General features: G+C 39.2%; 5 protein-coding genes, 1 long non-coding RNA gene and 2 pseudogenes across 12 annotated transcripts; 2 read left to right on the plus strand and 6 right to left on the minus strand.

The window, feature by feature from the left end:
- Positions 1-14,357: 14,357 nt before the first annotated feature.
- On the minus strand, positions 14,358-59,546 carry LOC117305693 (kinesin-like protein KIF27). Of its 3 annotated transcripts, none has more exons than XM_033790559.1 (33): positions 59,366-59,546; positions 58,156-58,289; positions 57,435-57,572; positions 55,742-55,828; positions 54,073-54,180; positions 52,926-53,058; positions 51,152-51,298; positions 49,287-49,457; positions 47,760-47,983; positions 46,001-46,132; positions 44,313-44,362; positions 42,009-42,231; positions 41,612-41,698; positions 41,131-41,250; positions 39,708-39,884; positions 38,204-38,305; positions 35,465-35,601; positions 34,752-34,846; positions 31,579-31,762; positions 30,513-30,609; positions 28,800-28,967; positions 27,609-27,752; positions 26,886-26,975; positions 25,986-26,126; positions 23,701-23,805; positions 22,146-22,279; positions 20,573-20,653; positions 20,228-20,336; positions 19,689-19,826; positions 18,277-18,440; positions 16,336-16,466; positions 15,612-15,791; positions 14,358-15,053 (listed from the first exon to the last, which is right to left on the minus strand). In XM_033790559.1, exons 2-33 carry the CDS (start codon positions 58,186-58,188, stop codon positions 14,992-14,994), a joined length of 4,092 nt encoding a protein of 1,363 aa, XP_033646450.1. In that variant the 5' UTR covers positions 58,189-58,289; positions 59,366-59,546; the 3' UTR covers positions 14,358-14,991. The 3 variants fall into 3 exon arrangements, with proteins under 3 accessions (XP_033646450.1, XP_033646449.1, XP_033646451.1); XM_033790558.1 differs by having other exon boundaries at positions 44,313-44,365; XM_033790560.1 differs by lacking the exon at positions 38,204-38,305 and having other exon boundaries at positions 44,313-44,365.
- Positions 59,547-64,776: 5,230 nt separating this feature from the next.
- On the minus strand, positions 64,777-70,165 carry LOC117305701 (ornithine decarboxylase-like). The gene is made up of 11 exons (XM_033790573.1): positions 69,793-70,165; positions 69,435-69,531; positions 69,249-69,325; positions 68,641-68,813; positions 68,328-68,462; positions 67,353-67,518; positions 66,758-66,959; positions 66,532-66,632; positions 66,232-66,358; positions 65,612-65,699; positions 64,777-64,862 (listed from the first exon to the last, which is right to left on the minus strand). Exons 1-11 carry the CDS (start codon positions 69,901-69,903, stop codon positions 64,832-64,834), a joined length of 1,308 nt encoding a protein of 435 aa, XP_033646464.1. The 5' UTR covers positions 69,904-70,165; the 3' UTR covers positions 64,777-64,831.
- Positions 70,166-72,215: 2,050 nt separating this feature from the next.
- Positions 72,216-80,345, plus strand: LOC117305684 (annotated as a pseudogene).
- Positions 80,346-82,703: 2,358 nt separating this feature from the next.
- LOC117305685 (microfibril-associated glycoprotein 4-like) lies at positions 82,704-83,760 on the plus strand. The gene has a single exon (XM_033790546.1). The coding sequence runs from the start codon at positions 82,704-82,706 to the stop codon at positions 83,685-83,687; it is 984 nt and encodes a 327-aa protein (XP_033646437.1). The 3' UTR covers positions 83,688-83,760.
- A 3,911-nt stretch (positions 83,761-87,671) lies between these two features.
- On the minus strand, positions 87,672-98,209 carry LOC117305687 (SAP30-binding protein-like). 2 transcript variants are annotated; one of them, XM_033790548.1, is made up of 9 exons: positions 98,089-98,208; positions 96,357-96,514; positions 95,027-95,157; positions 94,607-94,753; positions 92,959-93,035; positions 90,507-90,619; positions 89,537-89,782; positions 88,340-88,564; positions 87,672-88,253 (listed from the first exon to the last, which is right to left on the minus strand). In XM_033790548.1, the coding sequence occupies exons 2-9, from the start codon at positions 96,469-96,471 to the stop codon at positions 88,222-88,224; spliced, it is 1,086 nt and encodes a 361-aa protein (XP_033646439.1). In that variant the 5' UTR covers positions 96,472-96,514; positions 98,089-98,208; the 3' UTR covers positions 87,672-88,221. The 2 variants fall into 2 exon arrangements, with proteins under 2 accessions (XP_033646439.1, XP_033646438.1); XM_033790547.1 differs by having other exon boundaries at positions 87,672-88,564; positions 98,089-98,209.
- Positions 98,210-104,450: 6,241 nt separating this feature from the next.
- On the minus strand, positions 104,451-121,003 carry LOC117305696 (rab11 family-interacting protein 2-like). Of its 3 annotated transcripts, none has more exons than XM_033790565.1 (10): positions 120,934-121,003; positions 119,264-119,399; positions 117,980-118,124; positions 116,452-116,580; positions 113,848-114,032; positions 112,511-112,635; positions 111,488-111,658; positions 110,663-111,029; positions 109,478-109,641; positions 104,451-104,660 (listed from the first exon to the last, which is right to left on the minus strand). In XM_033790565.1, exons 2-10 carry the CDS (start codon positions 119,301-119,303, stop codon positions 104,502-104,504), a joined length of 1,485 nt encoding a protein of 494 aa, XP_033646456.1. In that variant the 5' UTR covers positions 119,304-119,399; positions 120,934-121,003; the 3' UTR covers positions 104,451-104,501. The 3 variants fall into 3 exon arrangements, with proteins under 3 accessions (XP_033646456.1, XP_033646453.1, XP_033646455.1); XM_033790562.1 differs by having other exon boundaries at positions 112,511-112,638; XM_033790564.1 differs by having other exon boundaries at positions 112,511-112,638; positions 119,264-119,396; positions 120,934-120,990.
- A 6,441-nt stretch (positions 121,004-127,444) lies between these two features.
- Positions 127,445-132,041, minus strand: LOC117305690. 2 transcript variants are annotated; one of them, XR_004520709.1, is made up of 2 exons: positions 129,438-132,041; positions 127,445-129,029 (listed from the first exon to the last, which is right to left on the minus strand). It is a non-coding gene; the product is annotated as an uncharacterized LOC117305690 (long non-coding RNA). The 2 variants fall into 2 exon arrangements; XR_004520708.1 differs by having other exon boundaries at positions 129,410-132,041.
- A 1,871-nt stretch (positions 132,042-133,912) lies between these two features.
- LOC117305686 overlaps positions 133,913-144,179 on the minus strand; it is an 11,278-nt pseudogene continuing 1,011 nt past the window's right edge.

Raw genomic sequence — 144,179 nt, forward strand, 5'->3', positions numbered from 1 at the left:
AATAAGGAAAAGTGTCTGTTTGGTTTGACAAAGATTACGTTCATGGGTCATGTGTTATCCAAAAATGGAGTTGAGCCCACAGAGGGGAGAATCAAAGCCATGAAAGAGGCAAGACCCCCAACAATGCAGCCGAAATCAAGAGTTTTCTGGGACTTGTGAATTTCTCAGCACGATACATTCCAAATTTGGCCACTGTGGCTGAACCATTGCGTAGGCTGACTAGAAAAATATGAGAAGTTCACATGGGGCAAAGAACAACAAAACAGTTTTGATGTGTTGAAGGATTGCCTAACTAAGACTGAGACATTAGGGTATTACCGTCTTGATGCTACACGTACACAACTTGTTACGGATGCAAGTAATGTTGGTTTAGGGGCTGTGTTACTTCAAGAATATGAAGGGGAAACTAGAGTCATTAGTTATGCCAGTAGGACATTAAGTGATGTGGAGACAAGGTACTCTACTACTGAGAAAGAAGCACTTGCCGTTGTGTGGGCATGTGAGAAATTTCAGATATATCTGTATGGATTGAATTTCGAATTGATCACAGATCATAAACCACTAGAAGTGTTGTATGGGCCAAAGTCAAAACCAAATGCCAGAATTGAGAGATGGGTGTTAAGATTAATGCCATTCACATATACAATTCGATATGCACCTGGGCCACAAAACATTGCAGATGTGTTGTCAAGGTTGGTAAAAAGCAATGTAGCTGATAAACCAAACACACTAGCAAATAAAGCTGAGGAGTATGTTAAGTTTGTTGCAGAACAGGCAACACCCCAAGCTTTAACTACACGTGAAGTGGAAGAAGCATCAAAGGACGATGCAGAATTGATCAAAGTTAGAAAGTGTCTAGCGAAAGGTGATTTTGATAAATCCAGTGTTAATTATTTTCCAATCAGGAATGAGTTGAGTTCAATCGGTTACCTGGTGTTGAGAGGAACAAGATTAGTCACACCTAAGACGTTACGTACAAAATGTGTAGAATTAGCACATCGTGGTCATTTGGGCATAGTAGGCACAAAACAAAGGTTGAGAAGTAAAGTATGGTGGCCAAACATGGATAAAGATGTTTTGAGATTAGTTCGATCATGTCATGGATGTCAACTAGTAAGTGCGATGCCCAACCCAGAACCATTGCATCCAACGCAAATGCCTACGGGTCCTTGGCAGGACTTGGCCATTGACCTACTGGGACCTCTCCCATCAAAACACTATGTGTTTGTTGTGGTAGACTATTACAGTAGATTTTATGAAGTAGAAATTATGAAAGATACTACAACAGCTAAGATTGTGAATGCACTGGAGAATATGTTCTCTCGTTATGGGCTACCAATGTCAATTACCTCGGACAACGGCCCACAGTTCAGGTCAGAAGTGTTCAAGGAATACTTAAATGAAAATGGTATTAACCATAGATTAGTGACACCTCTGCACCCTGCAGCAAATGGTGAAGTTGAACGACAAAACAGATCGCTGATGAAGCGCATTAGAATAGCTCATGCTCAGTCACAGGACTGGAAAAAGGAAATCCGGTCATACATGTTTGCGTACAGAACAACTCCTCATAGCACTACAGGTGTGTCCCCAGCTGAGTTAATAGGGACTTTTCGTTTTCGACGACGGATGGTTCTGCGACGGTTGTTCACCTAAACGTTGTCGTTTTCAGCACAACGAAGAATCATCCAAAGTACTGTCGTAGAAATTGAGGGACGACCGTCCTCAAAGCCGACGCATGCGCAGATGACGCCAAATGTCATCTTACCCGTCGCAGAACCATCCGTCGTCGAAAACGAAAAGTCCCTAACAACTGTTTGGGCGAAAACTCAGAACAAAATTGCCACAAATAGAGGAGTTAGAGTACAGAAATGATGAGGAAGTTCAAGACAGAGATGCTCTGATGAAACACAAAAATAAGTTGTATGTAGATAACAAAAGAAGAGCAGAAGAAAGTGATCTGAAAAAGGGAGATGCTGTACTGGTGAAGCAAAGTCAACAAAACAAAATGAGTACACCATTTCATGCAGTGCCATACACATTAGTGGAGAAACAGGGTAACAGTTGCACTGTTGAATCTCCAGAGGGAGTGAAATACAAAAGAAATAGCACTCATGTAAAGAAATACCAGCAAACAGAGTCTGACACTAGTCAGGAGAGTATCGAAGATCCAATACAGAATGAGGATATTAGTGGAGACATTGTAGACCCACAAGTCTCCATCTCAAGTCCAATGCTAGGTTCACCAAGGGCAGTCCGTACAACGAGAAACTGTCTCCCTAAGCGTTTTGATATTTTTGTATTGGATGTTTAGATAAAACTTAAAGTATGTGTTATAAGCAGTAAGCACAGGATGTAAGGGTAAATATTGTTTACCAGAGGAGATACAAGATAATTAACAAATGTTTTCTGGGATAGTTTTAAATATCTCACCAACATAAAATTTGCAATAGCCCGGTCTAAGTCTAATATGATAAGTCATAGTATGGACTACTGTATTTTAAAAGAAACACAATTGTTTTGTTAAATGGTTAACATTGTTTAAACTTGATGATGTTGTTAAAAGTTAAAGTTTGATACTGTGCGTTTACTTTCCAGTTTAACTAAGGGTTTGTTATTTTAAAGAAAGGAGAGAATGTAGTGTTCACGTGATCACACTGTAATACATGTAATGTTATACATTTATGCAAATGAGTTGGCCTCGTGTAAGAGTACACGGAGGGAAGGTGGAAAACCGAGGAACAGAATAAAGACACATGTTGATGCACATAAGATTGAATTCGTCTATAGTATTGGTTTAATCCGTATGTCTAGTAAGACACTACAGGAGCCATTTCCCACGATGTTTTATACTATCAACAGCTCTCCAATGCTCGATACTAAGTCAGTTTTTAAGTTAATATTTGTTTTGCGTAATTACCAAACGTGTACCTTCCCCATCAGTGTCTTTTAGGGGTCGTGAGTCTGACCCATGTTTCTATATGTGCTGAGATCTCTATGGTAGCCACCATAGGGATCTCAGCGGTTACTTGCTATAGACCTTATGCATTGACGTCACCAGCAGCCATCTTAGTGGAAAAACGGTGACGAAACAATCGAACTGCACAGATTTGTACGCGCGGCGCACACCACTGGCCAATGAACAACCTCCTTTTGACCTCTAGGTGAGGGCGCCCTACTGAAATGACGTCATGTACATAAGGTCTATACTGTCTGTAATCTTTCCTATTCCTATTCCACAGCACAATGATATGCTCCGCTGAAGAAACATTCGGTAATCCATGGGCTTAGGCCATCGAAATCAAAATAAATGTTTAAGGTGCCCATTATATTTATTGTGTGCTTTTTGCTTGAATAATTATTGTATTCGTTATTATTTTGATTGGTTCGTTGCTTTTCGTTTAACTTTTGCTGTGCTTTTTGATATACTTTTATTTGTTGAGGTCAGATAAATAATAATAATACTCATAATAAAAATTGTATTTACACGTTGCTTCAGTAAGCAATTTTTGAAAGTAATGAATAGGCCTAATGTATACGCTACAAATGACGTGTTTTTTTTTCTGTGTGTTTTGATGATCTTCCCGTCAAGGGAACTCAGCAAACCCCAACAAGGGACATAAACGCCATGCTGGCAACGACACTCTTCTTCTCTAACAAACATTGGTTTACACCCCTCTTAGATATATGGAATAGTCTAATCTGGGATATCACGAACTTCGACTCCCGCAGGGGACTGTACTTTGGAGAAAACAGTGAACTCATTCAAAATGTGCCATGCCTTATAGCGTCACTAGCTCTCGCTTCATGTTTATTTAACTTCTTTTCTTTCTTTTTTATTACGGGGGAACTTTCGAAGAAAACGCGCGAGACTTTCGCGGTCTTTTGAACCATAACCCTTCGTCTGTATCGTCGCTTTTTGGAATTTCATGTGGACATATGAAACTGTCATACAATATAATAACACACGGACAGGTAACATCATCTTTCCTTTGATATGTATATCAATTTTTTTTAAAAGCGGCTATATATTTTTTTAATTACGTCTAGGCTTGGCTGACTATTCCGGGCGAATCTGTCGATTGAGGTATTGTATATCCTGACCTTTGACATCGCAGCAGCCGTATTTTATTACACAGCCGTTTTTACATCACACCTGCCGCAGCCCCTCTGTGACTCACGCCTGCGTTCTCTCTATGCTCTAGCCAGTACTTCATTATAGATGTCGGTTAAGCTCAAAAGGTGCGGGATACCTCGAGAAATTAGATACAGCACTGCTTATAGCTAGGCAAATAAACTACGCGTAAAGCGATGAAAGTGATTTAAGAAATATTTCCCGTGTGGAAATCTGTAATATTTTTGTTTAGGTAGGAGTTGTGGGGTACTCGGTTGTCAAATACTGTTCTCAGAATGTGTGTATTATTAAAGGGGTCCTGGGTGGATTTCACAAAGAGTTAAGGACTAGTCTTATCTCAAGTTAGGGTGAGTTCAGATCCTACATATATATATAGGCTATAGCATTAAAGGAACACGTTGCCTTGGACCGTTTGTTATAAAATGCATATGGTTAGAAAGATGTTTTAAAAGTAGAATACAACGATCCACACAAGTTTGCCCCAAAATTGCGTGGCTTACCTTTTATTTTGCGAACTAACACGGTCGGCCATTTATGGGAGTCAAATATTTGACTCCCATAAATGGCCGACCATGTTTGTCGATTAGGTAAATGGAAAACCGTGCAACTTCAAGGCATGTTTGTGTGGATCATTGTACTCTACTTTTACAACATCTTTCTAACCATATGCATTTTATAACAAACGCTTTTCAAAGACCAACTCGACCGATCCAAGGCAACGTGTTCCTTTAAGTTTGTAATAACCCCTAAAGAGTCTTAGGACGAGTCCTAAGTTAAGATTATTATTTTAAAGGCACTGGGCACGTCAAGGACCTGTGTTCGCACGGCTTATCCCAACAGATACACACAAACAACTCTGTGCAAATTTTGACTCAATTTGTCATTATGGTTGCAAGAGAATAATGAAAGAAAAAACATCCTTGTTGCACATCTTGTGTGTTTTCAGATGCCCCGTAGGTTTCATAGTGGTGTGTCTTATACGGTAGTTCTTGTGTATGTTTTATATTTTTGGTGTAATTTCTTTTTACTTGCCATCTTTTATTATTTTTACTGCAATGTTAGAGTGTTTTATGTATAGAATATTAATGTATACTTTTTATGAGCTAGGTCTTGGAGGGTACATCTTTTTTGATGACAGTTTTCTTTTTATTTTTGATTTTCCCTGGACGGCCTGTGCTTGTTTTATTTTTTGCTAGGAGAATTAAAAAAAAAAAATAAAAAAAATAAAAAAAAAAAAAATAAAAAAATAAAAAAATTCTTTTATAATTATTTGAGTGAGAAATTACCTCTTTCTCAAAAACTACGTTATTTCATTCAGAGGGAGCAGTTTCTGACAAAGTTGATATTACGTTTTCACATGAAGACAATAGCTTGGTAAATCTGGCTACAAAGAAAGGACCAGCAACGCATCTTTAATGGAATATTCTGCAACCCCCAGCCGAGTCAAGCTTCGTGTGATGACGGGGATGAACGGTGAATTGCTCGGGTATCCTACTGGAACTAATTCAGGGGTCGGGAGAACTTTACCCGACCCCGTTATGTCTTCGTATATAACAGGGGGGGAAGCATGTGACGGGATCGAGGTTGCCAGTTGAAATAGTCTGAATACTTGTTGTAGGTTCTAATGGACATGATTGAAAGGGAACTGAACATTGCGGAACTTACGGCGGCGGGTTAAAGACACTCTGGACACCTTTTTTGGAATAACGATCAAAGACCATTATTCTCATTTGGTGTATCCTAACATGCATGCAATAATAATAATAATTGTGGCTTCTTATAAACCGCACATGTCCGTCAGCCAGTGACGCTCCTGGCGCTGTAACGTGCAGCATTTCCTGCCAGATTGTGGGACTACGTTTGAATTATGAGACCTAATTCCGATAACATCATGTAATGCTTTACAAGATGCTGTGGCGCAATTTGCTGCCGATCGGACCAGGAACAACGGGGCGAACCCCTTCTCTTTTCGATAAGTGCACTGGGTTATTTTACATGCGTTACATAATACATGGGACCAACGGCTTAACGTCCCATCCGAAGGACGAAGCAATGGTTAATTGTCTTGCCTAAGGACACACGTGTCACGGCTGGGGATTCGAGCCCACACGCTGCTAATTGGAAAACACCAGAGTTTGAATTCGGTGCTCTTAACCGCTCGGCCACGACACTAACAAAACATAATGTGTGAAAATTTGGACTCAATTGACGTTGCACGAGAATAACGAAAAAAAATTTACCCTTGTTGCACTCTAATGTGCGCCTTCAGATGCTAGTAAAAGGCTTCGGGCCTGCGTTTTGTTTTATTGAGTGAGGAGTAAGCTCTTCCCTTAATTGACTTCAGAAGAAGACATTTCTCACAATAATATGTTATATAGGCCTTCTATCAATAGCTCTCCATTGCTCCTTACCAATTAGTAAATAGTTGTTAACAATTATTTTGAGTAAATAGTGTCCAGTGCCAGGGAGTCTGTATGGTTTGACTCCGATGAAAAATTAAGGGCACATAGGCCCTCGGCAGATTTGGGCAGCATCATGCATTTTTATAATGTTTTTCACTTAGTACTGCGGTTATGGAAACAATTAATTTGTATCCCTAAAATATATAAACTGAGAAGCGTACGTTTATCTTTTAGGGAGACCCTTTCCAATCCTATTTTTTCGTTTTCTTTTTCCCAGGGGGAAAGTTTGGCCCTTTTCGAAACCACGGCTTCGGCTTGGGATTATAGGCTTGAGGCTCCATTCTCTCGTCCGATCCGAAGCCCTGAGCGCGTTTACGCAAAGCACGCACATTTTCAAAACAACCGGCGGGGCCAAGCTATCCTGAACCGAATCCAAAGCCGAAAGCCGTCGTTTCGAAAAGGGCCTTAGTGTTGTACTAAATAAGGGTGTACAATTGGAGTATAGCCTGGGGTCAATTTCATAGAGCTGCTTAAGCAAAAAAGTTAAGCACGAAAATAGCTCGCTTATTTTACACAGTCATGTTACCGGCCAAAATGTCATGCCATATACAATGCTTGTGACTGGTGTTTAGCTGTTGTTTACTTAGCATAACAATTGAGTGGAGTCTTGGCCGGTAATCTGATTTATTTAGGGATTGTTTTGCTTAAGCAAAATTTTGTGCTTAAGCAGCTCTATGAAATTGGGCCCTGGTGCCTAGTGAGATGGTCTGGCTCTCCCCTTGCGTGCCCAGTAACTCGACCAGTCAATTTATTTGCAACAATGAGGTAATTATGCAAATCCAAATCTTCCGTCCTTGCAATCGTCTCTCTGAATTATTCAAACATAATCTCGCGAGATTAATTTACCCCGTGAATAAAATGCAAATCAATTTGCATTATAAAGATCTATTAATGTCCAATTTCGGAACAAGTCTTTTTCCACCACACGTTTATCCAATAAAACAATTTTTGTGGCATAACGACCAGTGCACGGTATCATAGAGCCGCTAGGCACACAAATTTGCTTAGCATGAAAGTTCTTCCTTGACAAAAACAGGATTACCAACAACATTTCCAATTTTTGTATATTGCTAGTTTCTGGTACTGCTCAGCTGTTGTTTGCAAATCCTGAAAATCACGTGAAAATTGCCAAGCTGTGCTTTCTGTACGATTTCCTCTTCATAGAGCTACTTAGCTGCTAAACGCAGAAACTTACCGCTTGGCAATTTTCTTTGCTTAGCAAATTAGTGGGGCACCAGTTGCACCAATATTAAATTTATGGAATTATAGACGGAAACCAATTTCTGCTTAAAGACATATTTGTCTGTGCTTAGCATGTTTGAGTGCTTCAGGCTTTGTGAAATTGGCCCAGTGGCACACGAAGGGGCGTGCCAACCTTCCGGTGCTTAATATGAAAATGAATGACGGAACAAACGTACATCCATGGTTAACGCGCAAGATGGCCGCCTAATTTCCTTGCTTACCTGTGAAATACGGTAATGCTTAAGCACACTTTTTTCCTACTACACTTAGCACGAAAATGTCCTTACCGCTTAGCAGCGCTATAAATTGGGACCAGTGCCTCACGGTCTTTTATCCGCAAGGGTAAAGACAGGGGACCAGTCTATCACACGAGTTACGGTGGGTGCGTTCGTTTAGCTTCCCTGGGTCTACCCCGCGGTGCTCACTCGGGTGAGCCCCTGACAAGAGCTAAACAAACGACCACTCACCGCTCTCGTAGTGATGTCGTTTACCTGGGGCCAGCCCCCAAGTGACCCACTCCACAAGCAGGGCACTAGGGGCTGACCTGCTGGGTGAGCCCCTAGAATGACGTCAAAAGCTATTAGAACGCACAGGGGCAGACCGGGGATAACCCAGGGTAGCTAAACGAACGCACCATGTGAGGCTCATAAAGCCTAGACAAATTTGAGAGAATCAACAATACTTCGGAGGTCCCTTTGTGGTCCCTTCATCACTCAATTAAGGTCAATCCGAATAAGCGGTAATCATTGTTGAGTCGCAAAGCTCTCATCCTTTACTACTAATATAATTTCCAACAGAGGGCGCTGTGCAGAATTCATAGTAAACACAAAAGAGTTCGCACTCGCCTCTTCCCGATCGTATCTTAAATCCTAATCTGATGCATCCTCTCCCTATAGACTGAAGGCATCACTCCTTCCTCCCCAGACTTATCTATTAGACCCATCTTCAATAGGAGTACCTCCCCTGTCTTATCACAAAGTCCCATCTTGAATAGGAGTACTTCCCCTGTGGTAGTAGGAGCAGAGATACGCTAGCGTGTAATAATCCCGCATCACTCCCGATCCTCCAGCAAGCAAAGCAAGAATTCATTACCAAGGAGGGGAAAGTGTGTCTTGCTCTCAACAACCAAGCGTCAGGTCTGTTTACTTAGGTCTCAGCCCGGTCTTCAGTCCCCCCTATCTAGAGGGAGCCTGTACCGTCCACTCGCTTATCTTTCCCCGTCATTAATTGCTGGCAGTCCCGCTGGCAGTGTTTTGGGGCCCGGGTGATAGGCATCCAAGAGTGGGCTAATACGCGCTTGAGTGGGTGGGAGACTCAGGAGAGAAAGTGAGCCGTTGGGTTATTCTTCTTTTCTTTTTTATCGTGAAAAATAAAAATCGAGGAAGAACTGTTTGGGAGTCTGGAATTGGATAAGATCAAGCGAAGGGTTTGTAGAGGTTTTAAAACACCAAGCTCTGTTGATTGAATCACTGAGTGTAGAACATGTTGGGAAGGCGCAGTAGTTTACTGCTAATAATTATGCATAACACCCCACCCCCTACACCCATTCAATTCAATTCAATTTCAATTCAATTCATTAAGGTTTATTAAAAAATCACAAAATACACGACAGAAGTTAAACAGACTTAAATTGGCGTGTTTACATTCATTATTATTAAAAATTGCAAAAGACATCAAACTCTGACTTAAACAAGGAGAAGAAACTGTAGGCATGAATGCACAAATTAAAAAAAATTTGATAAAATTTGATAAAAATTTGATAAAACTTAACCCAACTATTAGAGATACTTGTTGATGAAATCACCGATTATTATACAGTCTCACTAATGCTGGAACACTAGACATTTTATATCTCTGAGTTCTCATAGGGGCAAGTGAATGTTGTGTGAGTTGTGAAGACGTTGTCAATCATTAACAGTCAAAGATAAAATTGTATACATGTAATTGCGGTCCCATGTGTGTGTATCTATCTTGCTGGTAATTATGTTCTTTCGAAAACTTGTGTTGTTTTATTTCTGCTACCACGGAGTAGATGTTTTTTCTTCTCGCAATTCTTAAGACTTCTTAAAGACAGTGGACACTATTGGTAATAATACTCAAAATAATTATCAGCGTAAAACCTTAATTGGTAACGAGTAATTAATGGGGAGAGGTTGATAGTTTTAAACAGTGTGAGAAACGGCTCCCTCTGAAGTGATGTGGTTTTCGAGAAAGAAGTAATTTTCCAATAATTTGAGTTTGAGACCTCATTATTTAGGGGTCGATTTCACAAAGAGTTAGGACTCGTCTTATCTCGAGTTAGGACGAGTAACTCGTCTTAACTTAGGATTAATCTTAAGGTCTGCATGCTACAGTGCAGGGTTGGGACTCGTCCTATAAGTCCTAAGATTAGTCTTAAGTTAGGAAGAGTTTTGTGTGTACTGTTAGGACAAAAAACACAATGTCCACAGATTTACACTAAACTTACACAGTTTAAAGATAATGATAGCAGAAAGCTTCCATGAAAATAATAATTGCTGAGGTGCTGTAGTTTTTAAGTAATGAGTAATCATTTCGTCTCAGTGATCATGAGACGACAATTATTAGCACGAAAAACATATTTTCATGACATTGTTTTACTCATTTCTCAAAAACTACAGCATCTCAGCAACTAGTATTTTAAGGTACAGGTACGCTTTTTACAATCATTATCTTCAAACGGTATTAGTTGAATGTAAATCTGTGGACATTGTGTTTTGTGTTACAAAAAGTACCCAAATAAGCTGAATTTCGACAAGAACTGCACAATGTTAACGTAGTGTTTTTTTTGCATAAATGTCGAGTAGGTTGTGGGTATTTCTGACCAACCAATAAATACAAGAATTATGATCTGACAATGAAAAGTTTTATCACCAAAAATGCACTTCATGTGTTTTATTAATTTCAACCCTCAAAAGTGCACCATACGTGAACAAAGTTCATCACGCGTGCGCACTTAATAAAACTCCACCATAACTGCAATATATACAAAGTGTGTTATTATTAAATATGATTATTTACAAGTTCAAATCATTTTCAAAATTAAAAAAGTATTATTATTTAGAGATTTATTTTGTGGAGTAACTTTTCGGCTGCATGAATAATTTGTCCTTTTTTAACACCAAAATTAAAACTGTGGAAAATTGATAAGAAGCAGATAAAACAATGATAATTTACCATATTTCCTAAACATTGTTAAGCGCCAGGTCAAATACAGCATTCAAAGGGTAGTTTAAAGACACTGGACACCTTTGGTAAATGTCAAAGACCAGTCTTCTTACTTGGTGTACCTAAACATATGCATACAAAAAAAAAAAAAAAAAAAAAAAATGTGAACATTTGAACTTGGTTGTGAAAGTTGCGAGATAATAATGGAAGAGAAAACACCCTTGTCACACGAAGTTGTGTGCTTTCAGATGCTTACTTTTAAGACCTCAACATCAAAATCTGAGGTCCAGAAACCAAATTCAAATATTTTAGTGGACAAAACTTCCTGCTCAAAAACCGCGTCACTTCAGAGGGAGCTGTTTCTCACAATGTTTTATACTTTCAACACCTCTCCATTGCTTGTTGCCAAGTAAACTTTTATGCAGACAGTTATTTTGATTAATTACCAGAAGTGTACAGAGCCTTTGAAGGGAAGGTCGAAAAACCAGACTGAATAATGACATAATAACCCTTATTCGTTGTTCCTAATTAAGCACTTTTAGCACCTATAAGTTGCAAAACAAAGGGGGGGGGGTGTTCCCCCTCCCACAATTAGTGTCCCTCACCCTAGTTTTTGCCAGTCAGGGTTGTACCATGTGAAGCGTAAAATGCAAAGCAAAAAAACAGATTGTATCAATTTGACACAAAATATTCAAAAATTGTGGTTAATTTGTTGGTAACATCCTTAGAAGACTTGTGACGTGGGGACACTAATACTTTCAAAAAGTAAAATCATGTCTGACTTAAAGACAGTGGACCCTATTGGTAATTGTCAAAGACTAGCCTTCACAGTTGGTGTATCTCAACATATGCATAAAAACACGAACATGTGAAAATTTGAGCTCAATCGGTCATCGAAGTTGCGAGATAATAATGAAAGAAAAATAACCCTTGTCTCACACGAAGTTGTGTGCGTTTAGATGGTTGATTTAAGTTCTAAACTTGAGGTCTCGAAATCAAAATTCGTGGAAAATTACTCCTTTCTCCAAAACTAGGTCATTTAAGAGGGAGCTGTTTCTCACAATGTTTTATACCTTCATTCTCTCCCCATTACTCGTTACAAAGTAAGGTTTTATGTCAATAATTATTTTGAGTAATTACCAAGTGTCCACTGACTTAACACAGATCGTAACCACAACATTATTGTCTGTACTACCAACAACATATTAAATTACATTTGCATACACGTGGTACTATTTTATACAGTGCTGTGAAAATGTATACAAATTTTTCAAGAATACATACTTTAACACTTTACTATGTTCTGGAAAAGGAGTACAAAAAGAAGGCAATTTAAAGGACGGAATCAAACTTCCTTGAAAGTACAAAATTAATATCTAATTAGCAAGTTATAAAGTACAACAAAGCTTTCAATGAGCAACTTCGACTCAAAATTTTGGACGAAATTGTTTAAGTACAAGAATTGACTAGTTAAAACAGCTGCAGAACTGACTGAAAGAAGACTGAGGTTCTATTGTAGACAGAGGCTCCATCTGAATTGGCGGCCACAGCTATGGCTCATGTCACATGTCATAAAACAAGTCACATAAATAATTTTAGCTCAGTGAGACGTAAATTTATTTTAGCATGTAAAAACGTATTTCCATTTCATTGTTTTACTCATTTCTCAAAAACTACAGCAGCTCAGCAAGTAATATTTTACGGGGAGCTTTCTACTATCATTACCTTTAAAGGCAGTGGACACTATTGGTAATTGTCAAAGTTGGTGTATCTCAACATATTCATAAAATAACAAACCTGTGAAAATTTGAGCTCAATCGGTCGTCGAAGTTGCGAGATAATAATGAAAGAAAAAACACCCATGTCACACGAAGTTGTGTGCGTTTAGATGGTTGATTTCGAGACCTCAAGTTCTAAATCTGAGGTCTCGAAATCAAATTCGTGGAAAATTACTTCTTTCTCAAAAACTATGGCACTTCAGAGGGAGCCGTTTCTCACAATGTTTTATACCATCAACCTCTCCCCATTACTTGTCACCAAGAAAGGTTTTATGCTCAAAAATATTTTGAACAATTACCAATAGTGTCCACTGCCTTTAAACGGTGTACGTTTGATGAAAATCTGTGGACATTGTGTTTTGTGTTACAAAAACTACCCAAATCCTTGAATACCCTTAAGTACCCGTACAAACAACTGGTCTTGTAATTGTTTTGAACTTGTGGATTTTTCTTCCAAACTCGAGTCACTTGGCAGAGTGCTAGTATAACACTATCAGTGCCAACTCACACCCTATCTTAACACGGAACTATAAAAACAAAATCAAAATATATATATATATAGAATAAAGTCTCTTTGAGACACAGGTTAGAAAAATTAAAATTAAAATAGAAAACGAAAGTAATATTTCAGAATATTTCTTACAATAAATAAAAGTAATGGTTAAAGAATACAAACAGCATTGTGAATGTACACACAGCGCCAATCAACACATCTACTGTCTGACCATTCAATATCATCCACAGTGGTTTTGACCAGAAGATAACATTAGTCAGCCTTTCTTGTGGAACCATTCAGTCAACCCTCCTACTAACTGACCATTCATAAATACCCCGGACAGTTTCTCTACTCTTATTGGTGAAGCACGCGTCACTTGGGTGTGCATAAACCTTTTGTAAATGCACACTGGAGCTCTGTTCATGCACACTGAGCTGGCTTCCGCGTATAGGGCGCGCAAGATTATCACGCGGAACGCGCAAATCATAGCTATCAGCTACAATCACACGGCGGCCGACCCTGAAGAATTCGTCGCTACCCTTTTATTTCCTTATTAAATAACGTCCAATCTGTTATTGAATAATGCACTACATGTATTCAACCCAGCAATATGACACACTGTTGTGAATGAATCTACACAGTGCACAGTCAACCCTCCTACTATCTGGCCATTTAATTTCATCCAAAAAAATTTAAGAAGATATTGATTGATTTATACACCACTTAATTTATCTCTTTTATTTTAAGACACCTATTTTTTTTAGTAATTATTTATCTATTGGGCAGTCTCACTCAAGCATTTATTGTCCACGTCCCTTTTTTGGGGTACATGTTTGTATTTGTTTTTGTTTGTCTTTGTCTTTAAACAGCCAATAAAGGATGATCTCAAATATAAATATATTACAGTTTTCTAATAGCTGGGGTCCATAGGAAGCGTAACAAACATATAACGAGTCTCTTGCCTCTTGTTAACACATAGTAAAATTGTGTTTTTCTCCAGAACGCTCCAAGCCAAATTTTTGAAAAGCGCGGGGTCAAACAAACCCGCGCGACAAAGAAATCGTGACGCCAGTGGCGGCTATTTGATGTGGAAAATAGCGACCTCAGTTTGCCAAAGCTGGAGAACTGTGTTCAATTAGGGGGAAATCGTCACTGGCATCAAGGGGTCATTATAATAGATAAGCCACTTTTTACTCTCGGCTGAAAAAGCCGCCCGGCCGGGTGCATTTTTGACTCGAGGGAATTATTACTAAATGCAAATTTTGAGAGTAAAATGGTTATTAACCGGTATCTACATGCACACTGTCTAATTGACCATAAAAAGGCAATATTTGAAATACTGAGATCATCCTTTATTGGCTGTTTAAATACAAGATAAACTATGCCAACCTACAACTGTGACAGTCAACCCTCCTACTGTCTGACCAATTCTTTATCATCCACTCTGGTTTGGGATGATTGATGCTTGAATGCACCATACAAAACACATGGTCAACCCTCAAAGGAAAAAGTTAAATAAATTCCCAAATCAGAACAAATCCCGACAGTTCATAGGCACGTCAATCTAATCTGCTTAGCAGAGACACCTTACCAGTTGCATACAAATACACTGCTTATGGATGGTTACCAGTGAACACCTGCACTAGACATGCTAGACTAGCACATTTTGTAGGTTACCATCCTAGGGCATCATTAGTTCCATGGGTTATTCGCTGATGAAGAACCATTGCTTTTATGCTCTCGTTCTATAGAATCTGCAAAACAAAAAATAACACCAGTGGTTAAAGGCAGTGGACACTATTGGTAATTGTCAAAGACTAGCCTTCACAGTTGGTGTATCTCAACATATGCATAAAATAACAAACCTGTGAAAATTTGAGCTCAATCGGTCGTCGAAGTTGCGAGATCCTTTGAAAGCCTTTTTGGTTTTAGAATGTCTCATACTTTTGCAGCTCTATGGAATCTCTACTTGTCATGTATGTTTTTAGAATGATTATCATTTTTTTAAAAACAATTTATGAGATAATACTGCAATACAGCGCCTAAAAGCCGAAATGTATAGCTTACAAAAACGGTCATTACAAAAGTATATTTGGTTTGCGGTAACACCATGTGTGTATCTACTTGCCAGTCATAAATACACACATGGTGTTACCGCAAACCAAATATATATTGATACCTCACTATGCAATGCCTAAAATCATACATTACAAAATTGTTTAAAAGCATTAGCAGTATATTACAAATACACGCAGAAATGAAAAATATATTTATTTGTTTAGAAATACATAAAAACGCTCTTTTGACCTTACCTGCAACAAAAGAGGCCTGGCTGGCCCCGGACCGGCGAACAGACAACTCAGCCAAACTTAGTTCCCGGACTTCTTTCCTTGCTTTTCTTACAGGCGTGACACCACGTCTAGAATCCTGACTCCTTCTGTCATCCCCATCCTCTTTAGTCAGGTGATGACTGGTACCAGTCTCATCCTCACCTATTTAAAATAAAGTGAGACGCTGACTTCGTTATGAGGTACAATTTAACTAAATATTTATTATTGGTAAGTGCGAGTAGAACATTATGTAAAATCTCTAATAAAGATTTTCCAAGCTTTGAGTGTCTTGCTCAAGGACACAAATGAGGTCATGTTAGGCAGTCACGGCAGATTGGCTTAGTGGTATTTCAAAAAAACAGTTCAAATCGCACCGTGGAATGGGATTTATGTCCCTGCCTGACTGCTTGGGTTTTCCCTGGAGTATTATTTGGGATTCGTGATTAAATAACTAATGGTCAGGATTCATGTCAGCCACGCTTGACTCATTGAATATGACATCACGAGGCTCAAATGTCTGACCTACAAGATGACCTCTGTGCATGTGCGCGTGCATGTGCCGTAGAAATCAAACCTGGAATGTTGCGTGCTGCGTGCTTACGCATAATGTACGCGTTTGGACGCGCATACAGTTTGCCCTACAAGATGTCAACTTTTCCTAGCAAACAGGGGTTATTATATGGTCTATACAATGATGGCCCCATACCTTTCCCATCTTGGCCACCAGAGGGGGTACTTTCAGTTACGATCTGTCGTAACTTCCTCTTGAGCTCTCTGCTGATCTTCTTGTAGTAGTAAAGATCTTTCTCGAGGTCGGATATCTGCTTCTCATATGCTCTGATCAAATCATAGAGAAAAAATGTCAAATTAATTGAGGATAAACGTTATTTTTTAACGATATCAATATAAACCACAAGGGAAATTTTTTAACGATGTGAGACCAATAGTTAAAAATTTCTGTGGTTGTTTTAATCATTTGATAATAATAAACAATTTTTTTATTATTATAAATTAATAAATTAATTCTAGTTAAAGGTTAAAAACTTGAAAACTACAACAGTCCACAATCTTCAGTAAAATCAACATGAAGAACTATTAATTGCATGAAATCAAATCGGAACAAAATTGTCAAGTCAATTCAGGATAACTATAGTTCTGTTATGGTGTTAGAATTATACTTCAATACTTCTACTTTCAATAACCTATCTTACTATATATATACTCAGCGCCTTGAGTACCTTGGTGGTAGATACGTGTGCTAAAAAAGACTTTGATATAATTATTAATACTTCAAATTCCTGTGGCTGTTTTTAATCATTTGCTAATAGACCATTCTAGTTCTAATGCTAATTTCGAGATTCGAAAAGAAAAAACAACCTACACTATTCAGTAAAATCATAAAATCAATATGAATATTAATTTTGGTTTTTTACACTGATGTGTGTAACACTGTATACTCAGTACTTTCCAGTGTGTTACCAACTAGACTACCGAGGTTGCCCGGTAGCTAGAGGCAGTTCCAATCCCATGTTTTGGCAGCGGGTACCGCAACGATATAAGAGATGTTAAACTTGCATCGGGGATAAAGAATATTAATTTTGGTTGTTTACCCATACACCGATTATACAGCAACAGTATAGCAATATTTCACAATGATAAAAATACAAGAAAAGACAATTAGAACATCAAAAATATATTCAAAGTCACAGGAGGCTCGACAATCAGTAAAACCCACAAAGGTGGCAAAAAGATTGGCATATTGTGTCAAGAAATAAAAAGTCACAGAAACGTTGTAAAATACACTTAAGAACTTCGGCTTAAATTCCCATCCAAAGGACAAAGCACTTGCACGGTAAAGGATCTTGCTCAAGGGATACAAGTGTCACTCCAACTCACACATTGCCATGTTTGCTGGATTTAGAAACACCAGGGCCAGTGCACTTAACGAAAAGAGAAGGGGGTCTAGCTATTCAACTCAATTTCAATTAAATTCAATTAACCTTAAAGGATTTGGGTACCTTTTCAAAATGTCCATAGATTTACATTAAACTTACAGGGTTTGAAGATAATGATAGTGGAAAGCTTCCCTTCAAATATTACTGTCTGAGGTGCTGTAGTTTTTGAGAAATGAGTAAAACAATGTCATGAAAATACGTTTGTAAATGCTTAAAATAATTTTCGTCTCATGAGACGAAAATTATTTTCATGACATTGTTTTACTCATTTTTCAAAAACTACAACACCTCAGCACGTAATATTTTCAGGGAAGCTTTCTACCATCATTATCTTCAAACTGTGTAAGTTTAGTGTAAATCTGTGGACATTGTGTTTTTTTTTCCTACAAAAGTTACATACACCCTTTAATTCGATCCCAAAAAGGAAAATTCAAATGCTCGCATACAGTTCGCCCCGCGGTTCCTTAATTGGCAGCATATTGCGCCACTGATCAGCACCTTGTAAACCATTACATGGTGCTATGTAAAAAGGAGGTCTGATAAGTAAAGCGTAGTTACATACCTTGCAAGAAAATGCTGTATGTTAGAACGCATTGAGCGTTAAGATGCATTGAGCGTTAAAACGCATTGAGCGTCACCCAGTGACAGATATGCGCGCCATTATAAGAAGCCACTATTTTTTTATTGCTTACCTGCCAGCGTTGCCGTCACTATCCGTCTGTTGACGTAGCAACATCTGCACTCTCTGCTCGTGTTGTTTCTGTTGGCTCATCAGTTTGCGGTCAAGCTCCATTGCTGACCTCTGTAGGGCGCCCTCAAGCTCCCGCATTAAGCGTGACTGCTCGTCAACTTTCATCTGCGCATTGCACATAAAAAGATACACAGAAATGAACTTTTAAGTCCAAACTGCAAATTATGTGGAGAGCTTTGGACAACCTTGGACAGTAACCCTCACTCTAACAACACAAGTTGGTGGAATCTAGCGCTAGACCATTCAGACATATCGCTCCCGTTTGTTTCACCGGCGACAATTTGTCAGCTCACTTGTTGCTTTGCTAAAGGCATTGTACACTATTGGTACATGTAATAGGAGACTTTCCAACGCTAGGCGGCAGCAGACATACCGGGTAAATTTCCATAGACCTTTTCGCAAATACCGGGGCGCGCGCGTAACGCTTGGAATTAGGTGCATTGTGGTCTTGCTGGTATCCAAATTTGATCCATATCTATCCCACAATGCACCTCATTCAACAGTCTGCGCTTGCGCATTGGTATTTGCGATAAGGTCTATTGTTTACATAGCTGCCCTCTATCGTCCCAGAAAGTCTCCCATTGTCAAAGACCAGTCTGCCTACTTGGTGTATCTCAAAATATTACAAACCTGTGAAAATTTGAGCACAATTGGTTGTTGAAGTTGTTGAAGTTGCGAGATAATAGTGAAAGAAAAAAACATCCTTACGTGGAAAATTACTTCTTTCTCGAAAACTACATCACTTCAGAGAGAGCCGTTTCAACAATGTTCTACACTATCAACCTTTCCCATTACTTGTAATCAAGAAAGGTTTTATGCTAATAATTATTTTGAGTAATTACCAATAGTGTCCACTGCCTTTAAAACCATTATACACTTTCGGTAAACAGTATTGTCCAAGTCCCACACTTCGTGTATCACAACTTATATATAAAATAACAAACCTGTGAAAATTTAGGCTCAATCAGTCATCGGAAAAAAATAACGGGAAAACCCACTCTTGTTTCCGCACGTTTCCCCGTGTCATGACATGGGTTTAAAATAAATCCGTGAATCTCGCTATTGAGAACCGATATTGTTTTAATGTTTTCGCAAAAAGTAAAGCATTTCATGGAATAATATTTCAAGAGAAGTCTTTCACCATTACCTTCTGTAAACCCTGTAAATTATTTGTAAATCTGTGATTTTTTTTTTTTTTTCTGTACCGAAAGTGTATAATGGCTTTAATAAAACAGAATAAGCTGTTGCAATTTACTTCACCAACCGAAAGGACCTACGGTAAACATGTAAACAAATCATGAATGGCCTCACAATTCGACCCTAGCAGAGTCTTTTCCAAAATCTTGTCCTTACCTCCATCTCGGTGATGGTCAGATCTTTCTTCTTGTCCGTCTCTCTGAGGTCAACGACCTTCTCAAAGTACCTCATAAGGAGACTGCGGTTATCTGCAGCGGAGAGAGAGCAGAGCCGTCCAGCTAGAACCTCTTCACTCTGTTGAGAGATTGATAATCTAGTCATGTCATTTTTAATTTTGTTTGTATGCAAGTCGCCAGACACGCAAGGCCTGAAGGCCACTTCAAGGCGTGGGCTACAATTTATTTTTGCTAGAGGCTGTTGCCACCTACTCCTGGGGCTGAAACAGGGTTAGCCCCTTTTCAGTCCATATGGGTGTAGCCCCTTTACAGTCCATATGGGTGTAGGCTTGGGTATCATCCATCAAAAGCCTGGCTGGTAGAGCAGAAAGCACTACCTCCCTGACTTTTACAAAGCAGTGTCATGGCCAAGACTCAAACCCCACTCTGCTGAGCAGAAACAACAGAGCTTGAATACGGTGCTCTTAACCACTAGCCCATGACATGACACGCTACGTAGATACGGCAAAATCATCTTACCGTCGTGAGGTTTGTTATCTTGAGTTCCTGCTGCCGACTTGCGATGACCTCATTCTTGAAGTCAATAGCAGCGTCCAGTGCATCTACGCCTTCATCAAGCTCAATTAACCTGAATGTCAACAACAACAACAACAACAACAACAACAGTTTAATAGATGTAAAGTATGCAAAGGGGTAGAATATTAATGTTGGTTTTTCTTCCCATATGTTGAATACTCAGTTTTTCTACTCATTTCTCAAAAACTACAGCACCTCAGTAAGTGACATTTGAAGGGAAGCTTTCCACTATCAAAAAAACAGTGTTTTGGAAATCAATAAGAAAATGAGTGAGGAATCATATATTACCTTCTTTCTTCGGTGGGTGATAGTAAGGTCCCCTGGCCAAGTTTAGCATCGAGTATATTCCTCTGTTTCATCAACCGGTCCCTTTAAAAACACAATAACAACAACAAAACTGATAAAAAGGAAATTGAAAGAGCTAGCGTTCTATTTAAAGGAATAACAAGAGCGACTTTAAGACGTTGTTGTTAAAGACACTATTGGTAATTGTCAAGGGCCAGTCTTCTTACTTGGTGTGACTCGACATGTGCATAAAATAACAAACCTGTGATAATTTGAACTCAATCGGTCGTCGAAGTTGCGAGATAATAATGAAAGAAAAAACACCCTTTTCACAAGTTGTGTGCTTTCATATGCTTGATTTCGAGACCTCAAATTCTAAATCTGAGGTTTTGAAATCAAATTCTTGGAAAAATTACTTCTTTCTCAAAAACTACATTACTTCAGAGGGTTTCTCACAATGTTTTATACTATCAACAGCTCCCCATTACTCGTAATCAAGAAAGGATTTATGGTAATAACTATTTTGAGTATTTACCAAAAGTGTCCACTGCCTTTAAAGCCATTATACTCTTTCGAAACAGAACAAAAAAATAAAAGCTCACAGATTTACAAATAACTTACAGGGTTTACAGAAGGTAATGGTGAAAGACTTCTCTTGAAAATATTATTCCATGAAATGCTTTACTTTTGAGAAACATTAAAACAATTATCAATTCTCGATATCGAGAATTACGGATTCATTTTAAATACATGTCATGACACGGGTGGGTTTTCCCATTATTTTCTACCGACTCCGATGACCGATTGAGCCTAAATTTTCATAGGTTTGTTATTTTATATATAAGTTGTGTTACACGAAGTGTGTGCCTTTTGACAATACTGTTTACCGAAAGTGTCCAATGGCTTTTAGATGTTGAAGTACAAGTAAAACAAATAACAATAGCCTACAAGAAAATCTCTGCTATGGTAGGATCAGTAAGGCCGAGTAAAAAAAGAAACATGTTTAGTGTCCGGGTTTCTTAAAAAAAGGAAGGAGAAGGGGCTCTTTATTTTTTATTTCAAGATGGCCGCCATTCTTTTTAAAATGTCAAGTATCCATAGTCTTGTGCTACTGCTCAAACACACAATACATAAATGAAACATTTTGCAAAAGACATTCAGACAAGACATTCAGATTGTTTTAGCTGAGATCGTTTAAATTACCCTATAAAGGCGGCCTCTAAAAAGGAAGCGGGCGGGGACGCTAACATGTTTTTTTTTACTAGGCCTTAAAGTATGCTTTTCAAAATGTCTAGAGATTCTCTAGCATGGGGCCCTGGCACAAGACGGGCGTTTATCGTAAACTCCCCTTCTTGAGATGGCTGGATGCTCTCTTTTCTAGCTCCTTCAACCTCAGCTGAATGTCAGGCTTTCTTTGTGTAGCTCGAACATTTCCTAAAGTAAAGAGTTCCAGCGTTTGGGAGCAGGGTAATGAAAGTCAGAACAACTCACGTAACCAATGGGAAAATGAGAATGTTGATATTTTAGCAGTTGTTGCGAGTAGGGTGAAAAAGGTATTCTCTTAAGCCTATCCTACCTGTCATGTTTCAATGTCTTGATGTGACTTGTGATGTCATGGCTGAGCGCTTCTACGCTGACCCTGAGGGCGCTGTTCTTCTCTTCAAGCTGTTTCTCCACGCTCTGTATTTTGGAGGATAAACCACTCAGATCCTGCAAATGGAAAAAACAAAATCAAAGACATCTCTCAAAACAAACACATAAATAATCAAACACTAAGAAAATAAATATTTACTTTGAAAACAAAGTTTGTGCATACCTCGGTGAGACTTTACAGTACATCACTATTTTAGATTAAACACCTCTGGCTTGTTCAGTATTCTGGTTGGCTTAAACACGGTCACGTGGGATGAACTAATATAGTCTAGTGATGTGTGCAAGTGTTTTGCGGGAACTAGTTCCCGGGTGGGCACTAGTTTTGAAAATAGTGTCTGGTCACAGCGCCCTCTCTTGACTTACCATGAACAGCAACCACAAAACTTCCTTCCTTTTCCAGATTTGTGTTCTTATTTCACATTTAATACCGAGCTGTGCTATAAAACACATATTGACTGGCAATGAGGTAACTGGTGTCTACTATTCCCCCGAGGCACTTTGAGTAACCAGAAGAGGGACCTATTTCCCGAGGCCGAACTAGTGTGACTAAATTTGACTAGGTTGATGGATTTAGCGTTTTTGTGAAAATAACAGTTTTTCCCATTTTCTAGTAAATAATAAACACAAGAATACAAGACATTTATACAGGGCATAATGTAGAAGCCTCTATACACAATACATAACATAAAACAATGAAATGACCTTGGCATGAAATGAAATAAGCAATAGGTATTTAAATAACGGTTTCTACAAATGACTCCTCATGGCCTGTCTAACCATCCGCATTGACGTCATCCAGTCGCCATCTTGGAGGTAAAACGGAGACGAAACAATCGAGATGCAAAGATTTGTACGCATGGCGCACAGGATTGGCCAATGAACAGCCTCATTTTGACCTCTGGGTGAGGGCGCCCAACTAAAATGACGTAATTTGCATAAGGAGCAGACTTTGATCTAAATTCTACAGTCAAAGAGCTTTCTACTTCATTGCACCTTTTGTAGAGATCAACTTGCCATGCTGTCTCTCTTCAAATTTCACTTTTTTTTAAAGGAGCTTTGAAAGACAAAAGAAAACCAATCTACGACCCAATCCTAAAATAATAATAATAATAACAATGGTCCATCACGCAGCGACGCTCATGGTGTATCAGCATCATTACCCTGGTCACTGGGCCTTAAATCATTCCTTAAACCATCTCAGCTCCTTGGGGAGTATACAGCCTGTGCCGCCAAATATGCAACGCAATAAAAGCATATCAATCACAAGAATCATCTCTGCCCTCACAGGTACCCATTTACCCCTGGGTGGAGAGAAGCAATTATAGTTAAGTGTCTTGCTCAGGGACACAAGTGTCACGACCGGGATTCGAACCCACACCCTGCTGAACAGAAGCACCAGAGCTTGAATTCAGTGCTATTAACTGCTCGGCAACAAGTGGAAAAAAACAACTGTCTGATACATTATTAAGTGTTTGTACCTTATTGAGGGTCTGACTGGATCTCAACCGTCTCATTTCCAGCTCTCCTTTTTCTTTCAGTAGTCCTTCTTTCTTAGCAATGATGTCTTCCCTTGTTGTCAGCTCCTACAAGGCAAAATAATCTCCAACTATTTGATACTTGACAACTGGATTATTTTGTATAGTGCTTTGTCACACCTACAAGTAGGGATGTATCACAGCACTCATTTGTTTTTTTTCAATTATAATAATAATAATAATAATTTTGGGGGGCTAATCGTCCTTACTCGCAGCTAGAGCTGAATTGCGAAGGCTACAATGTGTTTGAGAAGCAAGGGCGCATTCAGCTGCCAGCCACATCAACCCATTATGACCACAGAGCACAGCCAAGATCGAAAGTGTTTGATTTTTCCCGAGGGAGGAAAACCGGATGTTCTGGGAAAAACCCTTGTGGCACAGCAGAGAACCACTGCACAACTCAACTCACATATGGCCCCAACCGAGAATCGGACCGGGGTCACCTTGGTGAGAGGCGAGGGCTTTACGAACAAGTCAACCGTCCCACCCAATTTTGAGACCGATTTATACAGCACCTTCTAGGGGTTTACAAGGTGTTGTGGTGCATTCAGCAGCCACTCCCAGAAACACCAGGCAAACCCCTTGTCTTGGCGACAAGTGTTTTCTTTCACTTGCATTACACATTCACAACAACACACAGGACCTACGGCTATATGTCTTGAGTGACGGATGTGGGTCACAAAACACTGACATCCACAGATTTACATTAAAGACAGTGGACACTATTGGTAATTGTCAAAGTCTAGCCAACACAGTTGTTGTATCTCAACATATGCATCAAATAACAAACCTGTGAAAATTTGAGCTTAATCGGTCATCGAACTTGCGAGATAATAATGAAAAAAAAAAAACACCCTTGTCACACGAAGTTGTGTGCGTTTAGATGGTTGATTTTGAGACCTCAAGTTCAGTAAATCTGAGGTCTCGAAATCAAATTCATGGAAAATTACTTCTTTCTTGAAAACTATGTCACTTCAGAGGGAGCCATTTCTCACAATGCTTTATACCATCAACTGCTACCCATTACTCGTCACCGAGAAAGGTTTTATGCTAATAATTATTTTGAGTAATTACCAATAGTGTCCACTGCCTTTAAACTTACACTGTTTAAAAATAATGATAACAAAAAGCTTCCCTTACAATATAACTTGCTCAGGTGCTGTAGTTTTTGAGAAGTGAGAAAAAAAAAGTTATGAAAATAATTTTTTTCTTAATTAGACAAACTTTATTCAGCAAGTGTACAACTGATTTTCTGCGCTTTGTGATTTTCAATTTTTTTCATAAAAAAACGTGACGACAAATGATGCTGAAACTTCTACAGGTAAATTGTATTAAATACATCTTCATTCACAGTGATTCATGTCATGGCCAAGTTGAGTCCAGTTGACAGTTGATGTTACAATCAAAAGAATTTCTGATTTGGTAAACGAGGAAACGAGGCAGACAAAGGAAGAGGTGGAAGTAAACGACATAATAATAATAATAATAATAACCTTACTTACATAGCGCTTTTTACAAAAGCGATACAAAGCGCTTACGAAATACAATAGCAACCAAATAAAAGATAAACGACATGCTTTACAGACAAAACAATGCAATTAACAATGATACAATCTAGAGTAACTTAGGATAGAGGTGGGTTTTTAATGGGATTTGAAGGAACTCAGGGAACTGGCTAAACGAACAGATTGAGGAAGACGATTCCAGCATTTTGGCCCAGTTGCAGCAAAAGCTTTAGATCCTTCATTGGAACGTGATCGTGGGGCATTCAATACAACAGCTGAAGTGGATCTTACATTATACAAAGACTGGCGGGTGTGGAGAATGTTGCCCAGATAAGTTGGAGCTTGGTTAGAGAGTGATTTATATGTGAGTACTGCGTTCTTATATTCAATCCGTTGCAAAAAACTGACATAACATCCTACCTCAGTACAACTTAAGGCAGAGGAAAATAAACAGCACAAGCAGAGATCTACATTCGACACTGGGTGACTAGGGTAAGGCAAGGCGACACTGGGTGACTAGGGTAAGGCAAGGCAAGGCAAGGCAAGGCATGGTAAGGCAAGATTGTCAAACACTTTATCAAAGTGCCTTAACACACTACAGACTTCAAGTCTCGAGCACAAACAAACTTCCAAGACCAAAACCTGAATTGCTGGAACATTTGGAGTGGATCAGTGGCTCAACTGTACTCAACTTTTTATATATATGTTAAATCGATCACCCACCTGTTCTAATTCTTTGACTTTGCGTTTGCGTTCCAGCACTTTATCCGCCTCACTGTCGAGCCATTTCTTCTGCTCTTCAAACTTGACTTGTTCATCATTGTGTGGGTTACCGTGGCGGAGTTTACGCTGTGCAACGACCACCTACAAATACAGTCAGGTAGACAATGGAGATTCAATGCGCCTTATTTTTGACCGCGCGAGGGCGCTATAAATAGTATTTTTATCACTTCCGGGGGTATACGCGATTCGCCCTGCACAAATCAATAGGCGTTCTGTCACTTTTGTTGCGCCGTAGTTTCAATTTGCTTTAGAGGTGGAATATAACGGCTCCTTCAAAAGTCTTATTGTCCGTGATGGATTAGATGTCTGTGGTGGTAATGTGTTCCAGTCTTTAATAACTGTTTTGGGTATGAATGAATATAACCCCGGAAGTGATTGAGAGCGCCCTCACGCGGTAAAAATATGGCCCATTCTATTCAATTTACTGATTCATTTTGTGAAAACATATGAAATGTGTTATAAATCCCATTAAACAGCATTCAAACAATTTCCATAAAAAAGTACGTCATAATGACAATTATTTCCACGAGAGTAAAAGAGAGTCATAAAAACAGGAAGAGTCAATACAGTAAAAATAGTTATTTGATAAAACTGCTGTTAAAACTGTGGATAGCCTTAGTAAAAATGTACAGGAGACCTGAAAAGTCAAATGACGTCTAGTTTATTTGTACAATAGCGTGAATGGAAGAGGCAATTTTCTACAATGTTAATTCATCTACTTCCTCTGTTATTTTGTCTCATAGTGTAAATAGAAGCTGCATGTTCAGACACACATGTAATCACCAACCTCCTCTGTTATTTGTCTACTGGGGCATGTTCAGACACATGTGTATCACTTACCTCCTCTGTTTTTCTCTTGAGGATTTTCTGCTGTTGTTCCATGCGGATCTCCAGCTCTCGAATCCTCTGCTGATCCTTCTGCCATTCTTTCTAAAAAGAAAGAAAAAAAAAAAAAAAAAAAAAAAATCAAAATTTTAGGAGATCAGAAAAGAATGTTGAAAGATTCTTCACTATCTTTAGAATTACAAATCAGCTTTTGTAAATCTCAACCAGTGACCCGTCATCCATGGACTCACTCCCATTTATTGGGGTAGTCGTGGCCGAGCGGATAAGAGCACCGAATTCAAGCTCTGGTGCCTCTGTTCAGCGGAGTTTGGGTTCCAATCCCGGTCGGGACACTTGTGTCCCTGAGCAAGGTACTTCACTATAATTGCTTCTCTCCACCAAGGGGTAAATGGGTACCTGTAAGGGAGTTGGTTCTTAAGATTGATTAGCCTTGATTGCGCTACATATTTGGCGCCACAGCCTGTATACTCCCCAGGGAGCTGAGATGGTTTAAGGAATTATTTAAGGACCAGTGACCAGGGGTCATAATGTTGAAGCGCCATGAGCGTCACTGCGTGAAGGACCTGAGCGCTATATATGAAGCCACTATTATTATTTCTTGTAAAAGACACTCTCAAATTGATACATGTATGAAACAGGCAGGCTGATTGAGAAAAAAGAAAAGAATAATGTGTTAAAAATCATTTTAATCAAATGGAGAATCTTAGATTGTCCTACCTCAAGCTTGAGTTTCCGATCTGCTTCATCTTTAAGACGTTGTTGAAGAAGTTCCTGATGTTGCTTCATTCGACCCACAGCAAGCTCCAAGTCACTGACTTTCTTGTTGCTCTGTCCTTGTACTTTTAGCACTTTCTCAGTTTCCTGAAAGTTAGTCAAGAAGCTTGTGTGAATTATTGGGTAGATACACTTCCTAACCAGTTAATGCTAGTAGAAGTGTATATTTAAAGGAACAGTACAGAATTCATAGGGAAAAAATCTGACATTTACATCAAACTTACACGGTCTTATGATGATGATAGTAGAAAACATCACTTAAAATATTTTCCTCTGAAATGTGTTATTTAATGAGAAATAAATTTAACTAATCTCCTTTTGAAGTTTATTACTCAATTAGCGTTTAATTAGTTTACGCTCACAAAATATACAAAATGTGTAACAGGTTTTTCACTATTCTCTCGCGACCCAGATGGCTGATCGATCTCAAACTTCTACAGGTTTGTCAGTTTATGTTTATGGTAGATTACATAAAGTAATTCCAGCGACTGTTTTGGTAGCAAAAACCATTTCTGTAATGTTGTTTTAAGTGTAAGCATATTTCACAGGTAAGATAGAAAAATTATGCGTACAGCTTTTGCATGTACTTGTGTGATAATGGTTAGCAGGACTATGAAATGGAAACTCGTACAATAAGCACTCAGCTGTTAAAGACAGTGGACACTATTGGTAATTGTCAGAGACTAGCCTTCACAGCTGGTGTATCTCAACATATGCATAAAATAACAAACCTGTGAAAATTTGAGCTAAATCGGTCATCGAACTTGTGAGATAATAATGAAAGAAAAAAACACCCTTATCACAAAGTTGTGTGCGTTTAGATGGTTGATTTCGAGACCTCAAGTTCTAAACCTGAGGTCTCAAAATCAAATTCGTGGAAAATTACTTCTTTCGAAAACTATGGCACTTCAGAGGGAGCCGTTTCTCACATTGTTTTATACCATCAACCTCTCCCATTACTCGTCACCAAGAAAGGTTTTATGCTAATAAATATTTTGAGTAATTACCAATAGTGTCCACTGCCTTCGGGCCATGGATACCAGTCACAGATTGTGCATGTGACACAGTATTTTTGGCTGGTAACTGAAATTTGGTAAGCATATTTTTATTTATGCTTAGCGAGTCTATATTTACCTTTTGTTTTTGTTGCAGTTCCTTCATTCTATTCTTAGCTTTGTCCATCTTGCGACGATACTCTTCCCCAAGTTTCTCCTTGTCATGGGTTTCCTGATGCTCCTTGGCTCCGAGGCGCTGTAATGCATCCTGGGCATCGTGAAGCTCCGTCTTAGCAGAGTGAGCTTCCTTTAAAAAAAAAAAAACACACAAATGGAAAGTGCATCCTTTTCAGTGGGTGGGTGTGTTTACATTGTTTGGGTCATTTAAAGGGTCTATGTAACTTTTGTAGAACAAAAAACACAATGTCCACAGATTTACACTAAACTTACACAGTTTGAAGATAATGATAGTAGAAAGCTTCCCTGAAAATATTACGTGCTGAGGTGCTGTAGTTTGTGGGAAATGAGTAAAACAATGTCATGAAAATAATTTTCGTCTCATGAGACAAACATATTTTCATGACATTTTTTACTCATTTCTCAAAATGAGTAAAACAATGTCATGAAAATAATTTTCGTCTCATGAGACAAACATTATTTTAATCATTTACAAACATATTTTCATGAATTTTTTACTCATTTCTCAAAAACTACAGCACCTCAGTAAGTACTATTTGAAGGGAAGCTTTCCACTATCTTTATCTTCAAACCCTGTAAGTTTAATGTAAATCTATGGACATTTTGAAAAAGTACCCAACTCCTTTTACTTGGATGAGCAGTCAGCAACACTAATGCTTTGTACATGATTCAATAAGTGCACTGGTTGGAAAGTAATTACATGGAGATAACAGGTGTGAGTTGCCAAAGGAAAAGGATGTCTTATTTTGGCTTCTTTCTTTAATGGAGCTTTCCTGTAATGGTGGGTTTCATTAACAAGTACACGTTGGTATCAACTTTGTGACTAGTCTCCTGACGATGACTACAGCAAGCTTTTTTCTATTCAGAAATGTCTGCTCTGCTGACCCTGACACTGTATTGTAGAGGGACTTGGACATTATATCTAACTGGGCCGACCAAAATTCCCTTCACCTTAAATCCAACTAAGTGCAGAGCAATTGGTTTTACTTGGAAACGGTGTCTCAAGCCTGCCTACCAACACTCCGGAACTTTGTTAGAGTGTGTGGACTCTATCAAACTGCTTGGAAGCAATTTTCAGAGCAACCTGTCCTGGGATCGGCAAGTTGAAGAAACTGTCAACAGATGTAGTCGTATGATTGGCCTAATTCGACTTGTAACTAGTGACTGCTCGCGAGATGTAGCGCTGTATTTATACAAAACTTTGGTAGTCCAACTACTGGATTACTGCTCCGCGGCCTGGTGGGTGTACCTCACCAAGCATGTCAATAAGCTCGAATCTGTCCAACGCAGGGCTACAAGGATGATTTTAAGACAAAGGTACCAGGAGCAACCCTATGAAGATCGCCTTCCATGTCATTCTTTTCTAAACTTCTTGTCAGCCCTAACATGTATTTTATGTCAAATGTACTTGATTTTCAGAACTGAGAAGTCTCCCGAACCTCCGATTATCTACTCCATAGAATAAAGCAAACAGTTCTGTAACAACAAACTCTACCTGGCAAGTAGAAACACACATGGTGTTTCCGCAAACCAAATATACAACATTATAACAGCAATGAAATTCCACATGAAAAACAACATAGGTGAAACAAAACTTCTGGCTGTTTGTTATTCAAATTATTACGCAAATTATTATGCAAATAACGGCACATACTGTTTCCAGTTGCTGGATCCTCTCAGAAAATTTCTTATTTGCAGTTTCTGCCTCTCGTCCAGTCTTGACCAACTCTCGGATGAGCTCCTCTTTCAACCTATACAAAGAAAAACCAATCAGTGAATTCTTACTCCACATTACACAGCTTATTGAAGGAACACGTTGCCTTGGATCCGGGCCGAGTTGGTCTTTGAAAAGCGTTTGCGACCGTTTGTTATACAATGCATATGGGTGGTAAGATGTCGTAAAAGTAGAATACAACTCGCACAGTAAGGGGAGAGGGGTTTTTCGCCAGCGGTAAGCAGGGCAATTAAATTAGCCCCAGCTTGAACGAAAATGACAACCGGTGATCTTTACTGAAACTCATTAAAGACACTGGACACTAATGGTACCAGTCTTCTCACTTGGGGTATCTCATTATATGCATAAAAAACAAACCTGTGAAAATTTAAGCTCAATTGGTCGTCGAAGTTGTGAGATAAAAATGAAAAAACACCCCTGTCACACGAAGTTGTGTGCTTTCATATGCTCGACTTCGAGACCTCAAAATGTAGTCTGAGATTTTGAAATCAAATTCGTGAAAAATTACTTCCTTTTCAAAAACTACGTAACTTCAGAGGAAGCTGTTTCTCACAATGTTTTAAACTATCAACAGCTCTCCATTGCTTGTAACCAAGTAGCTTTTGAAGCTAACAATTATTTTTAGTAATAACCAAAAAAGTCCACTGCCTTTAATAACCAAAGTAACTCAATGTAAATACGACCACTGAAAAAACACCCCTTTCAGAGTTTTTATGGCTTAATTCAGAAACTCCTGACTGAACCTTTCCAGTAATGATCCCAAACCAGTAAGTAATGACCCAAGTTTGTCACATAACGGGACTCAGGTTTTGGCCATAGAAGAGGGACACGCTAAAGGCCGGGTTATCATAAAAAACTGGGGATCATAAAAAACCACAGTATATATGCCTAATAGCGATGACTATGAACTGTGTATTTTAGGATCGCGCGTCAAGATTTCCATCGCGCGAAGAACGACTATAAACCGGCCTTAAGGTAAACTCACCTAATATTGAGCGCCAAGTCTCTCATCTTCTCCTGTGCTTCGTGGACTCTCAGTTTGGACTCTCGGACCTTCTGATGATAGTCCATTGTGCTCGCGCTCAGGTCAGTCATCTCAGCAGATCCAACGTGCGGAAGGTTCTTTACGTTGGTCACAGCGGTTTCTTTGGTCAAAGTCCCTCCGAAATCTATTTGAAAGAGTAACAAAAACAACAGCAACCAAACAGAGATTGAGCATGGGTGAGGCTGGATTATAGACCATGTTGTTTACAAAGAAGTGGCCAGGGCTAGAAACTAACAATGGACCACTGACCCGCGGCTATTACTTTTAGTAACATCATGACCAGAGAAGCCCAGTGTTTTTGTGTTTTTCAATAGACCGATCTATTAAGCTCCGCCCATTGTGTATTGACCAATCACAACGCAACGAAGGTCCGACACTAAGGTCCGACATGCGTGCGCGTATGCTTGGCGCGTGCAGCAGAGTTGTGCAGAAAGGCATTGGAGAGCCCCACGTGTTCTTGGTCACACATGCGTCGTGGGCAGAGCCTACTGGACCGGTCTAACAGTTGCATCTTTGTGAAAAATGTTGACAATGAATCTGATTTGTCTTTCAGTTCTTTGTATTATCGAAGTACAAGTAGCATGACAAATGAGACGGATCTTCTCCTAATGCTTATTTGACTTATTTTTAAAGGCAGTGGACACTATTAGTAATTACTCAAAATAATTATTAGCGTAAAACCTTATTTGGTAACAAGTAATTGGGAGAGGTTGATAGTATAAAACATTGTTAGAAACTGCTCCCTCTGAAGTGACGTAGTTTTCGAGAAAGAAGTAATTTTCCACAAATTTGATTTCGAGACCTCAAGTTTAGAATTTGAGGTCTCGAAATCAAGCATCTGAAAGCACACAACTTCGTGTTACAATGTTGTTTTTTTCTTTCATTATTATCTCGCAACTTCGATGACCAATTATGCTCAGATTTTCACAGGTTTGTTATTTTATGCATATGTTGAGATACATGTACACCAAGTGAGAAGAATGGTCTTTGACAATTGCCAATAGTGTCCAGGGGTGGATTTCACAAAGAGTTAGGACTAGTCTTATCTCGAGTTAGGACCAGTTACTCGTCCTAACTTAGGACTATCCATGCAATTTGTATATCTCCTAGGACTAGTCCTAAGTTAGGACTAGTCCTAACTCTTTGTGAAATCGACCCCGGGGGTGGATTTCACAAAGGTAGTCCTAACTTAGGACTAGTCCTAGGCAATGCTAAGAGATAGGACCAGTCCTAAGTTAGGATGAGTTACTGGTACTATCTTAGGACTGGTCCTATCTCTTAACATTGACTAGGACTAGTCCTAAATTAGGACTACCTTTGTGAAATCCACCCCAGTGTCTTTAATCTGGTCTTGTAAAACAAGTTATAGTCGTGTAAAAAAGTTCAACTTGTCACTCAAGTACAGCAGTCTTGTGGATTTAACCCACGAATTCGAGCCCTGAACCCAATTTGATAGCGCTGCTAAGCACACAAATTCGCTTAGTATGAAATTTCTCCCTTGATAGAAACAGGAACGCCAACCATATTTCCATGTGATTTTCAGGACAAGCAAACAACAGCTGATAACCAGTAAGAAAGCAACATGCGACAAATGGAAGTTTGGCTGGTAATCCTGTTTTGAATCAAGGAAGAAATTTCATGCTAAGCAAATTTTTGTGCTTAGCAGCGCTATGAAATTGGGCCCTGGTGACCTTAAACATTCCACGACCTTTCTGGCAGGCAAGATATACGACACTGGGCATTATGAATAGTTTTGCATTCTTTGTCATAATTTCACCATAAATTCAAGAGCTATAAAAGCAACAGCTTTAAAAAGGCTTGACATGTGCCCCCTTTCGTCCGATCAAAGTTGATAAACGTCAATAAGTGCAATCTCCAAAAAGCCTAGGTAAGTACAAACCATTGTGTGTTGTGTTAATGTCAATAGACTGATCCGACGCGCACCGGGCGCTATTGTTTAGAACCGAGCGCCATTGCTGGGGTGTACATGTGCCTAGTTTTATGCACAAAGACATGAGGAAATCATGTTCCGGTTCACTCTTTATGGAAGTCAAATGTTTTCCTCAACGAATTACACAACTTCGTTAATGGGACATCATGATCAGGCTGATGATATACCAATGTAGATCACTGACCACAAATATTTGCAATAAAATATAAACCGCATCATCTTGAAAAAGGTGCTTGTCTTAGGCGAGTTAGGGGTCAAAGACGCGGAAACTGCATAAAAGTCGCTAAAATGCATTACATCTGCAAGGTATTTTGTCAGAATTTCAGTATTTTACTTTCTGCTTAATTAAAAACAATTATCAAGAATGTAGTACATTGTACATTGTTATATCAAGCAGCCATATCAAGAAAATTTCATAGATTGTCGAGAAAGACATTCAATTCCCATAAAAAGTGAAAATGAAAACGATTTCTCGTGTATTTGTGCACAAAACTAGGCACAAAGACTACCCAGTAATGGCGCGCAGCGCATGGCGGCGCCCAGCAGTTGCACGCCTGGATCGATCTTCAGGCCAACGACTATTTTTTGCATTTATACAATACATTTTATTCTAACTCATCGTAAAAATGTAATGGGGGCACTCCTGTAATCGCCGCCATCACATGTTCTCTTGCAATTGCTGCTGTTCTCAGCTTTCCTATGCTTTTACCTCTCCACTTTTTGACATTGTCTATCCAATGCAGCTTAAGGCGACGTCTGCCTCGAATTGCACCTGTAGGCAGACCATCCGTCCAGACCTACCCATAAAATTGGGGAGGTAGTGCTTTCTGCTTTACCGGCTAGGCTTCGAATTGAAGATACCCAAGCCTACAAAAATGTACATTCGTATGGACTGTGAAAGGGGTAACCCTGTTTCAGCCCTAGGAGTAGGTGGCAATGGCCTCTGGAAAAAAAAGAAAATGTAGCCCACACCTTGAAGTGGCCTTCAGGCCTTGTGTGTCAGGCGACTTGCATGAAAAATAAAAAATAAAAGTCTGTAACTGCATCGGGTAGGCCTCCCTGTCTCATCACATGAGCGCACCACTTTGCCTCCCACTTTGTCTAACTGGTTGGTAAGCCAATTGGAACAATTCTATTTTCTTTAAAATTACACACAACTTACTCTTGTTACTGGAAGTCCGTTTGGTCTTGCCCTGTAGCTTGGAATCAGAGTTCCTTCTTGACTGGTTAGATCGACTCCATGTCTTTCCCAAAGCGCTGCAAGGAAAACAAAAACAGGTTAATACTCATACCTTGCAAGAAATACTGTACATGTACATGTATGTTTCATCGCGAAGAGCCCCAACGCTAAATATAAAGCCACTATTATTATTATTAGAAGTTTTGCAACAAAAAATCTTGGAACGGTTTTGAGAAGGTGCCTTCTAACAAACATTATCGATTTATCAATATATTGAAAAATTGATTATGTTTCGCTACACGTATATAACAGACCCTGACATATCGATACTATGTATTACATTTGTTGTACAACGCACCCTGACTGCATCATTTCATCATATTGATATATCGATTATTATATCAATACTATTATTGACATGTGTTATCGTACAACGTACCCTGACTGGTTGTCATCATTGCCATCATTGCTGCTATCACTCATCTCCCATTGCATCACTTCATCATATTGATATATCGATATACATGTTTCGATACTATTATTGACATGTGTTATCATACAACGTACCCTGACTGGTTGTCATCATTGCCATCATTGCTGCTATCACTCATCTCCCATTGCATCACTTCATCATATTGATATATCGATATACATGTTTCGATACTATTATTGACATGTGTTATCATACAACGTACCCTGACTGGTTGTCATCATTGCCATCATTGCTGCTATCACTCATCTCCCATTGCATTACCTCATCTTGTTCTTCAAGTCGCTTCAAGATGAGATGGCTGCGTGCTTTGAATCCCTGCACAATACGCTCCATTGAAAACTGCAACAAACAATTTACAACAGTTAATACACAATTTTGACGATGACCAGAGCAGGCTAGTCGTGTTCGAGAGAAGCAGGCATGCAAGGGTGCATTCAGCAGCCAGCCACATCAACCCATTATGACCACGGAGCACAGCCAAGATTGAAAGAGTTTGATTTTTCCCCCCGAGGGAGGAAAACCGGATAGTCTGGAAAACCCTTGTGGCACAGCAGAGAATCAACGCACAACTCAACTCCCATATAGCCCCGGCCGGGAATCGTACTGGAGTCACCTGTTGAGAGGCGAGCGCTTTACGCACAAGCCAACCATGCCAGAGTAAGGGTCAACGTTGAAATTCTTCAACTTATCAAATTATTATTAAAACTAATGTACTAATGGATCATGCTCTCATGCAGGGTATTGAATAAATACATATTTTGCATGAGGGTAAATGAACTATTACATTATTACCATCTGAATGGTATTTACATGCTTAAATGAACATAAAAGAAAAATTGATCAATCATGGACATGATGGAAGAATATGACGCATGTATGATGCAACGAGCTTATGTCAGACAAATCTAAAATTGCCACAAAACCACATGTCTTGTAGTTCAAATTATTACTGGGTCATAAGTAACCCTGCAAGCTTAATGGTCAAATAAACTGCAAGGTACATGTACATGTAGCTGTTGCGCAAAGCAAAAAGAGGGAAACACAGTTTGCACTTATAAAAAAACAGTCAACATTTAATTAAAGTTTTTGTCTCTTTTGAGAGTATGCAGATGTCGCTAGTTCATCTCGGGAGGCTGGCAGCAAACCCGACTACATAGATAAACTTGAGCAAAAGAGGCATAACGGTGAAGTATTCACACAGCTGAACAAGTTAAACACTATGCTATCACACAAGCGCGAGTGGAATACAGAAAAATATAGCGCTTCTGCTTCCAATATCCAACGAGGCTGTATCTTCCAGTCTCACTAAACAAGCTTAAAATTTCAGAACGTTATTTCACGACGAACAGTTTAGAATGTTATTTGTGCACTGTCCGAATATGGAGCGTGACGCATTGACATTCACAATATGCACTGTGTAATAAAAACAGAGGAAGTAGTATATAGGTTTTTATACCACCATCCAGTTCGAGCATCTGATTGGTGGATTAGCGCGTACTGGAAGATAAATGTTCTTGTTTGTTTGTGTTTGTGTGAGGAAAACATTTGATTTAATAACTTAGTCATCGACTAGTTGGAAAAAAGGGTTTAAAAGACATAACATTTTTTATTATTATTATTATTTTTTTTTCCAAGTACCACAACTTAAAAAGAAAAAGTGTTCCTGGCCATACAAAATTGTCCGCCATAATGTCCGCCATGAGTCTGTCTGTCTAAAAGTAAATTTGCATACAAAAAATGTCATCCAATGTGAAATGAAGTGGTTAATACAGGGTATTAGAGAGGTTTCTCAAGTCACCGGATACACAACGAGATACCGACACGTCGACACTTTGTGTGTTCACGTTGTGTGTTCACGTTGTGTGTTCACGTTGTGTGTTCACGTTGTGTGTTCACGTTGTGTGTTCACGTTGTGTGTTCACGTTGTGTGTTCACGTTGTGTGTTCACGTTGTGTGTTCACGTTGTGTGTTCACGTGACACATATCCACGACTATCGTACTTCGCTTACACATAAGCTAGGGATACGGAAGCTCATACGCGTCGTAGAAAAACGGATACTGTTTGCAGCCTTTTAGCTGTCATTTTTTGTCCCAGATCAAAAAAACTTTCCCACGGAATTGCTTTCACTAGTATCGAATTTGATATAGATAGAAATATGTCAGTCATCTGCAAGCAAAACAATGAGAAAATGCAGTGTTTAAAACACGGGGTCTCTATAGGTCATGCTTGTCGGGAAAAACATTCATGGTGAATGAGAGTGCCCTCAAGCATGTCAAGTGACACAAACCTATTGCGAAACAAAATCCAACACGTGGCTGACGTGAGCGGATACAGTTTATCCGTATCTGTATCTGTATCCGCACGCTTGCGAAACCTCTCTTATGCTAAGGGTTAAAGGAACACGTTGCCTTGGATCGGACGAGTTGGTCTATAAAAAGTGTGTGTAATCGTTTTTTATGAAATGCATAATGGTTAGAAAGATATTTTAAAAGTAGAATACAATCACCCACACAAGTATCACTCGAAATTGCGTGGTTTTCCTTTTACCTCGTCGACTAACATCTGGCGGCCATTTATGGGAGTCAAATTTTTGACTCCCACAAATGGCCGGCCGTGTTAGTTCGCGCAGTAAAAGGAAAACCACGCAATTTCGAGGCAAACTTGTGTGGATCATTGTATTCTACTTTTAAAACATCTTTCCAACCTTATGCATTTAAAAAAAAAAACAGTTACCAACACTTTTTATAGACCAACTCGTCCGATCCAAGTGGAGAATTCAAGCTCTGTCCCACTGTAGAACAATCTACCCAAGCATGCAGTAAGTTTTATGGAGTAGATTGAAATCCACATTTTCCCAGCCCTCGATGGATTTCATGCATTGATTGCAACACCCAGCAATGGCACATTCCAAACCCGGCATATTCCAAACCCGGCACATACCAAGGTGTTTAGGAACCGATCACAGGCCTGGACGGTGTACGTTGATACCTGATCGGAGAAAGACGCACTGGAAGAGAATAAGGAAGTCTGCACACTTCCAAACTGACAGAGAAATAGACGACCACATTTGAAAAAACAAAAATGGAAAGTTTAGACGAGTCAGTCAGATGAGACAAGGGACAAACACTTTGAGGGCAGACAATCTAACATTACCAGATGAAAATCCCAGACTGACTTGTAAATAATTTTTGGGCAAAGGCCCGGTCACGCAGGCCCCAATAACAAGAACGAAAATGAGAACGATAAAAATGCACGCCCCTCGATTGGTTCAGTGAGCGTGGGCGCATTCCGGGTGGAGCAATTCAACCAGTAGAACGTTTTCTCTTTGTGTCGTTATCATTTTCATTATCGCTGCAGTGTGACTTGGCCTCACATTGGATTTGAACCTTTGATCTCTGGGCCCAATTTCATAGAGCTGCTTAGTACAAAACTGTGCTTAGCATGATATTTTTTCAAATTTCTATTTGTTGCATATTGCTTGTTACTGGTATTCAGCTGTTGTTTGCTTATCCTGAAAATGACATGGAAATTTGGTTGGTAATCCTGTTTTTTATATCCAAGGAAGAAATTTCATGCTAAGGAAATTTTGGTGCTTAGCAGCTCTATGAAATTGGGCCCTGATCAGAGAAGAGAATAAGGAATTCTGCACACTTCAAAACTGACAGAGAAATAGACGACCACATTTGAAAAACAAAAATGGAAAGTTTAGACGAGTCAGTCAGATGAGGAAAGGGTCAAACATTAACAAATAAAAATCCTAGACTGACTTTTAATTTTGGGGGAATATCTTTGCTTAGCGGGAAATTTTTTTCTTGATAAAAAGTGATGTCAGAGGACAGACGACAGAAAACACAAATTCAGAATCAGGTGAAGAAAGGAGAAGAGTTTTGGGCATGTTAATCTTTGTTCCAAATCAGACTTCAGGAATTTCTTGGATCTGCTTACCACAGATTTCTGCGCTTACGATCACGATTCCCTGCTTACACGCAAGCACCGAATTTCTGTGCTAGCCTCGAAAGTATGCACGGGCAGAAGCCAAAATTCGCTGCTTACACATGAAAATACGCACATTATCCCTGCTTTCGTAAGTGTCGATTCCTTGCTTATGGTAAGCAAAGCCATGTAGAATGGGCCCTGATCAGGGCCCAATTTCATGGCTCTGCTTATTGCCGAATTCTGCGCTTACGATAGCGATTCCCCGCTTACATGCAAGCGCCGAATTTCTGCTCACCTGGTAAGCGTAGAATGCCTAGTAACAGGAAGTACGCACGCGCAGAAGCCCAAATTCGCCGCTAACCCGTGAAATACGCTTGCCGTAAGCACAGAATTCCCTGCTTCCGTAAGCGCCGATTCTGTGCTTACGGTATTAAAGCAGAGCCATGAAATTGGGCCCTGATCTACATAAATGGTCAAGATCAAACAATTTAGAAACATTTTGACCTACCAAGGGTGGACTGGTATGTAACTTTCTGGACTGTGGTCTTCCTCCAGGCTTGGCATCTACATCAGCAGCTGATTTAGCTCTAGTCAGACCAGATAGATGAGCAGGTACCGACATGGGTCTCTTAATACCTCTAGCTGAAGGCAGCTCAAGGCTGTGGGATTCTGAACGATAATCAACCTGAAATGAGTAGGATTTGAAACTGATTTAGGTCTAGTCAGACCAGATAGATGAGCAGGTACCGACATGGGTCTCTTAATACCTCTAGCTGAAGGTAGCTCAACGCTGTGTGATTCTGAACGATAATCAAACCTGAAATTAGATCAAACCTCTGATAAATTCAATTTCTGATGCTAAGTCACTGGAGTGGGGGTTCGAATCCTGGTCTTGAACCTTGTTTCCTTGAGCAAGATACTTATCTATGATTGCTTCTCTTCACCCAGGGGTATGAATGGGTACCTGTGAGGGTAGAGGTTGATGATGTGTTTGAAAAAGCCTTTGGAGTGCCTTGGCAGCTCGGGGCCGTCTACTCCCCAGGGAGCTGAGAAAGATCAGGGGGATGTTACTGGCCCAATGACCAGGGCACTAATGTAAAGGGCATTGATATGTTTATTGTGAAATGCGCTGTATAAGAATTTGTTATCATTATTATTATTAAATGTGAGTTGCTATTATGAGTTGAAACCTGTTACTTACTGAAAGGCTTATTTCCCACTAAATTCATCATTGCCACCCCTCCCCTAAATTCATAACATGCCAACAAGTAGCCCATATCACTTTTAAAGGCAGTGGACACTATTGGTAATTGACAAAGACCAGTCTTCTCACCTGGTGTATCTCATTGTGTGCATAAAATAACAAACCTGTGAAATGTTGAGCTCAATCGGTCATCGAAGTTGCGAGATAATAATGAAAGAAAAAACACACTTGTCACACGAAGTCGTGTGCATTTAGATGGTTGATTTCAAGACCTTAAATTCTAATCTAAACTTGAGGTCTCGAAATCAAATTCGTGGAAAATTACTTCATTCTCGAAAACTATGTCACTTCAGAGGGAGCCGTTTCTCACCATGTTTTGTACTATCAACCTCTCCCCATTACTGGTTAACAAGTGAAGTTTTGTGCTAATAATTATTTTGAGTAATTACCAATAGTGTGCACTGCCTTTAAGGTTCACTCCCATTTCTTGCAAAACATATCACACACATTCCTATGCAATGACTTCAAGGTTCTCCCATACACTGGTTGAGAGGTAAAGATCACCGGACTCTGGTGTTTCTGATCAGGAGAGTGTGGGTTCGAGTCCCAGTCGTGACACATGTGTCATCAGCAAGACACTTTACCATTATTGATTCGTCCTTCGGTTGGGACGTACACCCGATGGTCCGGTGCGTTGTGTAATGCACATAAAATAATGAACTTATACCTTATTTTGTTCTTGTAGTTCATGTATGAGAGTTTGCTGTTCTATCAGATCTTGTTCCTGTTGATGAAGACGTGACATGGCGTCTTCAAGTTCACTCACAGTCTCTTCGTGTTCTGCCTCCTGTTTAAAATAATAATAATAATAATAATAATAATAATAATAAGACTTGTAACATGTGTAATGCGCACATATCCACCCTTCTGGGTGTTCAAGGCGCAGTAAAAAAAATAATAAAATACACCAAAAAAAAAACACAAAGAAAAACAGACACAACAATATTAATCCTTGAAAACCTGTGACATAAGATAAGTTTTGAGAAGAGATTTGAATTTTGTGGTACAAAGACAAGAAAGATCTGTGGTTAAGTGGTAGAGAGTTCCAGATGCGTGGCGCAGCTGAAGAAAAAGACCTGTCTCCCCACTTTATGCCTTGTAACTGCACAGTCAGGGAGTGAGTTTTAAATTATAATTAGAAATCTCACCAGCTTTTTTATTCTGCCCAGTAGGTCGTTATTCTCCTTGTTTTTAGTGCTGAAGATTTCTTCATCGCTGGCAAGATCCGCAAGGGCCTGTCAGGAAAGAGAATCAAGCAAGTGTCAGAGAGAATTAAGTTTTGGTTATAATTTGAGTCCATCTACACAGTATAGACCGTAGTGAATAACCCCTTTTTGCTTTGAAAAGTCGCCATCTTGTAAGGCAAACCGTATGCACGTCCAAACGCGTACATCATCCAACCACGCAGCACGCAACATTCCCGGTTTGATTTCTATGGCACATGCACGCACACACACACGCACAGACGGCATCTTGTAGGTCAGATATTTGAGCCGCGTGACGTGTGAGTTGCTAGAGCAAAATGATGTTGTTGTCTTGACTAACCTTCTTCAACTGCTTCTCTAGCTGTGTGATCCTTGCTCTCTCATGACCTTTAGCGGTCTCGTCTGTTGTTGTACTAGCCCCCCGAGCTTCCTCAGCTAGATCCATCCAATCACGGATGGCCGTGAGTTCATCATCGCTGAGGTGATCGCTGTCTTGAAGGCTAGTCAGTAGCTTCATTGCTTCTTCTGTGCATGCTTGATAGTGGGCTGAGCTTGTCTTGTATCTAAAAAGGAAAGGAAATGATTTAGTTTTGATCCATCATTTAAAGGAACACGTTGCCTTGGATCGGTCGAGTTGGTCTTTGAAAAGCGTTTGAAACCGTTTGTTATGAAATGCATATGGTTAAATAGATACGTTGTAATGTAAAAGTAGAATTTAACGATCTACACAAACATGCCTCGAAATTGTGCAGTTTTCCTTTGAGAACAAACACGGTCGCCATTTTGTCAAAATTTTGACTTCATAAAACGGACGACCAATTTTGAGGGATGTTTGTGTGAATCATTATATTCTACTTTTACATTATCTATCTAACCATGCATTTGATAATAAACGATTTCAAACACTTTTCAACGACCAACTCGCCCGATCCAAGGCAATGTGCCACTAACAATGGGAGACTTTTAGACGGTTCTTTTTCACAACAGTGCGCGTGCTCAGCCCTACGTGCACAATTCTGAGCATGCCGGTGCACGCTCAGAGCCAGCTGCCGCCAGCGTCTCAAAAGTCTCATCGTACTTTGGTCATTCAACTTAATGGATGAGCAGTTAATCGGCATGGCAGAGATGCCAACATTGATTTTTAAAAAAGAGTAGCATCTCCCAAATGTTTAGGGCGAGCGCAGCTTGGGCTCCCTATACCGATCTTTCTATTACTCTCTACAATGCTAATTAGCTCATTTTCAGGCATTGTTGTGAAATAACAATTACCTGTATGCATCAACAGAACAGCTACAAATGTTTATAGTGGCCAGTGAAAAAAAAATTGAAAAAACCCTGATTTCCCTCATCTTCTGACTATGTTTCAAAAATAAATGTGTCATAAAAAAGGTGGCCTTACTTAAATGTAACATAAAAAAGGGTGGTCTTCCTTAAATGTTTTTGTTTTAATGATCAGAAACGCCACAACAAGCTATTGGGAGAGAGAGAAAAAAAAAATAAAAAATAAAAAAACGTGTCCGGATTTTGGGCAAAAAATACGTGTCCGTATTTTGGGCATTGTCTGGACATCGACGCTACAATTACTGGTAGGAAAACATGGAAACTGTCTAGCTTAGACCTCACAGGCCACTCAGTTGAAGGTATTTTTGTTCAGATGGTCTCCTTTTTTTGTCGCCATTATTTCGTCCTTTTTTTGCCAAGCTTCGATGAAGTACATGTACAGCCAGCGTGGGCACAATAATATTGGATACATAAGGAATGAGGTTACTGTGACACGTTAGCTCACACACAACCTCATTCCCCACGCACGTGTGCACTATTCCCCATCGTGTAATAGAGATCAATGGGTACGATCTTGCAGAAATGCACTAGCGTAAAAAATGCACACTCAGCCGGCCAGCCAGCGGGGGAGGGCACGCAACAATCATTATGTCGAGTACATTGTTCGAGTGAATTCGCCGCTATTATTCAACACTGCGTTCTAAAATTAAAAGTGTTTATTTCTTTTCTGTTACAATTGTTTTGATATTTTTCTTAATTTTTATTTCCACTTAATAGTTCATTAGTTGTTTGCATGTATTGTACGATGTAATAAAATTATATTGGGCGGCTTGTTTAGCGTGTTTTATTGAGTATTATCGTAGCGTCGTAGTCACGGCTCGAAATCGTATTTGCTACGCCCAAATCGTGTATGTTGGTATCTCTGGCATGGGGTGCGGTCAGCAGCAAAACCGGTTTGTGCATGATCCACATAAATGTTTCAAAAAGGAATTACAGAGAGATGCCAGAGGAAAAGGATTTTTTATTCGTTAGCTTTAATAAAGGGAATTGTGTGGTGAAGAGGTTTTCAACTAGTGGTTTAAACCCGCGCCGAGGCCTGGACTTGACAATTTTACAGAGACGAAGTCAAGGCCCTGCTTGTGGAACGAGTGCCCTGCTTGTGGAACGGGTCACTTGGGGCTGGCTTGAGGTGCATGACGTCACCATGAGGGGATGAGTGATCGTTCGATCAGCTCTTGTCAGGGGCTCACTCGAATGAGCACCGCGGGGTCGACACAGGGCAGCTAATCGAACACACCCATCACCAAGATTAAACATAATGGTAGGTGTGCATCAGTAAAAAATGTTTCAAATTTTTAAATACCTTATCATACTGCTTTCAAGGGCTTTCACTCGCTGGGAGTCTGCACCTCTCTGCTGGGAGAAAAAGAACAGTTCAGTATAAACATGAAAGATACAAGTAAGAAAACAAAGATAAATCTATATAATGTTACATTTTGGTCTTACTGTCTTAAAGGCAGTGGACACTATTGGTAATTTCTCAAAATAATTATTAGCATAAAACCTTTCTTGGTGAAGAGGTTGATAGTATAAAAAATTGTGAGAAACGGCTCCCTCTGAAGTGCCATAGTTTTCGAGAAAGAAGTAATTCATGAATTTGATTTTGAGACCTCAGATTTAGAACTTGAGGTCTCAAAATCAACCATCTTAAATGCACACAACTTTGTGTGACAGGGGTGTTTTTTTCTTTCATTATTATCTTGAAAGTTCAATAACCGCTTGAGCTCAAGTTTTCACAGGTTTGTTATTTTATGCATATGTTGACATACACCAAGTGAGAAGGCTAGTCTTTGACAATTACCAATAGTGTCCACTGCCTTTAATGATATGTAGTTTTTCTATTAGGAAAATCCTGTAAGGATCTTGTATATGTTTTTATGGACTGTTGTTTTTCCTCACTTTTTCCTGTTGTAAATTTTTAACATTTTTATAATAATTGTGTTATGCGCTTGTGTACGTGTTATGGAACGGGTGCAATATAAATGAAGTATTATTATTACTGAGGGTTCTGTTGTATTGGCCTTAAGGCCCCCTTTAAATGTTTCCCAAAGATTTCCAATGGATGTGCCCTTTGCAAAATAAAAATGGCCTCGCCCACTCAAAAGCCCTTGAATTGCTCCACCCAGAATACACCCACGCTCATTCAGCCAATCGAGGGCGTGCATTTTTAGCGCTCCCGTGTTCGTTCTTGTTATCGCGACCATGGAATAGACCCTTTTTCATGAAATATGTAAATTGCACATAGCGCGTGAGCACTAACGTTTTGGTTGGCAAAATGAGGGAACATCGCGCTGTTTTGTACATGGCTAATGGGTGCGTGATGCAGACGCGATTGCGCGTCTGCTTAGTGCACAACTCTATGGTGTTTGCCAACCAACAGGGTCTGTATGCATGTGATTAGCATATTTCATGGAAAGGGTCCATTGCCCCTTACTAGTAAAAAGAAATTGCTGGGCCCTCTAAGAGAGGCGATCAGCGCCTAAAAAGGTTCAAAATGGCACGGACATTTGCAAAATAAAACTGGCCTTGTCCTCTCACAGATTAAACTGCAGGCCTGGGCCCAATTTCAGGGCGCTGCTTACCGCCGAATTCTTCGCTTCGATCACGATTTCCCACTTTACATGCCAGCGCCAAATTTCTTCGCTAGCCTTGCAAACCTTGGAATGCCTAGTAACGTGGAGTACGCATGCGCACAAGCCAAATTTCTTCGCTAACCTGTGAAATACGCTTGCTGTAAGCACATAATTCCCTGCGTCAAGCGTCAATTCTGTACTTACGGTAAGCAAAAACATGAAATTGGCCCAGATCCTTGTCATTTGATTGGAGGATTGTTCATCTTGTGGTCGCAAATAAATGAACCAGTGCACGCTACGTCATTTACCGTGCATTTTTCATTCCATTCACCTGGCATTTTCCGTTCCATCCGATAATTTCATGCTAAGCAAATTTTTGTGCTTAGCAGCTTTAGGAAATAGGGCCCTGGTTACTTACATCTTGTTCATGAGTTGCTGACTGATGTCTCTGTAACTCCTCTCTAAGTTCTTGGATCTCAGTCTGCATAGCTGCAATACGACATGAGTTAACGTCACGATTGATGATGGGTTTATTGGTGATGTTACGCGCCTGAGGGGTGAGATAAGAACATTATTATTATTATTATTATTATTTTATTCGCCATAACAGTACAAAACAAAATACATTGACAACATTATACCCCAAGATGGGCAAGGGACAACAAAAGCAAATACATACTATGATCCGTAGATCTGTTGCCCCACATCTGGGGTACACAATAAAATTAATCTAGATTTAACATAATATAGTACACAAAGCAATAATAAAAGCAGAAAATTAAAAATCAATAGAAAATGCTAAATATATATTAAGAATAAAAAATAAATTAAATTAAAAATAAATAAATAAGTTAAAATAACAGATGGGGTAAGGATAAACAATAAAGGGAAATAAATGAATAAATAAAACCTAAACTTGTAGATAAATTAAAACGACTTAAAATATTGCACAAGTGATAGGGCTAAAGCTACTATTCAGTAGATTCATGAGGTTGACACACAGAAAATCTAAGTGATTTGAGAAAGCTGTGGAAGGGCAAGAGCAGTAGTGAATTACGAATGTTTTCTGGCAAACTAGACCAAAGTCTGGGAAAAAGATGAGGAGCAGATAAGTGCAGAGCATCGGTTCTAGCATACAGGTGTTTGAAGGTGAGAACATTAGGATATCTATGGTTGACAGAAATGATGTCTACCACATCGCAGTGAATAAGGTTAAACTTACACTTAATGATAAAATACAAAACAGAAAAATTACGACGAATTGACAGAGACGACCAGTTGAGGGACTTAAGTCTATCGGGGTAGGACATCTCACCCATCCTCTGCCCAAGAATAAACCGAGTAGCACGTTTTTGTACCCGTTCGAGGGCCTGAGTCTGGAGAGATGTATGAGGGAGCCAAGCTGGCATGCCATATTCTAAAATTGGGAGAACTAGGGATTTATAAAGACAGAACTTAGCTGAAACAGAAGAATTGAAAGCAATGGTCTTAATAAGGCCCAATGTTCTATTGGCACTTGAAACCACATTTTTTACATGGTTATTCCAAGAGAGCTGAGCATTCAGAGTGACTCCAAGGTATTTGACAGAGGATGTGGGTTGCACAGGAAAACCTGAAAGAGTGTAAACAGGGGGGTCGAGAGAGTGTTTACGGGAAATATGCATGATTTTGGACTTTGTAGGGTTGAACGTCATACCATTGGAAACACTCCAAGTGCTTAGCTCATCGAGGTGAGTTAACGTCACGGTTGACGATGGGCTTATTGGTGGTGTTCTGTGCCCGACAGGAAAACAACATTTCAGTATTTAGTGATGAGATAGCAATACGACATGAGTTAATGTCACGGTTGTTATTGGTGATGTTATGCGCCTGGTCGGAAAACAAGAACATTTCCTGCGGTAAGGGTGCTTGCTACATGTATGTGAACCACTGGGGTTTACCCCTACTCAGTCAAGTTAAATGTTTTTTTGGTTTTTTTTAAGAACATACATAAGCGCTTCTCCCCATTGAACCCAAGTGTCACACTATGAGCTAACCCTGTTGGCATTTTGGAGTGAATTCAACATATCATCGAGGTGCTCAAGTACATTTCTCAATGACCCATCTCCCTACTCCCTAAGCCTACAACAGTCAACCCTCAAATCCTACCCATTCGATATCAAACCCTGCGAGCTTACCCTGTTGGCATACTTGAGTGAATTTAACGTCTCATCAAAGCTGACGGCCGATGGACTGATGCAATTGATCATACATGTCTTGGCATTGCCTCCTAAGGAGTCCTTGAGGATGCGAGTGATCTTAGAGTCTCTGTATGGAATGTGAGATCCCCTTCTCTTCGGATCACTCAAGGCGCTAATGACGTTACCCAAGGAGAGCAGACCGCTGTTAATGTACACAGATTCTGTAACAGGAAGCAATCATTACTAAGTAAGCCTGGACGATATGCCGATAATATCGTTGTCCCCTTCTGAAGGGTACTTTCAATTTTAAAAAATCTTCACGATATATCTTTATATCAGCGATATTTACCCGACGATATATCGCCAGTAAAAATTTTCGATATTGTCCACGGTCATTACTAAGGGAATAAAAGGGTAGCAACGAGTTCTTAAACTGCCGTTCAAAACCGGCCGGGTCGTAGGCAGTTTAAGAAAGAATCACTACTATTTTATTCCCATTCATAAATGCCCTTTTTTGGTTAAAAGGCGTAATAAAGTAAGAAACTCTGTAAAACTTATCCGTTTTCCGCTGTTCTTGAGCTCTGTACTTGTGTTGTATTTTTATAAACATATCCGAAAAACAACCCGTTAAAATCAGCTCCAGAAATGAGTGAGGGAGGCCGTCTTTAACTAACCCCCATTTTCCACCGTAAACCGCCGGATCCCGGCTGCTTTTAACTCAGTGAACACTTACAAAAGGATTGCATAAATCATGAATATACCAGCGCCCAAGAGGTCAGGCTCTGGCCGAAGGGTTCATTAAAACCCCAGTCCCTTGCCAGGGGGATTAACATAATAATAAGCAATGCGACAACAAAAGAAGTTTGGGAGGTGTTGGGCTATTGTATACAGCTGATTAGGGCTTGTCCAGTGATGCCAGCAGACATAACAAAGCGGAGCAATCAAAGTGTTACATCTCAATTACTAAAGATCTCTGCAGAAAGGTGCCAGTAATTGGTCCCTTCGTTGAAGCCACTGCCCCAGCCTGTTTGAGTAGAGCTCATGCATATTCGTGTGACTTAGTTTAGCTTTGTGAATTGACCTGTGGTGAAAGAAAAACCGCCGGGATCCGGGGGGGTTTACGGCGGTAAATGGGGGTTTGTTAAAGACGGCCTCCCTAAAACAATGTCACACAAAAATATGTGTTTAAGTTTTTGCATTTATGTATGTTATAGTATAATACCATAACTGGGTAAGGGGTTTTTGCATACTAAAATAATTTTCTGTCTCACTGGGACATCAATTATTTTGTGACTAAGTTTTACTCATTTCTAAAACACTACAGCACCTCCGTAAGTAATATTTGAAGGGAAGCTTACTTATATCATTATCTTCAAACAGTGTAAGTTTAATGTAAATCTGTGGACATGTGAAAAAGTACCCGAATCCTTTAAGACTTGTCGGATAAAGGCAGGCAAACATTATAGATGGAATTCTTTTTAAGATTTTTTTTTTTTTGACGTTAATCATGAACTACTTCAGTACCTTTGAATCTCTCTCCAGCATTTCCAGTCTTATGAGCTCTTTCGGAGCCCGCTAAATCCACAAAGTGGAACTTGGCCGACATGGTGTGAACCCCAACGCCTGGTTGGTCAGCCTCTGTTAAATCAATTTTTTTCTCTGCTTCAATGTCTGGTGGATCTTCCCATTGTTGATCTGACAAGAAAATAATTGTTAGCATAAAAAATTACTTGTTAAAGACACTGGACACTTTCGGTACACAGTGTTGTCCAAGGCCCACACTTCGTGTATCACAACTTACATATAAAATAACAAGCCTGTGAAAATTTAGGCTCAATCGGTCATCAGAGTCGGGAGAAAATAACGGGAAAACCCACTCTTGTTTCCGCACGTTTCGCCGTGTCATGACATGTGTTTACAATAAATTCAAAAGCATCTGAAAGCACACAACTTCCTGTGATAAGGGTGTTTCTTTTTCTCTTAAAGTTATCTCGCAACTCTGACGACCAATCAACCTCAAATTTTCACAGGTTTGTTATTTCATGCATATGTTGGGATACACCAGGTGAGAAGACTGGTTTTTGACAATTACTGGGCATATTTGGTAATTGTCAAAGACCAGTCTTGTCACTACTGTGTATTTCAACATTCGCATAAAATAATAAATCTGTGAAAATTTGAACTCAATTGGTCGTTGAAGTTGCGAGATAATAATGGAAGACACCCTTGTCACACAAAGTTCAGGCTTTCAGATGCTTGATTTCGGGACCTCAAAATCTAATTCTGATGTCTCTAAATCAATTCATGGAAAATTACTTTTCTTTCTCAAAATTTCATGCTTTAAGCAAATGTGACCCGCTCTGTGAAAATGAGTCAGATGTAGGCAATTTCAGGAATTGAGTTGTATGCATTGCTGGAAAGAACACATCAGCAGCAGTAATTTGGTATGTGTCTAAGCTTTGGGGTGTATCGCGTTGCTGCATGAGTTACTCCAGTTTGAAATTAGCCATTACAGCATTTATTTTGTGAAAAACGAATTATAAGTAAACTACCATTGTGTGCAAAAGGATACAAATTAGACAAAAGTATGATCACAAAATTGTTGTTTTCATAGCTTTATTGCCTAAATGTAAGTGTTCTGAAGGTTAACCATGCAACTAAAGATCTAAAAAAGAAAAAAAAAAAATTTTTTTTTTTTACATTTTCCACATTAAAATGTCCATAACTTAATATTGCATTGGGCGACATGTGACTCATTTTCACAGAGTGGGTCACAAATTGTTGTGCTTATTAGCAGCTCTAGTGAAGCGTGGCCCTGGGCTTGAGTCCAGTGTTCTTATCCGCTCAGCCACGACATGCCACAGAGTAGAAGTTTGCAGCCCAACCATAGAGCTATATGAATTGACTAGAGTGCTAACATGCTCTGCGTTTTGAAGCCACCCTGAGCGCAGACATGTTTGATGTGTTGCGTGACTACAGAACAATTTTAATGGAGCGTGAGATCAGGCTTTCTGCTTGCTCTTATCCTTATACTGTGGCTGTGCCGAGATGTAGAAAAAAGAGCTACTCCAGTAACAAAAACCGCAACCTCGACTTATTAAAAAAAGTAGACACTCATTTTAAACATGGTGCACATGACGCTTGCAGTTTGTACGCTCATCAGCAGATTGTGCGTTCACATTTGCTGCATTTGTTTGGTACGATGACACATAGAAAAGAACAAATGCACTATTATGCAAATTGCTTTTGCATTGGTTTGTACATGATTATGGATGCGCCAACGTGGCTTCAAAACCCAAGTGCGTGTTTAACAGGGAGTTAGCGCTCTAGTCAATATATAAAGCTGTATGAGCCCAACCAGCCAAAACTGGCAGACTTGAATTACTTACGTAGTGCTATGGTGAAGATGGAATGGGAGCGACTTGAGACTTCGTTCATGTTAGTGGCACCGGTATGGCGATGTGTGGAGCCGATGGACAGACAGTTAAGCACATCGTCAAGGCTGTCGCAGGTAATCTCTGTAGCGCCAATCACAACTAGAGAAAAAGTTTAGACAATGAAAATAGGTTAAAGCCATTGGACACTTTCAGTAAACAGTAATGTCCAAAGGCCAACGCTTCGTGTATTACAACCTATATGTAAGGGTAACAAACCTGTGAAAATTTAGGCTCAAGCGGTCATCGGAGTCGGGAGAAAATAAAAGGAAAATCCACAATTGTTTTTGCACGTTTCGCCGTGTCATGACATGTGTTTAAAATTATTGCGTAACTCTCAATATCAAGAACTGATAATATTGTTTAATGTTTTAATGTTTTCTCAAAAAGTAAAGCACTTCATGGAATAATATTTCAAGAGAATTTTTTTCACCATTACCTTCTGTTAACCCTGTAAGTTATTTGCAAATCTGTGAACTTTTAAGTGTATAATGGCTTTAATATACCTCTATCACTGTGTGGCCATCTTGATGTCACTCCATTCCAACTCATTGTAACCAAACTGAGGCTGGACGAAATAATAGTCTGGTGCCATGTTTGCGCAACGAATGTTAGCATTCATTTCTGCTATTGGAAACAGGGAACACAACCAATATGGTGGCAGCGAGATAAAGGTTAAGGCCGTGTCCGAAACGACGACTTCAACTACAGCTACGTCTAGATCAGCGCGTCTACCAGTGTTGAAGAATAGGCAGACGCGCGCGATCTAGCCGTAGCTGTAGACGAAGTCGCCGTTTCGGACACGGCCTAATAAGGCATCCACAGAGAGGTTATTGTGAAAAGTAAATTTGAGAAAAATTCTTCAAAGTAGTCAGATGTTATTTCTAAAGTACTTTTACTACTTCTGGCTTGAAAGGCGAGGCATTTTCTTGGCTCGGAACAAGAAGGCATAATATAAGACCTAGAGAGACCTACATGTAGTCGGCTAATAGTAGAAAGGACTTATGTCTTAAAGACACTGGACACTATTGGTAATTGTCAAAGACTAGTCTTCTCACTTGGTGCATCCCAACATATGGATAAAACAATGAACCTGTGAAAATTTGAGCTCAATCGGTCGTCGAAGTTGCAAGATAATAATGAAAGAAAAAACACCCTTGTCACGAAGTTGTGTCCTTTCAGATGCTTGATTTCGAGACCTCAAATTCTAAATCTGAGGTCTTGAAATTAAATTCGTGGAAAATTACTTCTTTACCGAAAACTACGTCACTTTGGAGGTTTCTCACAATGTTTTATACTATCAACCTCTCCCCATTACTCGTAATCAAGAAAAGTTTTATGCTAATAAATATTTTGAGTACGTGTAATTACCAATAGTGTCCACTGCCTTTAAAAGTCCTTTCTGCTCTAAGCTGACTGGGTCTTTCTAGGCCAAATTGGTATGAACAACTTCCTTTAACGTTTAAAAAAATCACAATATGTTGCTTTTTTGCGAAATCAAGATACAAAGTTTTTGGACTGACGCGAGAATATTGTTGAAATTCTCTCTCTGCTCAACAATTGGAGCTTAGCCTCCTAAACAAGCAGTTTTCTTTAATCTGTGTAACGTGTTCATCCTCCCTGATTAGGCTCCTGAACAAGCGGTTTTCAGCCACCTGAATTTAGCCTCCTAAACAAGCCGTTTTCATCCTCCCTAATTTAGTCTCCTAACCAAGCCGTTTTCTCTTACCTGTGTTACCGTGTTCATCTTCCCTGATGTGCATCTCTTTGCTGTTAGTCTCCAAATCAAGCAGGTCCTTCAGTTCTTCTTTGTAGATCTCAATGTAGGATACATGAAGGTTGAAGTCTACATTGTGGTTCTCCTGTGTCAAAACATAATGAATTCTGAATTTTTAAAGACAGTGAACACTATTGGCAATTCGTAAAGACGGTCTTTAAGAAAGACCAGTCTTCTCACTTGGTGTATCTCAACATATGCGTAAAATAATAAACCTGTGAAAATTTGAGCTCGATTGGTGGTCACAGTTGCGAGATAACTATGAAAGAAAAAAACACCCTTGTCACACGAAGTTTAGTGCTTTTAGATGCTTCATTTTGAGACCTCAAATTCTAAACTAGAGGTCTCGAAATCAAATTCGTGGAAAATTACTTCTTCCTCGAAAACTATGTCACTTCAGAGGGAGCCGTTTCTCTCAATGTTTTATACCATCAACCTCTCCTCATTACTCGTTACCAAGTGAGGTTTTACGCTAATAATTATTTTGAGTAATTACCAATAGTGTCCACTGCCTTTAAAGGCACTGGACACTTTTGGTAATTACTCAAAAACACTGTTAGCAAAAAAACCTACTTAGTAATGGAGAGCTGTTGATAGTACATGTACACGTGTAAAACATTGTGAGAAACAGCTCCCTCTGACGTAACATAGTTTTTGAGAAAGAGGTAAGTTGTCACTCAATTAATTGAAGACTTCAGCTGAAGCCTTTTATCATAATTACAATTATAATAATAATAATTGCTTCTCTCCTACCAGGGGTAAAATCGGTACCTGTGAGGGCAGAGACGGTTTATGTGAATGATTAGTTGTGAACGCAGTATTAACTCATAGAACCAGCTGTATACTCCCCAGGGAGCTGAGATGATTTAAGGAATGATTTAAGGTCTAGCGACCAGGGGTTATTATTGGCAGCGCTTTGAGACGCCCTTCGGGCTCTGATAAAGCATTGTTATAATTATTATTATTATTATTTCATTTTATCACAGCATGCAAAAGAAAGATCTCATTATTATTATTATTATTATTATTATTATTATTATTATTATTATTATTATTATTATTATTTTTTTTTTTTTTTAAATTTTTATTACATACATACCTTGATGATATGAAACATGTGTTGAATAGCTCTTGGTATGATCCCATATTCATCCTCGGTCAGGTTGGTTGCATTGTGTCCACCCACAGTGTACGTCTTACCAGAACCCTGTAAAAACACACACAATTATACAGGTAATAATAATAATAATAAAACTACATCCTTATTTATCTTTCAGTACGCGCTAATTGGGGGATAAAAACATATATGCTACGACCTCTGTTTTATTTCCTACTTCCTCTGTTTTTTTTACACAGTGCGTATTGTAAAATGTCATTTTGTCACGCTCCGTATACGGACAGTGCAAAAATTAATAAACTGTGTGCGCGTGAAATAACGCTCTGAAACTTAAAATTTTGAGCGTTGCAAGTGAGACTGGAAGATAAATTCGTTATCACACGCGCGCTCGTTGGATATGGGACGCAGAAGCGCTATATTTTTTTGTATTCCACTCGTGCTTGTGTGATAACTTATAATAGCCCGTCTCGCCCCGTAAAGGGTGTATTGAAGCGCTCGGTCTTTCTTTCTGCAAGATATGTGGAGCTGCGTTTGGAAATATAATACATATACGTACCTTTTAAAGGCAGTGGACACTATTGGTAATTACTCAAAATAATTATCAGCATAAAACCTTTCTTGATTACGAGTAATGGGGAGAGGTTGATAGTATAAAACATTGTGAGAAACCTCCGAAGTGACGTAGGTTTCGGTAAAGAAGTTGTTTTCTACGAATTTGATTTCGAGACCTCAAGCTTAAAATTTGAGGTCTCGAAATCAAGCATCTGAAAGCACACAAGTTCACGTGAACAAGGGTGTTTTTTTCTTTCATTGTTATCCCGCAACTTCAATGACTGATTGAGCTAAAATTTTCACAGGTTTGTTATTTTATGCATGTTGAGATACACCGACTACAGTATGAAGACTAGCCTTTGACAATTACCAATAGTGTCCAGTGTCTTTAAAGCACCATGTTCATACACAGTGCATGGCGCAATATGCCGCGATCAATATAGGGAAACCGGGCGAACCCCTTCTCTTTACGATAAGTGCCCTGGGTCCTTTTTTTTGTGCGTTACACAACACACTGGACCAATGGCTTTAGACGAAGTATCAAGGTTAATGGTTAATTGTCTTGCTGTTAAGGACACATGTGTCACGATTGGGACTCAACCCCACACTCTACTGATTAGAAACTTGTCACTTGTGCAAGAAAGTATTGTGTCACGGCAGGATTTTATGGTCGTGTGGCATGTGTATGGCGATGATTATAGAAAAACAAATGGTATACTAAGGGTTAAATTTAAACATCTTTATAAATCACACCTCATCTTGGTTCTGCTCATAGAGTTATATAAAAGAACTAGAGGTCGCAATGGCCTATATACGCGCCCTGGCATGCGCGCAGGCGGCCATTTTCTAAGTTGAACAAACAGGCATTGCTTAGCGTGTGTTTGTGCGGCCATTTTGTAAGTTGACAAAAAAGCATCGCGTCAGTGTTCAATAAACACAAACTTCAACATGAACTTCATATTCAACGCGCGTACAGAACGGCGCGTGTGTCTCCTTACGGTCCGTCGCGTTTGTGCAAGAAGCATCACCAGTGCGCCCTCTAGTTCTTATCTGGTTCTGCTGAAAAAAATTTCAAAACCCATTCAAAATGTCAACTTACAGTCTGTCCATAGGCAAACACGGTAGCATTGTAGCCTTCGAAGAAACTGGTAACAAGTCCACTGACACATACTTTATATACCTCCTCCTGTGCGGGTACCAGGCGGAAAAAAACAAAAACAAAGCTTAAATAAGAGATGTTAAATTTTCATCGGGGATAAAGAATATTAGTTTTGATTTTTACCAATACACCGATGCGGTTTCGAGCGATTACGTGCAGGACCAGGTGTTAAAGGGTAATAACGAGTGCACTCGTTAAAACTTGTTCTCACTCGTTCTACTCGCATTTGTTTTTGGATACCTACCTTTAATCATAACTGTATACTTAGTACTTTCCCGAGTCCTGTGAAAAATATCACAGCCATGTTACTGGGGTGGGATTCGAACCCACGACCCTTGTAATTCTAGAACAGTTTGAAAACAAATCTGAGCAAACTATGTACACTATTTCTGTGGCGTCACTCTTTTGTTAAAAGTGTGGATTATTCTTAAGAATCAATGCTCAACATTAGATTCGTTGCGTATCAACCCTCAACTATTGATTCCTTACAAACTAAAGTGAGTCGTTATCTGGAAACACAGCTGGAAATTCTGTACCTTTTAATCTTTTTTGTGTAAACAGGATCACTATCTAGTTTCACAACTCACTTAAGTTAGACAAATACTTTACAACTTTTCGAAACATTGTATGTACTCAATAATGTCGCAAGCACTGTGACCAAACGTTGTTAAAAACTCATTCGCTTGAAAGTTATTTCAGACATGCATAGTAGACACCATGGAAACAGGTTACCTGGTCTTATGTGCTAAGCACCTTTTCCTAATTGTCCTCATTTTCTATACAGTAACCATCTGAAAGTTAGCATGACTTTTACTGTGCTTAACGTGAGCCGCACCAAAACAGGGAAATCGCACAAAAACTCAAAATTGATCAGCTTTATGCAATGAGCAAGGCCATTATAGAGCAATTCATACAATCTTTCTCACCTACATACCATGGGAGTATAGCCCCCGAGCTGCCGTGTTAGTCCAAATTTTACCAACCTATAATCAACACAGTATCAACCTGTTTAAAGACACAGGACACTATTGGTATGTCAAAGACATGTCTTCTCACTTGGTGTATCTCAACATAGGCCTACATGTATATATGCATAAAATAACAAACCTGTGAAAATTTGAGCTCAATTGTCATCGAAGTTGCGAGATAATAATGAAAGAAAAAACACCCTGGTCACACGAAGTTGCGTGCTTTCAGATGCTTGATTTCGAGACCTCAAATTCTAAATTGATTATGAGGTCTCCGATTATGAGGTCTCAAATTCTAAACTTAACGTCTCAAAATCAAATTTGTGGAAAATTACTTCTTTCTCGAAAACTACGTCACTACAGAGGGAAGCGTTTCTCACAGTTTTTCTATACTATCAACCTCTATGCATTACTCATTACAAAGTAAGGTTTTATGCTAATAATTATTTTTAGTAATTACCAAAAGTGTCCACTGCCTTTAAACCCCTGGTCATAGAGACGCATTTGCTCAAAGACACGTTTTTCATGACCAGGATTTGAACCCACATCGCGATGACATAAATACCAGAACTTGATCACGATGTGCTAGACTGCTTGGACATGTAATACTTTAAACTTGGTCCGAGATCTTTACAATCTGAAACTTCCTACATGTCTAGACCTACCTGGTTAATCTTGGACGGAAGAACATGGTCGAACGTGAAAGCGCGGTCCCTTCCCACAATGACTTGATTAGTGTTGGGGATAACACGAACACAGGATTCATGATGATGGAGTTTCTCCTGGGGCAGGAAGGGTCGCACCTAAGAGTCAAAATGACAACATCAATATTTATGGTAGCAGGGCTTGAAATTGGATACTAGTGGGTAACTTTTTCATTAGGTATGTAGTATGTTTGCTGGTAAATATGAAGTCGAGGTAAATTATCAAGAACCAGGCCTCGACGGGTTTAAACCACTACATGTAGTTGAAAACCGATTCAACACACTTTGATCCCCATTCATATACCTTTTCGGTCAAAAACATCATCCCTTTTTGGTCAAAAAGTAAAATAAATGCAAACATTATTTGTTAAATGATTTCTTTCAACACAACACCCCTCCAGCTTTGAAATGGTAGAGCCCTCCACTGTCTTATAAGAACAGGTGCAAGGTCACGTGTCACGCTCATGAATTAACACTTTTTACCGGTCATTAACAAAAGGTTTATGCACACCTACGTTACGCGCTCTGCACCAATAGGAGTAGAGTAAACTGTCTGGGGTATTTACATATGAATGCAAAATAATTCACATATAACATTTAACAATTTTAAACTAAGTGCAATTCTAGACGATACAATGATTTTTCGCATTGACATGACGATACAATCCCTAATCTTACTCACCCTAACAGCAACACGCACTGGGACCTCCTGCATTGCTGATCACCTTCAATTGGCTCTAAGAACTCGTGATGATGTTGTTAGCATGGTTTTCCTAGCAGTCTTTGACAAAAATGTGTGTAAATCACATGCTGAATCTGAAATGAAAAAATAAATAAATAAATTTCGAATTCTGTTATACGTAGAGTGCAAGTCTTTTGAGTGTGTCACCATGATTCACACCATGCACATGGTGTTTACCAGATGCATGCAGCCTGGAAAAAAAAGTGGATGACGTCATAATTCTGTGTGATAAATTACAACAACTTACAGAAGAACGACTGAACTTCAACTTAAAGAGACCCCACAGCAGTCCTGTCACCACTAGAAACCACAACCCACTCACCCTTTCAATCCCTTCCTCTAGAACCAACGCTTTTCGTAACTTCTGACACGATGTACTATTTATTTATCAAACTCAGAAAGGAAATTTCCTTCAACACTTTCAAGAACCAACTCAAGACCCACCTCTTCAAACAAGCTGCTTCTCCTTCTGTTTATTTTGTTTAATTAGTTCCTTCAGTTGTTAGCTTTGTTAGGGTTCCTGCGCCAGGAATGTCACCTGTGACAGACATGGCGCATGGCGTAATAAAGTTTCCTTTATTATTATTATTATGTATTTCATTTTTTGTGTACGAGTCGAGACCAGACTAACATGATGAGAAAAAGGCTGTGTCTGACACAACGACTTCGGCTAGTTGAGCTAAGTAACTCAAGCTAGATCGCGTGCGCCTGCCTATCAATCATTCTTTTCAAAACTTGTGCTATATTAATATTAATATTAAACTTACGTCCTCAGTTTGAAGATAATAATGATATTATTAGAAAGCTTCCCTTGAAAATTTACTTACCGAGGTGCTGTAGTTTTTGGGAAATGAGTAAAACAAATAATTGTTGTCTCCGTTAAGTTTAACCATGTAAAAACTTAACCAGTTATGGTTTTGGTAATATCATAACTGGTTAATAGGACTTTACATGCTAAAATAATTTTAATTTGTGACTTGTTTTACTCATTTCTCAAAAACTACACAACCGCAGTTAGATTTAATGAATGTAGGGACGCTTTCCACTATCATGCACTGTACGTTTAAATAATGTAAACAAATCTGTGGAAATTTTGAAAAGTACCCGAATCCAGATAGTTTCTTCAGAAACAGTGAGTTAGTTTTCCTACCTTCATTTCTCGATGGACGTGCCTACTTCACGTACTTCACACCCAGATTGACTTGGTAAACAGGTCAATACGGGATAATGCAATCATCAACAATTAATTATAGAGTTCGAATGGCGTTACTTTTGTTGTGTGATTGTCCAATTTCAAGAATTCACCCATAAACAAAAATTGGCCTGAAATTAAGGTATGGAACGAACAAACAGTTATTATTTTGTCAACGAGCGTCAACGTAAGTCGTTCAGTATTCTTCGCCTTAATGCCTAATAATATATATATTTTTTTTGTTTACCGTCAATGCACCATTAACGAATCTTTCTTTTCGAAAGGTAACGTCAAAACACCGTCAACACTTCCACAACATTTTTGTTAGTCGACAGAGCAGCATTGGCTAATGAGTTGTACGTCGAGTTCGCTTCCGTTCCCAACATAACACTTAAAATGTTATTTTACTTCATGACCACTAGCAATGACGGTCGTTGACGACCAACATAAATTGGACGCAGTCTAAAATTGATGTAGTTCAAAATACAGCGCTCTTCTATCTAGGTCATAGGTCATTGTCAATGGGAACAGATGCTAACCACTCTACGGCTGTTTCATGTTTGATTGATTGAAATCGGGAGATAAAACAGTGCAAGGAGGGAAGGGGGTAATTAAGCGGGTCACTGTGACCTTGTGAAGATTCTGTGACTCTATAAGTCTTGCGTGTTTGTTGATAAATCAGTGATAATTATTTCATTATGTAGGCCTATGACCAACCGAAGTTATATACCCTTTGATGTACCATGGCCTGGGCCCCATTTCATAGAGCTGCTAAGCACGAAAATTTGCTCAGCCTGAAATTTCTTCCTTGATAAAAACAGCCGGATTACCAACCAAATTCACATTTGTTGAGTATTGCTTGTTACTGGTATTCAGCTGAATTGTTTGCTCATCCCGAAAATCACGTGGAAATTTGGTCAGTAATCCTGTTGTTATCGAGGTAGAAATGCCATGCCGAGCAATTTGTTTGTGCTTAGCAGCTCTATGAAATTGGGCCCGTGGTGCAACCATCAACTCATTTTAGGGACTGGAATACATGGCTCCTCCGAACCACTTGTAGGGACCATTACGCCCTCAACGTACGGCAAGTAATTCAAACTCAAGGGTAGTTAGGGCATGCATCTGGACACTGGACACTGGACAAGCTATTTTCCCTTCAGTAAGAAGTACGCCCCGCCCCCTAAAGAGACAGGTGAGCAAAATAATGACAACGATATTGAAAACAAAAAAAGAATCGGACATTATTTCGTTCCCCGAAACAATTAATTATTATCTTACCTTTAAAATAGGCCTACGTTTTTGATAGCTCGAAATGTTCTGTTTTGGAAACATGCCTTCGAGGGAAAACAAATACTTATATTTAAGGGAACGAAATAATTTAAGTATGTTTTATTTCCTTTTCAATATTTGATTTACCTGTCCCTTTGGGGGATCCGTACCAAACGACCTCATGATACAGTGATCAACAACACATCAACATTTTTCTGTTTTAACTCAAACCAGCACCAAAGCAATAAAAATTTAAAAACGGAAGGAAACAAAGAAAAAAGAAAAACCTATAATAAAAACAAACTCCATTAAGTTTAACATGAAAAGTGTGAAAAGAACGATTTGAATACCAAGTGAATATGTCTCCTGAGCGTTTTATTCTCCGGTTCTCGACCATGCTGCTTATCCCATAATATGTCTCAGAACTTCTAGAGGTCAATCTAATTTGGATAGGTCTCATTTGCATAGCACAGTGGCGTAACATCAGGACACTACAAAAAGGATCAACTTAAACAACATAAAATAAATGTTAGCTTTGCTTTATAAATTTAATTTTCTACTTTAAATTAATTACCTTTAATTTTTCCTAATCTTACTGTATTTATTTAAATCGTAGATAATTAGTGAAGACAAGAGAACATCACTTTTTGAATGATTGCAATCTGTCACTCATCCATGGCAATTTTCAGACCGAGGGAAACCGACGGGAGACTTTTGGGACGCGGTGGCAGCAGACTTTACCAAGTAAAATCCATTGATCTCGGTAATGTGCGCATACTCAGAACTACGTAAACAATGGAAACTTACCTGGTAATCTGCTGCCACCTAGCGTTCCAAAGTCTCCCATTCTAACCCTTAAAAGCAGCCGCCGGACAAACATTATGCTGGACCCACTTGGTGCGATCGGAAGGCATATAATATTACGGGTAAATAACTGTGTTTGGGGTACAATTATGTTCTACTGCACAAATTAATAGATGTTCCCTGCAGCCGATTTCACGAAACGCTAGTGCATGTAGAGTTGTTATACCGCCCTCTATTGACTGTAGTTGTTAAGTGTATAAGTTGTAATCCAAGATGTCTGACCAATAATAACGTACCATGAATCAGTCTAATCTAACATGTCTAAGTGTCTCAGTGGATAAAGCCTAAACACCACAGCTGGGATTAATCCTATCTCGAGTCAGAACGAGTAACCTGTCCGATTTTAGGACGGGTTTGATGCACTCCTACGTCTATGGATACGGAACTTAACTTTTAAGAAGAGTTTGGTTAAATCGACGGCTGGACCCACCACATCAAATATTGAAGTATTCTGAAAACGTACGGTTAATCCGGCAAATTCAAAGATTTATGTTTGTGCACACGCTCAGAATTGTTGTGCACGCTACCCATGTATTACCAAGAAAATAAATTCCCAAAGAATCCGATTCCCGGCCCATTGATATTTTTAATGGGTGGGTTCCCATTATGATTCAATGTGATTCAATAGGGTTCTATTGGATCCCCTGTATCCAATAGGAGACTTTCCAACGCTAGGCGGCAGCAGACATACCGGGTAAATTCCCATTGTTTACGTAGTTCTGAACATGCGCATAATTCTGAGAACAATGGATTTACCCGGTAAGTCTGCTGCCCTCTATCGTCCCAGAAAGTCTCCCATTGGACCCCATTGAAACTATGTACCAAATTCCACACCAATCCCAATTAATCCCATTGAGTCCCAGTGATGTTTTGAATGAGATTCGATGGGATCAAGTTCTATGCTTCTCCTCATTGGTCATGACAGCGTCCACGGCAATAGGAGACTTTCCAACGCTAGGTGGCAGCAGACATACCGGGTAAATTTCCATTGTTTACGTAGTTCTGAACATGCGCATAATTCTGAGAACAATGGATTTACCCGGTAAATCTGCTGCCCTCTATCGTCCCAGAAAGTCTCCCATTTACACGACATCGATTTTTGTTTACACTTTCACCTTTAAAGGGTCGGTGTACGTTGGGCCGACATTTACTCAAATTATGGATTAATACAAGATTACTTGAAGACGTACAGCAGCTTCTGATAGTATACAGCATTCTGAGACAAATTTCACTTTGTAGTGGTTATGAAAAGAATTAATCAGTTATACACAAAAATCAATAAAATATGAGAAGCGTTTATTGTGTCAGAAACGCTTCTCAGATTGTGTATTTAAATTGCAGATTATTATTTCTGCGTGGACATAACTGTCACAGATATTCACCTTTTGAAATGAAAACTTAACGGGTTGTTTTATGGTATTATAACAAACAGTGGGTTCCAACTACCAAACGTATACAATCGCTTTAAATTCTCACTTCTTTCTTTAATGCACTGTGTTGGTGGGCAGCGGGTTAAAACCTAATCAATAATTTGTCTTCCCATTCTTTTTCAGATGATGTCGCCAATACCATCAGTGTTTTGCTGGAGTACATACCGGGTGTGGGATCGCTGTACAAAGCATCGCAAACCTTCATCAATTCCCTGGAGCAAGAAGGTCTAGGTCTGAACGTCATCAACGGTGACATCAAAGACTTTCTCTACTTTGACAACTTCGACCATCCAAGTGTGGTGACAGTCCACTCAGTATTTGAGAACCTTTCTATTGGCGCCTTCCGTAGCGTCATGAACTCACTTAGGAGACGGGGGAACGAGGAGATGGTCGAGGCAGCCGTGAAACGTCATCTTGCCGATGTCGACTTCAATAAGAAAGGCTTTCTTTTGGTTCACCATCTGCAGGCAAATGATCCATTCCATGAGCAATTCCTAAGCAATAGAGTCACCATTGCAAAGTATGCCCTCACCAATCAAGCAGTTTACCTCGGTCTTATCTCATACAATCATTACGTAGATAAGTCGGTAATTGCGTTCATCGTTCCACGTGGGTTTCAAGAGGGCGCCCCAGCAAAGATCACACATAAATTCGACGTACTTGCGGATGGTACACCAGACATTATTTCCAAGTCAATTGGGACCTTTGGGGAATGCGAAGTTGACGCTTCAGGGCCAGCTCATCTGACGATTGAAGTGTTAAGAAATGAGATTTACTAATGGTTTAAGGGTACAGTGTACATTGGGGACCTTGAAATATTGGATGAAGGAAAAGACGAGTACCGACTTATCAATGGTTACGTGGACTTGACTATGTTTTCCACAAATCCAAACTTGCCCCTTGGTTATATTACAAGGCTTGAGCTCCTGGTAGAACCACAGGAGTAAAAGGCAACTAATATAATCCACGTGGCCCTGACCCACTCCAGGGTCAGTTTGACCCAAAATGTGTCAACATGAACTCGGAACGGGTCAAATTGGTGCGGAATCTGAGTTTAAATCCCATTTTTAACCACTGACCAGAAATAAAATGAGGCCCCCACAAAAATCAGAGGGAATTTTTTGTTGACACAGCTTCTTGGTCAACCTGACCCCCGGAAATGGATTAATTGGTTTGTGGATAATATAGCCCGACTCGGAATCCGAATAAAAATCAATTTCTTAAAATTTTGAAGAAAAACAGCTTTGACGCTCAAGTTTTGTGCCTAGAGATGTTGAATTCGAGATCTCAGCTGAGGTCTCGAATTCAATTAAAATATTTAGTATGAAATTACTGCTTTATAAAGAAACTACGTTACTTCAGAGCGAGCCTAACTTTCTCACAATGTGTTATACTATCAACAGTTCTCCATTGATTGTTTCCAAGTAAGTTTTTATGCTAACTACTTTGAGTAATTACCAATAGTGTCCCTTGCCTTCAAAAGTATACTCTCATTATGTGCTTTATATTTTCCTTACAATATAATCTACTCTTGCATTAGACTTACTATAGAGACAGTATTGTAAAGAACGGTTGTTATATTCTAAGTGATATACAGAGCAAAAATAAAAGCATTACAATGAGATGGTGTTCTGACTGGAGTCATTTCAATGTGTCGAATACAGGGCGTCATGGCCGAGAAGTTTTGAGCATCAAATTCGAGTTCTTGTGACCGGGCGAGGGTTCGAATCCCGGTCACAACCCTTCACCTAGCACTGAGCGTCACTACGTGACGGATATGTGCGCTCATAATAAGCCACTATTATTATTACTAACGTTGAGAATTCTCATGTTCATCTTGTCATTGATGTTATGTCTATTATTACAATGGGAACGCTTCCTCCAGGACAGATCTACAGAATAAAAAAGATAAACAAAAGATATAACAACAAACAAACTCAACAAATCAAAATGGTTATCGAATTTCAGTTATTTAAAATCAATATGCATTATGATTAACTAGTAACAAGCAATATTTCTTAGAGGGGAAGTATTCATTAGTGGGAGCTTTAGCTATTTAGGGGTTACAAATATAGAATTCTTGATGTTACATGTACCAAGTATGTAAAGCTAAAATAACATTAAGTAGCAGTAAGCAGGATAAAAATAGGGTATGGGGTCGTTTTGATCAGCAGAAGTTTGTAAAACACAGCTAGACACAGAAACAAAACAACCAGACAGACATGCAGATAAAAGAGTAGACGAACATATGACATGACAACCACTCTAACACAAGATAGATCAGAGAAAATAAAACGAGTTCAAAATTAGCGACAAGATGGCAGAACAGAGGTCTCGAATTCAATTCAAATACTTCGTATGAAATTACTGCTTTCTAAAAACTACGTTATTTCAGAGGGAGTCTAATTTTCTCACAATGTGTCATACTATCAACAGATCTCCATTGATTGTTTCCAAGTAAGTTTTTATGCTAACTACTTTGAATAATTACCAATTATGCTCAAGCAGAAGCGATCCGATCGAGAAGTGTATGTGGTTAAATTACTTTAGGAGGGGAAGCTAAGACACATATTCGGAGACAGGACAACGTTTGAAAGTATTCGTTATTAATTGTTCTTGAGATTTGAGTTAAACAAACAACCTTGTTTCCTGGGGTGCGATGTAACACGTCTTGGGTGTGCAGAAACCGTTGAATGTGGTTGCACACGTGGTAGTGTAGCCTCCAGCATCTAAACGAAGAGACAGTATTAAAAGAGCTGCCAATGATATTGTTAAAGATACTGGACACTATTGGTAAATATCAAAGACTATAGTCTTCACAGTTGGTGTATCTCAATATATTATGCATAAAATAACAAACCTGTGAAAATTTGAGCTCAATCGGTCGTCGAAGTTGCAAGATGAAAGAAAAAACCACCCTTGTCGCACCATGGTCACACGAAGTTGTGTGCTTTCAGATGCTTGATTTCGAGACCTCAAATTCTAAATCTGAGGTCTCGAAATCAAATTCGTGGAAAATTACTTCTTTCTCGAAAACTACGTCACTTCCGAGGGAGCTGTTTCTCACAATGTTTTATACTATCAACCTCTCCCCATTACTCATAATCAAGAAAGGTTTAATGATAATAATTATTTTGAGTAATTACCAATAGTGTCCATTGCCTTTAAGTGGATTATACAAGCATGCAACTGGCAGATCACGAATCTGTAAATAAATTTATTAAACTAATATAACAATGTATGAAATAAAAAAGTGCTTACCGGAGATGATCAAGAACTCTTCTGCGTCCATGTCAGGCAACATACAGCGGGTGACTATGACGTCATCGCCATCACAAGTTGGGCCCCAAAGACAAGACAATTTGAGGTCAGCGTCCTTTCTTGAAGTCTTTAAAATGTGACAAAAATGGAACAATGGAGGATGATATTATGATATTGAGTACAAGGAATTCTAATTATCATTTTGTTTTTGAATAAAAATGAAAACAAAAAAAATCTGCAAATCAAGAACTCAATAATATACTTTTGTTTATAATTTGGTTTACTGAAATGTTGTTTTACCTTTAGCGGCTCCGGAAGGTCGAAGTAAGTTTGGTCCAGAAATGACATCAACAATGAATTGTAAATGCCAACATTCAGGTAGTACATCATAACTGGATATTCTGATAATAGAAATATTGAAATTAAAAACGGTATTGAGTCACTTGAAGGCATTGGACACGTTTGGTAATTCCAAAGACCAGTATTCTCACTAGTTGCATCCCAACATTTACACAAAATAACAAACCTTCAACATTTTTGACATCCCCTTCACCGTTTTGGACGACGTTTTGGACACCCTGAGGTCCTTTGTAGAAACGTTTGGCCATTATATTAGCCAGGAGCCATCCCGCTGATCGTGTGTAGAACGTGCCTGGCTCAGCGACGACTCGAACACCACGGCTTGGTGGGAAATGCTTTGCCAAAGACATCTTTATACTATCTGCAAACTAAATGGGGATCAAATTTATTTATGCATAACTATTTGTGTATACATAGCGGTTTCTCAACAGATAGCCAAATAAAGAAAACGCGGTTGTGCTTGTCCATTTACATTTTTGTTGGTCGTCTGTAATTTTCTTAGACATTCTTAATCTGTTTTTTTTAAGTTGTCCAGTTTTGTTCTTGCTTGCTTAAATTTGTATAAATGGTCTTTGGTCGTTTGTAATTTTCTTAAGCACTCATAATCTGTTATTCTTAAATTGTTCAGTACTTACTTTCTTAACTTGCTGAATATTTGTAACCCCTGTCAAGCGCCTCGGGATCCTTTTGGGTTAAGGGGTTTTATTATTATTGTATTTAGTGTTAAATGTATTGAAGAGCAAGTGAATGAAGTGCCTTACCTCCTCAAAGGGTGTCTTCGGGCGCAACCTTCCGGGGAACCCACCTCCAAGATCCAATAGATTCATGCTAAGACCCAGAGAACGTCCCAATTTAAATATTGGGCTCACATACTGTATTACTCCTTCAAAATCATCCTTGTCTTGAAGCTCAGATCCAATATAGAAACTATGAACAAGAGTAATAATGAGACAAGTGTCACTTACGCAAATAAAAACATCAAGATTTAATTCTCACAATACGAATAAACCCTTTCTGGTTTATGTTTATACAGCTCTGTGTTGCAAACACTCTATCGATAGTCCTTTGTTGGATTTCGCAAAGAGTTAAGACTTGAGACAGGACGAGTTTGACCTAACTAGGACCATAACTACTAGTCCTAACTTAGGACTTAACTTAGTTTTTGAATAGCTCCTACACTGCAAAAACTGGGGTGTTAAATTGATTCGTTTGGTATCTATATTATGTGACAACACCGACACGGTGTTAATTTCACCAACGATTTAGTAATGGGGATAAATAACACCATGTTGGTGTTGTCACATAATAGATACCAGGAAGAATCAATTTAACACTCCAGTTTTTGCAGTGTATTCAAAGAGTCCTAGGACGAGTCGTAGTTTCTTTGTGACGGAAAAAGAAAAACCTGGTGTGGATGTGTGCAAGTCCACAGAGTGTTTCGAGGTTCAGACCCACACTCCATACATAATAAACACTATACCCCACTCCACATAATAAACACTATACCCCACTCCACATAATAAACACTATACCCCACTCCACATAATAAACACTATACCCCACTCCACATAATAAACACTATACCCCACTCCACATAATAAACACTATACCCCACTCCACATAATAAACACTATACCCCACTCCACATAATAAACACTTTACCCCACTCCACATAATAAACAGTATCCCCTACTCCAAAGTGTCGACGTGCTTTTGACAAAAAGGGGAATTCTCACCTGACCCCAACGACATCCAACTCAAGTTTCTTAGCCAGTGTTAGAAGAGGGAGCACGTCTTCCTCATGGCAGCCAAACTTAACTCCAGTTACAAACATGGCCGTCTTGCTGTCGTATATTATCCGTAGAACAAGCCTGAACAAACAATGACATTTATAACATTGCTTAAAGGCACTGGACACAGTTGGTAGTTGTTAAAAACCAGCATTTTTACTCAGTATCCTAAAATTATGCACACAGTAACCAATCTGTGAAAATTTGGACTCAATTGGTCATCGAAGTTGCAAGATATATTCTCATGTTTGAAACTTACTCTGCACCCGGATATATCCGTTTGACCTTGTAAAGTTCCTCTTCCGTGTCAAAGATTATCTTCCGCACCCCTTTCTCCTGGACAAATCGAATATGCGAAGCTTGCTTGCAAGGATGAGCAAAAATGACATTTTCAGGACTTGCCCCAAGATCCAACACCATCTGAATCTCATTCTGCACCGGATTAAAATAAATCAAAGAATCTTCAATCCATGAAGTAGACTGGAAGAGACTTGAGGTCTCAAGCAAATACGCCCTAAAACAACAACACCACAACGCCTCAACAGAAAACAAACTATTGAAAATTGCAAGGGTTGTGGGTTCATATCCCACCCGAGTAATATTCCTGTGGTATTTTTTTCACAGGACATGGGAAAGTACTGAGTGTACAGTGCTAACACAGATCGGTGTATGGGTAAAAATCAAAGTTAATAAACAAACTAGTACAATAGATGTTAAATTTGCATCGGGGATAAAGAATATAAGTTTTGGTTTTTACCCATACACCGAAGTGTGTTAGCACTGTATACTAGTACAAAGCAACCCCCCCATAAAAAAAAAAAAAAAAAAAAAAAAAAAAAAAAAAAAAAAAAAAAACAAGCCGCTTACCTTACTAGCGCATTCAAAGCCTCTCCCAAGTGCTATCATCAGCTTCACGATCACTGGGTCTGGGTTGCTCTTAACAGCTGATGTGAAAGAATATACAAATATTGAAATATCATAACCTGAACTTATATATATTTATTTTTAACTAAATATTAATATTTTTAATTTCATGATAGCTGTACGTCTCACCATAGAATGTTTCCACAGATGGTAGTAAATCCCTCCATTGCCTGTCTTTAGCGATGACGTCGCCGATGTCGAATATAAAAAAAGGGTCATCCAAGTCCTAGCAAGCAAAATCAAGCATTTTGTTTACAAAACAACAATATTTATGTTTGGAGTTGTTTTTATTATGTGTTATTGTTTATGCTTGACTATCTTTCCGAAAGAGAATCAAATTTCGAAAAATGCATTTGTTAACGTATTTATTAAGTTATTTGTGTAATTACTCATAATCAACAGAGGTTAACCGTCATGCTGACAAAAAAAAAAACATGAAAATGAGAAAAGAAAAAGAAAAAAAATTGTCGGTCACCTAATTTCTCACCTCTCTTTCTGGGTCGGTTTGCACTTTGACTTTTTCAGCAGCAATTTCTCTGATTGTCGTCCCCTTATCGTAAAGGGAGACTTTAAGATTTTTTGCTTCGAACAGCTCCATGTCAAACCAGTCAGCCGCACTATAACAAAGAATGAAAAGCTCAGCCGGTAACCACCTTTTCACCACTATATGCACCTCATTCCATTATAAAGCGCGTATACAGCTTATTGTGTGTGGCATTTAATACTGACTGATGCTGATCTAGAGCTGAAACCAATGGCCTTGGTGAACACTGTACGACAACAGTTTGTTTCTTAGAATATATTTTTGTGTACATTGTGGTAGCATTGTCCAAGGCTCTGTACGCAACATGTTACGCAAGCACCGGCCCGCTCTGAATTAACGAGCTGCATGGATACTATGAATGATGCTGCACGGTTTTTAACAGTACTTGAAACCGTGGGGTCGAAGCTTGGCTTTTCGAGGTATCAACGAGGTTACAACGAGGTAGGAAGAGAGCCTTGTTCCCATTGATACCTCGAAAAACCAAGCTTCGACCCCACGGTATTAAGTACTGTTAAGTACCGTGCAGTATAGTATCTATGCAGTTCGTGAATTCAGAGCGGGCCGGTGTCAGATGCAACTGTGTGTCCGCCATGCAATACTGTCCGCTCCGGACTCCCCTGCATATGCAATCGTGTCCGGGGCTATGCAAAAACCGTCCGGCGGACATGTATATGTACATGTTATGTGCGCGCGTAAGCGAGCGTGCATACATTGAACCTGCGTATAATAAAGGCAGTATGAATATTCACGTATTAATGATTGCAGCGAACACCCAACGGCCGAACAATTCCCATGTCATTCATGACGTGCACTTAGCTTGTAAAACCAGACGAAGTGTTCCGTCGATCGACCAGGGGCGTTTAATTTACTGCAAGGACGGTTTTGCACGGGGCGGACACAATTGCATATGCAAATGTGTCCTGGCGGACACAATTGCATTGTGCAGCAGCGTCCGGCCGGACACGATTGCATAATGCAAAACCGACAGAGCTAAACGAACGACCCCACTCGCCCTCTCGTGGTGACGGCATGCACCTCAGGTCACCCGCAAGTGACCCACTCCACAAGCAGGAAACTGGGGGCTGACCTGGGTGAGCCCCTGGAATGACGTCAAGTTAATAGAACGTGGGTAGACCGGGGTCGACCCAGGAAAGCTAAACGAACGCACCCATAGATCTTTATACCTCCATGATCTACTAACTGACACAACAACAACTTTCTAAAATTACTTTTCCCTACATTAATATTGGTGACTCCGAAGTCACCGCTGTTGCAATAGCTCGCAATCTTGGTGTTATATTCGACTCGCTATATTCCATAACACTCAGTTCACATATTTCTAGTATTTCACGCTCCACAGTTCATATCCGTAATATAGGCAAAGTCAGGAAATATTTGACACAAAATACAACTGAGCAGATAGTCCACTCTGTTGTAGTTTCTAGACTGGATATGTGCAATTCACTTCTATATGGCCTTCCTTGTACTCAAATTGAACGTCTTCAACGTATTCAAAACTATGCTGCTCGTGTTATTACCTCAACTAAAAAGTCCTGCCATATAACGCCGATTTTAAAAGAATTACACTGGCTACCAGTAAGCAGTAGGATTAAGTATAAACTTTTGCTTTTCGTGTGTAAATCGCTCACCAGTAATGCCCCTGCATATATTGGTGATTTTCTCAGCTCATACAATCCTCCTCGAAAACTCCGGTCTTATAATTCTAGCCTCCTTATTGAGCCCATTTCCAAACATTCATGGGGAGACCGATCTTTTTCACATGCTGCCCCTCGTCTATGGAACAAACTGCCTGCACTAGTAAAATCATCCGTTTCTTTGACCCAATTTAAAAAACAACTGAAAACACATCTCTTCAAACAGGCATTTGATTCAATGGTTTAATTATTGTTATTTTTGTTTCCTTTTTATTAGGATGTTTTTTCTTAAATATTGCATTTGTATTATTGTATTCTATACCACATGTTCTAGAATTCTCTCAACTTAGGTTTACATTTTAATTTATGTTGTTGTTATTGTATATTAATTTATGCTATTGTTTGTATTTTAGCGCCATGAGCACTTCTGTGGATTTGTGCGCTTTATAAGTTTTCATTATTATTATTATCATTATTATTATTATTATTATTATTATTATTATTATTATTATTATTATTATTATTATTATTATTATTATTATTTTTATTATTATTATTATTATTATTATTATTATTATTATTATTATTATTATTATTATTATTATTATTATTATTATATGAGATGTTTGACATTCAACCAAAGGACCAGAGGGATCTGAGAAAGATCAAAAGTCCTGCGAGGAGTTTGTGGCGGGCTTTTTAGCTTTCCACATGAAGCTGGAGGGAAGTGAAGAAGTTGAAATCGAACGGGCCCACCACACTCCGGGAAACCATCAATCTCGCGCCGGGTCCGGTACTCAGACTCGCCCACGACTAATTCATTTCAAGCTCCTCAGGTATACGGACAGAAAATTCATTCTCAAAAACGCCGCCCGAACCTTGAAGAACAATCCCTACAAAGGAGCTAACATCTACATCACCGATGACGTCACCTCAAGGATCCGGGCAGGCAGAAAATGTCTCAGAGAGGATCATCTCCAATCCATTCGTAATGACTCAAGGGTACAGTTCGCCCACATCCCTATGTCCGTCCCGCAGTAATCTCCTACAAACTGAAAAGCGGTCCGTTCAAGACCTTTCGGCTTGGGGAAGCAACCCCCATCTCCTGGCTTGTTTTCTTCATAGTACAACCCACGTCAGCTGAGTAATTTTCTTCTGAGTGTTATCACAAGATTTCTTTAAATTTAATTGTATATTATTTTTCACAAATCAATCTTATTGGAATGTACTTGTGTTATTTTCTTGTAAATCAAGTAACCCCATGTTGCTTTATATTGTGGTGCCATTTTGTTCCCTTTGCATTCATCAGTCTGTACACAGTGCATCTTCTTATTCTTAGCTTGATACATGTAATCACCCCATTGTACTTAATCAGTCTGCTTGTCCGTCGTCACCAATTTGAATTCATTTCACACAATGAGTGCTAACGAAAGCGCAAGTAGTGACGACAGTAGCTCTGAGCCATTGAATGACACTACTCTTCGTTTCAATGATTGTGGTTTTAACCCGACAATTCTGAATTCAGCGGATCCTAGTCAGCTTTCATTTAACACCTGTTGTGCTCAATACCTGTCAGAAAGACAACTCAGAGATAAAACAAAGGAATTAGAAATTGACTCCTTTTCAATCTTCCACGCCAATATCAGAAGTGTAAACAAAAATTTTGAAGATCTCACTTTTACTCTAGATGAAATACAACATAAGTTCCACATTATCGGTCTTACTGAAACATGGCTCAAAAGCACCCCGCATTCTATGTTATCCATTCCTGGATATAAATGTGAGCACAAAAATAGACCTATGCAAAATGGCGGTGGTGTCATGTTATATGTAAAAGACTCATTGCAATACACCATTCGGCCCGACATTGTTAGTGCTTCAGGAAGTTTTGAATCCATTTTTTTAGAAATCGGTACAAATACAAAGAAAACTATCATCATAGGTTTAATTTACAGACCTCCCGGTCTTGCTGTTTCTAACTTTTCCGAAGAAATGGATGAAATTCTTAACAAACTAACGACTGAAAACAAAATCTGCTACATTTTAAGGGGATCTCAATATAAACTTACTTAAGAGTGATTCCCATAATCCAACTCGCGAGTTTTTGGATATCTTATATTCACACTCCTTTCGCCCCACTGTAGACAAACCAACAAGAATAACGTGCAATTCAGCTACTCTTATTGACAACATTTTCACCAACAGCGTAGACTCTCATCAGGCAGAAATTATTACTTCAGGTCTTAGTGATCATTTGCCAATTGTATTGTTCGGTCCCAGTTTTGTTAAAGTTAAAAACTCAAATATGTTTTATTGGAAACGGGATACCAGAGATCGAAATGTCTCCTTCATGAAACGTGAAATGGACACAATCCAATGGGATGAAATTGTTAATAAAACTGAAGATGTAAATGAATGTTACTCCCGGTTTGTTACAAAATTAAATGAAGTGTTTGATAGATATGTTCCATATAAACGATTCAAATGTAAGAAATCAGTGTGCAATCCCTGGATGACCAAGGGTCTGTTGAAATCAATCAGACGAAAACACAAGTTGTATAAATGCTATCTCCGAAACCCAAATGAATCTAACAAAAGAAAGTATGATAAATACAGAAACAAGTTAACAACTGTAATTAGAGAAGCGAAAAGGATTTATTTCACTGCTTCCTTTGATAAGGAAAAAGGTAATATTAAACAAACATGGACAATTATCAATAATGTCTTGAACAAAAGAATTAAAAAGCCGCCCGGTTCTGATTCATTCCTTGTCAATGGTACGACCGTAGACGACCCAAGACACATTGCTGAGCATTTTAACGATTTCTTTACTAATATTGGTCCTAACCTGGCATCAAAGATTCCAGATTCAAGACTAAACCCCACTGATTTTATCGAAGGTGATTATCCTAATTCTCTTTTTATTACCCCTATAACTAAAAGTGAACTTCTGAAGTGTATTGATGGTTTATCGTCTAACAAAAGTCCTGGCCATGATAAATTAGACAGCTATCTTATTAAAAAGACTGGCACCATTATTGCTGGGCCGTTGCTGAAAATTTTTAACCTATCGCTGGAGTCAGGAATTGTGCCACATGATTTTAAGAAGGCTAAGGTTATTCCTTTGTATAAAAATGGTGACCCTAAATTAATATGCAACTACCGCCCTATTTCTATATTACCATGTCTCTCCAAATTGCTTGAGCGCTTGGTTGCTAATCGTCTTAATACCTTTATAACTAAGTATAATATTCTGCATAACTCCCAGTATGGTTTCCGTGCTAACTTCTCAACCCAAACGTCACTTATAGACCTTGTTGACAAAATCAGTTCGTCTATTGATAAATGTAACCACACTATAGGATTGTTCTTGGACCTTTCAAAGGCATTCGACACTATTGATCATGTTATCTTACTTTCAAAGCTTGAGAGGTATGGAATTAGGGGAAAGGCCTTGGACCGGTTCAAAAGCTATCTCTCTGATAGGAAACAATTCGTTCATTGGAAAGATTATGACTCTACATCTAAAACTATTAAATGTGGCGTACCTCAAGGCTCAATTCTAGGTCCAATACTCTTTCTCTTATATATAGACGATATCTGTAATTCTTCGAAATTGTTTTCTTTAGTCATAGTAACTTAAAGGAGGCAGTTTCAGTAATGAACTCAGAACTGCATAAGGTTTCATTGTGGTTTAAATGTAACAAACTATCAATTAATGAAAAGAAAACTTGCTTTATGTTATTTTCAAATATATGTAAAGATGACAACATCAATATTTATATAAACAACTCTAAAATAAGCCAAGTTAATTCTTTTAGATTTCTAGGTGTTATAATTGACAGCAACCTTACATGGAAGTCTCACTGCCAAAAGATTCACACATCAGTTTCCCAAATTTTGGGTGTTCTACGTAAACTTAAACATATTCTGCCTAGAAATGTGCTTTTCTCTATTTATAATACGCTGGCATTGCCCCACTTTCAATACGGGATTCTAGCCTGGGGAAATACTCATGCTTCTTACCTGAACAAGCTATTAATCGTACAGAAGAAATCCTTGAGAGTTATAGCCAATTCTAGCTTTAGAGAGCACACTGCACCCCTTTTCAAGCAATTTAAAACACTCGATATTTTTAAACTGTATAAATTTTTTCACTAAAATAGTAAAAGACTTCTAGCTAGTAGTCTTTTATTCCTATATGGAAGCACACAAATTCGTCCAACAAGGGTAGTTTGTTTTTCATCATTTACTCGCAACTTCGATGACCAATTGAGCCCAAATTTTCACAGGCTTGTTATTTATGGTTATAATGGGACAAACCAAGAAAGAACACTGTTCTTTGACAATTACCAAACGTGTACCAATTCCCCTTTAAAACGGACTCTAAAAAAAGGGCTCATGCAGTATCACAGTTATTTACCAGTAAACTCAAGTTGAGTAGCGCCTAATGTAATGTATTATTTGTTGTAAATAATATTGATTGTGTGGTCGTCCCTTCTGAAAGTGAAGGCCAGACCATTGTGTGATGGCGTCACTGCCTAAGCTGGACTAATTTATCTCCAATAGAGCTGCCGGCAAACTCAAAGCCTTCAGAGTATTTTAGGAAGTCCCTTAAAGGCATTGGACACCATTGGTAGTTACTGAAAATAATTTTTAGCATGAAACCTTAACGAGTAATGGGGGAGAGGTTGATAGTATAAAAGATTGTGAGAAATGGCTCCCTCTCTGAACAAACGTAGTTTTTCGAGAAAGAAGTAATTTTCCACGAATCTGATTTCGGTATCTCAGAATTAGATTTTGAGGTCTCGAAATCAAGCATCTGAAAGCACACAAGTTCGTGTGACAAGGGTGTTTTTTCTTCCAGTATTATCTCGTAACTTCAACTACCAATTATTGAGCTTAAATTTTCAAAGGTTTGTTTAGACAACTGTGAGGACTGGTCTTTGACAATTTTACCAATAGTGTCCGGTGTCTTTAACAACAAAAACAAAACAAAGCATGTAAAGTATTTTAGGATATTGTTAATATTGATTGTGGGATCAACACGACCATTTTGTCCTTGGATGTCAGGCCATTATTGGCAATTACTCTGCCCTTAAGTATCGATTAAAACCTGCTTCCGTCGATGCTGGTTTCGTCTTAAAGGCATCGGACTTAATTTGGTAATCTTTCAAAGACCAATATTCTCACTTGTGGTTTTCCAACATAATGCATCAAATAAATAATCTTTACAAATGTTAGCTCAGTTGGTATCGAATTTGAATAAGATAATGAAAGAAAAAAAGACCATTGTTGCATTAATTTGTGTGCTTTAAGATGCATGATCTCCATAAACAGTCGCCATCCTACATATCTGACTTACTACAGCTGCAACCACAACACAGACAGCTTAGATCATTCACATCTTCCCATCAGTTTATTGTGCCCATCCAGAACCCATGCTGTGTCATTTGCAGATCGCTCACTCTCCTGTGAGAAAAATTTAAATAACACTTAAATTGTTGAAGTTATTTCCCATGCTGTGTCATTTGCAGATCGCTCACTCTCCTGTTTTGGACCAAAAGAATGGAACACTCTCCCTAAACCACACCAAGGATACTAACAAATTCACAATTGGTCCCAGGCGTATAACAATACTAATTGTGGCTTCTTATAATTATAGCGCACATGTCCGTCACTCAGTGACGACTTCTGGCGTTGTAACATACAGTATTTCCTGCCAGATTGTGGGACTACGTTTTGAATTATGAGACCTAATTCTGATAGCACCATGTAATGTTTTACAAGGTGCTGTGGCGCAATTTGCTGCTGATCGTTCTATTCCAAGGAATATTTTTGAGAAAAATTTAAATAACACTTAAATTGTTGTTATTTTCCTTATTGCGTTGGATAACAAATTTAAAATGCTAGATTTAACAAACAAAACGCTGGATCCAACACTGTCAAAGTGGTCACTCACCGAACACATGCAAGTTTTGGATTAAACTCTTTAGTTTTTAGAGTGTACGTGTTCAAAAGGAGATTATTTACTGAAATAATGAAGATGTGTTTGACAAACATATGAACAAAGCGGACGTCCACTTTCGGACTGAAAATTCAAAAGACTCTTGCTTTTATCTGGACAGGAAAAAAAGTACACGATTTGGTGTTAAAGAAAGGACTTGAAACTATTCTCATTTTAGTTAACCTTATTTTCTGAAATCAACTTAATGTATGTAAACCTTAGATGAGTGAATAAAACAAAAAACCTTTTTGTTTTGAATGACAATTAACTTTCAATTGGTACCTGTTAGTGTGGACCTTGTATAAAACATTGTTGTGCATGATAAGCAACATGTGCGTCTCTTAGGATACCCGAGCAACATAGGCAAAAAGGTGACATTAATGGGTGGAGCTTATTACTGCGTTCAAATTAGTTGCGACCAAAGACTTTGTTCACTTGATGTCGAAGAATAACTGTCAGTGTCAGCAACCGACAGCCAAGGGGGAAAGATAAACTCATAATTTTTATCTATGAAACGTTTTCTGAAAAACCATCAAAACAATCCACAATCATTTATCATGGAAATTATAACCACAATCTTGTTTCTGATTTTGATGGCACAAACCTGCCAGGGAAAACACCAACGGCTGGTCGAAACGTTCTACCTCAGTGAAAACCGAGCCTTACTGAATCATGTGTTTCAGTGGAAGACTGTGTCTTCCACTGTGATCTGTGGGGGAGACTGCTCTATGGATACACAGTGTGCGTCATTTAACTATCACACCATAGGAGGTATTTGTGTGCTGAATATTGCCAGCAGAGCTCACCGTCCTGGTGACTTGTTGCGATTCAAGGAAGCGCATACTACGATGACAACTTGGACACTTTGTCATTTTCACTACCCATCACTTTAAGCAGTAACGGCAGTTGTTTAGAGTTGTATCAAGCTGGTTACCGCAGCAATGGCATATACACCATCGTTCCTCCACGCCTGACTAATGTGTTACAGGTCGACTGTGATATGGAGACAGATGGAGGAGGCTGGATCGTGTTCCAAAGAAGACAAGATGGCTCAGTTGACTTTTATCGTAACTGGACTGATTACCAATCCGGTGTGGCGGTTTCAACTTTCCGCCGTGTTCAGTTTTCCGAATGACCAAATACGGTAACAATACGTCATGCGATGCCTGCGCGCAGCAAGCGAAAGTAGTCCATTTTTAGTGCCGTATTGAGTCATCCGTGTTACTCTCCGGTAGCTGTCATGGCGGCGTCCGCGAGTACAACGAGCGGCGAACGCGTGGATCGTATGAGAGAATTTGGTGTGAAGACCAAGCAAATTATCCTGTATTTATACCGAACGAGCGTCAGAGAATCAGAAGAATTTTTTATTATTCTGGTTTAGTTTATTAAATTTATTTATTACCGTTTTTTATTTTATTTTATTTGTTTAGTTATTTTTTTTATTTCACTGAACTACAGTACTTGACAGGGTACTCGCGGCGGTATTTTTGTCTGGCTACGTCACCCGGAAAACTGAACACGCCGGAAAGCTAAAACCGTTCGAACAACGTGTTGAAATGTCCGGCTACGTCACCCGGAAAACTGAACACGGCGGAAAACTGAAACCGCCACACCGGGTTTGGTGATCTAGAGAATGAGTTCTGGCTGGGGAATGATATCCTACGTGACCTTACTGGGTCAGGTCAATGGCAGCTCAGAGTAGATATGGAAGATTGGGAGTCCAGAACGAAATGGGCTTCTTATGGTGAGTTTGCTGTTACAGGTGACGAGTACACTCTCCAGGTTGGTTATTATGATGCCCAGAGTACAGCAGGTGATTCAATGTCAGGTCATAATGGCCGTCCATTCACAACGAAGGATCAGGACAATGATGCAAAGTCAACCAATTGTGCCAAGCTATATAAAGGTGGCTGGTGGTTCACTCTCTGCTTTCTGGCTCATCTGAATGGTAGCTGCAAATCCTATAGCCAATTGTGCCAAAGATCGTGAAGGGGCCTGGTGGTTCACTCTCTGCTTTCTGGCTCATCTGAATGGTAGATGCAAATCCTATAGCCAATTGTGCCGAGGTATATGAAGGTGCCTGGTGGTTCACTCTCTGCTTTCTGGCTCATCTGAATGGTAGATGCAAATCCTATAGCCAATTGTGCCGAGGTACAATGTATATGAAGGTGCCTGGTGGTTCACTCTCTGCTTTCTGGCTCATCTGAATGGTAGATGCAAATCCTATAGCCAATTGTGCCGAGGTATATGAAGGTGCCTGGTGGTTCACTCTCTGCTTTCTGGCTCATCTGAATGGTAGATGCAAATCCTATAGCCAATTGTGCCGAGGTATATGAAGGTGCCTGGTGGTTCACTCTCTGCTTTCTGGCTCATCTGAATGGTAAATACTACCAACAAGGCAATTGTTCCGAGGATCGTGAAGGTGCTTGTGGTGGTTCACTCTCTGCTTTCTGGCTCATCTGAACGGTAAATACTACCAACAAGGCAATTGTGCCGAGGATCGTGAAGGTGCCTGGTGGTTCACTCTCTGCTTTCTGGCTCATCTGAACGGTAAATACTACCAACAAGGCAATTGTGCCGAGGATCGTGAAGGTGCCTGGTGGTTCACTCTCTGCTTTCTGGCTCATCTGAATGGTAAATACTACCAACAAGGCAATTGTGCCGAGGATCGTGAAGGTGCCTGGTGGTTCACTCTCTGCTTTCTGGCTCATCTGAATGGTAAATACTACCAACAAGGAGAAGTGTCACGTGGACATGGAATACAATGGTACTGATGGAAAGGATATGAATACTCCCTGAAGAAATGCAGCATAAAAATAAGGCAAGTTGTGTAACTATCAACTCGTTCAACAGAGAAAGGGATAAGTGGAACGACTGGAGCTGGGACTATGAATAAAGTTATTACTCCCTCAAATAAAAAGGAAACAAAAGGGTTACGACGAGTTCTTTCACGGCCGTTAAAAACAGGCGGGGTCGTTGCCTTGTGATACCGCTCCAGCCGGAGGCGAGGGCCTTTACCACACGGCATCGACCCTGCTAAGATTTGAACGGCCGTTAAAAGAACGAGTCACTTATTATTTTATTTCCATTCATAAAAGCCTTTTGGGTTAAAAGGGGTAATTAAAGTAAGAAACTCTGCAAACTTATCCGTTTCCGACGTGCTTGAGCTCTGTATCTATGACGTCCATGTATTGCACTGCAAACGCCTAGTTTCCGGATCTGTTTTTGCGCGTTGTAGTCTTGGTGCAAGACGTATTCGTTTTCTTTTCACACACAGCGCGGCCAAATCACCGACAGCGCCCGCATCGCCCGTAAAAAGAAACGTCTTGCACTAAGACTAGCGCGTAGTATCTGAATTCAACCGGTTATAAACTGAGCTCCAGCTGGTCATTATCAACCGTTTAAACACCCCCACGTGCGCTCTCCACCACGAGAATAGCGAAACTGTCTGAGGTATTTATGAATGCAGCAAAAAAGTACGGCAATGGAACATGAATTGATTGACTCGTTGACTTGGAAAGGATTTTGTTGCTGCTGGAAAAAATGCTCCGACACTCTCCATAATTATGAGGTATCAACAGGGATCAACAGCACAATTATGGTAGGCTTTTTAAATCAAGTTAGCATTGTATCAATTGAAAAAAAAGGGGGAAGAAATCCAAAAATTAAAAACAAAAAAGCTTTCAACAAAAAAGTTTTGAAATCAAAAGGCAAAGTCCTTGAACAACAGATTGCTGACTACCTGTTAAGCCCGGTACGCCACACTGTAGTTGCATTTAAATATGAATAGTCATTGGCTGTAGCGTGTGAATGGTGGTACATGTACCAAGGACATTTTTTTTAGACTAAGAAATAAAAATATTTTGCCAACTTTTTTTAGGTGATATGAAGAAAATACGACAAATAAATAGTTCAGTCTTTTGACAACCAATGGGGGGGGGGGGGGGGGGGGGGGTCAAAGAGAAGTGACTATAGGTCATGCAGAGTAAGTTAACTACAAAAGAAAATGTAAGTCAGGATGGACTTCACTGTCAAGTTTTTGAATTGTATATATATAAATAAAGAAAAAAGAATTGCATCGGGGATAAAGCATATTTATTTTGTTTTTTTTATCCATAAGACACCGATGTGTGTTAGCACTGTTTCCTCAGTTTTTACCGGAGTTCTGTGAGTAATACATACCCGTGATTTGTTTTTACACATACCTCGTGTATAAGTACTGAGTATACAATGCTAATACACATCGGTGTAAATGGGTAAAAATCAAAATGAATATCTTATAAAGGGAATCAATGTGTGTTGAATTTTGTCAATATCATTATTTGATATCTGATATAAAAAGTCGCATCCCCTTAAGGTGATCCCCTGTCTGCCGCTTCGCAGGTTGTATCGTTACCCGGGTGTGATACCTGGCTACACGGCAGTTTGCGGTTTAATGGCTTCTGACAGGCACCCCCCCGAACAAAGATATTGACAAAATTGGGAGACCACCAACATAGGGATAGATAGCTCAGTTGGTAGAGCGCCGGCACGTTAAACCGGAGGTCGTTGGTTCAAATCCCGCTCTAGTCAATTTGTCTTTGTTCAATCCAAAAACTTTTTACTGGTGTTATATCATCCGTTATAACACCCCCACGTGATGCCCTCTCGACCAATCAGAATGGATAATCTGTCTTAGGTATTTATGAATGTAAGTTGATTGCATGGTTCATATGACCATCGCAACTTGAATGTCGGTCCATTATGGTGGTGAATACTCTGCCTAACTATGGGTAGGGAGTAAAAAACAAGAGACCTAATTATAGAACGCTTCTGTCAGTGTTTTCAAAGAGCAACTGTTTTATAATCACTCTCTCGAGAGAATCGTGTCAGTCGTTAGCGGGAACAGTACACACCAGCCAATCAAACCCACAACACACGACGCCAGGCGTTTGTTTCCAAGCTTTGTTGATTTTTCTCCCCCCCCCCCCCCCCCTCTCACTTTCTGTTATTGCTGTGGAAACGGTGACGTCAATGGGCAGAGCTTTTGCCTAAAAATTGTTTGCAGCCAAATATTTGGTTCATTTGATCCGTCGAATACTAGCTATCACTGTCAGGGCAATTTCCAACCGACAGTTAAGGAGGAACATTAACAAAACGTTTTTACTTTGCTACGTTTCTGAAAAGAAAAAAAAATTCCACAAACAATCACCATGGAAGTGATGATCATAATATTTGTTCTGATTTTGATGGTAAAGACCTGCCATAGTGTTAACCGACGGTTCATCGAAACGTTCTACCTGGCTGAAAACCGAGCCTTACTGAATCATGTGTTTCAGTGGAAGACGGTATCTTCACCCGTGATCTGTGGGCGAGACTGCTCTATGGATCCACAGTGTGCATCATTTAACTTTCAGACAAATCATGTTTGCCTGTTGAATAATGCTAGCAAAGCTCACAGCCTAAATGACTTTGTTGAGATTCAAGCGAGTGCCTACTATGATGACAACTTGGACACTTTGTCATTTTCACTATCCAGCACTACAAGTTACAGTAGTTGTCTGGAGTTGTATCAAGCTGGTTACCGCAGCAATGGCATATACACCATATACCCTTCAAGTCTGGCTGATGGGTTACAGGTCTACTGTGATATGGAGACAGATGGAGGAGGCTGGATTGTGTTCCAGAGGAGACAAGACGGACTAGTTGACTTTTACCGCACCTGGGCTGACTACCAATCTGGGTTTGGTGATCTGCAGAGTGAGTTCTGGTTGGGGAATGATATCCTGCGTGACCTTACTGGATCGGGTCAATGGCAACTCAGAGTAGATATGGAAAATTGGGAGTCCAACACAGCTTGGGCTTCTTATGGTGAGTTTGCTGTTACAGGTGACAAGTACACTCTCCATGTTGGCTCATATAATGCTCAGAGTACCGCGGGCGATTCACTGTCAGCTCATAATGGTTACTCATTCACAACAAAAGATCAGGATAATGATTTAGATGAGGATATAAATTGTGGTGCGAATGTTAAAGGTGCCTGGTGGTTTGGGGCTTGCTTTAAGGCCCACCTGAACGGTAAATACTATCCACAGCGAGATGTGCCAAACTCACTTGGAATACTATGGCCGGAGTGGACAGGATCATGGGAATACTCCCTGAAGAAATGCAGCATGAAAATACGGCAAGCTTTGTAACTCTTGACTCGTTGATCAGGGACAGGGTGTGTATAAACCTTTGTTTATGACCGGTAAAAAGTGTTAATTCATGGGCGTGACACGCGACCTGGCACCTGTTCTTATAAAAGACAGTTTCTTCATTCCTATTGGTCGAGAGCAACAGCTGAAAAAGTTGTGCCACATCACGCGATAAGAGCGACGCGCACAGCATTCCCTTATTAGGAGTTGTTTACCCGAGGTCGGCGGAGGGGGCTTTACCATTTCATAGCTGGAGGGGTGTTGTGTTGTGTTGAAAGAGATCATTTAACAATATTATAATTTTTTCATTTATTTTACTTTTTGACCAAAAAGTGATGATGTTTTTGACCGAAAGGTATTAATGAACGGGAATCAAAGTGTGGTGAATCGGTTTTTAACTAGGTTTAAACCCGCCGAGGCCTGGTTCTTGATAATTTACCTCCACTTCGTCTCGGTAAAATTATCAAGAACTAGGCCGGCTTCGTTGGGATTAACCCACTAGTTAAAAACCTCTGTACCACACATTGATTCCCTTAAGTACAACAAGTAATAATATATCAACTCAAACTCTTACAAAATGGAACATGAATTGATTGACTCAGTGATCTGGAATTTTTTTTTTACATTATAATTTTATATCAATTGAAGAGGAATCAAGGGCGCTACTCCCGTGGCGACCACCCGACGTGTGCATTACTTTAACCCGTTTTTTCTTCTTTCTATTATTTTGTTTAAAGAAATTGTGAATTGTATCGTTGATGCACACTAAAAGGCAAGTTTCATGTTTAGTTACATACAATTGAATTGAAAAAATAAAATCGAAAACAAGGCTAAAAACAAATTCTATAAATTCAACATGAAAAATATTTAAAAACTAGGCTTTAATGTCTTTGAAAAAAAATAATTATTTAACTTGTTGTTATAGTGTATACAAATAATTGTGTTAGATTATAACAGATGTTAAATTTGCATCGGGGATAAAGAACACTAATCATGGTCTCCACCCACACACCGATGTGCGCCAGCACTGCACACTCAGCAATTTCCCGAGTCCTGTGAAAAACCCGCTGCCAAAAACATAGGATTCGAACTGCCTCTAGCTGCCGGGCAACCTCGGTAGTCTAGTTGGTTAAGACACTGTTCTAGAATTGCAAGGGTCTTGGGTTCGAATCCCACCCGAGTAACATCGGTGTGTGGGTGTGGAGACCAAGATTAGTGTTTTAGATTAGGTGCAATACATGGCACATGAACGTTTTACAGTGATACTCAAATTACCTGTTTTCGTAAAGGCCGAGTTATAGTCGGTCGCGCGATGGTCGGGTGTCGGAAATCTGGACGCGCGATCATAAAAAGACACGGTTTTTAGGCCTCAGTCTTAGGATTGCGCGCAAGATTTCCGTCGCGCGACCATCGCGCGACCGACTATAAACCGGCCTTAAGACTTTTAATTTACATTTTTATTTTTTATTATTTTTTAACTATGCTTACTTTTGTGGAGTGTTGTCCAGTGTCTTTATTATGGATAAAAACAAAAAGTATTACAAATGTTCAACAGAGTGTTTCAGAAAAGACTTTTTGAAATTGCATTTTCTTTAATTGATTGTTTATGTGCACAAGAATATTTTAGTAGTATAAATACATGGCACGTGAATGGCTTACAATATATTAGTTATCTAAGTGATTTGTGTAGAACTTTTTGGAGAAAATGCATTTTAAAAACAACGGTTACAAACGCTTTTAATAGACCAACTCGTCCGACCCAAGGCAACGTGTTCCTTTAAGAAAAGACCTGTCAAATGAATAATTACCTTTTTAATAGCATCAAAAATATATTTGTTAATAACTATACGATCATTCACTCATCAAATTGCAGAACGACAAACTCAACAAACTCAAATTAATGGACAGGAAATCTCAACAACTTTGGATTAAGAAAATAAATTATCAGACATTTTCAACAGGGTAATTCAGACAAAACTTTTTAAGCGAAGTCTATATCTTATGTATTTAAATAATTATTCGGTTAGTGAATAAAACAAAAATCACTTCTTGATTGACAATTAGTTTTCACATTGAGTCGAGTGTGGACCTTGTTGTGAATGAACTGTTCGCACATTCAGATGCCGGTCACGCGCGGATCCAGGATTCTTTTAACCAGAGGGCAAAACCTTGTAGCCATAATATATTGTAGCAAATTCGTGGAAATTACTTCTTTCTCGAAAACTATGAGCCATTTCGTACAACGTTTTATACCATCAACCTCTCCCATTACTCGTCACCAAGAAAGGTTTTATGCTAATAATTATTTTGAGTAATTACCAATAGTGTCCACTGCTTTTAATCGCAAGGTTTCACTTTAGTCAAAACAATGCTAATCGTTGACGGACAACATTAATTCGACACAAAGTTCAAAATACAACGCTCTTTTGACTAGGTCAAAGGTCATTGGGAACCAATGCTTCCCAATCTACGGCTGTTCCATGTTTGATTTGTTGAAATTAAAGACACTGGACACTATTGGTAATTGTCAAAGACCAGTCTTCTCACTTGGTGTATCCATGGAGGAAGAAATTGTGATCCCAACATATGCATAAACAACAAACCTGTGAAAATTTGAGTTCAGTTGGTCGTCTTAGTTGCGAGATAACTATGAAAGAAAAAAAACCCACCCTTGTCACACGAAATTGTGTGCTTTCATTCATATGCTTCATTTCGAGACTTCAAATTCTAAATCTGAGGTCTTGAAATCAAAGTCATGGTAAATTCTTTCTCAAAAACTACTCTACTTCAGAGGGAGCCGTTCCTCACTATGTTTCATACTACCAACCTCTCCCCATTACCAGTTACTTTTTCAGCTATTGAAGCCCAACCCACCCGTAGAAGTAATGACAAGTTACTTATCTTCCAATAACGCAACTAAACAAACAGTGTATGTAGATATTATATTTACTGTTTATTTTTTACCACTACAATAAAAAGAAAAGAACACTATCCCTCCAAATTACTTGAAGTTATTTTTGAGAAAAAAATATTTAAAAACAGCGAACCTGCCAGCATGATTCAATTATTTGGCTCGCAATTTTGTTTTCCCGTCATACCACATGCTGGCCATAACAGACACGCATAAGGTATGGGTGATTTCCTGGATCCCCTCCACTGTTGACCCTGTGGCCAGCATGTGGTACGAACAAAAAATTGCGTCCTGCTCATAGACCTTCTTCACGATGTCACCATCTTGGTCATGTTCCCCGTTTCCATAACAGTAATGAATGCTAACACTCATTAACCAAACATGGCACCAGGCTATTATTTCATCAAGCCTCAGTTTGGTTACAATGAGTTGGAATGGAGTAAAAACAAGATGGCCACACCGTGATAAAGGTCTATAGCCTTATCAAAGGCTCTTAACACAACCACCACACTCAGAATTCACCAGGGCCCAATTTCATAGCGCTGCTTAGCGGCCGATTTTGTGCTTACTGTGCAATTTCTATTTCAAAGCGCTTCTAACCGTAAGCACACGAAAAAGGCAAGCTAACCTTCCGGTGCTTACCGCTCGAAAATAAATAACGTCACAATGTAAATCCACGGTATACACGCAATATGGCCGCCCATTTTTTCTGCTAACCTGTGAAATACACTAAGGGTATTAGCAAATTTTCTTCTACCGTAAACACGCAAATTTGCTTATCGTAAAGCAGCGCTATGAAATTGGGCTCAAGTAGTGTAGCATAAATTACGTATAACAACAAACTGCACAGTACTTCAGGCAGCACTTGATAAACAGTATACCTTGGGGTCAAAGCATAATTTCATGGCCCTGCTTACCGCCGAATTCTGCGCTTACGATCACGATTCCCCGCTTACGTGCAAGCGCCGAATTTCTTCGCTAGCCTTGTAAGCTTAGAATGCCTAGTAACGTGAAGTACGCACGCGCAGAAGCCCAAATTCGCCGCTAACCCGTGAAATACACTTGCCGTTAGCACAGAATTCTCTGCTTCCGTAAGCGCCGATTCTGTGCTTACGGTAAGCAGAGCCATGAAATTGGGCCCTGAAGCTTCAATGTGCAAGGTGGAAAAACCTTAAAAACAACACGTTTAGAACCCACACCTGGACAACTTGGCTGATAGAGCCCGAGTTCAGCGAGTCAGACTGCGCGTCCATTACATAAAAATGCTTTGAAAAGAACGTGATATAAAAGAAAACCCTGACATCAGGAAAAAGCAGACGACTCTTTAAAACGTTCAGTTTGTCATGAGCTAAGCACAGAAAAAATCCTGGTTAGAAAAAAAAACCAAGTCACCAGCCAACATTTCATCCAGTTTAAAATGTTACGACTGATGGCCGGCTTAATTTTTTTTGCTCAGCAATAAAAAATCTCCTCAGAAGTTTTTTAGGCTTGACATCATTTGTCCGTCTTGGGTTTCTTTAAGACACCCACTGATGGATCATTTGTCCGTCTTGGGTTTCTTTAAGACACCCACTGATGGATCATTTGTCCGTCTTGGGTTTCTTTAAGACACCCACTGATGGATCATTTGTCCGTCTTGGGTTTCTTTAAGACACCCACTGATGGATCATTTGTCCGTCTTGGGTTTCTTTAAGACACCCACAGATGGATCATTTGTCCGTCTTGGGTTTCTTTAAGACACCCACTGATGGAATGACGGTTGTCTTTATGCCGGAGGTCACGGGAGCGAAGACGGGCGGTACACCCACGGGGTTCGTTACTAAGGCGTTGACGAGGCTGACTTGGGGTCTCTGAATCATGGTTATTGGGAATGTTGGGATGGGTGTGGGCAGAGGGAGGAGGGGTCTTGATGTCACCTCGGAAGGGACCACACCCCACTTGGATTTCCTTTTTCTCTCGGGTTCATCTGCAAAGATGAGATCACCACCAAAAAAGTAGAAAAGGGATGGTACATTAATTACATCGCAAAACCCACTACCAGTAGTAAAACTGATAGCTCAGCTAGTTCTCAAAGAACAAAACTTCGCAACGACACCTCAAAAAATCCAAATAAAATCACCTTAAAAGCAGTGGACACTATTGGTAATTACTCACAGTAATTGTTAGCATAAAACCTTACTTGGTAACAAGTAATGGGTAGAGATTGATAATTAAAAAACATTGTGTGAAACGGCTCCCTCTGAAGTGAAGTAGTTTTCGAGACGGAAGTAATTTTCATCGAATTTGATTTCGAGACCTCAGATTTAGAATTTGAGGTCTCGAAATCAAGCATCCGAAAGCACAAAACTTTGTGTGACAAGGGTGTTTTTTTTCTTTCATTGTTTTCTCGCAACTTCGATGACCGATTGAGCTCGAATATTCACAGGTTTGTTATTTTATGCATATGTTAAGATACATGTACACCAAGTGAGAAGACTAGTCTTTGACAATTACCAATAGTGTCCACTGCCTTTAATCACTAGCTAGAGTGTTTGGAAGGGTATCCTCATGTCCAATACCTTAATACAAATATTTCAAGTGAGAACAAAACCCAAATCACTAAGTTATCACACAAGCGCGAGTGGAATACGGAAAAATATAGCACTTCTGCGCTATATTTTCCGTATTTCCACGAACGCGCGTGTGATAACGTATTTATCTTCAAGCAAACTTGGGGCATGACCACAGACAGTGCAAAAAATACATTCTACACTTTGCGTGTTGACATACATGAAACTGGAAGATAAATATGTTATAACGCGCGTTCGTGGAATACGGAAAAATATAGCGCGTCTGCGTCGCATATCCAAATATATCCATATAGGCCAAAACGCCGAAGCACTATACTTTTCCATATTCCACTCGCTCTTTTGTGATAACATGTTTAGGGAGTATTTACCTGTTGAGGTAGCTGACAGTGAGTGACTGGTCGTGATTGAGAGCAATGGTTGAACAGCAGACATTGTAGGAAGAGTAACCATTACTGAGGATGATGTGGTTGTACCCGTCACACCAATAGTTGGGATGATCGTTGCTACTGGCCCTCCAATGGGCGTCTTCCTCGCCATACCCATCTTAAACTCAACTTTGGTTCGTTCTTTCTTTTCCTTTTCTCGTCTTGCCATGTCCTCTTTTTGCGCCTTAGCTGAAAAGGAGATTTGTTTATTAAGGGTAAACGCCATGAACAAGTATTGTCATTATTAAAATACATCACACAGAGTAAAGTAACAAGCGTGTTTTTTCTTTCATTATTCTCTTGAAAATTTGACGACAAATTGAGCCCAAAATTTAAAGCATAGAGTACTTTGTGAGATGGCCGAATAAATAATAATAATAATACAAATAATATTAATACATCCCGTGAAAGTACTGGTCTTTATGGTCTTTACTGGTTATACGTCTCTGGACATTTTCAAAACTCTGCTAAAAACCCACTTTTTCAAAATTTCTTATGAGTGACTTTCTGTCTGTTTTTAACCATTTATTTTTGCCAACACGTTTATGTAATTCAACATGTTCTTTTTCAACGTACCCTTATTTCTTTCCAAGCTTCGTAATTTGTATTTTTGTTTTGTTACTCTCTTTGCTTGTTTTATGCGCCTCGGAATAAGTTTAGTCTTAGATAGATGGCGATTTATAAGTTTGAATTATTATTATTATTATTATTATTATTATTATTATTACGGTCACAGTTTGTACCTTTAAAGGCAGTGGACACTATTGGGTATTGCTTGAAATAATTGTTAGCGTAAAACCTTACTTGGTAACGAGTAATGGGGAGCTGTTGATAATATAAAACATCCCTCTGAGGTTACGTATTTTTCAAGAAAGAAGTTATTTTCCACAAACAGTTGGGATTGTGGACTTACCGAGTGCCTCATAGTAGGAGTTCTCATCCCATCCATGGGAATCATAGACGTCACTCGGATAGTTGCTCCCAAGCTCATCTATCCGTAGGTAGGAGATGAGTTTGTCGTAAATGCTAAAACAACAAATCAGCAAAAATAAAAAGAGTTTTTTTATGAGGGGCTCTAAGGTTGAATTCATTCAGATTGACGCCCTGTTACCCTGTTACATCTCGCACCAAACGTCTCAGCAGATACTTGTTTTGTGTCTACAATCTGCACTATTGTGTTGTGTTTTTGTTTTTGTTTTGTTTTTGGTTTTACTGCGCCTTGAACACCCAGCAGGGTGGATATGTGCGCATTACAAGTCTTATTATTATTATTATTATTGTACAATAAAGCCATGGGACATTTCAGTACACAGTATTGTCAAAAGGCCCACACTTTGTCTATCACAACATATATATATATAAAATAACAAACCTGTGAAAATTTAGGCTCAAACGGTCATCGGAGTCAAGAGAAAATAACGGAAAAACCCACCCTTGTTTCCGCACGTTTCGCCAGTCATGACATGTGTTTACTATAAATCCGTAATTCTCGACAACAAGAAATGATAATTGTTTTAACGTTTTCTCGAAAAGTAAAGCATTTCATGGAATAATATTCAAGAGAAGTCTTTCACCACTACCTACTGTAAACCCTGTAAGTTATTTGTAGATCTGTGAACTTTTTCTTTTTTTTCTGAACCGAAAGGGTCCAATGGCTTTAAAGACACTGTCCACAAATGGTAATTGTCAAAGACTACTGTCCACAAATGGTCATTGTCAAAGACTACCGGTAGTCTTCACAGTTGGTGTATCTCAACATATGCATAAAATAACAAACCTGTGAAAATTTGAGCTAAATAGGTTGTCGAAGTTGCGAAATATTAATGAAAGAAAACACATCCTTCGCACCATTGTCACATGAAGTTATGCGCTTCCAGCAAAAGCTTGACTTCGCGACCTCAAATTCTAAATCTGAGGTCTCGTGGAAAATTACTCCTTTCTCGAAAACTATGTCACTTTAGAGGGAGCTGTTTCTCACAATGTTTTATACTATCAACCTCTCCCCATTACTCGTAATTAAGAAAGGTTTTATGGTAATGATTATTTTGAGTAACTACCAATGGTGTCCACTGCCTTTAAAACAAGATACAAGTTTTGAAAATTTTGTCAATATTTTTATTTGTCTGTTTATTGTTAACTAATTTTAAGCGTTTTTGTCTGTACTGTTTGAATCATGGCCAGTTTTAATTTCCCCAGTGTGGGATAATAAAGTTCTTATCTTATCTTATCTTATGAGAGATCGCATAACATCACAAGGCCCTGGACGGCGTAATCTATGGTGCGGGCTCGGCGAACTGATTTGGGCCATCGACCCAAATCATCTGCCACCAGGGGCTCGTTGCCACATACTCCTTGGGCTGAAACAGGGTTACCCCAACCTCGCTACCATAGGCAGCGCGCCGTATCACCCGATAGCTCTGCGTACTCTCTTACCCCTGGGAGGGAAACTCCGATCTGTGTTTTTGATTGGCTATCATATACGCGCAAAATTTGAAATGCTGTGCATCTCCAAAAAGATCTATACACCGAACCGCGTGCGTATAAAGATGTCTTATTCACTTTAATAATCACGCAACGCTGAACGCCAAGGCAAGTTTATGACTTTTATTTCACACAGCGCATCAAGCGTATGCGCGACTAATGCCCAACACAGAACGGATCAACCACAAGACTAATTGTAATATCCCTTATATTTGGATATTTTGGAGTTACACTTCCAGGGGTTATGATCGAGTAATGCATGCTGGGAAAAAAAGGCGCGACGAGATCGTTCACCCTTGGGAACGAGGTTGAGGGTTACCCCTTCACAATCCATACAGATGAAGGCATGGGTATTATTTACTAGGAGCCTGGCTGGGAGAGCAGGATGCACTACATGTAACTTCCCAAAAGTTTACAAAGCAATTATTGTTAAGTGCCTTGCTCAAGGGCACAGATGTCATGACTGGGATTTGAACCCACAATCTGCTGCTGACAACATCATAAAGCTGCTTACAAACAAAAAGTAGCAAAGAACAACATAATCATGCTTACCAGCCAAACTACCCTGTCACATGTTCAATTTGCAAATGGTACCCAGCTAACTTCTACTTAGCAGAAAATTGTTCAGCAATTTTTTCTGGTTAAGCAGCTCCATGAAATCGGCCCCAGAGCTTGGGTCCAGTGGGATACAACATTTTGAAATGACACTAAAACACAACCCCCAGACATAAAGATAATACAGCCTAGCCTTTAAGGCCCGGTCCCACTGCAGCAATAACGAGAACGATAACGATAACAACGCAAAGTGAACGCATTCCATTGGTTGAATGGGCGTGTGCGTATTCTGCGTGGAGCAATTCATCCAAAAGAACGCGGGCCTTTACCTTGGATTTCTGAAGTCCTTTCTGGTCTGGACCTGGTTCAGATTGAACCCTTTCTTGTAGTAACTGCTAATCTTGTCCTGATAATAGAATAAATCCATGACTTTTAAAGGCAGTGGACACTATTGGTAATTACTCAAAATAAAACCTTTCGTGAAGAGAAATGGGGAGAGGTTGATGGTGTAAAACATTGTGAGAAACGGCTCCCTCTGAATTGCCATAGTTTTCGAGAAAGAACTAATTTGACACGAATTTGATTTTGAGACCTCAGATTTAGAACTTGAGGTCTCGAAATCAACCATCTAAACGCATACAACTTTGTGTGAAAAGGGTTATTTTTCTTTCATTGTTATCTCGCAACTTTGATGACCGATTGAGCTCAAATTTTCACAGGTTTGTTATTTTATGCATATGTTGAAATACACCAACTGTGAAGGCTAGTCTTTGACAATTACCAATAGTGTCCACTGCCTTTAAGTATATGCCAACAAATTTTGAAGAAACAAATCTTGATTTTAAAAACAGAAATCTGTAATGCAAAAATGTTGTATCTTAGCAGATTCTGAGCTTTGGTTAATCTATCTTAAAGACAATGGACACTAATGGTTATTGTCAAAGACCAGTTTTCTCAATTGCTGTATCTCAAAATATGCACACTTAACAAACCTATGAAAATTTGAACTCAACCGGTCATCGAAGTTGCAAGATAATAATGAAAGAAAAAAAACCCTTGTCACACGAAGTTGTGTGCTTTCAGAAGCTTGATTTCAAGACCTCAAGTTCTAAATCTGAGGTCTCAAAATCAAATTCGTGGAAAATTACTTGTTCTACATTTATATGCACACTACGCGCTAGTCTTGGTGCAAGATGTTTCTTGTTTATGGGCAATGCGGGCGCTGTTGGCAAGTTGGCCGCGCTGTATGTCAAAGAAAAAACGAGAACTGCTTGCACCAAGACTAACTACACGCACAATGCATATCCGAAAACTGTCTCAGTAAAAAAAAAAGGCAACACACGTACAGAGCTCAAGATCGTCGGAAAACAGATAAGTTTTTCAAAGTTTCTTACTTTATTACGACCTTTAACCAAAACAGCATTCATGAATGGGAATAAAAGAGTAGTGAGTTGTTCATAAACTGCCGTTTAAAACCTTGCAGGGCATCAATCACACTGCAACGACCCTACCAGTTTTAAACAGTCGTTCAGAACTCTTCACTACCCTTTTTATTCCCTTATTAAAGGAACACGTTGCCTTGGATCGGTCGAGTTGGTCTTTGAAAAGCGTTTGTAAACGTTTTTTTTTTTAAATGCATATGGGTAGAAAGATGTTGTAAAAGTAGAAAACAATGATCCACACAAACATGCCTCGAAATTGCACGGTTTTCCTTTTACCTCGGTGACTAACACGGTCGGCCATTTATGGGAGTCAAATTTTTGACTCCCAGAAATAGCCGACCATGTTAGTTCGCACAGTAAAAGGAAAACCACGCAATTTCGAGGCAAACTTGTGTGGATCATTGTATTCTACTTTTAAAACATCTTTCCAACCATATGCATTTTATAAAAAACGGTTACAAACGCTTTTTATAGACCAACTCGTCCGATCCAAGGCAACGTGTTCCTTTAATAATACCCCAGGTGGATTGCTTACCTGTAGATGTTTAGAGCATCTTCCTGATGGCTCTGGGGGTAATCTTACATCTCCTTCATCCGTACTGCAAGACCGTCTGATGCTCTCCGATAATGCTACCGCCGACTCGGAGTTAACAGACGCCATGAATATGGAATCATCTGCAACCTACATGTATTGAAACAATATGAAACATGAAACAGCAGTAGCCTCATTTGGCTGACTCAGAGTTAACAGACGCCATGAATATGGAATTATCAGCAACCTATTGAAACAATATGAAACATGAAACAGCTGTAGCCTCGTTTGGCTGACTCAGAGTTAACAGACGCCATGAATATGAAATCATCGGCAACCCATTGAAACAATATGAAACATTTGGCCAAGCACTGGTGTTTAAAGGGACAAAAAAGCGCCATCCGGAAATATGAATAAACCTACCTTGGCCAGCCCCTTAATCTGTGGCATTTCATCATCACTGATTATATCAATGTCTTGTATCTCGCCTCCCTCACCAGCCTCTGCTGCTACTTTCTGTAGTCCGCCTTCATCAGTGCCATAGGACACCAGACCTTTCAAAACAAAAACAAAGTAATTAGTGTGTTAGCTCAACTTGGCCAACAAATCCTTTCAAGGGAAGGTATAGGGACACGTTGCCTTGGATCAGGCAAGTTGGAAAGCGTTTGAAACCATTAAATGTAGAATATACATGAAATTATCCACACAACCGTGCTCAGTTTTTCCTTTTACTTTGCGAACCCACACGTTCGGCTGTTTTGTGGAGTCAAAATTGGACTCCTTAAAATGGTGATGCCGTATTAGTTCACAACATCACACAAAGACGTTTCACATGCTAAAATAATGTTCGTCTCCTGAGACGCAAATTATTTTCGTAAATCTGTGGACATTGTGTTTTGTGTCCTGCAAAAAAGTACCCAGACTCTTTAAGGCAAACTCTGAAGTGTTATGCATGAAAGGGTTTTACCTTACACCAGTGCTGTAGCCACGGTGGGCGGTGCTGGGCGGGCCTGCCAAGGACTCACAATTTTTAGCCCAGCACTCTGAGAAAAATACATTATGCCGCCCAGCACAGATTTCCAAACTATTGCATGCATTGATCTGAGACACAGCTAATGATAAGATCAAATGTCACAGAGAAAGAACACAGTCAAAAGGTCATTCTACTTAATGTATGGCTCCCCCCCCCCCCCCATGACATTAAAACAGTATGGAAACCATGCGCCACTTCAGCAATAAGGGTCACATGATTAATGATGAAAATTTTTGCTAGTCCACTTGCCCTTGGTGGACTTAAAGGCAGTGGACACTATTGGTAATTACTCAAAATAATTTTTAGCATAAAACCTTTCTTGGTGACGAGTAATGGGGAGAGGTTGATGGTATAAAACATTGTGAGAAACGGCTCCCTCTGAAGTGCCATAGTTTTTGACAAAGAAGTCATTTTCCACGAATTTGATTTTGAGACCTCAGATTTAGAACTTGAGGTCTCGAAATCAACCATCTAAACGCATACAACTGACAACTTTGTGTGACAAGGGTGTTTTTTTCTTTCATTATTATCTCGCAACTTCGATGACCGATTGAGCTCAAATTTTCACAGGTTTGTTATTTTATGCACATGTTGAGATACACCAAGTGAGAAGACTGGTCTTTGACAATTACCAATAGTGTCCACCGTCTTTAAAAAATAAACTCATTTATTGTCCACCACTAACAGTGGTCTAGGTACAACCCTGCCTAATACACTTACCTTGTTCTTTCATATCTTTGTTGGTTTCCTCTTCTGAGTCTGCATCAGAGTCCTCTCCACCGTAGTCCACCAGGGATGCAATGCCAGCCATTGTATCAATCTTAACTTGACTCATTCATACACTTCAATAACTGCGGCCCTGGAAATCTGCAATGTAACTGGACAAAGGTAGAGAAATCTTAGTTTTCTTGTCATTATTGTCCGACAGGCGTACGACGCTCATTAGAGTGCATTGTTTTGAGTAAGAAGTCCACTTAAAGCCATTGGACACTTTCGGTAAACAATATTGTCCAAGGCTCACACTTAGTGTACCACAACTTAAATATAAAATAACAAACCTGTGAAAATTTAGGCTCAATCGGTCATTGGAGTCTGGAGAAAATAACGGGAAAACCCACCCTTGTTTCCCCACGTTTCGCCGTGTCATGACAAGTGTTTCAAATAAATCCGTAATTCTCGCTATCGAGAATTGATATTGTTTTAATGTTTACTCAAAAAGTAAGTGTCATGGAATAATATTTCAAGATACATGTAAGTCTTTCACCATTACCTTCTGTAAACCCTTTAAATTATTTGTAAACCTGTGATTTTTGTTTGTTTTCTGTACCGAAAGTGTATAATAGCTTTAAAGGATCTATGTACTTTTTGTAGGACAAACAACACAATGTCCACAGAATTACACTAAACTTACACAGTTTGAAGATAATGATAGTAGAAAGCGAACCCTCAAAATATTACTTGCTGAGGTGCTGTAGTTTTTGAGAAATGAGCTAAACAATGTCATGAAAATAATTTTTGTCTCAGTGATCATTAGACGAAACTTATTTTTGCATGTAAAAACGTATTTTCATGACATTGTTTTACTCATTTCTCAAAAATCAAAGCACCTCAGAAGGTACATCTTCAAACGGTGTACTGTACATGTAAGTTTGATGTAAATCTGTGGACATTGACATTGTCACAATTGTGTTTTGTGTTAAAAAAAAGTACCCAAATCCTTTAACAGTTTGCTATATCGTCACTGACGACGACGTGGGGTAGGTGTACACAGGTCGCCACTACTGTAGTGGCGACAGTGATGAGACCGATGTTAAAAGCGGAGCCATTTATTTACAGCTCAACTGAAGGTGGGCTAGGGCTAGAGTAGGATAACTTTCCGTATGGCGCCACCACCTTTTCACTCATTTTTACAAAAAGGGATATCTCATTTGAGGTAAATTGGATACTATATTATTTCATATCGAATGAAAAAGTGGTGGCGCCATACGGAAACTTTTCCCTAGAGTAGAGCGTGGGATGATTGTTGTTTTTCTGGATGAATTTTAATCTAATTAAATGGGAGTAGTGCCAATGTTTGTAATTGGTTGTCTCGAGGGTTATATATCTGATTATCTCAACTATAAACTAGAGCTATAAACTACACGAGGATTTATTGTTTATTATAAAAGGGAAAAAAAATCGAATTTCACAAAATTCATTACTGGTCTGATTCCCTTATCTTGACAACGTACTGAGTCACGGAGAGCAACGCTGGATTGGAACCAGACTAAACTAACCATGCCAAACATTATCAACAAATCGACAGAGTAAAACAAAAATTCTTACTTGATGAGCTACAGATTTCCAACAACTGTATAATTATAGCTGAGTGAAACTACACACTTAAAGTATGTTTAACAGAATTGATAATATTTATACATCACAAATTACTAAACTACAACACTAAATTTACCTGATTCAGCCGAGACAGGAGTGCAGTTTCTTTCACGAAATCGTCTGGATGACGAGGATCGAATTTGAGGCTGTTTCCGAAATTGCGGCTACGATTGATAACGGAACGTCCGTCACTCAACGCATGTGACGTCAAATCTGTGCAGCAGCTAGTAGGCCATAGTTGTAGCCGCCAATTTGTATCAAAAGTATTGCGTTGTACTATTGTGAAAGATCGCACACGTTCGTCTTTGGCCGTCATTTGTTTGTAGTGAAAAAAAGGAAAACCAAAACCCAAAGGAGGAGGTCAGCTGAGAATAGGAGGAAGTCTCACATGCATGATAAAATGGGAGCGAGATTGGCTGCTATTGCTTGCCAAGAATTAATCCTCTATCACCCAACTTCAAACACACACAAACAAACAAGAAACAAACAAACAGACAGAAAAACAACCCAAAGAGACCATGACGTGTCAGTGTGACAGGTCGAACCTGTATGGTTTTGTTTTCACCGTTAAATTGTTTAATTCCCTCTATTCCCTGTGATTTTAATATGTATAAGTAACTATTAGTTCTCCTTTGGCGGGACAGACACTTACACTTAAGGTTTGATGGGATTTTTAATATTGTAGGCTTATGCCTTTTAACACCCCATATCCATTTTCATTCAGGTATTTGTCAAAGCTGTTTTTGAACCGATTGGTTGTCTTGGCGTTGACCACTTTGGCTGGGAGTCTGTTCCACTCCAGTTATCTACCACTCGTTGGGTGAAGAAGTGTTTTCTGAGATTGAGCCCTTTGTTTAGCCTTTTTTTGAAGAGCTTCATGTCATGGCCTCTTCTGGTTTGTGAGAGTGTGAATAGACTGTTGGCATCTACATCCACTAGCCGCCCTGTAAGAATCTTGCAAAGGTTTCTATGAGGTCCCCTCGCACTCTTCTTACTTCCAGGGGAAAGAGGTCAAGTTCCCTTGGTCTTTCCTCGTATGTCTTCTCTCTCAGACTCGGTACTAGCTTGGTGGTATCCCAATACTTCTGTTTGTGCACTGGCCTGGTCGGGTGACCAGTCTTTTGTTGTTGTCTTTTTCTTCCACTCTGTGCTTTTTAACATGTGTTCTGCGCCTTTGATTATTTTGTATGTAAGGGGCGCAATATAAATTTTAAATATTATTATTATAATGATTAAATATGACACAATAATTTTCACAAACTCAATGCACACCATACATGTAAAAAGTTAACACAAGAAATTTGTATTATTGCACATGCACCAGCATATGAGTCTGGGTTAAACAAAGGTGGTTAAATATCATAATAACAATAATAAGAATAATAATAATAATAATAATAATAATAATAATAATAATAATGATAATGATAATGATAATGATAATGATAATGATAACGATAACGATAACGATAACGATAACGATAACGATAACGATAACGATAACGATAACGATAACGATAACGATAACGATAACGATAACGATAACGATAACGATAACGATAACGATAACGATAATGATAATAATAAGTTGATAAAATATACAGAGAGGTTATAGTTGAGCACAGAAAGGTTATAGTAGCATTGACACGTAAACAAAATATATGGGCAGTTAAACTAAAGCTAGTCAAAATACCTTTTGTGGATGGTTTATGAATTTTGATTGCCCAACTTCAAGGAGCTAGCTTAGCACAATTAAAATAGCTTAGCACAAAACATGTTTTGCTTACCGATAGAGAATCCCGATAAAAAATGCACATCATGTGTGCTACTCGTGACTGGCTTCCTGCTTTTATTTTCTTGGCAGTTATTTGTTAAGCAACATTCAATATTAAATAATAACTAGTGGTTTAATCCCAACAAGGGCCTGGTTCTTGGTAATTACTAAGGGAATCAATGTGTGGTGAAGAGGTTTTCAACTAGTGGTTTAATCCCAACAAGGGCCTGGTTCTTGGTAATTACTAAGGGAATCAATGTGTGGTGAAGAGGTTTTCAACTAGTGGTTTAATCCCAACGAGGGCCTGGTTCTTGGTAATTACTAAGGGAATCAATGTGTGGTGAAGAGGTTTTCAACTAGTGGTTTAATCCCAACGAGGGCCTGGTTCTTGATCATAACTAAGGGAATCAATGTGTGGTGAAGAGGTTTTCAACTAGTGGTTTAATCCCAACGAGGGCCTGGTTCTTGGTAATTACTAAGGGAATCAATGTGTGGTGAAGAGGTTTTCAACTAGTGGTTTAATCCCAACAAGGGCCTGGTTCTTGGTAATTACTAAGGGAATCAATGTGTGGTGAAGAGGTTTTCAACTAGTGGTTTAATCCCAACGAGGGCCTGGTTCTTGGTAATTACTAAGGGAATCAATGTGTGGTGAAGAGGTTTTCAACTAGTGGTTTAATCCCAACAAGGGCCTGGTTCTTGGTAATTACTAAGGGAATCAATGTGTGGTGAAGAGGTTTTCAACTAGTGGTTTAATCCCAACAAGGGCCTGGTTCTTGATAATTTTACCGAGACAAAGTCAAGGTAAATTATCAAGAACCAGGCCTTGCCGGGTTTAAACCACTAGTTGAAAACCGATTCAACACACTTTGATTCCCATTCATAAATACCTTTTAGGTCAAAACATCAATACTTTTAGGTCAAAAAGTAAAATAAATGCAAAAGTTATAATTGTGTAAAGATTTCTCTTTACACAACACCCCTCCAGCTACGTGTATGAAATGGTAACACCCTCCGCCGCCCTCGAGTAAACAACTACTTATAAGGGAATGCTGTGCGCATTTGAATTCTTCGGCACAAGCACGCAACTGCTATCATGTAGGAAGATTATTTGAACAGTGACGTCTTATTAAATAGTCTATAGTGGGAATATATCACTTCCGCCATTTTGGGAGTCAACTCCATTATGTACATTTTGCTATCGAAAATGGCAGCCAGGATAGCCGCATGAAAATGCATGAAAAACTGATGGCAGCCAGGATAGCCGCATAAAAATGCATGAAAAACTGCGATTAGTACTTACTGTTATTTAATTTTAGTGATGCAAAAAAAAAAAAAAAAAAATCAATCAAACAAGCAATAATAATTTGGTGGAGATTTGAAATATTATTGCCTGACCACTTTACGGTATAATGACTGGAATATTTCCTTGAATGATCGTTATTGGTATGATATTTCATTCTGAGTTACAAACTTTCAACTATCATTTTGACACGGACCAATGCTGCACATGACTTTCAAATGTATAAGTGCGAAAGAAACTTCCACTGATTTGCTCTGGGCTCAATTTCACTAAGCACCAACAATCCAACATTGACCTTAAAGGTACTGCCGTCGATTTCACCAAACTCTTCCTAACTTAAGACTAATCTTAGGACTTAGGATGAGTCCCAACCCTGCACTGTAGCATGCAGACCTTAAGATTAATCCTAAGTTAGGACGAGTTACTCGTCCAAACTCGAGATAAGAAGAGTCCACACTCTTTGCGAAACCGACCCCTGCCGTCGATTTCACCAAACTCTTCCTAACTTAGGATTAATCTTAGGACTTAGGACGGGTTCAGTTCTGTATCCAAATATGTAGGACGCATTGAACCCATCCTAAGTTAGGACGGGTTGCTCGTCCTAACTCGAGTTAGGATTAATCCTAGCGTTTCGTGAAACCGGCCGCCTGGACACTTATTGGTAATTACTCAAAATAATTGTGAAAACTTAAAAACTTACTTGGTAACAAGCAATAGAGAGCTGTTGATAATATAAAACATTATGAGAAACAGCCCCCTCCGATGTAATGTAGTTTTTGAGAGAGAGAGAGGTAATTTAACTCTCAAATATTAAAAGACTTCAGGCATGAAGCCTTTTATAAGGCAAAAGAAAGCACACAAATTTGTGCAACAGGCGTGTTTTTCTTTCATTAATCTTGTGCAACATCGAATTCCAACCGAGTGAAAATTTTCACAGATTTGTTAAATTATGCATCTGCTGGGTAAACCAATTGAGAACACTGGTCTTCGAAAAAGGTGTCCAGTGTCTTTTAGACTCCATTTTGTAAGCATAAACAGAAAAATAAAGCACCAACAGTAAGTTTATTTTATAAATGTACATACATCTGTCGAGGTACACTGGTAAATAATATTCAAAACACATTTATAATAGAGCTCATATAAATAACAAACATGCAGCAGTAATGCACCTTCTTCCATTGATGGTACGTTTTTAACTATGGATGCGTTCGATAAGCTTCCCTTGGTCGACCCCCGCAGTGCTCACTCGGGTGAGCCCCTGACAAGAGCTAATCGAACAATTACTCGCCCTCTCGTAGTGACGTCATGCACCTGGGGCCAGCCCCAAGTGACCCACTTCACAAGCAGGGCACTTGGGGCTGACCCGAGTGAGCCCCTGGAATGACGTTAAAGCTATTGAAAAGTACCGGGGGCAGACCAAGGTCGACCCAGGGAAGCTAGTTGAACGAACCCTATAATTTGCTTACAAAGCTAAGGGGCCATTCAGTTTGTCAATATTTTTAAAAATACTATAGATTTTGTTTTCTTCAAAACTGCGGGTGGGTTGGTCAAAAGAAAGTACCGATTAAAAAATTCTTTTTCAAAACAAAATTCTTGTTCACAACAGTCAAGTACATGAAGGACAAAATAAATAAATGTAAAAAAAAAAAAAAATAGCCAAGACAAAAACTTTTAGAAAGAAAATCTTTATTACCCGGAAAAAGCCATTGAAAACCACTGATGTTGGAAACCTTTAATGTCTAAAATATCTGGCCATTTTGAGGTCTACTTTGTTTATCAGTGTGTACACTGTAAGAGCCATCAAAGATATTATTTTTGAGTTGTTTGGGTCAAAACTTTTTTTTTTTTATGTTTTTTTATTAAACTTGACTGTTGCGAATGACCCCCATAGCTATTCTTTTCCTTGAATAAAAGCAAATAATGCTTTCCTTCTCTCACAAGATAAAAATGAGAATACATTTGGATTAATCAATTACAAATAATGAATACATCAATAACTTCAGCTCTTTGTGTATCCTAAACTTCCCTGGACACAAAATGGAATGGAAAAAAAAAGTAGTGTCCATTTCATTCGAATGGGCAGGAATAACAATAACGTACTTCATACTTCCTGCAAATGTGAATGCAATATGAACGTTGATATCAGAAATTCACAACAAATAATTCGCAGCAGTTGACTTGGGCTCAACTCTCTAGCGAATATTGCAGTGGAAACAGAGTTGTGACGTCAAATTCACATTAAAATTGCACCAAATTTCCTTTTGCAGAAAGTATGAACCGGGCTTTTGTCTGTTAGATTAAAGGTAGTGGTAGCACTGAGTCATTCTTTGAAAGATGGTTTCCTTCTCGATGAATATAACATTCCATCTACTCATGAACATATTCACACCTTTGCCATTGCACTCATAAAACCCTCATATATAAAGGGAATCAATCAGTGTGTGGTGAAGAGTTTTTCAACTAGTGCTTTAAACCAGCCGATGCCTCTGTAAAAATATCAAGAACCAGGCCTTGGTGGGTTTCAACCACTAGTTGAAAACCGATTCAACACACTTTGATTACCATTCATAAATACCTTTTCGGTAAAAAAACATAAACACTTTTTTATCAAACAGTAAAATAAATGCAAAAATTTTAACTGTTCAATGATTTCTTTCAAGACACCATCCATGAAATGGTAAGGCCTTCGGGTAAACAACTCCTTATAACATGTATAAGGAGATTGATGTGCGCGTCGTGCGTATCGCATGACGTGGCACAACTGTTGCAGCCGTTGCTCTCCACCAATAGGAATAAGGAAACTGTCTTATAAGCAGAGGTGCAAGCTCGCGTGTCACGCCCATGTTTCAACACTTTTTACTGGCGTTATATCATCCGTTCAAACACCCACACATGATGCCCTCTCGACCTGTCAGAATGGACAAACTGTCGTAGGTATTTATGAATATTCATTAATTATTGTCATACTTGTCATGATCAGGAGACAGTGTGATTGTGAGTTACAAAGAATAACCTACCCTGTCCTTAAAGGAACACGTTGCCTTGGATCCGTCGAGTTGAAAAGTGTTTATAACCGTTTGTAATGAAGTGCATATGGTTCAGAAAGTTGTTTTAAAAGTAGAATACAATGAACCACACACATTTGCCTCGAAATTGCGTAGTTTTCCTTTTACTTTGCGAACTACATGTAACACGGTCAACCATTTATGGGAGTCAAGTAAAAAATTTGACTCCCATAAATTGCCGACCGTGTTTGTAGGCGAGGTAAATGGAAAACCACGAAATTGTAAGTGATACTTGTGTGGATCATTATATTCTACTTTTAAAATATCTTACTAATCATATGCATTTCATAACAAACGGTTACAAACGCTTTTCAAAGACCAACTCGACCAATCCAAGACACTGTGTTCCTTTAAGACTTTTTAATCGGGTGAAAGTCCCTCTCCAACAGCCTGGGGCTCTCTAGTATGACTTTAAGTAGAAGATTGTCCGTGTAGTCTTCAAGCTCTCGGACGTATCTTTGCCGATCTCGTAGAAGTTGCTCTTTAAGTAGGAGCCGCCGAATGAGAGCCTGAAATATTAAGAGATGATGATGTTTATTTGCTTTCTTTTGTACATACTGTTGGCCTTTAGTTGTACATTCTTGCTAAAGATGAAGTATGTAACTAATGGCCCCAATGGCAGTCTAAAAGATTACTACACAGGCAGTCTGTATTACTACTGCCCTAGCCCAAATAGGTACTAGTCTATGTTACTACTGACCTAGCCCAATAAGGTACCAGTCAATATTACTACTGCCCTAGCCCAAAGATGTACTAGTCTACATGTACTACTGCCTTAGCCCCAAAAGGTACTACTGTATATTAATACTGCCATAGCCAAGGGGCACTAGTCTACAAGTATATTACTACTGCCCTAGCCCAAAGATGTACTAGTCTACATGTACTACTGCCCTAGCCCAAAAAGGTACTAGTATACACATTTTGACTTGCAACGAGGTAACTAGTACAGTCTATTCCCACGAGGGACTTTGAGTGACCAGAAGAACGACCTATTTCCCGAGGCCGAGGGAAATAGGCCCCTCTTCTGGTCACTCACAGGCCTGCGGGGGAATAGACTGTACTATTTACCAATTATGCCAGTCAATATATGTTTTATAACACAGCTCGGTCTTAAATGTCAAATAAGAACAGAAATCTGGAAAAGAGCACCAGACTATCTCAATGAACTTGTTTCACAATACATTCCTCAATGCAGCCTGAGATTTTTTTAATTTTTTTTTTTTTATGCAAGTCGCCAGACACACAAGGCCCGAAGGCCACTTCAAGGTGTTGGCTACAATTATTTTTGTCCAGAGGCCATTGCCACCTACTCCTAGGGCTGAAACAGCATTACCCCTTTTACAGTCCGTACGGATGTACATGTGTAGGCTTGGGTATCATCAGTCCGAAGCCTGGCCGGTAGAGCAGAAAGCACTACCTCCCCAATTTTATGTAGCAAGTATCACGACCGGAATTCGAACCCACACTCTGCTGATCAAACAGCAGCGCTTGAATCCGGTGCTCTTAACCGCTCGGCCACGAGATCATCAAACAAGTGTCTTCTTGTGACACCGAGGACACACACCTCTTATGGTAATAGGGCTTTTCCATATGCAGCACCAACCCTCTGGAGTACTCGACCAATAGGCATTCACAGAGCTTCAATCTGTGCCTTTTTGTAACAAGTTGATACACAATTTGAAACCATTCAAGTGAATGGTATTGAATGGTATGATAGCTAGCTGTGCACACAGTTGGTTCCCCAAATGGTTTTGAATGGTGGTGCAGCTGGTACAGAATCCTATGGGGATTGTTTTAAGTGGTGCATCAAGGATCCCACTTTGTCATGACTGAGTGATATCAGGCAGTGTGGGGGTGACCAATCTGTCCTTGGCTACGAGGTTTACCATACACTGTGTCACAGGCATGTGAGTAACTATCCATGAAAAAAAGAGGAAAAGAGAAAACTGGACAAGATAAAAAGAGGAAAAGATACTATTCCTATACTTTTGTACACAGAAAGCGAAGAAAAAAAGAGGAAAGTCAAAAAAAAAAAAAAGAAAAGGAAATCAGCTGAAAAGAGGAAGTCTCACATGCCTGGTTAGACAGCTTGCTGACCATCTGAAACCATTCGGCTACGGTAATGCACACACGTACAGTGCATGCACAGCTCAAAATCATCTAGATGGTTTTGAGTGGTCGTACAGCTTATCAGCAACCCTGCTCAAATGCTACTGCCATGTGTGTACAAAAACGATGGGGTTGTAAACGTTAGTGAATTTTGAATGGTTTTGGATGGTGTATCAGTAAGAGGATTAGACACATTTAAAGCCATTATACACTTTCGGTACAGAAAAAAAAGAAAAAAGTTCACTGATTGACAAATAATTTACAGGGTTTACAGAAGGTAATGGTGAAAGATTTCTCTTGAAATGTTATTCCATGAAATGCCTTACTTTTTTAGAAAACATTAAAACAATATCAATTCTCGATAGCGAGAATTACGGATTTATTTTAAACACATGTCATGACACGGCGAAACATGCGGACACAAGAGTGGGTTTTCCCGTTATTTTCTTCCGACTCCGATGACCGATTGAGCCTAAATTTTCACAGGTTTGTTATTTTATATGTAAGTTGTGATACACGAAGTGTGGGACTTGGACAATACTGTTTACCGAAAGTGTATAATGGCTTTAAGTTACAACTGAAGAACTATTTGTTTCCTATGTAAGTCACGTTAATTAGGCACTTTTTAGATCCTTTTCTTTGCACAAAATTTTCTGTTTCGGTTTCTTTTTTTTCTCCAGTGCCTCATAATAGTTTTACTAGATAGATGGCGCTATGTACATGTAAATGCTTAGTATTATTGTATATTTGGTTTGCAGTAATGGGTAACACCATGTGTGTATCTACTTGCCAGGTAGAGCTTGTTCTTAGAGAACTGTCTTGCTTTATATTTGGTTTGCGGTAACACCATGTGTGTATCTACTTGCCAGGTAGAGCTTGTTCTTAGAGAACTGTCTTGCTCTATTCTACTGCCCTAACATAGGATGAGAACTGCCTTTAGCTACCGGGAAACCTTGGTAGTCTAGTTGGTAAGACACTGCTCTAGAATTGCAAGAGTCGTGGGTTCAAATCCCACCCGAGTAACATGTCTGTGATATTATTTTCACAGGACTAGGGAAAGTACTGAGCATACAGTGCTAACAGTAACACATCGGTTTATGGGTACAGGACTAGGGAAAGTACTGAGTATACAGTGCTAACAGTAACACATCGGTTTATGGGTACAGGACTAGGGAAAGTACTGAGCATACAGTGCTAACAGTAACACATCGGTTTATGGGTACAGGACTAGGGAAAGTACTGAGCATACAGTGCTAACAGTAACACATCGGTTTATGGGTACAGGACTAGGGAAAGTACTGAGCATACAGTGCTAACAGTAACACATCGGTTTATGGGTACAGGACTAGGGAAAGTACTGAGCATACAGTGCTAACAGTAACACATCGGTTTATGGGTACAGGACTAGGGAAAGTACTGAGCATACAGTGCTAACAGTAACACATCGGTTTATGGGTACAGGACTAGGGAAAGTACTGAGCATACAGTGCTAACAGTAACACATCGGTTTATGGGTACAGGACTCGGGAAAGTACTGAGCATACAGTGCTAACAGTAACACATCGGTTTATGGGTACAGGACTAGGGAAAGTACTGAGCATACAGTGCTAACAGTAACACATCGGTTTATGGGTACAGGACTAGGGAAAGTACTGAGCATACAGTGCTAACAGTAACACATCGGTTTATGGGTACAGGACTAGGGAAAGTACTGAGCATACAGTGCTAACAGTAACACATCGGTTTATGGGTACAGGACTAGGGAAAGTACTGAGTATACAGTGCTAACAGTAACACATCGGTTTATGGGTACAGGACTAGGGAAAGTACTGAGCATACAGTGCTAACAGTAACACATCGGTTTATGGGTACAGGACTAGGGAAAGTACTGAGCATACAGTGCTAACAGTAACACATCGGTTTATGGGTACAGGACTAGGGAAAGTACTGAGCATACAGTGCTAACAGTAACACATCGGTTTATGGGTACAGGACTAGGGAAAGTACTGAGCATACAGTGCTAACAGTAACACATCGGTTTATGGGTACAGGACTAGGGAAAGTACTGAGCATACAGTGCTAACAGTAACACATCGGTTTATGGGTACAGGACTAGGGAAAGTACTGAGCATACAGTGCTAACAGTAACACATCGGTTTATGGGTACAGGACTAGGGAAAGTACTGAGCATACAGTGCTAACAGTAACACATCGGTTTATGGGTACAGGACTCGGGAAAGTACTGAGCATACAGTGCTAACAGTAACACATCGGTTTATGGGTACAGGACTAGGGAAAGTACTGAGTATACAGTGCTAACAGTAACACATCGGTTTATGGGTACAGGACTAGGGAAAGTACTGAGCATACAGTGCTAACAGTAACACATCGGTTTATGGGTACAGGACTAGGGAAAGTACTGAGCATACAGTGCTAACAGTAACACATCGGTTTATGGGTACAGGACTAGGGAAAGTACTGAGCATACAGTGCTAACAGTAACACATCGGTTTATGGGTACAGGACTAGGGAAAGTACTGAGCATACAGTGCTAACAGTAACACATCGGTTTATGGGTACAGGACTAGGGAAAGTACTGAGCATACAGTGCTAACAGTAACACATCGGTTTATGGGTACAGGACTAGGGAAAGTACTGAGCATACAGTGCTAACAGTAACACATCGGTTTATGGGTACAGGACTAGGGAAAGTACTGAGCATACAGTGCTAACAGTAACACATCGGTTTAAGTAAAAACCTATATCATTATTAGGCCACATACACATTTTTTTTTTGATCGTCCTTTTTATTTTGCGCATGGCAGAGGGAGGAAGGTTTTTTTTTTACTTTGAAGTGTTGTTGACATGCCAAAATATGAAATCAAGAACAACGAAATCATCACAATCACTATAAAACAGAGGGTTTGTGTGTTTTTGATGTTTTCAATAGTTTTGTCAAACAAATTTAACTCCTAAATGACATTTTCTGTAAACAACTAAGCACAGTGTAGCTCAAGTAAATATTTGAAGAATTGTTCTTGCTTTGCCAACATGGATAAAAACCTGAACTTTAAAACTCTTTCAAACCTGTACATTTGAAAAGGTTGTTTTTCCATGATTAAAAAAAAAAAAAAAAAAAAAAAAAAAAAAAAATGGGGTAGGGGGGTTTTGAATCAATTTTTCTTTTTTTATGTGGCCTTATTGTTATTATTATTACCTCTTTTGTCATGTTCATATACTGAGATGGTAACGGCTTCTGCTGTTCACCTGCGTCCTCTCTTGTTCCGTAGCCGCCCACAGCAGAGGGGTCAAAGGTTACGCAGACATTGCTTTTACGAAGTGAGGGTAGACCACTTCTGAACGAGTGTCGCATTTTTATATCTGAAAACAAAAAATGTAAGAAATCAGCCATTTTAATTTTGGTTTTTAACCCAAGCATTCTGGAAAGTACTGAGTATACAGTGCTAACACACATCGGTGTATGGGTAAAAACTAAAATTAATAAGTCAACCATTTGCGAGTTAGATTTGAATAATGTCTGGTACAATGACTTGCTTTAGTCACAATGTACTGCCCTTACACTTGAATTACTCAGACTATAGAGACAGTTGCTACTGTATCTGAAATGGTTCAGGGCAAGCTTCTGTATAGCAACCTCCAGATGAGCAACTGTCTTGTTAGTCTGAAGAATTCAAATTTAAGCAGTGACTTGTGATAAAGCACATCATCGACCAGACAATGGGTGCGTTCGTTTAGCTCCCCTGGGTCTACCCCGGTGTGTGGCGTTTTTTTTTTCCAGGACGAGCGTGGGTAACTATCTGCACACGTTTGTCTTGGAAAAAAAACCTCCACACACCGGGGTCGACCCAGGGAAGCTAAACGAACGCACCCGATATTAAAACCTAACACGCAAATGGCTTATTCAAAACTTCACTTGAAAATGGTCCACATACATGTACATGTACATGTAACAGAAAAGCTACATCAAAAAAGAGGCTAAAGTAAAACATCATTTTCGTCAGGCAACTCACACCTGTTATCTCCATGTAATTCCTTTTCCAAATGTTGGGCTTGAATGGATCATGCATAATCATACTTCAATGTAAACACACCCACTCAGTGAAAGGATGTATACTTTCAGAGTTTTTGTGGCCAAAACATAGAAAAAGAACACAGAGACAAACTGTGTGTGCTTTCAGATACTTGATTTTGGAACCTCAAAATCTAATTCCGAGGTCTCGAAATACAATTCGTGGAAAACTACATTACTTCAGAGGGAGCAGTTCCTCACAATGTTTTGTACTTCCAACAGCTCTCCATTGCTCAATACCAAGTAAGTTTTTATGCTAACAGTTATACCAAAAGTGTCCATTGCCTTTAAGGATTAAATTAAATAGATAACCTTCCGTCGAGGATTGCCCTGAATCTGCCCCTTGCTGACTGCCCCCTCCACCATGATGCCCCGCCCTCTGTGGGTCCGTCTGTGAGAACATGACTTGCAGGGGTATGTGATCCTCCGAAATGGACCTCAATGGGTAAGAAAGAGGGCGTGGCTCTCTTGCCACGGGCGTGGCATGTAGGTCTGAAGTAGACGCAATGCGGTTCCGCCGTGGCACGTCTTGGGGTAGTTGCGGCGGGGGGCGTGAGGGTTCATCACAAGGCGAACGTTGGGCTGATGGGTCGGTACAGGGTAGTTGCTGCTGAGGGTCTTCTGTAGGCAGACTTGAAGCACTGCTGTACGGACTGTCTGATGTGTCTTTGTGTGGAGTCTGTATAAATTAAACAGGAAATCGATAACAGTTTTGGAGGCTAATCTACTGTATACACTTTGTAGTCACCAGAACAAGTCACATCACTCTTGCTGATAGAGCCTTCTCGGCATAGACTATATTGAATATGACGTCACCATTCACATATCTGACCTACAAGATGGCGCCTGTGCACGTGTGCGTGCGTGCATGTGGCGTAGAAATCAAACTGGGAATGTTGTGTGCTGCGTGTTTCGATGATGTACGCGTTTGCCCTACAAGATGACGACTTTTCATAGCAAAAAGGGGTTATTCAATACGGTTTATACATATGGACCCAAAATGGACCCAAAATATGCTCGACGTAAGCGCAGAGTAACTTTTCAAAAGCGATAGCTTCTGAATGCGGCACCTCATTCCTTGCCTATCACGCGCAAACCGAGTACTTGAGATAAAGGTCTAGGGAACAAAACTCTTACCTTTTCTCGCTTCAAAGAACCGAATGCATTCTTCATCTTTTTCCTCAATCCTTTCTTTCGGCTCTTCCCCGTACTCTCGATGGATTCTTCGGAACCAAAGTTCTCTGAAGCGTTAAAGGAGGCCGTTCTCCTGACAGAGGTAGGGCTGTCCGACGTGAAGGAGTCTGATGCCTGCAAACACAGAACGCTGAATTTGATGTTTTGAGCATAGAGTTAAAGGATTTGGGTACTTTTTGTGACACAAACACAATGTCCACCGGTTTACATGAAACTTACACCGTTTGAAGATAATGATAGTTCAAAGCGTTCCTCATAAGACAACTTGACGAGGTGCTGTAGTTTTTGAGAATCGCGTAAAACAATTAGAAGAAAATACGTTTTTATAGGCAAAAAATAATTTTCGTCTCATGATCACAAAGACGAAAATTATGTTCATTACATCAGTTTTATTTCTCAACAACTACAGCACCTCAGCAAATAATATTTTCAGGGAAGCTTTCTACTATCAATTTCTTCAAACTGTGTGAGTTTAATGTAAATCTGTGGACATTGTGCTTTTTGTCCTACAAAAAGTATATAGACCCTTTAAATATAAGAACTAGAGGGCGCAATGATGATGCTGCGTGCACAAACGCAACGGGACCGCAATGAGAAACTCACGCCATTTCGTAACAACGTTGTACGCGCGTTGAATACAAAGTACCAGTTGGTGTGTGTTTTATGTTACCTTTAAGTGATGCTATTATGTCCACTTACAAATTGGCTACACACCGAGCCACGTATCTAGGCCAGTGGACCCTCTAGTTCTTATGTGAAACTTTATGGTTTTGAAATTGAGACTCAGCTGCAGTGTAAATTTCAATTCAACTATTTTAGTGAGAAATTACCCCTTTGTCAAAAACGTTGTGATGGTTGTCAAAAACAACATGCAATAGTAATGATATTTGGCATCACGTGAAGGACAATCCTCCAATCAAATGGCAAGGACCTGTTTGGGTAATCTATGATAATTGATACCGTTACCTTCCCACTGTCGTTGGAGATGGACTTCACTCTCTCCGGTACCATAAAGTCTGACGGTGGACCTCCGTCTCGGTGGGGTGCAATGTAGTTTTTAATGCGAGACATCGTCAATTTACTTCTCATACCTCCTGAGTGGCAAACAAAAATTTCTCCTTAAGGCCATTGGACACTTTCGGTAAACAGTATTGTTCAAGGCCCACACATCGTGTATCACAACTTCTATATAAAATGACAAACCTGTGAAAATTTAGGCTCAATCGGTCATCGGAGTCGGGAAAAAATAACGGGAAAACCCACCCTTGTTTTCGCACTTTTCGCCGTGTTATGACATGTGTTAACAATAAATCGGTAATTCTCGCTATAGAGAATTGATATTGTTTAATGTTTTCTCAAAAAGTAAAGCATTTCATGGAATAATATTTCAAGCGAAGTCTTTCACCATTACCTTCTGTAAACCCTGTAAGTTATTTGTAAATCTGTAAAAAAAAAAAAAAAATCTGTTCCGCAAGTGTCCAATGGCTTTAAAGGAAAGGTATAGTTTGGTAATTACTCAAAACAAATATTGTCATAAAAACTTACTTGGTAACGAGTAATGGAGAGATGTTGATAGTACAAAATATTATGAGAAACGGCTCCTTCTGAAGTGGCGTAGATTTTTTAAAAAGAGGTAATTTCTCACTAAAAATTTTAGTGAGAAATTAAAAGACTTCTAGCCAGAAGTCTTTTATTTCAATCTGAAAACACACACATTCGTTCAACAAGGGTGTTTTTTGTTTCATCATTTTCTCGCAACTTTGATGAATAATTGAGCCAAAATTTTCACAGGCTTGTTATTTTAAGCTTATGTCGGGATACACCAAGTGAGAGACTGGTCTTCGACAATTACCAATAGTGTCCAGTGCCTTTCACCAAAATCTCTTTTAATCACCCATTTCACTCTCATCAGCTAATATCATTAAAGGCACTGGACACCTTTGATAATTGTCAAAGACCAATCTTCTCACTCAACATGCACAAAATAACGAACCTGTGAAAATTTAAATTGAATTGGTCTTCGAAGTTGCGAGATGAAAGAAAAAAACACCCTTGTCACCCGAAGTTGTGTACTTTCAGATGCTTGATTTTGAGACCTCAAAATCTAATTCTGAGGTCTTGAAATCAAATTCATGGAAAATTTCTTCTTTCTCGAAAACTATGTAGCTTTAGAGAGAGCCGTTTCTCACAATGTTTTAAACTACGACGACTCTGCCAGTTCCAAACAGCCGTTTAAGAACTCGTCACCATTCATTTATTCACTTTTTAAAAACTAAAACAAAAGCCATAGTACATGCAATTACCTGGTGACATGACAGGCAATGTTGATGACCTCTTGGCCCTGACTGAATGACCTATGACCTCCGACACATCATCCAAACAAAGATATTCCAAGTTATTATCGAGCACTTCAACTGAGACATCTATCTCGCCGCGATCTTTGACATCTTTCTTTGTTTTGTTTGGCCGGTGCTGCAGTTTGTACCACCTTGAGAGAAAACAAGAGACTTTAGCCAAAGGGTCTACATGTATGTACTTTTCTTTAACACAAAACACAATGTCCACAGATTTACATTAAAGGCAGTGGACACTATTGATTATTACTCAAAATAATTATTAGCACAAAACCTTACTTGGTGATGAGTAAATGGGGAGAGGTTGATAGTATAAAACGTTGTGAGAAACGGCTCCCTATGAAGTGACATAGTTTTCGAGAAAGAAGTAATTTTCCACGAATTTGATTTCGAGACCTAAAGTTTAGAATTTGAGGTCTTGAAATCAAGCATCTGAAAGCACATAACTTTGTGTGACAAGGGTGTTTTTTCTTTCATTCATATCTTGCAACTTCGACGACCGATTGAGCTCAAATGTTCACAGGTTTGTTATTTTATGCATATGTTTAGATACACCAAGTGAGAAGACTGGTCTTTGACAATTTCCAATAGTGTCCACTGTCTTTAAACTTACACAGTTTGAAGATAATGATAGTAGAAAGCTTCCCATAAATTATTCCTTACTGAGGTGCTGTAGTTTTTTATAAAATGAGAAAATGTCTCTTTGTCTCAGTTTTAGCATGTAAAATCGTATTATGATATTTTATGTATTATGATATGTTATGTTTATAATATCAAAACTGGTTAATACGTTTTAACATGCTAAAATAATTTTCCTCTCACTGAGACAACAATTATTTTGTTTTACTCATTTCTCAAAAACTACAGCACCTCAGTAAGTAATATTTAAAGGGAAGCTTTCTATCATTATCTTCAAACCTTGTAAGTTAAATGTAATTCTGTGGACATTTTGAATAAGTAATTAATTTAGTCATAATGTAAAAGAAACATGAAGGCTTGAAGATTGATATAGAGTGATTGCTTAATGTCACTGGACACTACAGTGTATTTGTAATCACTGTAAGCAGACGAAATTACTTGTTAAAGCCATTGGACACTTTCAGAACAGAAAAAAAAAAAAAAAGTTCACAGATTTACAAATAACTTACAGGATTTACAGAAGGTATGGTGAAAGACTTCTCTTGAAATATTATTCCATGAAATGCTTTACTTTTTGAGAAAACATTAAAACAATAACGATTCTCGATATCGAGAATTACGGATTTATTTTAAACACATGTCATGACACGGCGAAATGGCGGAAACAAGGGTGGGTTTTCCATTTTTTTCTCCCGACTCCAATGGCCAATTGAGCCTAAATTTTCACAGGTTTGTTATTTTATATATAAGTTCGGAAACACGAAGTGTGGGCCTTGGACAATACTGTTTACCGATCAATGAAGAGCTGTTGATACGTAGTATACAACATTGTGAGAAACAGCTTCCTCTGAAGTAATGTAGTTTTAGAGAAAGAAGTAATTTTTCACTAAAATATTTGAATTTGATTTTGAGACCTCAGAATTTGATTTTTATGTCACGAAATCAAGCATCTGAAAGCACTCAACTTTGTGTGACAAGGGTGTTTTTCCTCCATTGATACCTCGCAACTTCAGACAATTTGAGTTCAAAATTTTTACAGGTTTTTTATTTTGTGTAATGTTGAGACACACCAAGTGAGAAGACTGGGCTTTGACAATTACTAACGGTGTCCAGTGCCTTAAAATGGCCTCAACATGGTTGAATTATTTCACGAATACATCACTGGAATTCTTCACTTACATGTACAGAAACAGGGTTAGGGTTACGGACGAGTTATAGTCAGTTGCGCGATGGTCCCGATGGAAATCTTGACACGCGATCATAAAAACACACAGTTTATAGGCCCTCAGCGATTTCCATCGCGCGACCATCACGGGCCTGACTGGCTTCATACATGGTAAACCAGACATAAACATCAATAATTAATATGTGGGTGCGTTCGTTTAGCTGGGTCTAGCCCGCGGTGCTCACTCGGGTGAGCCCCTGACAAGAACTAAACAAGCGATCACTCAGCGCTCTCGTAGTGACATCATGCACCTGAGGCCAGCCCCCAAGTGACCCGCTCCACAAACAGTGGCCTGGGGGCTGACCCGGGTGAGCCCCTTGAATGACGTCAAAGCTATTCAAACACACCAGGGGCAGTCCAGGGTCAACCAAGGGAAGCTAAACGAACGCACCCTGTGTGCAATCATACAAGTACACAAGGTTTCATATGTGTATATGTACATGTACATTATGGTTAACGACATGCATATTTTGCCCCTCTCCATGATGGGAATAGTCGTGTTTAAACTTTCATAGGCCCTTTTTGAATTCTCGTCTTCGCCTTTGGATTCGGCTTCAGACTCAGTTCTCTCGTCTGAACCCCTCAGCACATACGCAAACCAAGCGCAATTGTCAAGACAACCGCGGGGCCAAGCTAGCCTGAGCCGAATCAAAAGCCGAGGCCAGGGTTTCGTAAAGGCCCATACTTACTTCCTACTGATGGATTGCTTTCCCTGCTCACTCATTGGATGAATTGTTACCATGCCGAGGAAATCGTCCAATAGCTTTCCTCGATGACAAACCAAGAGCTCCACGCTTGGGTTTCCTTTTGTAATATTACTGCCAAAAAAAGAAAATGTAGGAAAAAAAAACATACTGAATAAGTTTGTACAAAGGCAGTGGACACTACTGGTAATAACTCGAAATAATTATTGGCATAAAACCTTATGGGGAGAAGTTGATGGTATAAAACATTGTGTGAAGTGCCATAGTTATAGAGAAAGACGTAATTTTCCACAAATTTGATTTCGAGACCTCATACACTGTATTTAGAAATTGAGGTCTCGAAATCAACCATCTAAACGCACACAACTTCGTGTGACAAGGGTGTTTTTTTCTTTCATTATTATCTTGGAAGTTCGATGACTAATTGAGCTCAAATTTTCACAAGTTTGTTATTTTATGCTTGTGTTGTATGTTGAGATACACCAACTGTGAAGGCTAGTCTTTGACAATTACCAATAGTGTCCACTGCCTTTAAGAAGGTTATTTTATGCATATGTTGAGATACACTAACTGTGAAGGCTAGTCTTTGACAATTACCAATAGTGTCCACTGCCTTTAAGAAGGTTATTTTATGCATATGTTGAGATACACCAACTGTGAAGGCTAGTCTTTGACAATTACCAATAGTGTCCACTGCCTTTAACATGTTTAAAGGAACATTATTGAATTGGTTTTTGCTAACAAAACATTTGCTTGCAGTGTAAGCACTTTATGTAATCCATTGTATATATAAACTGAAAAACCTGTAGAAATTTGATATCGATCGGCCATCTGGGTCACGAGAGAATAGTGAAGAACTGATTACAAATTTTGCATTGCATCAATGCCAAAATAAAAACGAATAAAAAGCTCCATGAGCGATAAACTCCAAACGCGAAGTTAGATTATTTATTTCTCTTCAAATATGACATTTCAGACAGAAATATTTCAAGGGATGTTTTCAACTACATGTATCATCATCAGTAGACCGTATAAGTTCATATCTGTGATCTTCACGATTTTTGTTTCTTACCAATTCGGTAATGTTCCTTTAATATTAATATCAATAATAATTGTGAGAGCTTTACATCTTGCTTTTTCACAGAGCTTGCACAACATGGCAACTGGGGGCGCTTTCCTGCATAAGGATTAGTCTTGGCCCAAGATGTCAATGATTGGTACTGTTATTAATTATCTTCTAAATCACAATATTCTTCATTCCAAACCAACCGCGCACACGCTCGCGCTTAGTAATTTGCTCGCGCTTTGCAGTTGGTTTAGGGTGGATCACTACATTATCAAAACAAAATTGTTTTTGTAAATTAAATTTTATTAACAAACCATAAGAAATATGTAGCTTAGCCCAGACTTAACACTACCATGTGCCGTTTATAAATTTTTGATGTATATTTAATGAGTTGACGGCACGAAAATGAGTTGACGGCAAGTAGTAGGACCGCTATAAAGCTCTTACAATTCACAATCTTCATTCCATTTTGGGTTTGGAGACTTGTCAGCGACCGATGTGATGAACCGCTCTCTGCCGCTAGTCATCTTTACGAAGGGGCTGCTGCACGAACCATCTGCACCTTTGTCCCTGAGTCGTCTTGCCTGGTGGACTAATAAATAATATTTGGCCGTTATTAAAGGATTGGTAAGATTTGAAACTTTGCATGGTGAAAATACGATATGGAAAGTTTTTTTTATTTTATTTTTTTATGCAAGTAGCCAGACACACAAGGCCTGAAGACCACTTGTGTGGGCTACAATTATTTTTGTCCAGAGGCCTATGCCACCTAGTACTCCTAGGGCTGAAACAGGGTTACCCGTTTTACAGACGATACGGATGTAGGCTTGGGTATCATCAGTCCGAAGCCTGGCCGGTAGAGCAGAAAGCGCTACCTTCCCAATTTTATGTAGCAAGTGTCATGACCGGGACTCGAACCCACACTCCGCTGATCAAACACCAGAGCTTGAATCCAGTGCTCTTAACCGCTCGGCCATGACACGCCACAAATCAAAACGCCGAGTTGATACTGATCAAAACGTTGAGTTGAAACCAACGGTTCTTTTCAGAACCACCCCAACTCATTAGAGATAGTGTAGTCATTACATGGTGTTACCGCAAACCTTTCTATACTTAAGGATTGGGGTAGTTTTTGTAACACAAAACACAATGTCCAAAGATTAACATTAAAGACCATGAAGACAATGGACAGTGGACACTATTGGTAATTGTCAAAGACTAGCCTTCACAGTTAGTGTATCTAAACATGATGCATATAATAACAAACCTGTGAAAATTTGAGCTCAATCGTTCGTTGAAGTTGCGAGATAACAATGAAAGAAAAAACACCCTTGTCACACGAAGTTGTGTGCTTTCAGATGCTTGATTTCAGAACCTTAAATTCTAAATCTGAGGTCTCAAAATCAAATTACCTCTTTCTCGAAAACTATGTTACTTCAGAGGGAGCCAATTCTCACCAAGTTTTATACTATCAATCTCTCCCCATTACTTGTTACCAAAAGGTTTTATGCTGATAACTATTTTGAGCAATTACCAATAGTGTCCACTGCCTTTAAACTTACATCGTTTGAAGATAATGATAGTAGAAACTGAACCTTACAAAATTAGTTGCTGAGGTGGTAAAGTTTATAAGAAATGAGTAAAACAATGTCATGACAATTTTACAGTACATTTCCAAATTAAGAAGTGGCGGTCAGATTCAGCAAGTTTTGTTCCTGTTTGGTTACTTACCAACAAGGCGACAAATTTGTTCCCTTTCCTCTGACGACATAATTGAAGACAAGGTGAAACATGCAGCAGTGAATTAAGTTTTGAAAACAGTCTTCGTCGTCAAATACTCATGTGAGTGTTGGGGGCATCCATTCTGCTGGAAAGAAACAAAAAAGTTCTAATTTGCTTTTTAAGAACACAAGTAACAAGTAGTACTGCATTAAAATGTAGTGGACACTATTGGTCAAAATAATTATTAGCATAAAAATATACTTGGTTACGAGGAATGGGGAGCTATTGATAGTATACAAATATTGACTGCTTCGAGTGCTACGATTAAAACTGATCCCCGGAGCGTTCTATTTTCCTAAAGACAACAAGGCGGATATTTCCATTCGTTACTAAACTCGGGGTAAAAAAACACTCAATTTACAATTAAAAATAATTTTTTTTTAGAAGTTTTTAAGTGATTTAGGTGCATATGACTCTTGTGCATTTTAAAGACAGCGGACACTTGGTAATTGTCAAAACCAGTCTTCTCACCTGGTGTATCTCAACATATGCATAAAATAACAAACCTGTGAAAAATTTCAGCTCAATTGGTCGTCAAAGTTGCGAGATAATAATGAAAGAAAAAATAACCTTGTCACACGAAGTTGTGTGCTTTCAGATGGTTGATTTCGAGACCTCATCTAATTTTGAGGTTTCGAAATCAAATTCGTGGAAAATTACTTCTTTCTCGAAAACTACGTTACTTCAGAGGGAGCCATTTCTCACAGTGTTTTATACTATCAACCTCTCCCCATTACTTGTTATCAAGTAAGGTTTTATGCTTATAAATATTTTGAGTGATTACCAATAGTGTCCACTGCCTTTAACGGTTGACTTGACTATGTACAAATGATCTGTTAAAGTGCATTCATAAATACCCCAGACAGTTTCGCTACTCCTGTTGGTTGAGAGCATGTCACATGGTGGTGTTTAAACAGCTGATAAAGATACAGCTAGAGCTGTTTAAGACCAGCTGGCTTTGCATGTTGGGCGCACAAGCTCATGTACTTGAACTTTTAAGCTTGTGTACTTTTTACGCGCACGTGCTACGTAGTTCACGAAAAGTACCCAAGCTTATTCACATAAAACAGCTGTGATTTGTATTCGTGCCCTCACGGGCCCACAGCTCGGCAGGCCGATGACGCCATTGTCCAAGATGGCTGCGCCGTGCACGAATCGATGAAATTAGAGTCGGCGAAAGGTAGCAAAGTTATCGTTAACATTTTCTTTTAAAATTTGTATTTGTTTCCCTTTCAATACACACAAGCAAGCTAAGAGTTAGGTGAACACGCTCAGCTGGTTTATACTGCCGGGTGGCTCGTAGATAAGGCGCCAGAATTTTTTTATTTCTTAGCTGCATGAGGAAATGATGTGGACGTGAGGCTAAGGATTCAGCTATCCTTGGCCACACAAGTGGGGCTAGGGAGGGGTCGTGAGCTGTCGGTTAGTGCATGAGTGCATGAGTGCGACCGTCCGTATTTATCCGGCAGGAGACAAACTTTGGCCTTGGATTGGATTGTATGCAATCTCAATTCATTCATTGTCAATCTGTGGTCCATCCCATTCATGCTTTACGAAAAACTACAACTACCTGACTACCATTAACAGAAAACGACACATAATAATTGTATCAGATTTACCTCTCTTGAGTTTGCTACTGTTGGTCTTCTTGCTGGGTTGTTGGTGTGTGATGGGCAGTGTGTGTTGTTTCTCATACAAAACAAAAACAATGTGAAAGGTCAGGCTTTCATCACTATGTCGAGTGAGGGCGCACTAAACATTTTTATTCCACCACTCGATGGTGGTGAGTCAGGGCGCGACACTCCCTTTTCACAATGATTTCTATCATAATTAATTATTATTTTTCAGTATAGACCATGTGAATTTCTGGTATTAGGTATTCTGGCAGGCAGGCAGGCAATATGGTCCGATGGGAAAGTTTAAATATTTGTGTCATACTTTCCCCATAAATCCAAGAGTTATGCATGAGTAAAAGCTGGACCAGTTTTGAGATGTGCCCGCCCCCTTTCATCATGCCAAAACATTAGACAGTGCAATCTCCATAATAAGAGGCTGTGTACAAAATGTGCCTGCAGGAAGTCCAGTCTCTGTTTGTGGCTCTGTAAACATGTGATGTCACGGGTCATATCGTCTGTAAACAATGGTGGCTTTACCTGCAGGTAGCCTCTTTAGGCCCACCCCTTAAAAAAAAACAAAAAAAACAAAAAAAACATGACCCCCCACCCGCCCCCACAAACTAGCAAACCCAAAATAGACATTATTTTTCACTATAGAAAATTATGGCTAGTCGGGATAGCGAATGGGGAATTTCAGGACGCTTGGTGTCGGCAGACTTTACTATAGGTAAAATGCATTGTTCTCGGTAATGTGCGCATGCTCAGAACTACGCAAACCACGGAAAATTACCTGGTAAGTCTGCTGCCACCTAGCGCCTAAAAGTCCCCATTGTACTGTGCTACTGACAATGTCCGCCGCAATTTTATAAAATTAATAGCATTAATTGATTCACATAAGGAGCATGATTATTTAGAAATAGTCTTGTCCAACGTGGTACTGCATTGGAATAGTCTCAGTGATTCACTAAAATCTGTACTTACTTTCGCAAACAAATTAAAAGCAATAGATGTTAAATTTGCATCGGGGATAAAGAATATTAATATGTGATTTTTACCCATAAAAATGGGTTAATTAATAAATTAAAAGCAGGTCTTAATTCTCAGTTAAGAACGAAAAGTTATGATATATTTTCCGGATGTTGTTTTGTCTTTGTACCCATACATGTACATGTTAAAAAAAAAAAGTAAATTACTGTTGTGATAGTCTGTTGGTGTGTTTGATTGTTTGTTCGTTTTTTGTCTGTCCGTAGGTACGGGAACGAAAGCCTTGCTTCACCATATTCCTAGATGTTGTCCTGTTTGTCATTATTTACTCAACTTCCGTGTAAATTGTTATTGTCTCGACTACATCTGTGGTTTGCCATTCAAATCAGGCCAATTAATTTTCATTATGACGTAATTTTGACGGAAAGAGCCAATTTGGATGGAAAAGGGAAAACAATATTGCAATGTCGTTTGGGAAAAAACAATCGCCACCTGGGTCAGCCCACAGTGCCCTGCTTGTGGAGTGGGTCACTTGGGGTGGCCCGAGGTGCATGACGTCACCACGAGAGGGCGAGTGTGATCGTTCGGTTAGCTCTTGTCAGGGGCTCACCCGAGTGAGCACCGCGGGGTGGACCCTAGCCTTTAGTCAAGGTGCACGCGGCACACCGGATAGCACGCACAGCCCCAAAAATGTAACGCACGAAAAAAGACTATCACAGTGAGCGGCGAAGCCGCGAAGCGCCTTTACTAACTCGTTTTGGGGGCCTTATGTTTTTCTTTACATTTGCCAACGAGTTTGGTGAGAGAAAATGTAACGAATTTGCATCGAACGTTTTTGTGTCGTCATGCAAATAATTGTATCTTCTTATTGGCCAGCAACTCACCACGCTAATGCATTATGCATTACATTTTCTCCCACCAAAATCGTTGGCAAATGTAAAGAAAAACATAAGGCCCCAAAACGAGTTGGTAAAGGTGCTTGCTTCGCCGTTTGCGGCGATAGTCTTTTTTCGTGCGTTACATTTTTGGGGTTGTGCGTGCCATCCGGTGTGCCGCGTGCGCCTTGACTAAAGGCTATAGGTCGACCAGGGAAGCTTATCGAACGCACCCATTAATAAAATCGGACCATGCCTTCTGTTTCCGTTCAAGTCGATTTATGATGTTCACTGGTCGTTCATCGGCTGCAATTTGTACTATAATTATTGTACTATTTGTCAGAGTCGATTGTCGATAATTTGTTTTTAATTGTTTTATTGTTACTTTTCTCGATCTGACATAGTGTAAATTCCTCAAACCTGCGGTTTGTAAATATTTCGCGCAGTGCCGCATTTCTGTCACGTCATACGCGTCGACTGCGCGGGAAACGCCCTGTTAAGCTATGTTATGTAGGCACACTTTGCGTGCCACCCTTAGTTAACTATGGTCATGGTAATTAAGAACCCCCCCCTTCCCTTTTTGGCAAATGCCTTTGTATTTTTGCATTGAAACAGTTGGATAAAGGAACGTTAATGTGGAGTGTGAGAATGTGTTGTAAAATTAAAAAGCAATGTGAGCTTGAGGAGAGAGGACGTGTTGAATGTGAATGTTAGGGTTGCCGACCAAACCAGCAGGCGAGTGGATACAGCCACCGTATCGGTATTGGGCCGGTCAGCCAAAGTTATGGCCGAGAGCCACCTTCGTGTACGTCAGAGTTGACCAATCTCTACAGCAACGGCAGTGTGACGCCAGAAGACTCCTCTCCAATTAATTACCGTAAGTTGAGTAGTTTTAACGAAAGTTGAGAACTAAAATGTGTTTTGATAAGTGTATTATTTACTTGGAAATGTCGAAACGGCTACGAAGTTTTACAAGGGTACGATGATGAACTGGTTTATTAATATGATTCAAGTGTTTGATGATTTAGTCAATTAATTTGTCGTGCTAACAGTTTCAGTGATAGGGATAATTTCCCTCAAAAACCTTTAAGTTTAGACGTGATGAAAAACATCAACGAAAGTGTTTGAAGTGGTTAACGAAATGATGTTGTATCAAGAATGTATTTATCTGATGTGCTTTTGATAGGGAAAACCCAGTATTAGACAGTTTGGTTAATTTCGTTTATAGATGACCAATTAACCCCTGGAATCAGCTACCCCTCTCACCGTACCCCAAGTCTGGATCGCAAGGACGACCACGGCAGGGACACAGAGTGTGGCGCTAATTGGGATTCACCCGCAAGACGGAGGTCCGCCGCCGGTGAAGGTTTTTAACGACGCAACGATTATTTTGAACATTGTTAATTGATGAAAGCTTAAGTTGTTCCAGTTCCAGTGTTGAAACTTAAGGCTTGGGGCCAGATTGGCAGAACCCGATTCATAGATTATTTATTTGTTTTACGTTGCCTATAAGTTGAGAAGTGACGCACAAAAAAAAGACGATTATACATTAATTTATTTATTGTAACTGTTGTGCGAGGAGTACAAGAACCATTCTGTAAAGCATATTATTTATAAGTTTATTTGATGTTGTGAGCTAATACAACCAATAGTTACTGGCGACCCGAAAGTCCGGAAGCCATCATTTCAGTTTATACCTTGATTATGTTGTAAATATTGTAAATACCCTAAAGATTTATTTTATAAGCATATTATTTACAAATAACTTACAGAGTTTACAGAAGGTAATAGTGAAAGACTTCTCTTGAAATATTATTCCATGAAATGCTTTACTTTTTAGAAACATTAAACAAAATTATCAATTCTCGACAGCGAGAATTACGGATTTATTTTAAACACATGTCATGACACGGCGAAACGTGCGGAAACAAGGGTGGGTTTTCCCTTTATTTTCTCCTGACTCCGATGACCGATTGAGACTAAATTTTCACAGGTTTGTTATCATATAATTAGGTTGTGATACACGAAGTGTGGGCCTTTGGACAATACTGTTTACCGGAAGTGTCAAATGGCTTTAAACTGTTTCTTTCTATACCCAGTACCTGTTACTTTTGTTATGGCATATTTGATGGCCTTTAAGAACATCTGTGATATTTGGCAACACATGCAAGCCTGTTTCACAATGTGTATTGTTAATGTACATTGTGTCCTTAATGTGTTAACCCTTCAAACCCAAAATAGTCATTAGCATAAAACCCCATTTGGTGACGAGTAATGGAGAGAGGTTGATGGTATAAAACATTGCGAGAAACGGCTCATTATGAAGTGACATAGTTTTCGAGCGAAGTAATTTTCCATGAATTTGATTTCGAGACCTCAGATTTATGTTTTGAGTCTCGAAATCAACCATCTAAACACACACAACTTCGTGTGACAAGGATGTTTTGTCTGTCATTATTATCTTGCAACTTCGACGAGCGATTGAGCTCAATTTTTCACAGGATTGTTACTTTGTGCATAATTATGTTGAGATACACCAAGTGAGAAGACTGGTCTTTGACAATTACCAATAGTGTCCAGTGTCTTTAACGGGCATCCTAGCTACGCCACTAAAGGAGAGATTTGGCGCCAGGACTGTGGTGACAGTGAGTGGATTAGTTGCTGGTATCTCCCTGATAACTGCGTCATTCCTACCAATCACCTTCATCCTTACCTCGTCAAGTTTGCTCTTTCTGAACAGATGTCTTAACTACAAAAACCACGACCTTGAGTCCAGGTAGGTCACTAACCCCTGTGCCCCACCTCAGTATTCAACTACACAACGAACTTCTTACGGCCAGGCTCTGTTGAAAGTTCAGTCATGACTAATATTGGCATAACATTAATAATAAGTTTTTTTTTTTTTTTTACAGGAGTACGACGAACAATTTTATGAATGTTGGTGACCAATTCACAATGTTAATGGAGGACTTACAATGCTTTGCTATCAAAGTGTTTATGTTATGGATTTTGTGGTTAGTTTAATATTTTAATATAGCAGAGACGAGATTCTCCTTTCGAACCGTAACATTTAATTCAATCGTTGTGCTTTGGTCACTATGAAGTTCAGAAGCTTTACAAAAACGTTTTGATTCTGGGTCCAGATGAGTCGTCTTCATCAAAATGTTGTCAGAACAAAAATATCATGGCTGAATCAAATGCTGCTTGGGCTGTGTGTGTTTGAATGGAAGTTGTAATTCAAAGGAAACCATTTTGTTTCGAGCCATTTAGCCATGGCAGAGAGCTTGATATCAGAAGTATGTAATCCTAAGTATTCAGTGAATACTTTCCTGTTGAAGAATAAGTTTACTCATACGGAATCCAGAAGATGCTTTTGCTGAGTGCTTCTACTCGGATGTTTATGCTTTTACTTTTTGCTAGCACTTGTTAGTAATTACTCCTTTTTATTCATAGGACCCAATGTTTCAATTTATTTATCCTCATCAGACGGCCTTCCACTCCATTCAACATATTTTGTATAGACTTTCCGCTTTACGTCACCTCAAATTAAAACGCAGTTCAAAAAATAACAATTGTTCTGCATGGCGAACAGCACGCGAGATCGCTTTGAAATTAGTTGGGTTAAATTTGCGTAGCGCCCTCTGTCGGTTTTACATTTGTATTTGTATTGAGCGGTATACAAGTGTCTAAATGGAATAGTGCAGATGAACCAGTGTTGATTTGGATTGTGGTTTAGTGAGTGACGTCATACAATCTCATCGAGTGTGTAACTCTGCCTGTCCAAACTACCTTCAATTTCTTTAATTATTGATGGCGGTAAATCTTGTCGTTGCCTATTATTTTGGTAAATAATATAAATGTTGTCGAATTATTTGCGCAGTTTTGAACTCAAGCTTTTAAATACCAACAGTTTGGTCAGCAACTGTTGTTTATACCCAAACATTGTAACAGAGAGGATCATTTATCTTCAATGTAATTTGGTCAGGTTAATGGTAAATGGTTGTTTAGGTCGAAAGTGCAAGAATACCAATATTAGGTTCCCATAATTATTTTCATTTTCAGCCAAATGTTGTAAATCAAGAAATGTGTAATTAAGTTATTCATCATAGTTTGCAATAAGGGAATTACAGAGTGACTATCGTTCATAAGTTCGTTGGTAGGATACAGACATTTACTTGCTAGTGTGGTCCTTTACCAATAAACAGTTTTCAGCAAGAAAGAAGTACTACTTTTAAGACTAGCAGTTGATGTTACATCTTTTATTAATGTCCTCTTTCTACAACAAAACATAGCAATAGTTCGACATTTTACCAGTGGAGCTAAAAGTAATTTATTTAATCCCTCCTTTAAGATAACATGTGAATACATGTTCACTGAAATTTTCTTTTTTTTAGTGACCCATCGGATAAAAAAAACATTGGGTACTAAATCTAGTTTAAAGTTGCTAAGGTTTAAACGTTGTATTTGTGGACGATTTAACACAATTCTTTAGTTTTACACAACCCGGGACTTTAACTGCAGGTTTATCAATGGTTAGTGCTAACCAGTAAGTTTAAAAGTATTAGTTATTAGTTATTAGTATAGTCAGTGAAAATTAAGTTTTTCATTAAAAAAGCATTTTAGAGCAAAATTTCAACGAAAGCCCCCCAAAAATGTTTTTTTTTGCCCTCTTAACTGTTGGTATTTTTGTTCCGAAGCTAAACAATTGAACGTTATTTTGTAAGATTTCTCTATAGTATAATTCGTGGATTTGCAAACCTCAATAATGGTGAAGGTCTGTTTGACATCAATTTCTTTTTTAAATTACTCTCCTTCAGTACGATTTTTTATTTGTTTTATCTCACATTTTAGACACCCCTTTGATTTTAACAAAGGCGTATTCTTCTTAGATTTTAGTAATGGGTTTGGTTTAACAAACAGTTTGTTATAATAGTAATAGACCCCAGCAATGCACAAGACAGAATATGAATTTAAATTTTGAACAAGATACTACATACTGTACATACAATACCACTAAACATCAATAATACCGATAGACTGTGTAAGTCGACTTCGAGAGAATTTGAAATTTCTGAAATCTCGAAAAAAAGCTACAGCTTGTATTATGAACTGCTTGTGTAATTGTAGAGTTCTGCTATAATAAAATTCCTCCATTGAATAGGGTCTATCGTAATAAGAACACATTAATTTTATCAACCATTATTTTTAACAATATTATTCGTTGTAAGTTTTAAAGAGAAATAATTCCACAATTTAGTTTTGAGTATTGAACAGTGAAACCAACGTTTCTTTTCAGAACCACCAAAACTCATTTAGAGATTATCATTACATGGTATGGCAACAGTGATGTGACCAACGCATTAAACTTATACGAACTTGCATTTAGGCGTAATTTTCATAGCTTTTGACTCACAGGTACCCGAAAGCTCAATAGTGACCTTTTCATCGTGAGACTTACACAGTATACACTCTAAAAACTCCCGGGTCAGAAATAACTTGGATTTGGGTCCCAGGGGGCTAGACCCATTTCTGGGTCTGTTTAACCCGGAATCCGTGTCAATGTGACCCGGATTCTGTATCATTGTGACCAGAAATTTGGTTAAATGCGGGGATTTTGACTCGGATTCCGGGACTCGTTGACAGGGATTCAGAGTCAAAGTGACCCAGAAATGGGCATGGCCCACTGGGACCAAAATCCGGATCAATTCTGACCCGGGAGTTTTAAGAGTGTAATATTTGTAACTACCAACAAGTTTACTTTACTCTACAACTCACAATCGAGGCACATAGTGTAAGATTTTAAAAGTGGCATTGACAAGTGTTTTTGATATTTTAACAACGCACCGAAGTAGCAGTTAGACCCTCTTCTTGAATGTTATAGAGCAGTTTTGACCCTTACTTGTTGGTTGTTAAGTGGTACCATTATTCCTAAACAATTTTTATAGGTCACACTTTACAGCCCCACTCCCCTGGTCATTATGTGTTGGCCTATTAGACTTTTGAGACGACCAGGATTCGAACCAACCACACCACCAACTCTTGCAACTATACTTTGAATCCTGCCAGTGAAAAAAAAAACCTTTAATCATAACTTGCCATTGATTTAAAATCGTACACGTTCACCAGGTATAGTCTGCTATAGCATATAGATCCCACTCTGCTCGCTAGCAAGAACTCCGACCAACATCAGAGACTTCATCAGAAACTGCTTTTATTAAAGTTTTTGCATTTCAGTTTTCTCTAGGAAAAGATACAAAAAACAAGTTATATTGATGATATGAGTGTCCTTAACTTATAAATTATAGCAATGATTGTTGGTGTAAAATTCTCACCATAATCTCAGGGATCCAAATGTTGTTTTAAGGGGCAGTAGGGGAAATAAATCATGTCTGAACTTTTGATGTGTGTAGGTAATGGTGGTGCAAATAATCAGGGAGGGGGGGGGGGGTCTACCTGGTCACGGTACTGGCTTCCAAGTCATTTGAGAACTTAAAATGAGTAGCTAAAGAACGTTATCATTGATCAGTTGATTTAATCTTCTAAAAGATCTATGTGCCTGACCTGTTTGAATTACATTAAGATTTTATAACAGGTAGATTAGTCTGCTTTGGTTGGTTCACCTGGGCCCAATTTGATGGCTCTGCTTACCGCCGAATTCTGCGCTTTTGATCACGATTCCCCGCTTCCCCGACTGTTGAACGACTACACTTGTATTTTCTAAAAGTTAAAACAAGTTACTATTTTGTAGTTTGTTAAGTTTGTTAATTAAAAAAAGAAAAAAAAAATGAACCAAGTAAAATTTAGACAAACCATCTTCATTCGAAAAATAACTTGGGATATCCATGTTTTCACATTATTTGTGACAATTGTAGTTGGCAGAACAAATTGTACTTTTGTGCCCTCTAACAAAACTATAATTATGCATGCAGTGTTTGCAAATTGTCCACGGTTGAGTAGTGCTGCAGTGGAGTAACTAAGCATTTCTTTCGATGCTTAGTGTTTCTCTTTAGATTTTCTCTCTTTTTCTGTCAGTTTTATTACCATCAGTGTACGGCTTTGTTATTTGTGAATAAAGTACGGCTGGTAATTTGTGGCTATACATGTAGTTGTTTAAAACCAGTTAAAACATAATAAGAATTCAGGTGTCTTTTTCAAGGTATTGCTAACTTGACATAGGGACTCGTCGTAAGTTAGTAACTAATTAGTATGCACTGGCAAGGCTCAGGGTTTGTCAGACAACATGTCTTTAGAGGGTGGACTTGTTATCTGTGCTGATCCTGCTGAGGCACGCTTCTTAGGTGGTGTTTTTGATTGAGTTGGATTGCTGTATCGGCACTTTTACAGGGATCATTGCCATTTTATTTGTATTGATCTCAGCAAAGATTTTAATCATGTCAAGTTCATAGTCACACAGCGTGGCATTATATGCAGCACCCACAGTGAAGTCAACAAACAACTGTTTGAAGCATTTTGTAACCATGTTAATAACATAGCTACATGTAGCTTGTAGCAAGTGCGTTTGTTTCAAGTATACTTTAAAAAAAATATATATTATCCATATAGGCCCTTGGCCTAATTCTTGGTTGAAGTTTTTGATTTTTTTCTTGCTTTACATTTTAAATTTGATGTACTTCATGCATGACTAGCCCCAATATACTAGTTCTTAGTACGCAATGCACTTTATTATTTGGCACCTGTATGGGGGCTACAAATGTACGCCCTGACTGCAATCAGCCATATTATTTGTAACAACACTCTGTCCGTACACTTAAAGTTACTGTGCAGTATGTGAACAATATGTGAGAAGTCATAATGATGGAGATGCTGAATAACACTGGAGGCATATGGGGTGCATCTTGTACATTTGCTCCATTAATTTATGGTGCCAAAACACTGGACTCCCTCCCTAGCATTCCAAAAACGAAGCTATTAAGAACAATTTTTTATCCACAAAGCTACATTACATGTACTTGTTTTATTGTAAAACTTGGTATCAAAATACTCCTCCATGCAGAAAACTTTGCTGTAATTGTCTATACTACCTTACTGCTTCCTCCAGTTTTGGTACTGGTTCACATCCATCATTATTCCTAAAAGACTTACAAACCCTTGTTCTGAAACTGTCAACAATTAGAACTCAAGTTCTAAAGTTGGTGCAGCTCATGTTTTGAGCTGAATTGTGAGAATATGAGTGAAGTTATGTTAATTTGTGACTGGTCGTGTTCTTCCTGCCTGGCTTAAGTGCATAAATGTAGATCATAAAATGAGTAGCAAAGAACTTGAATATGGCTGTGTTGAAGAATATATAGTTAATAAGTGGATGGTTAACAATTGATTATTATTTCACTGTGTTTCTTAAACTAATGCAACGTTAAGATTTGATCTAAGGGATTAGTTTGCCAGTTAAATTTTTAAGAAGAGAGAAGTCTGCTTTAGCCCCAGATTTTACTGTTTTATCTTACACTGTTGAACAACTTATATTTTTAAAAGTTAAAACAGTTACTATGTGTAGTTGTCATTAGTTTGTTCATTGTTAATTGTTAAGAAACATTTCCAAGCAAAGTTTAAACAAATCCTCCTCACTTGCACAATAACTTGGGATATCTATGTTTTTAAGTTTGTGACAATGGTATTTGGCAGAACAAATCGTAGTTTTGTGCCTTCGAACAAAGCTTTTAAAAAGTTGTAGTGTATGTACATGTACTGTCCACAGCTAGTTGAGGTAGTGCCAAGCTTACTGGTGGTCTGTGCTTGCAGCAAAGTGTTGCAACTGAAGACCACACATGAGTTTGGTACCAGTCAACAGTGCTGCAGTCAGTAGTATCCAAACCTTTTCTTTCCTTTGATGTGTTGGAAAAAATAGCAAAAGTAAAAGCAAGTTACTGTTTTGTACTTACAGTTTATTTCATGTGGAAAATATATGTTTAAAAGGCAAAATGTAAACATAGCATCTTCATTTGCTCATTAACTTGGAATATCCATTTATTTAAGACTGTGGCGATCGTAATTGGTAGTACAAAACGTCTCTCTTTGCCTTTAAACAAAATATAAAATTAGCACTGTCCACGGTAGTGCCAAACTACCTGGTGGTCCGCGCTTGCAGACATATACCGCCAGACTACCTGCAACCGCGGACCATCAGTCAGTCTGGTACCAGTCAACTGTGGACGGTCCACAGTTGACTGGTGGTCCGCGGTTGCAGACAGTGTATACCGCCAGATATACACTGTCTGCAACCGCGGACCACCAGTCAGTCTGGTACCAGTCAACTGTGGACGGTCCACAGTTGACTGGTGGTCCGCGGTTGCAGACAGTGTATACCGCCAGATATACACTGTCTGCAACCGCGGACCACCAGTCAGTCTGGTACCAGTCAACTGTGGACGGTCCACAGTTGACTGGTGGTCCGCGGTTGCAGACAACCGCGGACCACCAGTCAGTCTGGTACCAGTCAACTGTGGACTTTACACAGATAATGCAGGAGGTACGTAGGATCAGACTGTCCGCAGTTGGGTAGTGCTAAACTCACCGCGGTCGGCGATTGAGGGACCGCTAGCGGTGTGCACCGGTATTGCATGGATATTGGTGCGTGTCGGTTTTTTTGCGGGGGAACAATCATAACTCTTACCACACAACAATAAACAAAACAATTAAAACAACAAATTTCGAAAAAAACACAAATGTAACAGTGTTATTAATAACGTCCTCGGTTGATATGTACAAAACTATGCTACACACTGGCGTCCACGGTTGAATGTAAAAATAGCGAATAATAAAAAGGGGGTAATTAGCAGTTTAAATCAATCAATACTTGCTATATTTGTTTGAGGTGGACTGACTAGTGTTTTGTCTTCATTGTAGGCCTATACTATTCTATTTTGAGCACGTCCACAGATGCTGGGTTCTAAACGTTGTCCTCGGTTGGAGGTGAAAGCATGTAGGGGTGTTTTGTTTAGCCTTGTGTACTAAGCGAAATTTGCCTGAAATTTTGTACAATTTGCATTGTTATTTCTGTCCAGGTCAATACAAAGGTAGTTACCTTCAGGATAATCTATGCTGCAAAGCAACCACAAAATAATAGACTCTTTGAAATTTGAGCTACTGGTCGTCATTGCTGTATTTTTGAAAACATTTATTGAAACAATTATAACGAATATGGGATTTGAAGCACTGCTTGGTGAGGTATCATAGTAAAAATGGTATAACTTTGTGTATTTTGTAATTTTGATTTTTACCCATACACCGATGTGTGTTAGCACTGTATATTTGGTACTTTCCAGAGTCCTGGGAAAAATTATCACAGGCATATTACTTGGGTGGGATTCGAACCCATGACCCTTGTAATTCTAGAGCAGTGTCTTACCAACTAATTGCTAACACACATCGGTGTATGGGTAAAAACCCAAACTAATCTTTAATTATCCTTGATGCAAATTTGACATCAATTATTTGTGTTTTAACTTGCTGGGTAGATTACGTTTTTTTGAGAACTTGTCTTGCTACTCCCACAGATGAGTTTCTTACTTCATACCTCGTTTATTTTTTAGCATTTAAAGGCAATGGACAATTTTGGTAATAACTCAAAATAATTGTCAGCATACGAACTTTAATACTTGGTAACAAGCAATGGAGAGCTTTTGATAATATTAAAAATTTAGAGAAACGGCTCCCATTGAAGTAACATAGTTTTTGAGAATTTTCCAAGAATTTTATTTTGAGAAATCACAAGGAAATTTGGTTGGAAATTCTGTTGTTATCAAGAAAGAAATTGTCTTGCTTAGTAAATTTTGTGCTTAGCAGCTCTTTGAAATTGTGCCCTGGTATTATTATTATAGTATGGGTTCAGAGTAAAATATTTTGATTCTAAATGATGGAGCAGTCCTGGGCCCAATTTCATGGCTCTGCTTACTGTAAGCACGGAATCGGCGCTTACGAAGGCAGGGAATTTCGGCTTGCAGCAAGGGTATTAAATTGGTTAGCAGTGAATTTTGGCTACTCTACGCTACTAGGCATCCTAGGCTAGCGTAGAAATTTGGCGCCTTGCATGTAAGCAGGGAATCGTGATCGTAAGCAGAGCCTTTGATCGGTCGAGTTGGTATTTGAAAAGCGTTTGTAACCTTTTGTTATGAAATGCATATAGTTAGATAAAGAATATAAAATTAGAATATAACAATCCACACACGCATGCCTCGAAATTGCTAGGTTTTCCTTATACATCGCGAAGCAACACGGTCGGCCATTTTGTGGAGCCAAGATTTTGACTCAAAAAAAGGGCAGATGGTGTTAGCTCGCATCGTAAAACGAAAACCGTGCAATTTCGAGTGATACTTGTGTGGATCATTGTATTCCTCTTTTAAGATATCTTTCTAACCATAATGTATTTCATAACAAACTGTTTCAAACACTTTTTCCAAGTCAGCGAGTTCCTTTAACTTCAGCCCTTTTCACACTACTCTATTCCCTAGGGGGAACCCCAAGAATAACGGCCGGTAGATCAATCCATGATACCTCACATGGAATAATGCTTCTCCACCTAAGAAATAAACAATACAAAAAAAAGTTATTTAATTATTAAACAAAAAAATGAATGTATCGGCAAATAAAAGAGCATGTGATGAATTACAGCTTAAAACAAGCAGGGTTATTGCTGTGTGATTACTTCCTGCGAATGCGAATGCATTATGAATGTTGACGTCACAAGTTCGCAACAAATAATTCACAAAACTTGAGTTGTGCTCAACTCTCTTGCAAATATCGCAACGAAAACAGAGTTGTAGACGTCAAATTGACGCCAAATTGGTATCGCAAAAATTATGAACCAACGCGGAGCGATTACATAATTGGTCTACATGTTTCCACTAGCTTGCTCTAGTCATAGTAAGGAGACTTACCCGTAAGATTGTTGGTTGTTTTTGTAAAGCCTTCTCATACGACTCTCCCAGATACCATCTCAGTTTTGGAGTCATTCAGAGCGAATGAGTAAAGATAAAGTAAGATGAAACTAGACCTACCCGTAAGATTGTTGGTAGTTTCTGCAAAGCCTTCTCATATGACTCTACCAATATTCCATCTCAGTTTTGGAGTCATTTAGAGCGAATGAGTAAAGATAAAGTAAGATGAAACTAGACCTACCCGTAAGATTGTTGGTAGTTTCTGTAGAGCCTTCTCATATGACTCTACCAGATATTCCATCTCATCTTCTTCAACGTCATGCTTTATCATGTTAGTCTTGCCAGCATGCTCCAGCATCTTCAACAATTTGGGAACCTGAATAAATAATCACTTATGTCATTAATAATAATAATAATAATAAAGAATATTTATAAGGCGCCAAAATCCACCAAAATGAGGTGCTCAGGCACACAGGAGGGGGAACCACACACAGCAAGGAAAACGGGAAAAGCTATACATAAAAAATTACGGAGTTTGGCAACAAAATCTCAAAAAGTTTAAATTCTTTATACAAGGTGTATGCATTAACATTGAAATACAAACATAAAGGATGAGCAATTTCAATTTCCTTTGAAAAGCAGTTTTCGAATGGAGGTAAGAGGTGTATTTGTAACCAGGATGAATAATAACCCCCTCTTAAACTGAATTCGTCGATGTAGCATTACGTCACTGTTTGTATAAATATTCATCTCATGCAAATCACGCTCAATTCAAATCAGCTAACACCATTTCAAATCAGCTAACACACCATTGGCGACGCACTATATTTTCCCCTCATTCAAATACTGATCGAAGACAAGTCAGCATGTTATATTTCCCTTCGTCTTCTAGAATAAATAACAACACAAATAATAACTTGCAGAATAAATAACAACTCATGATAAACAACGAAAGCCGAGTCCTATTTCCCAATTGTTTGGCCTTAAAACAACTCAGGGCCACATACAGTACATTAAAAACAAAAAAAGGTTTCCCTAAAATCTTCCTGCAATGATCCTTAATTGGATGCAACGACATACCTCATATTCTTGAAGCAATGAATAAGCTACTCCTGTCTTGCCGGCTCTAGCCGTCCTACCAACCCGATGTATATACGTCTTGATGTAAGGTGGCATGTCATATGAGATGACGTATCTAGCATTCTCTATATCCATTCCACGAGCCATTGCATCCGAACAAATTAACCTGAATAAGAACATTTACAACATAATCAACAACTTAACAAAAAATAATAAAAGCCATGGCAACGGAACAGATTAACCTGAAATAAGAACATTGACAGCATAGTACATGTATCAATAATAATAATAATAGTTGGTAAGACACTGCTCTAAAATTGCAAAGGTCATGGGTTAGAATCCTACCAGAGTAATATGCCTGTAACTTTTTTCCACAGAAATCAGGAAAGTACTGATTATACATACCAATAACGTTCCCATAGTTTTAGAGTTTGTTTAACTCAAACAGTTAAGTAGGATTTAAAAACTTTGCATGGTGGAAGTATGTGAGGTTTGAGGTAACACCATGAGAAAATATCTTTTAAGTAGGGTTGGTTCTGAAAGTGAACCGGTTGTTGACAACTCAACACGTTTCCATCATTACGCTCTGATCGTCTTCTAAAACCCAATGCTCTGATCGTCTCCTGAAAACTGAGTTATCAACCACTGGTTCTTTTCAGGACTGAAGACAATCTGAGCATACTGAAAGAGATTTTGATTGAATTACACACCACTTAATAATTTTCAACTTTGAACTGTTTCAGTAAGCTCTGATCATCTCCAAAAAAACATATACTACGATTGTCTCCTAAGGACGATCAGAGCATAATGACACTCAAAAGAGATTTTCACATGGCATACTGCAAACAACACCCATTACTCAACAGTTACTCACAGTTCTATCTTGCCAGCTTTGAACTGTTTGAGTATCTGCCGTCTTTGTCCTGCCGTTTGATTGGATGAAAACTCTGCAACCTCAATCCCTCCAATCAGCTTGAGCAGATGGTAGAGACGATGTGTGGATTCAATGGTGTTTGCGAAACACAGGATCTGAGAGAGCTTCAGGGACTGGATGAGATGAAGAACGACTAAGGGTTTCTCGCCAGGCGTGCACTGGATGTAACGCTCCTAAACATCAGAAAATAGAATTAGCCAATGCAAACTGCTGAGGCACCTCGTCAAACTATCTCCTGGAATATTCAGGGAAGGCTTTATTTTGTTGGGAAAACCACAAACAGGTGACCTTGCTCAGTGGTAACCACGAACCAGGCTTCCAGTTGATAACAATCTTAGTGCTCATGGTCTAATCTTAAAGTCAGTGGACACTATTGGTAATTGTCAAAGACTAGCCTTCACAGTTGGTGTATCTCAACATTATATATAAAATAACAAACCTGTGAAAATTTGAGCTCAATCGGTCATCGAACTTGCGAGATAATAATTAAAGAAAAAGCACCCTTGTCACGCGAAGTTGTGTGCTTTTAGATGGTTGATTTCGAGACCTCAAGTTCTAAATCTGAGGTCTCGAAATCAAATTCGTGGAAAATTACTTCTTTCTCGAAAACTATGGCACTTCAGAGGGAGCCGTTTCTCACAATGTTTTATACTATCAACCGATTCAAGGCAACGTGTCCCTCTAAGCAAAACTTATTCATAGTTTCTTCATGGCCTGATGAATAAAACATACTTTGAGTCCAAATGGAGTGGTGAACTTTCCAACAAACTCCCCTCTTTCCTCCAAAGCTTCCTGACCATCCCCCTGCTTGTTTTCTTCTATTCTTCGACGTCACAACAGATACTATCAAACGAGGCTGGAATAAATTGAGCTGGGTCAACTTCTCTGGGTTCTGAGAGAGGGTTGCAGAAAACAGCAACTTCTGAAGCTAAAAATAGAATAACAAGCAAGTTTTAGTGTCATGTTCAATGCTTCTAATAAACACGTCCCTGTTTGCATCATGGATAGACCACTTTAGTCTAAAGCTCTTCATTTCACCATAATGTTGTGCCAAGACTGAGTGGGTTTTGAATCCCTAGCCCCGACACTTGTGTCCTTAGGCATGACAATTAACCATTGCTTCGTCCTGGATGGGACGTGAAGCCGTGGTCCATTGAACCCAGTGCACTTATTGAAAAGAGAAAGCGTTTGCCCCAGTGTTCCTGGCTGTGGCTGCTGTATGCGCCATAGCACCTTGTAAACCCTTATAAGGTGCTACATAATTGGGTCTCATAATTCACCTCTACAAAAACACACCTTTCTGAAAGTGTGTATATACTCAGCGCCTTGAGTACCTTGCTTTGTAGATAAGGGTGCTATATAATGTAAGACTCTGATATTGTTATAGATCATTACTTACTGGCATTTGAATCTTTGAACAGCTAGCTACTGTTATTGGTCCTGGAGTTTGCCTTCTACTATCCTTGTATGCACACTTCTCTACTTGAGCAATCCAATCCTGAGATATCTGATCCATCATTCGATCAGCCTCATCAATAACCTATAATCAATCAATTACACATTTATTGATTAACAACAAGACTCATCATTCGATCAGCCTTGTCAATAAACCTACATGTATAATAAATGTATTCAAAATTGATCATTCAATCAGCCTCTTCAATAACCTATAATCAATACATTCCGAATTGATTCACATACAATCAGCCATCAGAACTTTTGTTGTGCTTAGCAGCTCTATGAAATTGGGTCCTGATGTTGTCAGTAAAGCACACAATGATTAAACAAATTCATTTTACAACCCACATTACCAAGGCCGGTGATCCTGACCTGACGTGTACAAGCCTCGAAGCAGGTGGAGAGCACAGCAGAGAGACAGTCCGTATATTGAGTTGATCTTTATGATTAAAAATTGCTTTCATGGTGCGATTTAACAACTTTTCTAACTGCTTCACAATAACCTAAAAGCACATGTCTATGAACTTGTTATCATAAAAAAATAAAAGTGTTGAAAACTGCCGTTTGATGTTTAATGCACGTAAAAGACCCAGTGCACTTACAGTAAACAAGAAAGGGATTCACCCTGTGTTGCTGGTTTGATTGGCTCCATATTGCGCCACAGCACATTGTAAACAAAGGGAAAAGGTCTCACACTTATAAAAAAATAGCTCCACATACCTTACAGGAAAAATACAGACTGTTAGAGCGTCATGAGTGTCACTGAGGGATGTATTTGAGTGCTATACAAGCCACTAATATTGTTATGTTAAAGGCAGTGGACACTATTGGTAATTACTCAAAATAATTATTGGCATAAAACCTTTCTTGGTGCGATTAATGGGGAGAGGTTGATGGTATAAAACATTGTGAGAAACAGCTCCCTCTGAAGTGCCATAGTTTTCAAGAAAGAAGTAATTTTCCACGAATTTGATTTTGAGACCTCAAGTTTAGAACTTGAGGTCTCAAAATCAACCATCTAAACGCACACAACTTCGTGTGACAAGGGTTATTTTCCTTTCATTATTATCTCGCAACTTCGATGACCGATTGAGCTCAAATTTTCACATGTTTGTTATTTTATGCATATGTTGAGATACACCAACTGTGAAGACTAGTCTTTGAAAATTACCAATAGTGTCCACTGCCTTTAACAAACAATGAAAGACTGGTTAACCTGAGAAACAGCTGCAGCCACAGCCCTGAGAAACAGCTGTAGCCACAGCCCTGAGAAACAGCTGCAGCCACAGCCCTGAGAAACAGCTGCAGCCACAGCCCTGAGAAACAGCTGCAGCCACAGCCCTGAGAAACAGCTGTAGCCACAGCCCTGAGAAACAGCTGTAGCCACAGCCCCCGAGTTCGGCAAAGCCTTAAAGAACGTGGACACTATTGGTAATTGTCAAATTATTAAAATAAGTTAATAGAGGCCAACTTGCGAAATAAGACCAAACAGTACCATGCCAGTTATAAGATTTACTCAAAGCAATCAATATTTTTTGACATTATGCGAGGGGTTCAAGTTGGATACCGGCGATGGAGGCTTGCTGTCTTTAAAGTCACAGGACACCACTGGAAATTGTCAAAGACCACTCTTCTCACTTGATCTCAACATTATGCATAAAATAACAAACCTTGAGCTCAAAATTTGAGCTCAATCGGTCATCGAAGGTGCGAGATAATAATGAAAGAAAAATAACCCTTGTCACACGAAGTTGTGTGCGTTAAGATGGTTGATTTCAAGACCTCAAGTTCTAAATTTGAGGTCACGAAATCAAATTCGTGGAAAATTACTTCTTTCTCAAAAACTATGGCACTTCAGAGGGAGCCGTTTCTCACAATGTTCTATACCATCAACCTCTCCCCATTACTCATCACCAAGAAAGGTTTTATGCGAATAATTATTTTGTGTAATTACCAATGGTGTCCACTGCCTTTAAGCCTTGTTCATACTTCCTGCGAATGAAATGCGAAGAAAATTTTGACCTCACAGGGCTGTTTTCGCCGAGAATGTTTAGCAGGATGTGAGTACAAATCAACTGACGCAAACTATCTGTTGCAAATTTTTGACGTCAAAATTGTGGCAAGAAGTATGAACCAGGCCTAAAGGACAAGTCCACCTGCAGGGATAACAAAAACGATAATGATCATGGCGCAAAGAGAATGCATTCTATTGGTTGAATGAGCGTGTGCGTATTCTGCTTGGATCAAATCAACCAATACAATGTGTTCTATTTGTGTCGAGATCATTATCGTTTTTGCTATCGCTGCAGTGTGACTCTGCCTTTAGACAGTTACATGGCATGCATGTAGTACTTACCAAAAATCTGAGATGTTGGAGAGAGAAGCCTTGAGTCTTATTAATGTGATCCACAAGCCTGCCAGGGGTAGCCACTACTATGTCACACTGGGTCTCTCCATTACTAGTCAACCAGAAATTATATAATGTTATGTGCATGTTAAGGCTACATTATGAAGTTTCTTTGTCATTGTCTAGGACGCATCTGTTTCATTTTTAAACAATAAAAATTGCTGCCACATAAAGTTTCTCAGAAGATGATGAGTGTGTAAACCTGGGGGTCGCACGGCTGTTGCCCGTTGTTCATACTCCTGTCGATGACTAAAGCAAGCTAGTCTACTCCGTGGTAGAAGAATATAAAGCAAGACAGTTTTCTAAAGAACAAAATCTACCTGGCAAGTAGGCACACAAATGGTTTTACCGCAAATCAAATATATACATTTAACACACATAAATATTACCAGCGTCTTGAAGTCATTCTTACCTTGTCTCAACCAACATTCTTTGCTCCTGGCCAAATTTCTTCAGACCACCAACCAGAGCAGGTTTAAGACTGGTTCCTTTACAGAGTGAAGTGAAGACTTTGTGGACCTTTTGGGCTAGATCATGGGTTGGCAAGACAACCAGAGCACGGATACGGGGTACCATTCTGTAAAGCAGGGCCTGGGTTCAGCCGAAAAAAAGGGGGAAATGAATACTGTTTTAATCATTTATGGACAACACTTTTATTTTGTCAATTTGTCAAAGCCCAACAAAGTACATGTAACTATAAGAAACCTGCAGAACGCAACTTCCAAGGTATTCATTTGGTAATTGTCAAAGATAGGAACATCAATATGCATCTCAACATCAAAATATACATGTAACCATCAAATAAGAAACCTTGGAAAATTTGGGCTCAATTGGTTTTAATCAAAGTTACATGTTGCATAGAATTGTGTGATTCCACAAGCCTTTGGAGCCTTTCTCAGTTTCAAATTTGGGGTTGAACAACCTCCTGCTCTAAAACTTTATTACTGCTAAATGAGATAATTTGTGACATTTAGTAGCAAATATGTCCACAAAGGAAGAATAATTTCTCCCAGAAATGCTTCTCAGAATCAAACTTATTTTATTTTTAAACTCCTGTCTTTTTTCATATTCACCTGGAGCACTACTTCAGAGTGAACTGACTCTTAACCCTTTGCACGCTAACGGCGACCACAGTCGACGATCGTGTTTATTCCTTGCGCGCTGTCGGCGACTCCAGTCGCCCAGCAGTACTGCAAGTAAATAGGTGAGGAATTCTGGGAAACTATTGACCCCTGACCCTCATCCAGCTGCATGTATCTAGCTGTACATGTGTGCAACGATATTTCATAATAAAAAAAAACATCTTTTGTCTCAAATTTTCTCACAATTTCCGATCAAAAAGCTGTACGCTAAGACAAAATGCGGACACAATGGACGTCCATGCAGCATTTCTGGAAAACTTTCAGGACTCAGACTCCGGAGAATTAGACTTTGAAGAGCTTTTTTCGAGAGATTCTGATGTGTTGAAAATGCTGTATGTGTACTGTGTACGTGTACTGTGTACTTGTCAACGATAACGATGTACATGAACACGACACTGGGTCTGCCGGCAGCAGCGATGGGTCTGGATCGGACGATGGCCCCGATGAAAATCGACAGCAACTGGGCTTGATAGAATAGTGGTAATAGTGGTAATGAAATAAGCGTATCTCGGTTATTCTTTATCCAAAGCCCATAATGTTTACTGCAATAGATGGGAATTAAAATACTGAGTAAAAAGCTTATTTTGCAACTTAGCCCAAAACACTTTCTTCACAGAGTAAAAGTCTTGAAGAAAAATGGATGTGCATTTTAGTAGCCCCACACAGGAAATTCAGCACCAGGGGAATACTGTGTGTACAACCTGCTGTAAACCATATATGTACTACAAAAAACCGATAGTAAATGTGTACTTCGAAACAAGTAAGTTTGCATTGCCATTAATTTTAAGAATGTTCACAAATCGTATACCTTCCCTTTAAAGACACTGGACACTATTGGTAATGGTCAAAGACCAGTCTTTGCACTTGCTCTATCTCAACATATGCATTAAATTACAAACCTGTGAAAATTTCAGCTCAATCGGTCATTGAAGTTGCGAGATAACTATGAAAGAAAAAACACCCTTGTCATACGAATTTGTGTGCTTTCTGATGCTTGATTTCGAGGGAACTGTTTCTCACAATGTTTTATCCTATCAACGGCTCCCCATTACTCTTTACCATTAAGGTTTTATGGTAAAAATTATTTTGAGTAATTACCAATAGTGTCCACTGCCTTTAAATGTTGCATACATACGTGTACCTACCTGAACAATAGGGATTGCAAATGCCAGGGTTTTACCGCTACCGGTAGGTGCAGAGACACATACATCTCTTGGACGGTAACCCACATCTCCAGTTTGAATGCCTAGTCTAACTTAATCAAGAATCACTGGTATCACGTGTCGTTACACTGCAATAAAAGAAAGTTCTGTCACAATAAACTTCAGTTTCAAATTTTGGTAAACCATGTTTGTTTTAAAAAAAGAAACAAGATAACTATAGCAGGAACAGTGCAACTTGGTTTTGAAAACTGTGGGAGTCAGTAGGGATTTAAGTGAAGATCACATATTTCTAGCTGATTTTTGTTTTATACTCCTGAACTAAACTCACTGATTGGTGAGAACCAACATTTTAAAATATCTTCTGGCGTGTATCGATAGCCAACAAAAATCATTTAGAATGGGTGGTAAGGATTCCAAAACGCAAGTTCTAGCAGCGGAATTTTAGCAGCGCAATCTAGCAATTTGAGTGTCCGGCAGTCCGTAAAGTGGTCCATTGCAATTATCTATGACGCACATGACCCAGGAAATGAACCAATATTTCAGTAGATTTCATATCCAGATAATGTCTGATGGAGCCAATTCTATGAAGAGCAAACGAAGCAGCACAACTATTGCTGGCATAATGGTTCAGCAAAATATTGTCATCAAAGTGAATATTGAGAAGGTTGCAGGCACTTGCAACTGGGTAGTAATGGAACTACATGTGTATTGTTCAATTTGATGCTAGAGTTAGGACTTAAGCCCAATTCATACTTCCTGCGAATGCAAAGCGAGTCTTGATGTCACAAATTCGCAACGAATAATTCACAGCAGTTGAACTCTGCTCGACTCACTTCTGAATAACGCTGCAAAAGGAGGGTTGTGACAGAATTCACGTCAAATTTGCTTCGCATTCGCATGAAGTATGAACCGGGCTTAACAGGTATGTGACGACTGGAACAATTATTACCATTGGTTTCATTCTCATTTAAAAAAACAAAAGGTACAACAATTGACAAAAGTGTGTGATATTTGTTGACATGTTAAATGTTCGATTCAGAAAACAGTATTAAGTCTTTACCAGGGAAAAGACGCATCACACCATCATCCTGTAGTCTCTTCACAAGCAGTGAATCCAGTTGTTTCATCTTGTCCACATCTACACTGTGTTTCTGAAGGTCATGTTCAATCAGCATTGGACGAGCCAACCAATCAGGAAGCACTCTAGTGACCTGGTCAAAGTTCAAATGTCAAAAGTAATAAAGCATCACATCAATTAGACCAATGAGTATTAAGGTTGGCTCTGTGGTTTCATCCCTGCCTTTCACTGTTTTGT

The sequence above is a fragment of the Asterias rubens genome, unplaced genomic scaffold (assembly GCF_902459465.1).
Source record: "Asterias rubens unplaced genomic scaffold, eAstRub1.3, whole genome shotgun sequence".
NCBI classification, from domain to species: domain Eukaryota; kingdom Metazoa; phylum Echinodermata; class Asteroidea; order Forcipulatida; family Asteriidae; genus Asterias; species Asterias rubens.

Excerpts from the sequence above, each read along its gene's own strand:
- LOC117305685 (XM_033790546.1), top strand. The coding sequence starts at position 82,704 with ATGGAAGTGATGATCATAATATTTGTTCTGATTTTGATGGTAAAGACC.
- LOC117305693 (XM_033790558.1), bottom strand. The coding sequence starts at position 58,188 with ATGCAGGAGGTCCCAGTGCGTGTTGCTGTTAGG. Across the intron at positions 53,059-54,072 it reads ACATGTTTCATATCATCAAG|GAGAACCACAATGTAGACTT; the intron begins GTATGTATGTAA and ends GTTTTGACACAG. Across the intron at positions 47,984-49,286 it reads TGCTGGAGAGAGATTCAAAG|AATCTGTGTACATTAACAGC; the intron begins GTACTGAAGTAG and ends TTCCTGTTACAG.
- LOC117305696 (XM_033790562.1), bottom strand. The coding sequence starts at position 119,303 with ATGTCGTCAGAGGAAAGGGAACAAATTTGTCGCCTTGTTG. Across the intron at positions 116,581-117,979 it reads TGGAATGAAGATTGTGAATT|TAATATTACAAAAGGAAACC; the intron begins GTAAGAGCTTTA and ends TTTTTTTGGCAG. Across the intron at positions 104,661-109,477 it reads ATATGAACATGACAAAAGAG|GCTCTCATTCGGCGGCTCCT; the intron begins GTAATAATAATA and ends TTAATATTTCAG.
- LOC117305701 (XM_033790573.1), bottom strand. The coding sequence starts at position 69,903 with ATGGAGCTGTTCGAAGCAAAAAATCTTAAAGTCTCCCTTTACGATAAG. Across the intron at positions 69,532-69,792 it reads AAACCGACCCAGAAAGAGAG|GACTTGGATGACCCTTTTTT; the intron begins GTGAGAAATTAG and ends TTTGCTTGCTAG. Across the intron at positions 66,633-66,757 it reads GGATGTCAAAAATGTTGAAG|AATATCCAGTTATGATGTAC; the intron begins GTTTGTTATTTT and ends TTCTATTATCAG.
- LOC117305687 (XM_033790547.1), bottom strand. The coding sequence starts at position 96,471 with ATGAGTCAAGTTAAGATTGATACAATGGCTGGCATTGCATCCCTGGTG. Across the intron at positions 89,783-90,506 it reads CTCCTACTATGAGGCACTCG|CTAAGGCGCAAAAAGAGGAC; the intron begins GTAAGTCCACAA and ends TCTCCTTTTCAG. Across the intron at positions 88,565-89,536 it reads ACTGTCAGCTACCTCAACAG|ATGAACCCGAGAGAAAAAGG; the intron begins GTAAATACTCCC and ends TCATCTTTGCAG.